General features: G+C 40.2%; 2 protein-coding genes across 7 annotated transcripts; one reads left to right on the top strand and one right to left on the bottom strand.

Annotated features, from left to right (window-relative positions):
- Positions 1-45,780: 45,780 nt before the first annotated feature.
- Positions 45,781-56,728, bottom strand: ATP6V1G3 (ATPase H+ transporting V1 subunit G3). The gene is made up of 3 exons (XM_039726338.1): positions 56,577-56,728; positions 49,239-49,339; positions 45,781-46,038 (listed from the first exon to the last, which is right to left on the bottom strand). The coding sequence occupies exons 1-3, from the start codon at positions 56,656-56,658 to the stop codon at positions 45,865-45,867; spliced, it is 357 nt and encodes a 118-aa protein (XP_039582272.1). The 5' UTR covers positions 56,659-56,728; the 3' UTR covers positions 45,781-45,864.
- An 8,319-nt stretch (positions 56,729-65,047) lies between these two features.
- On the top strand, positions 65,048-136,743 carry PTPRC (protein tyrosine phosphatase receptor type C). Of its 6 annotated transcripts, XM_039726397.1 has the most exons (36): positions 65,048-65,148; positions 65,260-65,350; positions 69,470-69,601; positions 72,546-72,666; positions 72,861-72,958; positions 73,696-73,768; positions 79,159-79,274; positions 110,960-110,989; positions 111,432-111,560; positions 112,442-112,540; positions 113,900-113,932; positions 114,167-114,394; positions 115,085-115,213; positions 116,044-116,187; positions 116,888-117,022; positions 118,158-118,316; positions 120,371-120,567; positions 122,042-122,102; positions 122,780-122,888; positions 123,741-123,772; positions 124,919-125,034; positions 125,560-125,650; positions 125,743-125,819; positions 126,066-126,102; positions 126,527-126,624; positions 127,496-127,621; positions 129,025-129,182; positions 129,559-129,694; positions 130,241-130,390; positions 130,831-130,921; positions 131,247-131,380; positions 132,227-132,361; positions 132,677-132,799; positions 133,233-133,411; positions 134,085-134,220; positions 134,977-136,743. In XM_039726397.1, exons 7-36 carry the CDS (start codon positions 79,208-79,210, stop codon positions 135,247-135,249), a joined length of 3,612 nt encoding a protein of 1,203 aa, XP_039582331.1. In that variant the 5' UTR covers positions 65,048-65,148; positions 65,260-65,350; positions 69,470-69,601; positions 72,546-72,666; positions 72,861-72,958; positions 73,696-73,768; positions 79,159-79,207; the 3' UTR covers positions 135,250-136,743. The 6 variants fall into 6 exon arrangements, with proteins under 6 accessions (XP_039582331.1, XP_039582334.1, XP_039582336.1 ...); XM_039726400.1 differs by lacking the exon at positions 111,432-111,560 and having other exon boundaries at positions 65,049-65,148; XM_039726398.1 differs by lacking the exons at positions 65,048-65,148; positions 65,260-65,350 and adding an exon at positions 68,386-68,483.
- Positions 136,744-144,179: the final 7,436 nt, after the last annotated feature.

The raw sequence follows: 144,179 nt of genomic DNA, 5'->3' as shown, positions 1-144,179 counted from the left end.
TTGTCTGCCTGTGGTCAGAGCTGTGCTAGGCTGCAGTGGAGTTATAAGAACAGAGAGGACTAGTGAAATAATCATATTTTCTGTTTCAAACTTTACTCTCCTGTCAGGGAGAGTTTCAGGCTAAAGCTGAGGCTTTGTAGGCTGTTAGACCCCTGCTGCTTCTCGCGGAAGCTCTGTGCGAGAGGGGCAAAGCCAGAACATCAGTTCGTGTGTTCACAGCAGAAGATGTGATTATTTGGGTGCCTCTTCATCCCCATGCACGGGGCAAAGCTTCCAGACAGCCCTCGCTGCACCCTTCGAGCCCTTTCATCCGGCACAGGCTCCGATGTGCCTCGGGCTCGGCAGCCGGGGAGCCGCGGCACCGCTGAGCCCCGGCTCTCCCTGCCGGGTGGGCACCGGGGATGGTCAGAGGGCCCAAGGAAGGCTCTGTGCTCTCAAACTCCTGGCGTGCCCTAAGCGGTGTCTGGGGTTTTGCTGAGCACCAGCCAGCAAAGCAGACTGATGTGTCCATGTGTCCTGAGAGCTGTACCAGAAACACATCTTGCAATGCTCTCTCTGCAGCATTGGGAGAAGGGTGTGATGAGCCACACCTTGGTCATTATTTTTGCTAAGAATTGCCTTCTCTGAAGAGAACAACTTCAGATTGTAAACTTGGCTTTTCTTTATGGTATGTAGTCATACAAGATTTCTAACTTGGTTTCAAGTAAGAGTTTTGGGGTTTTTTGAGAGCAGTGTAATACAACGTGCCAGACAGTATTTGATTGGGAGTATTGTACTCTGTTGATATTTTACTTTTGCAGCCATTGTTAATTGTTTACATGGCCAAAGGAGCATCCTTTAACTGTTCAGATGGAAATTGTTTTTTCCTACTGTTGAGACGAAGAAACAAAGCAAGAATAGAAAAAAATCTTATGAAAAAAATATCAAGAAGCTTTAAATATTTAATGTTGGCCTAAGAGAAATGTAACATAAAATAAAGGAATGAAGTGAAGGAGAACAGGAAAGATTGGCTTTTAAATGACCAAGGTAGCTTAAGACAATCTCAGGTCACAAAAAATAACTTTAGTAGCCAGTATTGGTATATAAAATAGGTGATTCCATGACACTCACCAAGAAAAGAACCAGACACAAAGCTAGATAATTAAGTAGGAAAATAGATGTGCTTAAGAGACATTGAGCCAGTAGCTCAAAGATTATTAAAAAATTAGGGGTAGCAACTGGTTGGCTATGTTATCCTTTTGGATTTTATCCATATGAGTTGTCAGGGGCTTAAAATTTGTAAGTCTAAGAGATCACCTGTAGCCTTGCAGTACTGGCATATTTGTTCAGCCATAAGTACAGATAATGACTTTGGGAGAAGTCACCATCCTGTGAAGAGTGGAGGCAGAGCATGTCTGTGGATGTGCATATAACCATTCCAGGTGGGAATGGAAGCAGCTTGGGCTGGCTCAGCTCTGCATTGCAACCCCAGGAGACAAGAAGCATCACTGTGCAATGCTCCTGAATCCAGGTTTATTGGTGGATCTCTGCCCCCATGGACTGCCCTGGGCTGCAGGGCCTCAGCTGCCTCACCATGGGCTGCACAGGGGCTGCAGGGGAATCTCTACACCTGGGGCAGCTCTGGCACCTGGAGCAGCTCCTGGGGCAGCTCTGGCACGTGGAGCAGCTCCTGGAGCACCTCCTGCCCCTCCTTCCTCACTGACCTCAGTGTCTGCAGAGCTGCTGCATTCTCTTTTCTCTTTTCTCTCTCTGGCTGAAGTTTCTGTTGTGCAGTTCCTGCCTGTCCCCTAAATATGTTATTCCAATTATGGCACCACCAGTGATGCTGGGCTCAGCCTTGGCCAGCAGCCTGGAGCTGACTGGCATTGGCTCCATCAGACTTGGGGGAGGCTTCCAGCAGCTTCTCACAGGAGCCACCTGTTGCCCCCCTGCCAAAACTTTACTGAGCAAACCCAGTTCCCAGGTCTGGAGTCTTATCTGTCAAAGCCTAGTGTCACATCAACATCAATAAGCCAGTCTGGATGTGTTTAAATGGTATTTCTAATTGCTAAATGTTTTCTTCTTGCCAAAAGTGTTGACAAGCACCAGCCCTGAGTTTCCAGTGAGGCAGAGGTGACTGAAGCAGATCTGTGTCTGATCAGATAAGAAGGAGCCAGGACAAGGCCTCTGCCAGGAACTGAATGTTTTGGGAAGAACAAAGGAGTTACCCTAATTCATGTGCCAAAATTAGCAAAAAAAGTTTGACTTCTGAGCTCTTGTCCATGCAGCCTTCCTGGAAAACAAGGTATGATGCCCTCTCAGGCACATCACTGATGAGCAGCACCCTCAAATCCCCACCCCTGCAACTTGCAAGGTGCTAGCTGTAGTGTCTTACCTAACTTTATTTTCTCTTTTCTGTGCATTCAGGATAATGCTTTTGTTCCATTTTCAGCCCACACGCTGACACAGCTCTCCCTCTCTCTCTCTCTCTCTTTCCTCTTACACTGTTTTTTAAGCATGCTGTAAACTTATTCATTCCCTAAAGGCAAAAGCAGCTATCTGAGCAACACTTTGTCAGCATAATACATTTACAGAATGCATATTTATGAACCTTTGAGCCTTTATTGTTCCAGAGGGCAAATAAAAAACATGAAAAGTAGCAATATAGTGTTTCAAAGGTCCCTCAAGGAAAACAAAAGTAGTTGGAAATAAATTTAGGGGAAAAAAGTTCTACTCCAGAAGAGAACCTTGAATTAACACATACAAAATATGGGGTGAGAAAGACTATTCTCTTCTTCCACCTATCCCAGACTTTCCTAATCCAACTTTTAAGAAATTTTAAGCTTGAAAAATGGTTTAAAGGTTTACAAAATCGTATAAATGGCATAGTTTAGATATGTAACAGTAAAGCAGACTTTTTAAAGCAGCATGTCTTGTTCAGTCATAATAAAGTAAAACAGTTTTTAAATAGAAATGATCATCTGCATTGAAATATACAACACAGATGATCTGTGGTATGTGCCACAAAATTGCTACAGAAAAAAGATAGCTGAAAAATCAATAAAATGGCCTAATTGTTGTTATTTTAATTGACTCTGAGTTCTCATTAATTTTACAGTGTATACCTCAACTAATGGGTTGCTACTCATTATTGCTGATAATAAAATAAAGCAAGTTAGGCAGTATTTGTGTTCTTACATGTGTCCATTAACTCAGCTGCAATCAAAAGATAGGGATAACAGTGTTCCTAGATTATGCACCCAAAAAATGAAAACACAAAGTGTTGTTGCCCTGCATGCAGAGTCCCATTTTAAAATGAGTATGGCTGCCTGTAGATTTCATCCACAGTAAAAATTGGAGTCTGTGTCCAATAACAGAGAGATAATCCAGAACTGTCTGGCTGTAAAATTGCAATGGGCTCTGGGATGACCCTGCTTGGACAGGAGTTGGAACCAGGTGACCCACTGTGCTCCCTTCCAATGGGGCCCATGTCTGCCTCTGTTACTCTGTGAAACTCAGCTGGACTCATCTCTATTACTTTTTTTTTCCCCTTTTTAGGGAAGGAAACCCATAGAGCTCCCATGGAACGATGCAGAACGCCCCTGACAGCAAAAAGCAGCCTGGGGAGAGCCAGGAGCTGCAGCACCTCTGCCATAAGGTACCAGATGATTTGTGTGGAGGGATGGGGACTGAGGGGAAGGTTTGTTTCCTGGCTCTCACAATTTCACCAGTGGATGCTTCCTTCCAAAGGGCTGGTGCATGTGTGGACATACAGGTTGTTTCTGGTGCTCACACTCGAAAATCTTGGGTGGCTCAAAGGAATGAAAAGGGTTGACTTTGTATGGGATGGGACACTTTACTGTGAGCATGGCATCTGAGATGGGGGTTTTCTGCTGAGAGGGTGGGTTTTTTTCCCCCAACATATTTTTCCCATTATAATGGCACACTAGAAAAAAGATGGGAGAGTTGCCATGTGGAAATTCAATGTTGCTCAGAGGAGGGAACTTTAAATTTATGTGTTTAGTTGTTTATATATTTATGTATGTATTCCGCTGTTTTCAGTCATCAAAATGCAGCTGAATTCACAAATTATTCCGTGCTTCTAAGGCTGCATTTTTGGCCATTATTTGCAAATAACAGATTTTTTGTTCTCCCCTTCTTTCCTCAGGAATCACTGTTTTGCCCTGTGTAAGTCCTAGACATTGAGATCCCAGGAAGGAGAGTGGGGGATGGATTGCCTCTGAACATCGCTTTGCAGTGAATTGTGGTAATAATTTTTTAAACTTGAGAACAGCTTGAAAAATTACAACTGCTTAGGAGTAACTGCACAGGTAACTGCACTGCTACCATGGTCCAGGGACTTTAAAAAGAAAAGAAGTCACAAAAAGAAGTGTAGTTATGTTTCATTAGTTTCTCACATTTTAGGTGTCACTGGCAATGTTATTTTGCAGCAAGATATCTATAATATCAAATGGCTATTTAAAAATCACAAAAGAAACGAAAATTAACTTCTTGCAAGTTCTACAAACATATTTGCCACTGGTGATTTCTCTTCTGACATGGGGAGGATTCAGGCTGCCAAGACTGGGCAGGTTTCTCCTGGCTCTGTTCTGCTGTTGAAAAGATGATGTCTTTTAAGGGTATGTAACCCCATTTATAAATATGCCTTTAGCAAACATTTTGTGTTTGTATTTAAGAATCTCAGGAAATTAGGGTGTGCTGTTGGTGCCCCAGCCATTGCCTGATGCTTCAATTAATTGTGAGAGTCTTCTTTTTACTGCCATTCATGCTGCTCCCCCCTCCAAAACAGGACTGTGTCTAGTTTTAAACTAGGACCTCCTAATAGGAGGTCCTTACAAAAGGAAGGCTGTGAACATACAAAACCTCTAACTAAGATGAAAACCACCATGAGACATAAAGATTATTAAATTAAAAAAGAAGAAATCTCAGTTTTTTGTTTCCTACCTTTCTAAACAGTTTTTCAAAGCTTTTTCGCCAGTGTGAATTAAGCATGGACTATTTTCATTCTTGACTCATTGTGAGAAAGACTGATAAATTAAAACATCTACAAGCAAAAAAACATACATGACTGCACTGTCATCTTTAAATTCCCTATACATAACAAAAATGGCAGGATGCAAATATGAGGCATTCTAGATCAAAGCTATAAAAATATGAAGATACTATTAAAAAAATACAGTGAGTGACAGTAATGATTTCTAATCCAGTAAAATGAAAAATCTATAGGAATCTTGCTATTTCAGTAGTTGTACACTGGGGTTTCAGAGTTCCAGATTACAGCAAGTTTTCTTTTAATCAGAGATGTCTAGCACTGAAATAATGAAAATAAAACATTTTACATTATTTCCTTGCAATAAAGGAATTAAGGGATTGTCGTCTTTTTACAATTTGCTTTTCTCAAAAAAGTAGTAGAAGTGTGGGAAAGGCGCCATATTGCCAAAATAAAGACTGAACTGGGCTTCCTTTATTACAATGAATTTGCTGCCCTAAGAGTTTATGTGTCATTCCAAAAAATTGTATTTGTGGGTATTTCCCTCTTTTTCCTGGTCAGATTTTTCTTAAATAACCAAATCTTGAACATTACACTGGAAAATGGGTCCTACCTGGGATTCAATGAGGTCAAAGCAGTTAGGATCAAAGAGCAGAAACTGAGCTGGGACAAGTGCAGGCCTTTTAATGTACCTAATGTTTGCTTTGAGAGTTCGTATGGTATGAGTATATTTTAAAACTTGTAGCGTTAATATTGCACCCAAGTTGACAATATTTTGGAGAGAAGCTTCTCAAACTTGTCTGACATGTTTGCTGTTGAAGTTCTGGTTGGGCTGTGTGCCCAAGGCTGTCCCTGGTGGCGGGGCTGGCTCTCAGAGCTGCCCATGGTCGGTGTCAGTGCCCAGTCTGCCATTCCTTGTGGTTCTCCTGCTCTCCAGTTGTCACTCCGTAAGCAAGGTGGAAACTGAACCTTTTCAAATGGGTGTGTCCAGCCCCTGCCAAGAAGGCATTTTCCCTTTGAAAAAGATAAAGTTTGCCTCTGTTCATAATCTGGCTGTGCATCAGTGGCTCTGCTGTAAAAACAGTTAATGGAGAGGCTGATGTGAGAGTTGGGCCACGTCCCAGCACTGCCTGTGTGTGAGGAATGAGTTGAAATATTCCTCCTGAATTACATGTTTCTGTCTGACCAGAAAGACAGTTGGTAGTCTTCAGGCTGGCTCCTCCTTCCCTGCCTCCTTATTTGGGGCTGTTTGGAAGAGTGAAGATCTGGCCTGATATTATCAAGGATTTCCTGGAGACTGCATGCCAAATTAAAGGGGGAAAAATAAAACAAAAAATAAGTTTGGAGAACATGTTTATCCAAAAGAGGCCATGCAGTTTTTGTTTTTGCTGAGATCACAATAATATGAGGTACTGCGAGCCTAAGGTTTTAACAATATTATGCACCTAAGGTATTAAAGAGTCTGTAAAAGTGTGTCCAGCCCTATAAAATAATTTTCCTAGTGGAGCTGGTACCAAGATAAATGACAGCCTCGAGTGCTTGTCAGCTCTGTGGGCTTATTCCTCTGGAGTGCAGCTGGAACTGCCACACCAGGAGGTAGATTATTGCCAATAGTCTCTGCTGTGCATCTGCTTTTTTTGTTGTTGTTGCTTTCCCCCCCCTCCAAGTTAGGTCAGTGGCTGCCTTTTTTTGTCTCCTTCCTTCCCTGTTTCTCATTTGTGCACCGTAGGGATACATATTGAATGAACTGAGGAAAAACAATGAAGAAAATTGGTAATCCTGGCAAATATCCCCAGAGTTACCACCAACAGGTTAGATGACTTCTGTGTCAGGAGATTTTAGGGAGTTATTGTTAGCTGGTTGCTCTTACATATCCTTTTTTTAAAAGCTGGCTTAATAGTAAATATGAAGATTGACATTCACTGTTTTTATTTTGGGGAGGGCTCAGTGATCCAGTTTCTTAAGAGCAGAAAATGAGTTTGGTTAGAGGGTAGAAAGCCTTTTGTTGCAAGCTTTCTGTGAGCAGGTCAGTAATACCACCCATAGGCTAAACCAAAAGCATTGTGCTCCTTGCTCAATAATTAAATGAGCTCCTCATTTCAGGGGCAGTGTCTAGCACAGGCTGAATCCAGCAAGCCCACCAGCTGTGTACTCGCTCGCAGAAAGTTACTGCTATGATGTTGTACTGAATTTCTCCCAGTCATCCCAGTCTTATTAATGCCTCAGTGTGGCATAAAGCTTCATTCATTATTCATAATAATCCAGTCAGAGGGCACTCTGAGACCTGATAAATTCTCACCTAAATGACAACAGCTGACAGGGCCTAGGGTTTTATAGCCTTTCTCTTGCCATAGCAAGGTGCTGTGGGCAAAGGTCCAGAATGATCCTCTGCTAATGACCACTGTGATATATGAGCAGCTGCTGGTTTTCTGACACAAAGTCTACTCTGCTGAGCATCCAACCCACCAGCCGTGAGCAGCGGATAAATATCTGACAGGCAATATACTTCAAGAACAGATCACGAAAGAAATCTGTCTCAGGTGGGAGAGAAAAAAAAGGGTTAATCCTGTGCTGGAGCACTGCAACATCAACAACAACAAAAATATCCTGGGGGCAAAAAAACCCCACAAAAACAAAAACAACAAAAACCTAACAAGAAGTCTGTAAATTCTGGCTGTGCTGATGTGGAAATGAGAATATGATTCCTACTTCTGAAAACTCTTCCTTTTTGGCCCCTGGAGGGTTGAATAATCATGACTTTAGAAGCCTGTAAATTGCTTTATAAAAATCAATAATCATCTGCTGAAGGATATTAATTGCACTTTTTCACAAAGGGAAAAAGCTTCATAATATTTTATTGGTTTTTAATGGGCTCTTTGATACCACAGGAGGTAAGTGAAAAGCCTCTTTCTTTTGTTCAGGCACAGATCTAGCTTTTCAAAGGAACGTACGTACCTATTTGAGTTTTAACTTCTCCCTTGTGTTGCGGGTTCAAATTAAAAGCAGGTGGAGTCCTTTTATTTAGTCCTTCTGTTTTACTTTCAGTGGCGAATATTTCTCTATTATATCATCTTTTCTAAGCTATATTGATGAATGTATGACATCTCCTGTGTTTCGTTGCCATGCAAATTGAGAGGTTAACTCTGGAAGTTTGATCTTATTGACACGTAGCAGAAAAAAATCAAGCTCCAAGTACGTCAAAAAGATGTGGGACTGACCTGGCCAAGTCTGATATCTTTTGCTTGTTAAAGTAAGTATAGTGAGTACTCATTTTTCACTCTGCCTCATCTTTGCTTTGGAATAATGAGCCTTTGAGGCTGTTTAATGGTGCCATTATTGCATTTTCCACATGCACAGTGTTGGGTCTCTAGGCTATGAGGACAATTGGTTGTTCTACATAAGAGCTTTGCTCAATATGAATTTCTGTCCAGTCCATTCAAGAGGTTAAACCAGGCTCCTCTGGCCTGAAATCATAGAGAGGTGGAGGTGAAAAGGTGGTCTTTGCATGGCTAAAGTTCAAAGCTGGAAATTTATATTTTTTCAGTGGTATGTTTTGACCCTACTTTCCCCAGGATTTGTATCACAGTAACAGAGATCCACAAGGTCAATGAGGATGTTTTCACCTTTTCCCTCCTTGTGGTGCATTCTTGGTAGTTAATGGAGACATGGACTTCACCTGGCTCCTAGACTGAACCAGCAGGTGGGGTACCACCAGGCAGAACTCAGGTTAGAGGAGATGGGTCATGTCTGGCACTGATTCCTAAGCTCATGTTATGTTGTGAACTCAGAACTTCTGTGCATTGTGGCTGTTGGGACACTCCAGGACTCAACCATTGTCAGCTACTTTCATCACCCTAGTGCTGCAGCACTGTGACTCACTTCAGGGACCAGACTTCGATGGCTAAAGGCTACAGAATTTTACCATCTACTGGAATTATAGGAAAGTTTGATTTTCCTGTCTGAAGTAATTCTGGCAACCTTATTTGACCTTGTTTGGAGAACAAGTTTCTCTAGTATTTCTATTAACAGTGACACAGACTATTTACATATGAGGTGTGCCTGAACTATAAGAAACTTCAATGTATTTCAGACAAGTTTAGGCTTTGTTATGGGCAAAAATTCCTGGAATGTCCCATGGTTGTCAGAGCAACTTGCAGCTGTAACCAAAACATTTATCACTCTTGATGGGCTCTTCTGTTGGGCTCCGCAACACTTCTTCCAGTAGAAATAAACAAAACATGATCTTTACTTGGAGTGACCCACACCAGTCAGAATACTGACTTGTTGAAGGCAGCCTGACCTGCAATTTGTCAGGCCAAGCCACTGGATGTTGCAGTTGTCCTCTGTTGTCTTTGCTGATGTCTTCATTCCATCTCCTTGCTGCTGCTCCACTGGATGAACACAGTTGGCCAATGGGTTCTTTCTTTGAGTGTTAGGAAGGTGATGGGAAAATGTTCTGATGGGTGTGGTTGACCAAGGAAGACTTCTCCTTGTTGAGGTAGAATAGAAAGGTATATCATTAATCCTCATGGACTCAGAGTTTCCTCTATGATTTTTTTGACTGTGCAGTCAAATTATCTCTAATGTGGGATTGTCTCCCTCAAGAGTCCATCACTGAATGACTGAATGTCTCCTAACTTGCTGACAACCCTGGGGGTTGTTCCATTGCCTGGGGATTTCCTATTACAAATTTTCAAATGCTTTTCTTCCTAAGTGTGAAAATGGTGGTTTTCCTTGTGGTTTTGTGGCTTAGTTAGGTTTTCCTTTTTTTTTTCCCCCCAGTAGAATATGCATGTTCAATTTCATCTGGAAATTACTTTTGTTCAGTTGACTCCAAATTTCCCACTCCCATAAGCAAGGGCAGACAAAATATGGTCTAATAATACTGAAAAAACAAACTAAAAAGCATTGTAAAAATAAATTTATTAGAAAATAAAGCTGCATTAGTAAATCATTAATTGTAGCCTATGCTTTTGAAAATCAAAGTCTATATTTAAATGTGAACATTCACAGAATCATGGAATGATTTGTATTGGAAGGGATCTTAAGGATCATCTGGTTCCAATTCCACCTTCCACCAGACCAGGCTGCTCAAAGCTCCATCCAACCTGGCCTTGGTTCATTCACTTTCCCATCATTAAAAGCTTTGTCCACAGGTCTCAATTTTTCCTATGAAGTAATTTAATAATGAAGGAGAGCAGAAGAGGAGGGGAAACTACACCCATCAAAGATGTACTCAGAGGGAGAAGACAGCTCCATCTTTACTGCTTCCTTCAGAAGATTTTGGTCCCATCCTGCAGGCATCATGTACACCATGGAGCAGAAAACAAATGACTTGATTTCTCTTGTTTTTTGGCTTATGGTAGGAGTCCTGCAGAGATTTAGTGGTAAATATTTAACAAGGGGAGCTCACCTTTTCTTTTATGGTCTCATATTTTGTAAACTGATTAACATAATAAGGAAGCAACATTTCCCTTTGGTTCAAGCCCTCGGTTCCTCACAACTGGGAATTCTGATCCTCAGCCATTTCCATTGCAGGGCTCTCCCAGTAAGCAGTTTGGTTTGCCTTAAGTGGAAAACAAACCATTTATTTGGCAGGAAGGAAATCTTCTCACAACTAATCTCGCAGTTAGAAGGACAAAAAGGGCTTTTTAAACAATCTATAGACAATGTTTTAAATTTTTGTCAGTACTAGAGCTCCTGTAATACTTATCAGCCATCTAACACAGTTCTGTAATGTGCCCATGGAATGAGCTCAGATCCACAGTAATTCCCACCTTGATGTGTGGTAGCAAACCCAAGGAAATATTTTACCTCATAGCATTGTATCACTACCAATTTTCAGTTAAATTAAAACATTTTAATGAGGTTGCCATACCATCAGAGAAATCAAATGTTTCTGGAGTGTCCCCAGGTATTCCTTTCCTTCTATGGACACTCCATGTAGATTTTTGTCTATGTGTTCTCTAGGAGCCTCTCGTGTGTCCATCCCAAGCACACAGTGCCAGGAAAGGTATCGTTTTCATTGTGCCCACTCTCTCATCTTGGTAGTTACGAGCTGGAGTTAGTTAAGAGACCAGAGAAATTCCTGGCACTCATAGGGGGCCTACAGCTATTTAAATGAGCACCTGTGTAGGTTTTTTTGTTTTCTGGGAAACCATTGCACAACCTCCTTGCACAAGCTCTGCATGAGCTGGGTGTTTTAATCACCTGACAAACAGGGTGTTGCTTCCAGCTCAGCTTGGTGTGCAAGCACCAGCCCATACCCTTGGCCTCTGTGGATCCATGGCTCCCAGGGAACAGAGAATTTAAAACAGACTGAGCTGTTCATCTGCAACACAGATGAACAAACTGGTCATGCACAGGTTAAAACCTTGCTCACATATGGGTCATGATATGATTACCAAATATCATATTCTTTTCTACTGTGTGGAAGAAAATGCAGAACAAAAACTGAACTCCAAATTGAAATTGGGTCAGTCTGAGTGGGTGTTCCCTGGCTCTTGGCCATTACCAGAGGTGGGATTGTTTGAAATTAGGTGATCTGGTGTCACAGAGTGTGCCAGAGCAATGTGGGCAGTCAGATACACACCAGTGTCTCATGTTGGTGCTCTGGGGACAGTTGTTTTTTCTTGTTTCCTTTAGTACTGTCCAGTGCTGTGAGTGCAGAGCTGTGTTTTGTGTGCTGTGGGTGAATGGGGAATTTTCATTTTGAAGATTCTGGGAGATAAAAAGGCAAGTATTTTTTGACAGTTCTGTGGTTTGTCTCTAGGCACATTGGGTGCTGATTTTCATTCCAGTTACATCAAGGCAACTGTCTGAACTACAATCCAAACAGAAATTCCTCCAACAACAAACCACTAATATCACATGTAGTTCCAGTTGTTCACACTTTCTTGTGCTCTGTCTTTCCATGAGATCTCACGTCCCCAACCCACTGCCTTGGGCTAATAGTTTGTAACAAAGCTCAATCTCTAAAATGTCCTATATAAATGGAGAAGGGAAGATCATAAAAGAGAAAGATGAAAACATTTACCACTCCAGCTCCCACACTCAGAGTCTCTCTAGAGTTTCCTGATTCATCAGCCAGTTAGGAGGGCACGCAGTCACCCATGCTGCCTGGCTGCTGTTGCTCTCTCCAATGCTACAGGGTACCATTCATCACAGACTGCTAGCTGAAGGATGCAGTGTCAATGCTGGCAATTGATCCAAGAAAACCTGCACATGTTATTGTACCTCACTAAGGGCCCTCTTCTTTTCTGTCTTTCTTTGTAACAGAAAAAATTAACCCGTGAGGTGTTTTTGTTCAGATTGGAACAGGGAAAATAATACCTGCGGGGGAGGAAACATTGTGTCTTCAGCCCATACTTATGTGCTAATCTTTATTTAAGGCTGTAAATTAAGGAAAAAAAATTTGTTGTCTTCTAACATATGTGATTTAGAAGAACGGAGATCTGAGGGTATTATCAGTTTATAAGAGTATGTCTTCCTATGGTAAAACTGAATTACCCTGAAGACAAAAGAGGCGCTTGAGAGACAGCATTGATATTTTGTACCACCATGTGCATTCTTGTGTTACACCTTGGGACAAATATCAGGCAAATTCTGGGGAGGGACAGGGCTGGGGTGGGAAATCTTACTTTTCCTAGGTCAGTAATGCTAACTGTAGTTGTTGTTCACAGTAACATACTGTACAGTACCTACTCATACGATACTATGGGATATTCATGAAGTAAGGTACTATTAAACAGGGGCTCATGCTTTGAATCTGTGTTTGGAAATCTGGAAGTGAGAAAGGAAAGATTCATTAGTGATTCAGACTCCTTTGGAGGGAGGCAGGAAATGCAGAAGCAGCCAGTCTATGGGGCACCAATTTAAAGCATCCCAAGTCAACCATATCAATGCACACTTTGGCGTCCACTGGCTTAGGTATGTGCTTACCTCCAAGTAATTTGCTGAATCAGGAGTGTCAGCAGTGTCCTGTCTCTGGTCTCATAAGGTACAATACCAAAGCAGGAAGTCAGGCAATTTTGAGGGGTTTTCTTTATAGCAAGCATTACATTTTATAGTGGTTTTCATTGAAAAATCTCAGCAAGCTAAGCTACAGTGATTAATTAAATTTTACAGCTACCCTGAGCACTATGTAAACAGTGCATTATTTTTTTTTACTTTAATAAAGAGCAAATGCAGGATGCGGAAAGGAAAGGATTTAGATGTGTATCCAATCAGCTGGGGTGGCTCCTTCTCTCATTTGTAATCTCCCCTCTGACGCCTGCTAGGATCAGTATTGCTTTTTTTGGTAACTAGAGTCAGATGGACAGTTTCATCCTCAGCGTGCTGGAGATCAGAGGTAAACTCCTGGACAACAACCAGGACAGATATAAATCTAACCCAAAGGAGAGCAAAGTCCCCTTGTAAATGTAGTTAGGCTTTTTAGTTCTTTTCTCCCTAAAATGAGCAGATTTTGGAGCTTATTGTAATCAGCATGACTATTTAGCCCCAAGGATGCAAGTCTGAGTAGCAGATGTTGGAGGAGCCTTTGTGCCTTGCTGGACGTGGGCTGTACCTCAACATAACCTCTCCCTGCTAGCTCTCAAAAGAGCAGGGATAGCCCTTCCTGCCTGCCTGTGGTTGAGGCATGGAAGGTGTGGGAGAGAGCTCCCACATGAAGTGTGTTGGAGAAAGGGCAGACATGGGGATTCCTTTGTTTCAGCAGCTTCTATGTGTGAACAGAATACTCTTTCCATCTTAGAGGGAATACAGGAGATTTAGAAAAATATCACCAAAACCAAACAAAGAGAAAAAGCAACAAAAGAGGGATATTGAATGTTTCAGAAATAACATTAATATTTTCTCCGTAACCCTTTGGTAACAAGATAAGCATACAACAGAAAACTCTTCTGTTTGAGGGAACAGTTCCTATACTATGTGCTATTTTGAATTAATCACTAGGGAAACACCACATATTCTAAATGAGATCATGATTTCAGCATGGGTGGGTATCTATTAGTGAGGGGTGGAGAGAGTGCAATAATAGAAGGCAAGATTCACCAAGGTTTTTTAAATAGAAGGGCACAAAGGTCACTCAGAAAACGGGAGTTCGCCTCTCACCTGACCAGACATGTGGCTGTTTCTGTATAAAGTTAATATCCTGTACCTTGCAGTAGACTCTGTAAAGTCCTCACCTCCATGAGGAAAGAGTTAGGGCTTTGGTTTAATTGTTGAAAGTGACAACTTCAGCTAGAGTGGCCAGTCTAGAGCAGCTTCTTTACTTTCTATATCCTGGCCAGCATCTCTGCCTGCAGACTCTGTATGGGATGATGAAAATAGAAGAAAGGCTGCCCCAACATGTGCTCTCAGCTGTGATGAATTTTGGGTTGACTGTAGCTCTCAAGGAAGCAGATGCACAGGTGGATGTGACCAACTCTCATCCAGTGACTTTCTCTGCTGCCTGGGAGCAAAGTGTCCTCACTCATGCTGTTGGTGGGACACTCATCTTTGCACCAGGCATTTGCCTGTGTCAGCCAAAGGAAACCTCTCCTGGCAGAGCTGCCTGAAGCGTGTTGAGCTTCAAGCTGTTCTTGACATTATTTACATTCAGCTCATTGAATGAGCACACCTGTCACTGGAGGTGGTTTGTGTGCATCTCTGTGTTGTTTGTTCATAGCCAGGCCAGCCTGGCTTCTCCAGGACCACTCCTTTCTTCCACTGTGCCTTCACAGGGTGGTTTTTGCCCTGTTTGTTGGACTTTCAGGTATTTCCATAAAGCCCCATGTGCTGTGCTGTGCTGGAAAGATGCAGAGGGATCTCCTAAAGCATGGGACAGGTAAGTCCTTTATTGCAGTTGAATGCAGATTTGTCTGTGTGTGGAACAGTTTTTGTTCTGAATCTTGGTCACTCGTGGTTGCAGGTTAGCTGGGCAAATGGAAACGCATTGTTGTGGCACTGGTTCAGATACAGAGCTCAGAGCTGCAGCTTTCTTTCAAGCAGGCTGGGGACAGAGGGAAGGAGAATGGCTGTGAATGAGAGGCTGGGAGGCATGGCGGCAGGGTAACAAGAAAGGTAACAAGGAGTGAAAATCTGGAGTCAGATCCCAGTGTCCACAGGGTGCAGGTGTGAACGGGGGCCTGTTTCTGATTCCTTTTTTCCACAATAGAAGCAAGGGGTTGATGGGATCATGGATACAGGGATGAGCATCCCCCAGATGGCAAAGGACCAAATGATATTGAATGTGGGAGGATTTGGCAGCACCGTAGCGGAATTACAGGTCTCATTTGTCAGAGGTCTTTAGGTGAAGTGATGCAGTTCAGAGTGACTGTGGAAAAGCAGAGTCTGAAATGTGGCAGAGAGAATGCTGGAAAATGCAAAGCTCAGCCATCGGGTTTGATGAGCAAGACTGTTTTTTTGGGAGGACAGGGAACTTTTCAAGTAGGAAATTGCCACTGAGGTCATTCTGGCCATGCTTTAATACCTTGCTTAACTAAAATATTTACTTAACCAAAATATTATTTTCCGTTTTATTTGGTTATGGTCTTAATCATTCACTGTCTTAATACAGTGTTTGAGGCTGAGTTTTACTGAGATGTGGCCCCAAGATGACTGGCACTTGAGTCCAAAAGAAGTGAATGAGTCCTTTGCATTTTCAGTAGGAAATTTGTGACACTTAATTATTTAAACCTGGAAAACATCAGAGAAATTAATATTAAATATTGTTTATGAAGTGAAAGATAGTTCTCAAAGTGTTCTGTCCTGTTCCCCTTCTGTTCTAGTGCTGCTTTAGGAATGTGACTGCCCAGAAATCTCTCACTGGTTACAGGCACTGCAGGGCTGAACCTGGAGAGATGAGTTTGCCATCACAAGGCTGTGTGACCTCTGTGATTTTTGGATTCAGGTTTCCTGGGCAGCTTTGGGAATGCCATGCCGAATCCTTTTTCTTGTTCTGAATTGGCTTTGGCTGCTCAGAGCCTGGTACGTGGTACCATCTGCCTGGCTTATTGAATGTGTGAGGGTGTATAGCTGCTCTGGGAAAAAGGGACATATGGAAAATGATATTTGGTGAATCCCAGGAAAGAAAAGTCACGGGAAACCACCTAATTACCAAGGCTTAATAGCCAGTGAATCGACAGTAAGGAGCTTGGTCCTGAGGTCCTGTGGCATAAATGCGTGATTACGTTAACGCCCCACTGCTACTGGGATACTTTTGTGTTTACAGGCCTTTCTCCCTTATTGCTAGAGGCCTTCAAATCCCAGATAGTCAAAATCTCTATTCAGTGCTGCCTGCTGGGCGTTTAACAAGGGTCCTTGTAACGGGACTCAGTACAAGTACAAACATGAATGAAGAGTGCAGGGGCCACCACAGCACCACAGGCTGCAAGGTAGCCAAATGGAGGCAGCCGCAGAAAAGCAGGATAAAGTAGACAATGACCCTCGGCGCCTCAAGGCATTGCTTCAAAAGGTGTCAACACCAATTAAATTGTAAAGGCTCTGTCAGCTTCTGAAAAGTTATCTAGGCAGGGACAGAAAGTACAGAATCAAAGGGGCTGCAATGAGGTTTTGTGTGTCTGGCAGCAGAGCGGGCGTACACATGCTCCTGGCAGTGTGGGATCCGACTGGGAGCCTCCCAAAGGCAGAGCCATGCTTGGGGTGGAAAAGAGGCAGGACAGCCAGTGTGGGGTCTCCTGTGCCACTGGTTTTTATCAACAGTGCGGGGAATGTTTAATAACATGGACCAAGGTTGGTTAAAGAAAAAGCTGAACATTTCTCCCCATCTCAGTCAGGGGTTAATACATTTGAAAACTGGATCAGTGTCTTCCCTGATAAACTCGCTCTCCATGTGCTCTGAGCATTTTTAATTTGCTTGTAATAAATAGCAGCTCTCAAATTTATTTTATTCATTGCTGTATAAATTTGTTCATTAGAAAAGGAAGTGGTGTTTTTGCAGCTAATTTCTTTTTGTGGTTAGATATGTATAACTCCTAAATTTCTTTTTGTGGTTAGATATGTATAACTCCTAAATTCTCATGCTGCCTTTCTCCTTTACTCATGGGACCGTGACAGAGTCCCATCCTGTTCTCTAAATGAAGTGGTTGGAAGGACACGTAGGCATTACTCTGTGCCGTATTGATGAGGATGTTGTGATGCACATAGATGTGTACCATGGTCTTTTCAGTGTGACAGGCAAGCTGTGGAGTCTAAGGCACAATGAAAGGGGGTAAAGACTCAGTTTGGCACTCATGTGGTAAGGAGGGAAGAAACGCCTGTCTTCTGTGTGTAGTGCCTTAATTTCTGTGCAAGAATGTGAAATGCTTAATTTACAAACTAGTTTAAATTGTTTTTACTAAAACAAAGCTTCTAAATATATTTTTTCTTGTCTGCTCTTGTTCATAACAAAACTGCAAAAAGCTGTTTTTGCTGTCTTTAAAACCCAATTTAAAATGTGAATTAAACCAAGGAATTCAAATTGTTTTTAGCCTTAGAGTTTGCTCACGAAGCATTGTTACTGCAATTCAAATGGCTGGGTGATGTGATATTAACTAATCTGTGCAGGTTTACACAGAAAATCAAAGAGATGGTTCATATTTTTTGTACAGTGACTCCTAAATACGTTATTTTGCCAAATCCCCCTTGTATTGTAACAAATTGTTTAATGAAAAAACTGATTTGGGAGGAGGAAACTGAGTTGAAAGGTTTGGGAATACTGTTTAAATGAAAAGATGTAGAGCTAAGGGCTCATTGCTGAATTATTTTAAAGCATTTTCCAGAAATGTGTGAGAGTTGTTGACAATAATATAAAAGCAACAATCAAATTTGCTGGAATATATTTGTCTATCTACAGACAATTTTCTTTTCAATGACTAGAAGTGTGGATGCTGTTTGTTTTTCATTATCTGATTATTATCATGTCTTTGGAATTCATCATTTTTAAATGTCTCAATGCCTCAGAAATCAAAAGGGCACTTTCTGATGAAATTGAAGGATGTGTCAGAAATAGTCTGAGTGTCTTTTTCTGGGTAGCAGCTCAATTTAGCAAATACAATCTCTTGAAACTTGAGCAGAAGTACTGTGGGGGTGGGTGGGAAGTCAGGCTGCATGTGGCAGTGTTAGGCAAACAGCAGAGAAAGGATGCTGAGGATCCCCTTCTCTGGCCTTGCCAAGACCAGACACGTCCTGGTGTGTGAGAGGAGAGCAGGTGTATTTTGCACCAGCCGTGAGGACATTTCTCAAGTGTTTTGGGCAGTCAGCCATGCCCCGTGGCTGTGCCAGTGGTGGGCAGCAGCTGGCTGGCCCAGCTGAGCAGCAGGGTGGGCTTTGGCACAAACACCCAGCTGATCTCCAAAACCCGTCTGAAACTGAGCAGCCCTGACAAGGAAAGAGCCTGTCCCTTCTCCTGCTCTTAGGGAAGAGCCGGCAGGGGAAGATGGCCTTGGCAGCAAATTTCTCTCTGTGCATGGGGATTTCCAAGCTTTGCATGAGTCAGGACGAGCTTTTGGGACTGGCACCACAGTGCACCTGAGGCAGCACCCAGTGCTGTAAGCACCTGACATGCACAGGGAGCAGGAGTTGTGAGTACAGCTGTGTGCAGGCAGCAAGGAGGCTGGCAGGGAAACTGGAGCATGCTTGGACAGGTGCTGTTGTATTTCTCCCCAAATGATGAAAGTGTGGCTGTGCTTTGTCTGGGGAATGTGGGATGAGAGGGATATGCCAGAGCTGCCATGTCTGCAGTGCTGCTGGCGAGTCCCTCCACGCAGGTGTAACCCATAGGGAAGGGGGATCATCAGCCCAGTTGCAGCTCAGGACCAATTTCATCCTGCCCATTTGTCAGCTGTTTCTAGGTAGCTGCCAGGTGGGAGTGGAGAAATGGGATTATTTCCCACTCCCCCTTAAAATGGGTGTATTGAAAATTGCTGTCCTGTGGAAATGGGAAGAATCCTCCCAGCACTGCTCTGCTGCTGGCTCAAAGGAAGCATGGATGGGAGCTGGGCTGTGCTCCTGTCAGCCTCTGTATCCAGGAGACAGCACGGATCCTGTGCCTCGCCTCCAAACTCCTCGTAAGCAACTTGTAGCAGGCTTCTCTAGTTTACAGGAGCAAAGGATTGGTGAGCAGAAGGCCACCACATTATGGTAGGAGAGTAAAAATTATAGTAAGGTTTTGCTGAGGTTTGGGGCAGAGTTCCTCAATCTAATGCTGGTTTGCTTTGTACTGATTAATTTTTAATGTGGAACAAAAGAGCTGAGAAGGAAGATATGATTTCCATATAGTGTTTTCCTCTATAAAGCAAAAGCATTGAAAAATGATGAGAGCATCAATTGTGTTGGTAAATAACACGATCAGCATTACAATTTTCGCCCTTCTGTGGACATTGAAAGAAATTGTGCAAAGAGACCATGACTTTACTGCAAAGATAAAATAGTGCTGCTTCTTTTAAGAATTGTCAGGGTGTGACATTCCTTGTGATTTAGGAAAGCTCCGCCGTCTCTCCCGGCCAGGGAGGAGGAGCAGGACCGCGCTGTCCCTCGGCCGGCGGGTGGGGAGGGACTCCTGAGCATCCGAGGGCTGCTCCCAGTGCCCTGCCTTTGTGCAGCCGCGCAGCACAGAGCAGGTCTTACACGGCTGAACGCATTGTAAACTCTGTCACTTCAGGGTATCGCCCACTTAAACAACATCCTCATCATTTTTCTTAGGAAATGATCTGAGACAAAATATTGAATTATTTAGAGTACCGCTGGGAGAGGGAATTGATTCCTTGCTGTATCAGAGAGAAATAGCTGCTCTTTTGAGGCTTGATCCAAAGCCTGGAGAAGTCAATGAGAATCTTTCCATTGATTTCAATAGGCTTTAGATCATGCTCTTATTCACTCATCAGCTATTTCTCTTTAGTTTGAACAAAACAATGCAGCCTTTCCTCGCAAGATACTTAGTTTGCTGTAACTAAAGGAAATACATTCTGTCCTGTTCTGCTGAATATAAAAATCACTTACAACCTGCCAAAATAAGTAAGTAGCAAACAGCTTTTTAACACTGCTGGAACTTAAATCCTATCTCCTGTGCATTTGGAATTTTTCTAACATGTGCACAGCTACTTGCATATGTACATTTTAAACTCAATATGTGATCTTGTGATAACGTTTTCTTTCTTTGCAATTAATTCCTCTTGTTTGGAATCAGAAGATACATCCTACTTTTTCTCTTTCCAGGCTTTCAGATGTGTTTCAGCCTCTTTGCTACCAAAGGAAAAACTGGAGTAGGCTTTCATTAGTTTCCACTTTATATCCTGTTCCTGGGAAAGTCAAAATGCAGCATCTCTGTTGGACAGCACTGAAATTTTCCATTTTGACACCAAGAAAGGAGCAGCAAAACTAGGCAGGGCTTCTGCAGCTGCCAGCAGCTTTTCCAGCAGCCTCTTTAAAAACAGAGATGCAAAATTTATTTTCTTCAATGTCTGACTTACACCCTCTCTTTCTTGCGCCATGCATATTTAATCAAAATTTAGCCACATGAAAAAAACACCATTCCTAAGTGTGCTTTCACAAGGGAGCCCAAGAACAGATCCACAGTCCAATCTCAGTTTGCCATCTGTATAAAAATGACTGAAAAATGGACCTAACACAAAATATAATAGGCAAATAAATAACAGTGAGTGCTACACTCAACTTTTGAGCTCTTAGGTTGTGTTGGAGTCAGGAGCTGGGTGGATTCCTTGTTGACCATGGGCAATGTGCCTGCTTCTGAGTGCAGGCAGCAGAACACACCTGAGAGCTCTTCTGAGCTGGATGGAAATCCAGTGTAGGGTGCAATTAAGAGAGGTGACAGCCCTGAGTTGTGGCTCAGCCTGCAGGGTGACTGAGGGCTAGTGGCAGGGTGCATGCAGCTTGGGCACCCTCAGGGCAAGCCCAAACCTGGGAGGGAGCCAGAAACCCCAGCCAGCCTGGGCTCTGCAGCAAGAAGCACAGCTTACAGAATTACCTTCTGTTCTTCAGGAGGGCAATCTTTTCACTTTAATAATTTAATGTTTTCAGTAGGTTTTGCTTCTTATCTTGAAGGAAGCTATATAATCATTCTCTCATCCAGAGGGACTCTAAACAGCAGAGTTTTAGTATGCCCAACAATGTTATTCAGAAAATGGGTTGTATCAAATTGTAAACATTTTAAGGTGTAAAGAAATCATGAAAGCAAGATGAGGTTATCACAGCAGGGACAGAGATGGTGTGTTAAAGCAGCACCTGTGAAAACTCCTGCTTTTGGGAGCTATCTCCACAGTCAAAGGCTGGTGAAGAATTACGGACCCTTTAAAGATCAAAAATTGAAAATATTGTTGATATTGCCCTATGATGCCTACCTACATGTAGATTAATGGGAAGACTGGACTGGGTTGAGGTTTTTTTTTTTGTTTTTAAGATGTGTGAAGTGAAAGTTGATAGAAGAGAAGCAGAGGGTGGTTTCAGAAAAATGCCAGCCAATTTTCATAGCCAGAGGGTTTCTGTCAGGGAAGAGGAAAAATAATAGCTTATATAAAATTCTGCAGTTTTATAAATATTTAATAATACCAAAATATCCATCAGAATCAATCACAGAACTGGTAACAGGAGCACATTAAGTCTTGGTACAAGTTCTACTGAAGGTAATCTGATTGCTTGCATTGATTTTTCAGGGAGGGATGAGAATGATGGAGATATTGCCAAAGATTTTGGGAAAGAAACCAAGATATTTCAGTTAGCAGTCCTTCCAGCTTGGCAGTCACAGGGCAAGGCATGGAGGCTGTAATACTGAGAGATGTTGCTGAGAAATTCTAAGAGCCATTTTGGGGGGAATTTATCAGCTCCCTCTGTCAGTGAACTTCATCCCTCTGCTGAGAGCTAGCAGAGAGCCTGTTTTGTATTTCAACATTTCTGATGCTGCAGAGAGTGGATTATAGCCTGTTAGTATGATATAACCATAGCTTTATCAACAAGAAGGGAAAGAAATTAATCCTCTTTGGATAGGATAATTAATCTTTGAAATCCTAAACTTGCCAGGATGTGATTACTTAGGCAAGTGAATCAAGAAAGATATAAACTGTTAAATACCACAGTAATATTATAGAAAGTTTCATTTTCAATGATTTTAATGAAAAACTCTGAAGCATACACATTTATTAAAAAAAAAATCTTCAGCATTTCAGATGATCATTATTTCTGTTACCTCTTTAAATCTGGAACTCACTGGCAGGAACATTTGTCATTTTTGTAGTTGCTCAAATCCGCTTTCTCTTTAAGTAGGTGATAGTTTAGCAATAAAAAAGAGTTTCTTTCCAAGAGCAAGAACAGGAGCAGTTGTGGCAAGAGAGAGTGGTGGGTTTATTTTCCTACCCCATTCCTGCATAAGCCATCTCTTTCCCCTTGCTGCTTCCCTTGCACTGCAGTAGAAAAAGCAGAACAGCTTTCAAAACAGGCTGACAAACCTCGTCTCCAAAGCAGGCTGCCTTTATTCTGAGACTTATTTTCTACTAATTAATTGTCTTCTATTAAGAATTTTCTGTCCATGCTGGTGACTACATTTGCAGTATTTGAATGAACCTTTCTATACAGTTATACAGGCACACTGAATTTAGAGCAAAAATAGCTTTATCATAAACCAGAATTTACTATTTCCTTGAAATATGAGAGTAAGAAGAAGATTACCAGACCAAAAATTTGGAGATGTGCCTGAGTGTATGGATAAACAGTAAATAGTAAAACTGAATTTTCTGGGAGTCACCAGGGCTGGCTGGGGCTGAGCCAGCTTGGTGCTATGGCTGTGCTGAGATCTCGCTGGATAAGAGCTGGCAGGATGGGAAGCACTTGAGTCTCTTAACAGCACAAAGCCAGAGCTCAGATTTATTTGCTTGTAAAATTTCTCCTTCAAAAAGAAAAAGTTCAGAGCATTCAGTGGAGCTAAAAATCTGTCAGTGACTGATATTTTTGTAAATACAGAAAGAAATGAAAGATAATATTAGACTCAGATGTCTCATTATTTTCTTTCTTTCTTCGACTGTATTATAAACTTCAACAAAACTGTGATTAGCCCTGGTTGTTTGCATATCTTGACAGCTATAGATATGTACTTTGTTACCCATTTGTAAGCTTAAAACATTAAATAAATGAGCTGAAAATGGGGTATTTATTTGACTACTCCCTAATATACATTTATCCTCAGTAAATTGGAAAGCTATCTGGGTTTTTTTAACTTGTGTTTTTAGGAAAGTATTCCTCCCAGGACTTGTAGAAATGAACTTTTTGGTTAACATTTCAATTTTAGATGGAAATGTTAACCAAACTAGGCAATCTGACAGAAATTTTGATAGGGGTGAAATTACGTTTAGTTCTTTCCTTCTTGTATAAGGTGAAATCTTACTCTCATTTAGATTAAAGATGTTAATGCCTCCATATGAAAACAAATCATATTGATTTTGGGTTTTGGAGGTTTTTGGGATTTTTGCACATAGGAAAGAAATTATATGGGAAAGGTTTAAAAATCCCTTGTTGAATAGATGCTTCACAATTAACAGCCATGATTTTGCCTATGAACAATGGCTAGAATTCTGCATTATGATTGTTGATTACAAGAAAAATTTTTGCTTGATCATCTCTTTCCTTTTATTGTCTTATATGCAGTTATTTTCATTAGAATCTACAATTAATGAGCTTGCTGAGTTGAAATTCCTTGGTCTTGGGAAATATTTCATAATTACAAATATTCATATATCTGTCCTCCTATCTTTGGCATATTCAGCTTAAAAATGTTCCTTATTATTTGTTGATGAATAATATTCAGATTTGGTTGGGCCAACACTGCTGACTTAGACCCACTGCTGTTTTCAAAAATATGACTCTGAATTTTTTGCTGCTGGAGTCCATTTCTGGAAGGAGACCTAGATCATTAGCTGACGGGAAATGGCATAATTACGTTGAAAACAATTTTCACTAATTGATTATCTGGCTGATTCAATTTCCAGTCTTGGCTCCCACTTGGACCAGATGCAATACTATCTCTCAGTATAACTCATGGTTAAATTTTACTGAAACTATATCCCTATGAAATTTCTATCTGTGCAACAGACTTAGTATTTATCTATCTATCTTGTTAAAATCTAAAATAAATTGGGGCAATCCCATCCCACATTCAGCAAAGTGTCCTATTTTTGGTCTCCATGCCAACTCTCTGGAGAAGTGTCTACTATTTTGTACCATCATTATGAGTACATTCTCTTGTTACAGATAATAAACCTGCTCTCCTTTATATCGCCCTAGTCTATTAATTTAAAAATTGTTTCATTTTTACTACACTAATGTTATTCTCACCAGCTTGGCAACCCTGGGATAATAGCATAAATCAGTGAATTATTATTTTTGTTTAAGGCATTTCTAATTTTTAATTAAAAAGAAAAGTCAGACTCTTGCTGATCACCTACAGGATTGTGACTCTCCATGGTTACCTGTCACTCAAAGAGATCTAGCTCTGAGGAATGCTAATTAGCACTGTTAAAGCACTGGTAATTGAACTGTGGAGACAGCCTGCAGAAGGAGGCTGTTTGCATTCAGCACTGCTTTGCCATTTAAATGGACGAGTACAGTCATGAAGGTACGGTGGATAAAAGCGAAAAAAGCACTCAGGCTGTAATTTTTCATTTTGACTTCAAAGTTGTTTACCAAAGTGTTTCCTAGAAACGAGTGCCCGCACCAAAAAAGTGTCAGGCGTAGCAACTTGGCTGACAACCTACGCCTAAAAAGTGCACAATGCCCTTCATCTCCAGCTTCCCTTGGTGCCTGGAGCAGCTGCTTGCAGCACTGGAGCTCGAGATGCTGCCTGGGATGACCCACGCTGCTCCCCACTCAGTGCTGGCATTCCAGGCCAAAGATTAAACATTAAGGAAGCATCAAATTGAAAACAAGCCACAGAAAAGCCTTGAAGGAAATTAGCGTTCCCACTGAGGTTGATGACTTTTCCAGATATTTTTTGACTTCCAGTGCTGTGATATCCACGTGTCCTGGAGTAAGGCACCTTCATGGGGTTTTTGGAGGCTTGCTGAGGTGAGGCAGAATGTCTCTTGGCACAGTAGAAGTGAAACTCAAGGGTAGGCTGACTGTCTGGCACCTTCAGATGGGCTTGATTTTTCTCTGAAGGTAAATACTCAGCATCTCCTGAATATCTAATACTTTTCTTAAAAGCACCCTAGAAGTGAGGTAGCCATGTTGTGCTGATCTTTGTCATCTCTTTGCTTGTGTGATCTCTGTTTCTTTTTCTGTTGTACAGCTTAATCTCTCAAACTTTTTCCCATGCCTTCAAAGACTTGTATGTTTCTTTAGTTTAGCAAATATGAACAAACTCATTCAAAAATATGAAGCTGTACAGTGCAACACGTACATGAGTCATACATTTAGATGCTTTGGGAATACTGATTTTAAAATGTGTCATTCTGCTAATAAACTCAGAGTATCCTATGTTGGAAGGGGTCTACATGGATCATCAAAGTCCACCTCCTGGCCCTGCAGAAAGCAACCCAAAGAATCACATCACATGTCTGGAAGTGTGGTCCACATGAATGAAACCCAATTTTTTTCTGTTTGTCAGGTAAGGGTGTGCACATTATAATACCTGCAAGGTCATGAATAGGTCATTTGATTATGTGAGGTATTTGCAGCATACGACAGTTATACTTTAATAAGCTATGAATATTTCAGAGACATACTAACTTAAGTATTTCAGGACACTTTTGAGTAAAAAAGCAAAGATCTGATAAGGCAGGAAGTCTGCAGGTGTTATCACCACTGATAAATTTGAAATCTCTTTTCTCTTGAGTGGAAGACCTCATCTATACTCAATGGAGGAAACTGACTTCAAATCTCAGTGAGTCCAGGACTTCACAGAGACATTTCAGTGTGTGAAACTGTCCAATGGATAGTATGCAAATGCTACCTTTATGTATTCCCACCTTTGCTTTTATTTATCAAAAACTGTTCCTAGTGTTTTTCATTTTAGTGGCTTTGTGGAAAACAGTATAGATGCACATCTTCCATGTTATGAGGAAATAAAAATGTTGATATTTCCATGTTCATGTGCTGGCACATTCACCATGTTTTTTTCCTCACTGACCTTTCACAGGGCACAATCTCTTTTAGCTGCTAACTGTGACCTGTGCCAGCTAGGTGGAGAGGGACACACATACCTCTCCACATGATTTACACTTTGCTATTCCAAGATACTAGGGGAAAAATTCACATCCCAAGGTGTTCTCAGGAGTATAATGGCAAATCACTGAATTGTCTTGGGCTATTGCCTTGGGAGCATTGTCTTTTTTTCATTTATTTGCAGGTTGGGTCTGAAGGGGGTACTGTCTTCCTCTCGTTTATGTCAAGCTGTTATCTGCTTAGAAGTTCCTCATGCCTCTTTGTCTCTGAAACACTTCTTCCACACCAGGACCTGGGTGAAGCATGGCCAGAGTGCAGTGTGTGTTGAGTACAGGGCATTGCACAGGGTGCAGACCCCAGCGAAGGGCACAGGGCAGCTGAGCTCTTGGCTGGTCATTTTGCAGCATGGCGTGGTTCCCCCAGTGGTGATGCCAGGCTGAGCATCCCCATTGTGGAACTCCCTAGCAGGAATGCCTTAGGGGACTGTGAGGCTTTGCTGCTTCTCACCATGACTGGGCACCTGCTGGAGCCTCTGTGACCACATTGCTGTATGCTGCCAGGTGCCTGAAAATCAGAAGGAAGATTGTCCCTAGCTCCTACTTGTCGGTTAAGCCAGCAAAGAAAATCAGTCTCAGAAAAGAATGTTCTGACTTAGCTACCCCAAAAAAAGGCTTTTGCCTCATTTTGATGGTCCAGGCATCTAGACCTCAAGTACATGACATTATATATCCCCTAATTTTGAAAGCCTCCTTTAAGTTAGGGCATGGATTGGTGCCTATGAAGACCACATAGAGCCTTTCCTGGGAATAGGGCTGGCCAAGGAATGAGATATGTTGTATAAGGGTCTCCAGAGGCACAGGGGCTCCCACGAGCACAGTGCTTGGCTGGCAGATGCTGCTGTCCCTGCAGCCCATCGTGATCTGGAACAGTGGCACAGCACAGCTCTTGGGTTGTGGTGAGGTGTGGTTTTTGAGACTAGACCTAGACTGACCTATCAGCAAATAGACTTCAAGGTCATTTCAATCAGATAGTGACCTACTACACATCCCAGCCATTCTAGCAGGGTGAGCTAATGTAGAAAGAGTGGTTTTTGGAGATCTGTGATGGCATATGCCTCACTGCAGGTCACCACATGCATCTCTGCAGCACTGCAGGTAAAATGCTATGTTGAAACAAAGAACTGCTTCCTCTGTGGCTTGAAGGTAACAGTATTGTATCAAACGTGGTTTTGCTCTTCCTCATCTGTCTCCAGAGAATTACACTGGTTGGACTCACACATAGGGCCTGAGTTTTTAGATAGTTTCTAACTTTGCAAACCATTTGCAACTGTCAGCATCAGGTGCATTGTGCAGAGGAGCCATAATTCTGTGGGGAATGTGGTAACATGGAATGCTGGAGCAATAGATATCCTGTTTATTTTAATCAGTATTAAGAAGAAAAAACATTTGAAATAGGAAAATTAGACAGTGACTATTAAATTGGCATTTTGCCTCTACTGACTTGCCAGAAAAAATATTGGTGCTACTAACAAACCCAAAGGCAAAAAAACAGGTGACTTACCTGCTGTCACTCAGCATATGAAAACCAGAGATGAGACACTAGTTGTCCTAAACCCATGCCCAGTCCATTAGCTCAAGCTTCCTGACATGCAGGCTGTTAGCAGAGACACATAATAGGAGCAAGAAAAAAATCTGATGATTCATTATTTGTATGTGCCTAATCTTTTCCAGGGCAGAAAAGCCTTCCGCTCCTTAGAACTTGTCTGCAAAGGGATATTTGCTGTTATGATTCTGGCAGTGTAATAATTATATTGCATTCAAAGCAATTTAGTCTGAACTGCAGATAAGTACTTCAATACTGAGAGTTGCAGCAGTGTGACTGTAGCAGGTTAGTGCCCTGTTACAGGAAGGATAATTGCCTCAGTAAATCTCTCCTATGTTGACAGACCCTTAGACAAGCAGAGTATTTCCCATAAGTGGCCACATCTCAGAGCACTGACTTGCCCCCCGTGCCAGTGACACTGACAGCTGATTTTTGAGCAGTGGTTTATGCAGACACCCCTAAAGCAGCACGTGGCTGGATTTCACACCCATGGCATGGTGTATGGTTTGGTGCCTTGCTTTGGGAATCAGGCAAAGCAAATGCATACAACGTGTTCCATAGGACAAACCAGTATAAAGGTACAGCTGTTTTGCACCAACAGTGATTTTCCAGTACTTTTTGCACCAGATGAAAAGTTGCAGTGTGTCCATTTTATTTGAATGTGCAGAGGATGCTGGAGGCTGGATCCTCTGCTCCTGTAAATAGGCATTGCACCATTCTCTTTGGTGCCTTTGTGTTACGCTGTCACCTGATAACATTTGGTTTAATTCTCTGGCAAAAATCTATGCAAACCTTCTGCTTTTGCAAGTGAACACTAAGTAACTGTACCAGTTCAAAAATAGCTTAATATGAACACTAAGAAACCTTTCTCTGCTAATCACAAATGAACCTGAGTTTATTTACATGTATATTTGTATTCTCTTATCAGTGGAATTTTCAGAAACAGTGGTGTTTGAGATGTCTGTGCAGGCAACCTTAGCTGCCCAGGGGCCTGTGTGACATCCTGCCAGGCTCCAGAGAGCCTCAGTGCTGGGGTGGTTATTGCCCAATGTGCCAGCCTGATGGAAATTGTTATCCTCTTCAAATGGAGTCTACTCCAGCAGGGAGAAGGAATGTGCAATATTTAGAGCTGCTGTGTCCCTCAAATGATTGCTTTTTGGGGTCTTCATGTGATGGAATAAGTGGTCCCTTGTGGATGATTGCTGGAGGCTGCTGGGAAGCTGGAGTTTGTGGTGAAGTGCTGGGGGATGCAGCTGCAGCCAGAGTGCTGCTCACTATTGACTGCTGTACTGTGCTGGGGCAGGGACACCAGCCCCAGTCCGCTGGGCTTCTGTCCCCCAGGAGCCTTGTTCCCTACCAAAGTCAGCAGGTAGAAATGTGTGACTTCAGCAGGTGCTGGCATGCAAAGCCACTCAATGCTAGAATATTTGCGTTTTGTTGTTCGGTGCCGTTAGGGCAGATCTCGCCCCATCACCTTTATTACTGAAAAATTTAGCCATTTGATTTGAATATCACATTTCCTCTTCTGATTGTTAAGCCATTCCTAAAATAGACTTGGAAACCAATTTGCAGTTTTGTCCCTGGAGCTCTTACACTGGTTGTGGGACAAAGGGCTTTGTGTCAAAGAGATATCTATCTCCAGCACCAGGCTGAAAGAAAAAATGATAATAAAACACTTTAAGGAATGCATTTCACAGTTTATCCTTGGTGTGAATTGTTTCTTACACTGTGAACTTTTTGGACCGTAGGGCTGAGAATTTTCCTTCAAGTCTGTCATGGTTTACAACCAATAAAGATCTCAGAGCAGACATGGCAAAGCTTCTGCTCTGAACTCCAGAGAACGTGGAAATGGAGCTCTAATGAGTCCGTCTGTCCTGTGACAGCTTTCCCAGCAGAACAACAAACTGGTCGTGCTCTGGTTGAGGACTGGAAATCCTGAGGGGATACTAATATGGAATGTACTCACTTCCTGATTAACCATACCTGCTGAAAAAGCTTTTTTGTTCTTGGGATCTTATGAATTGCTCCAGTCTGAAGGATTATATTACAGAGCAGTTCATCAGTATGGCATTTCCTGGAACATATTTAAAGAAATATGGTGCAAATGCATATATTGGCATAAAGTCTTCAACCTTCCTGTAAATGAAATATTACCAAACCCAGAAAACAACCCCTACAAAGAAAAAAGCCCCAAACCATTAAGGGTCTCTGAGGTGTCTAAATCTAGGTGTGGACTAGGTCATAAAGTGCATTTTGTTAGTATGCTACTTTCAGCTTGCTTCTGAAATCAGTTCAAATTGCTGTTATACAGCTATATGTTTCTGGGTTAATGCTGACATTAGCTCAATGTTCCATTCAAGGAGTTAGATGCTTCTTTGCAATGAAATGCAGAATTTGGCAGGTTGTCCACTGCTCTGTGGTTGCACATTTTTAAGGTGTTCATGCCTCTCAGGCTGAATTCAGTAGACTCTGGTACTAATCTGAGGGAGAGCTCCTACAGTTTTGTGAATATATTTCAACCCTCTGGCTGTTCCACAGCCTGGATACCTTTGGAGGATTGTTGTATAACTAGCAGGTAGATATGAACCCTTCTGAGGCTGGGGGGATTTGTTTTCATCACCTTCTGTGGATGTCTCTGCTGCCAGGTGACTTCTTTCCTCCTGTGCATTGTGCAGCCCTGCAAGAGGAGGTGCAGTAAAGCAAGGGCAGCTGCAGAGGTGAAGGGGGCGTGGGTTGGGAAGGGCTCTGGAGGGACTGTGTGTTTTGGAGCACAGAGTGCAGACAGAGAACTTAAAAAGATTTTCAGACTTTAGTTATAAATCAAAATATGTAAGTAAGCTCTTGAGAGAAGGTCCAGCAAGCAAAGAGCTGTTCACAAAGAAATATCTGTGATAATTTTAAACTGAGGGAACTGAACAGAGTTGTGGGTTTGGTGTGGTTGCTTATCACCAGAGATTGTACTGCAGTTTAGCCACTATCTGATTGATTCAGCCTTGTTTTCTTCATGTGAAATATTAATGAAAATTCATGCATACCATGTTTACATTTGTCGATAAAATTCTCCCATAATTACTTAGCTGCACTTCTAAGGGCTGAGCAGCAGTGCTTACAGTGAAAATACTGCTTCGGGCTGGAGACCAGGCATTGCAGCTCTCTAATATTATAGAAGCTGTCTAAACAACAAGCAGCTGCAGGTATAGGAAAACTGGCAATAGCAGCAGTTTGGAAAGCCATGGAGTGGTGCTAAAGGCATGTCCCTCTCTGCTGAGGTGTGGTGGTGGCAGCAGGAGGGTGCCAGCCTCACGATTCCCCCACGGGAAGCAGAAGCTGTGCGGAGGGACATGTGTTTCAGGGGTCTCGAAGATGTGTTTCAGTCACTAGCCTAAACACAGCCTTTCTGGCTAAACAAAATCCCCAGTGATAGCCTACTAGTGACACGAATGATGTTAATTTTCCAAAGCCATGCCAGAGTTGAGTTTTCTCCTTTTAAGCAGCTAGTTTTAAAAGGATTGTATCTAACTTAAAGCTGGGAGCAAATTGCATAGAAAACCTGTTTTAGTGAGGAGAAAAGGGAAACAGTCCCATATTGATAATGAATGAAGTAAATATGAATGAATAAAATAAATTATTTAATATTGCTGCTGATCACTTTTCCCTTGCAACTGCATTGTGTAACATCAGCTCCCGGTTAGTTTGAGCAGAGCAGCATTTGCAGCTGGTGTATTTCAGGCTGACTCCCAAGCAGGTGGTGGCTCCTGTTTTGTAACTTTCTCTTCTGTTTTAAACAGAAGAGTTACACAGGATGCTGTTTTAGTGAAGATGTTGAACATGGCTACAGACTCTTTGGCACCAGTTGAAGATCATTTTTTGTACTGGTGAGCGTTAGAGGTCTCGTGTTTCAACTCAGACCCAAAATCCTTGCTATCAATGCAAAGATAAGTGTATTCCTTCCATATGGGCACAGCCCTGTAACCATGGAAAACATCAGAGGAACCTCCTTGCAAACTCAGAAGTTTGCCAATGGGACATTGGTAACAGGACTGTGCCAGTTGTCTGTGACCTTTCCTGCCCTGATGTTTTGAAAGTAAGTAAATAATGAGGAGGAAAAGGAGGATGGATTCATACCTGAATGGATTCATACCCGAAGCTCTTTGGAAATTGGGGCACAGAGAGACTGCCTACAAATACAGTTAGTTTTCTAATATTAAGTAATTACTATTGTCACTTCCATTTTACAGGCCAGAGATGGAAAAGCTACATTAAAAATTCAAGTTTACCAATGCAATGTTCCTGACAGAGCTGAGAGCAGATCACAAGAGCCCTGAGTGTTGTACCAAGCTGAGGGATGGTCCAAAGAGGCAGGGAGGTAGTGGCAGCACACCAGCAGAAGAGGCATACAGAGATGTAAAGTGAGCAGTGCCCATGCATTCTGAATTGAAAAGAGCCAGGAACTTCACAAACCAGCCAGAGCCAGCCTGAACCATTGCTCCACAGAAGTAAATGTTTTTTATTCAATATAAGGAAGCAGTAAGTTACTGTAATTTTATCTGGAACTTATTTACTAAGACTTTGAAATGCTGTTGTTCACTCTTACACAGCACAAATCTGGGAAAGGCAATATAAAGGGTTAAGTTCTCCATCTGACTCAGACCAGGGGTTTGTCTTCATGTCTGAAGCAAAGGTGTTTTCCCTGTGGTCTGGGAAGATATGGTAGCTATCATGCTGCTATAGACAGAGCAGACCTCTAGTTTTCCCTTTTCCCCCACAGTTCTTTCCCTGTCTGTGGAAAACTCAGCTTTTCCCTGGCACTAGGCCTGGAACTGTGGTTTTGTCTCTCAGGTGACAATCCAAAAATCTCTCATTACTGTCTTCCCAGCCAAAATATCTTCCATGTAAGCACACAAGAGCATGAAGAGCATCTGGAGGAAAAGATGCTCATGTGCAGAGGGCTCTGTTGTGGTGGTTTGGGCACACTGTTGAAGGGCAGGTGTGGGTTCAGGGTGCCTCCTGTCTTTTGGAAGAACAGAGTTATTACCAAGTTAGAAGTGTGTAAGTGGCCTACACAATCTCCTTTGATTTATAGTAAGCAACTATTTTCCTTCTGTTTTACCACTTGGAAGTGAACTACACTAGTACAGCAGAAGGGCAGGCAAGAGTTATGCCGTTTACAGAAAGAAAAAGTTAAAAAGGCTCGAATTCAAAGCAATTCTACTGTTGTTTTCCAGTCCAGTTTTCAGACTGGAAACTGGCTGAAAAGTAACTGTGCAGCTGGACACAAGGTTGTATGGCCCATGATTTTCAGAAGAGCCACAAGCGATTTTGCAGGTTTTCCATCAGAGTGTTGGTACAGACGGCAAGACTTCCACAGGGATTTGCTCCAGGTCTTCCCCTGTGCCTCTTGCAGGTGTCATGGGGAAGCCTGGAATAGCTGAGCCTCGGGGATGATTTAATTCCTTGCTTCTGCCCTGTCATTTAATCTCCATTGTTCTGCCTTTTCCCTGTGAATATGGCTTCTGACAGTATGTTTGCTGCCTTCTCCATCAAGATCACTTGTGTCTTGCTCTAGGGACAAGTGACATAAAGCCCTTCTTGCTCAACAAGCGAGGCCCCTTGTGCTGCCATTACAGAGCTCTGACTGAATGCAAAACCCAAGCTGGTATTGCTCATACTTAATCAATTGTGTCACTGCCGAGGTATTGGTAATTCCTGAGTTGTGCCTGCTAGGCAAGCTGGGAAAATAGTAAGGAATGGTCAGGAAGAAAAATCACTTTGCAAAAACCAGACATGCAGAGTCTGAAGTGGCAAAAATTTATGGCATCTGCTCCTTGGGCCTGAGACAGGATGACTCCATGCAATGCAAGGTAAGCTTGTTTTTTACTTTTGTGCTGCTTTCCTCTCTAAATTTCACACATCAGTTTTCACTTTTGTGCCATGGTTGAAACTGTTGATTGAATGCTCTCTTCTGTTGGGAAGATTTCTGGTTTTTGCATGGTAGGGCTATTGCTTCTTAGAGCAATACTTTACTGTACTTTTTAATTTTTGCTCATTGAGAACAGGATAAATGGAGCTTGAAGTCCATAGCATTAAAGCTATCCACAGACAACCTAACTGTGCCTGTTACTGTGCTTAGATGATGTCAGCAGCATACCATTTACCTAACCCATAAATGTCACTGATGTGATTTGTGCTGCTGAAGAAGATTTGGGGAGAAATTCTAACACGCAGCAAAAGAAAGAAACCTTTAAGGAACAGATGGACAGGCAGGCTTTTCACACTCACTGTTCATATGTAAGAGCATGGAGAAGCCCATATTTAAGGCAGCAGATTTCTGCTGGCGGTGAGCACATCTTGCACATCCTTTGGTGCCTGTGCCAAGGAACCACCTTCCCATGGCACACCGTGCCCACAGCAAAGCCCTGTGTGAGCTTGGTGGGTGTGAAGAGGTGCCAGGTGGGTGCCAGCTCCATGCCTGCCAAAATAGTTATCCTACCAGCAGGGGTTGGGATGAGCGTGGCTGGGCCAGGGGAAAGGCAGACACCTGGACACACCGAACTGCTGCTCTGAGCGGAGCTTGTTTCCTGCCTCTGCTGGAGCCAGCTGTGGGCTCATGCTGTGCTCCTTCAGGGATGTAGGGCACTGGTGAGGGACATTGGGGAGGCAGCCTTTGAATTCCAAGTAGAAATTTTGCTGTTTGAGTGGAAGAAAAAGGCAAAAAAGTCTTGCAAACTCTTGTGCACTTGTCTGTTCCTCAGCCTGCGGTTCCCTGGGTGGGCTCGGACCCCTGTGACTCTGAACCCATGCTTGCAGCATCTGCAACTCTGCCTCCAGCTTCTCCTCTCAGCTCCCTGCTGTGCTGCTCCTGAGTCCCCCTTCCAGCCCAGGGGAGGCCTTCTACTCCAGAGGTGCTGTTCAGGGCAAGGGGAGGTCAGAAGGAGAGTTGGGATATTTTTGATTTATTTTTTACAGTCTCACAGTCAGCCATGAGACAATGTAGGTCAGTGACAGGGCAAGGCTGGGGACATTATAGGTGTAGCTGCTCTTTGTGCATCAGGGTGTCACACAGTGTGTTCCACAGCCCGTTTTATTTTTGGAGGGGTGGCGTGAGGGGAAAGTTACACCCTCTGAATTTAGTTCCTGATTTATGTATGTCAAGTTGGGTGTATGCTTTTTTTTTTTCCTTCTGCTTTTTCCCCCCTCCTTTTAGGGGATAAATTTATACTTCTTTCTGGTCTCCATCCTGTTTGACGAATTCATGGTGCCATCTGCTGATTAGAGATGGAATTAGCACGGAGTCCTGGTCGGGGATAGCATTCTGTACTACAATTCAAAATAGAATTTAATTGTGATTAAACAACATTTTTAAACATGGAAAGCACAAAATATCTGGATTTTTTTTCCTCACAAGAAAAGCTCAGCACCTCTAAATTTCCTTGACTGCTTTGGCATAAGTTCCTGTCTCTGGAGGAGCTGGAATGAGATACGTACCTCTGAAATGTCATTCCAAAAGTACAGTAGAGGTTGAAGGATTTCTCCTTGCCCCTGTGCTCAGAACATTTGCATACTTCTGCCCCTGCTCTCCCTCTCAAATGGAGAAATTTTGAAAGCTCAAAGCATTTTGAGCTTTTTGAAAAAATGGAAGATTATGGATTTTTCCCTTAAAAAAACCCAAAACCCAGCAGTAACAAATCCAGCAGATCAAAATGTATGCTTTGAATTTGTTTGTGAACCAGACAAATTTTTTCCCCTTTTATCTGGAGTCAGTAATATTACACAACATGACCAGCAAATAGGCAAATCTGTGACTTAAAAACCCCAAACAAACAAACCAGCAGTGAGTGGGGGAAAAATTGATTTTGCCTGTCTTTACATATGTTATTTCTAAATTTCAGATTTCCAAAAGCCCCAAACCTCTTGATGGGGAAACAAATAAATAATTTGCCAGTTTTACTGATGGTACATGAACAGGGACGAGCTTTGCTCCTGCAGATCTCTCCTCCAGCTGTCTCATGCTATTATTGTCTTTTCTGAGCTGACTGCTCCTTCTCTCCCAAACTATCTATTTCTCCTGAAGCAGCTGGCTCTTCAGGAGTTTTTTTCCCTGTCCCCAGGCAGATGCACAGCATTGCCAACCTAAGAGTCAGGCAGTCTACCCAGAAAACAGGGTATGGGGCTAGAGTTAGAGATCCAGGACACCTCCATTCCCAGGTTGCTGTTGTCTTTTGACAGGCTCTATGAAGAGTGAGCAATAGAAAATATGTAGGAATCAAGGGGAAACATCTTAAAAAATATAAGTACTTCACTGAATGTAGAAGAGCTGAGAGGCTTAATTGAGATACTTTTGGCTTTGCTTCTGAAGTATCTGGTTATTTTTCCTTTAGAAGAAAACACAAAATGTATTCAAAATGGCAAACATTTTCCACATACGCTTTTAAAGCACATTCTGTCCCTTTCTGTCCTTTTTCTGTAAGCACAGTGATTGCTCATAATAGCTTGCCCGTGTTCCTAAGGTTAATAGATAAAATAGAAAAGAGATAATAGTGTTCCATGTAGCGGTGCTTTAGGGAATACTGTGAATATTGAGGTAATTGGGGAAGTCTGTAACGGGGAACGGGGGGTCACTCAAGAGAAGTCAAGGTAAGATTAGAAAAGCTGAGCTGCTGATCTCAGGAATACCTGATAAAGGTCAGAACTAGAGGCCACCAGATCACTTTCTCTTGAAATACAGAGTCAAATGAAAAAAGGAGAGGGTAGGACTAGAGCAGCACCCATTATTTCTGACATCTAATTATTGTATACATATTGTTATTTTAATAGGATTAGCCAGCTATAATGGTAAAGCAGAAGCCCCTTCCCTTTATATACCTGAGAGATTAGTCTGCCTACCAGCAGTGCAGTGGCATGCTTAGAGATGGCCATAAAAGAGGATGGATTGGCTAAGAAATAACTTTGATGGTGTCCTTACCTCTTTGTACAATTAGGTTCAACTTTGAACAAGCTGTTAATGGCAGGTGGTGGTGAGCCAGCTACAAGTTAAGAACAGGCTTCAGTTAGGCTATAAATGGACAGCCAGGATTTACAGGAAGAATGTTTGGAATTTGGATGGTCATTATTTTTAATCCAGGTCAGACCTGTTAAATTGAAGTCTTTCAGTAAAAACAATGCAAATGGGATTTTTTTTTATAATGGGCCTTTTTAATCCCACCCCAGGGATAAACACATGGAATATCTTTTGCTTTCTACTAAGTGTAAGAGGGACAAATTAGCATTACCTATGGCTTCTCAGTTTCATATGTTCCTCAGTCATTCTGTTGTATCAAACCCTATGCAAACTCTGTTGTTTAAAAGGAATAATTTGTGTTTGATGACTCCTGGGTACCACAGCTGTGGATCAGGACTGCAGTGAGGGTGGGACTTGGAGTTGAGGTCAGAAGGGTGGATGGCTCCTGATGCAGGAGTTTGTAGCACAACGTGGCTACACATGAATGGGGAAGTCAGAAAACAAAGAAATTGAGATGCTGTTGGATAGTAGCTTCAAAACACAATTTGTTTTAGGGTTGCCATGCTCTTTTGGTAGGATTACTAGGAGTGTAGAGAAGGAAAATGAAGCAATGTGATGTGTGTCTACGATGAATTCCTGTTAGAGAAGGAGAAAGCATGAAGATAATTATTTGGAAAAGTAATGAGAGGATATTGGAAACTGGATGCATAAGTGAAGTGGAAATTAAGAAGGTTATGGTGGGAATAAATTAGGGTACACGCTAGACATAAAGAAAAGCAGATTCCATTTTGTGTGAGAAAAATGTTGGCCTGATGAAAGTGATAAACCAGGAAAGTTTTGGAGGGCCTTATATTTTTGTTTTTTTTCTTTCTTCACAGTGGCACTTGTAGCTGTGCCAAAGACACTAATGAAAAAAACATTACTACAGCATACCTGCACTCCCTTGGTGAGATACATATGCTTAATTTGAGCAGAGATTCTGTGAAAGGCAGATGAAATCTGTATACAGAATTATGACGAGATTACTTCAAGTTTTTCAGTTACGTCAGCAGTGTGATCTTTGTAAATAAGCCTTCTCTGCCTCATTTTATTAGACCAAATACACAAAAAACACAGGGTACCCCAATGTTTGGTGACAGCCCCCACTGTGCATAGGAGCTGGATATTGCACATCTAGCAATTTCCTTAGGCCAGTAGCCTGAGGCTTTAAGTCAAGAACCAGACCTCCTACAAACCCATGCTGTTGGAGTGTGCCTCCTCTCGTTTATAGGTCTGTGTTAAGATTGCTCTTTCAATTCCCAGCTCTTCCATAGACACACTGAAGTCTGAATGCCAGGAGTGGCCTATAAGGTCAACAAATGCCTCTGTATGTGCAACTGATGTTCTTTTCTCCACAAACATTTGTAAGCTCTGCAGTGCCAGCTCCTGGGCTGACTCCTGCCCTCGGCTGCTGTTGGTGCTCTGCATGCTCCAGTCTTACCCGAGCTGCTGAAGGGAAGCAGGGCACTGAAACTCAGGCAGGCTTGTTAGGTTGCTTGCACCTTCACACTGATCTTCACCTTACATGGACCTGAATTTACAAGGCAAAGGAATAGTTAAAAGACTTGGAGCCAGTTGCAGAGGAGTGACAAAACAAAGAGGCTCATTAAACTTTATGTTTACAAGTCAACTGTAAACTGCATAGTGCCATTTTTGTTAATGCTTTCAATTTTAATTGCATGCTGTCTTAACTAGTACACATTTAATCTTACCTTTTCCACATGGAAATAGAGAATGAATCTCAAGTTTAATTTAAAAGCTGCACAAGATTTTGAGGCATGCTGGTATCCATGTTAGTATGTAGGATACAAGTTTGCTCTCCATTTCAAGGAGAGGAAAGATATTTTCACTCTGAAGTCAGGGACTTGATTTTACTATCCACAAACCAATTAATAACATATTAGTATATATGACTACATTCGGTGTTTGCTGACAAGTCCACATGCTTCTGTGTACAACATATTTTCTTCTGAATAAAATATCCTTCTTAACCACCAAAGAGTATAAATATTGGTCTTAGTGCTTGAACGAGTCACATGTCAAACAAGTGAATCATTCCTAAACACCATGCTTTACTGTGAAATTGCTGAATTTCTGTGCAGATCAAAGCTGTGATAAATTTTCATGTTTCACTGAACATGGCTGTATCCATTTGTTCTGTTCAAGCAGACTTAGTCCAGAGAGTATTGCAGTGTGTTTCAGAATGAGTTCTCTTTATTAAAGCTATTCGCATTGAAAATAATAGAGCAGCACAATTTTAAGCTTGAGCTGATTGAAAAACTTTTCATGGAAAGTTCTCTCAGACAGTACCAATTCTCCTGAGAGGCACTCCCACTTTGAAATTCTCTTCAGTTCTCCAGTGTACCCTGCAGCCTGTGTCATTGACAGTGGGCTATTTTGGGCAGCAGAGAGCCTGCACACAGACCTGGCACAAACTGTGACCATGCACTCGTCTTTCTTGTGCCTTGTTAGGCTGGCAACCCCCTCCATCAAAAGGTGTTTTTCTTACTGAATCTAGTTTCAGATAGAGCAATAGCATCAGCAGAGCAGCAGACGTGCTGGGACATTGTGCAACAGCACAGCACAGAAAGTGCCTGAGACAGATGCAGAGCTCACAGATTTTCACAAAACTATGTTGGTTGCTACCCTGTTGATATCATCTGACTTACAGTTTCCCAGCAGCTGACAGTCAAGCCTTCGGTGGTTTTCTCACAGTTGTTCCACATAAACAAAAGTTTGGAAATAATATTTCCAGGTCTGAAATCCTTTATGGTGAATATTGGCTCTTTTAGGCAGTGATTAAGTGGAAACTGGTGAATCACTCAGGCTTGAATTTGACACAAAAAAGTAGAAACGTAGTTTTTGTTTATTTTTCCAAAGTAGGTAAATACTTAGGTTCAGAAAGAGAAACTGAATGAAAATTACTTCAACTTCTTGAATACAAAGGATACATATGGGATGTATATATTTGCTCATATATACAAATGTATCAGTCAAAATTGTAGCAGTTAATAGGAACTGGAAATGGGTGTACTTATGGAAATGGGTGAGGATTCTCCAGACTCTTCACCTTGGAGTAAATTATTGTCTCAATGTCACTTTTGTGGGTGACTCCAAAGGATATGGAAGAAAAATGATTTAGAAACAGGAGAAAAGTGCTGAATGCTAATTTGCTTACTCCAGAGCTGAATGGAAAAGACATTAGGGAAAATACTCTGAATGGACTTGGCAGCCTGTGCCATAAGAAACATTACCCATAGCACATACAGACAGAGCAGTTAAGTGTTAAGAGGAAACAATACTTTGGTTTTTATCCTTGAAACTCATCTTGGTAGATATGTTGTTAAGAAGTGTAAATCTGTTATAAGACACAATTATTTCATTTATTAAACATTCTTTGCTGCTGCTAACAGCTGGGAAACCACGTGTAAGAGGTAATACATATCCTCCTGATGCTTGGGGAGCCAGGTTATTGGAAAGTCAAGGCTGTGTGTTCATGGGCTGATAGAAAGAGCAGTGTTGGTGTGAGGTGCAGGGCAGCCACCCTTGCACAAGAGATGTGGATCAGAATGGCAGGAGCAATTCTGAGCACCCATGTGCCCTGGCAGTCTGTCCTTGCTGCTACATCTCACTTCTGCACTTGGAGCTGCCGCCACACTTCACCTTTATTCCATTTTGAACACAGGTATGAGTCATCCCACTGCCAGCATGGGATTGCTCATTTCCTGTGAGTGAGTCTGCATGGAAACAACACTGACACAAAATGCTTGATTTATTTGCCAAAGACACACATGGTTAGATTACATTTATGTTATGTATCTGTTTTTATCTATCTCTTTTCTATAATAAATCAGTGCCACAGGATTGTTAAATAAATATTTACATGAAATACATAGAGAAGGTTATACAAATTAGGTTATATTGACATTGATGATCTGTTTTATATTAATATTTATGCTCTTTGGTTTGTTACAGGTGAATTATAAATACTGTGTTTCTTAAATCAAGGTTTATTTAATAGCAAGTTTTGAGGTAATTTTCCTGGCATATTTTGTGGAAAGCTTGTTTTTGAAGCACAGCTCAACTCAAAAACCCTGTATTTCCACAAGTGATACAGAAATTTGGTAGCATATTGGAGTCTGATGTCCCTGGAAATAAATCAGATCTGGGGCCAGAGGAACTTCCAGGAATCACCCAGGGTCAGGTAGTTCAGTTGTGGCATATCTTTCATAAAAGCAATGAGGAATTTCAGTAACTTAATAAGCTTGCAAGTCATCAGATTTTCCACATGCAGTCATGTAGTGCAAGTGCAATAGAGTGTATTAATAGTACTCCAATGTAACATTTTCCAAGTGCTTTGTAGTAATACTGGTTGGGTCATGTATTTCTAACAAGCATTAATGTTCCTCGGGGAAGACTCAGAGTATAAGTGCCTTATAGTACTATAAAATGTGGAATAATCAAATCTGTGAAGGACAGGCCACAGTGAAGCTGACAGGAATACATGATGCTTGTGTATTGTGGAACAGGCATTCCCTCTACTTCAATGAGGAGCTGGAGGAAATTATTTTGAAGAATATGCATTGTATACATGAAACAGAATGTAATTTTACATAATGCTCAAATTTCCTGCTTAACCAACATGTGCCCGTGGGGGGCTTCCAGAGCAGCAAAGACCTGGAATTTCTGCTGTCACCCCAAAATCTTTGCCCACTGTTCTTTGCTCCCCTTGTGTTTATTTTCAATGGCACCTGGCTCCACACTGAGTTGTTGGACTCAGGGCCATGTTCTTTGCCCCAGAGTTTGGAGAAGGTGATGATGAGATGCCACATGGGTACCATTCCCATGAGTTAGTCTTTTGGTGAGGACATCCTGGAGTGTGAGCCTGACTCATGGCTGAGGCTGAAGAAGAATTGTGTCTTGACAACATTTGATTAGTCTGCATGCTGTTGTTTTGAGAAAAAACCAAACCCATAGTTGAAAGATGCACCCAGTTAAGAGAAGTTCCAGTTGAACATAATGTATTTCCATTGAAGGACCATAGGGGTAAGGTTGATTCTTCCTTTTGTAAGGACTGTTACTGTTCATGTGTCTTTAATTGATGGCAGCATTACCTGCCTGTCAGTATAGCTAACAGCCAACGCCGCTGCAAATGATGGAAGGTATAGCTTAATAGCCTAACAATGTCTTCAAATTTCAGCCCCAGGCTCAGTCTGGTGTCTGACCCTGCCCAAATTTGTACCCAAAGTTTGACCCTGTCCCCTGCTGCAGGGATGCCCAATAGATCCTTTCACATAGACATCTTTCCTGCTTTGTCTGCAGTTAAGGATGCTTCTGGGCAAGGCTGCATGTGGAAGTATGGATCTGCAGGTTCACATCTCTTGTGACTGTATGTTATGGCAGCCTGTTGTCACCTGCCCTGTAATGGTTCCTGAGCTCTGCAACAGCAGAGCATCCTGTCCCAACTTAGAGGAAAACATTTCTCACAGCCCTGGAGCTACAAAATCTTTTAAGTCAGGGACTGAAGTATTTTGTTCTGTTAAAACTTCATACACACACATATGATGATTTACAAGAACAACTTATGTTTTACAGATTGTATGAACTTCCAAGTATATTTTAATATGGAAAAATTTCAGTTAATATCATAATCCATGTAATGGATTAACATCTGGTTCTGATTTCCCAGACCTCGGCTTCCAAACTCTTCAGAAATTAATGGGAAAGTCAGTAGACAACTTCAGCACAGAGTGTAGTATTAATTCTTCATGTCTGTTTCATTTTACTTTATTTAGACTTGAAAGATATTCTGTCTTACTGGCATGAGTTCAGAGATCTCCCCTCATCACCCATGAATGGGAACCACATCACTACATCCTCATATATTATAACTCAAAGGAGAATTTTGAGGGAGAACAGCCAGAGAAATTCAGCCCAATCCATGTCATGAGTTGTACAAAACAGTTCTTGTACTTTTCACTAGTATGACCCTTTGTTGTTATTTATGACCTAGTTGTTATTTGAGATACTTTAATCAGTGGATTAGAATTTATTGATTAATACAGATCTTCATTTCCAGACAGAAAGAGCCTTGTTAACCCCTGTCCTGTAAGCCAGTGAAGAACTGGGCCAATCTAGTTTGTTGTTTCAGTCCTAATATGTCACAATATGGGAGTTTTGCAGTTGATTTTAATGGTAATTATGAAACAAAAGAGAAAGGTTTATATAAGCGTTATCTGTTTGTGGCTTCTTCTGTCTTAAAATCTGTTTGTGTTGTGGCATGTGAGATACTGCCATTTTATTTGCAACTGCATTGGTGCACACTAGGTAATAAAGTGTCAGGGCACTGTGAGGACTGGGGGCTCCTGTGGGCCTGGGAATATCCCCAGGAGATGAAAGAGCATTTGTAATCATTCCTGCCAGGTGACTGCTAATTCAGAGTAACCATTTTTACCTTTCTTTTATGCATTACAAAAAATTTGAAATTAACCATCCTTTTTTTCCTTTTGCATGGAACAATTTTTTGCCATTATCAGGAGTATGTAACTGTCACATACAAGGTATTTTGTGTCCTTATAAACTCAGCTTGTGCTTTCTTGGCACCCCAATATTCCATTGCTGCAGCTAGTGATTTAAGCTCTTCATTTAATATAATATTGCCAAATAATATGAAGTCTAGTTTGACCCTTACATCTAAAAGTGATGGTATGACCAATTTTTTTATGTCCAGAAGTAGGACTGAATGTAGAGGAGAGTAAATGCTCAGAGTGCTAAATGTTCTCAGATTTATATCTCGAGATCAAAGACCTAATCTCATGAAATTAATTATTTTTATATGAGTGGTAGCTACGGAGTAGCCAGAGTTCAAGAACATAATCATGTTCAAAAAAGTTTTATAACCTAAGACTCGGTGTGTACCTCAGGTATGCAGGTGATAACAAGGATACAGGCAGGTCATGGCTGTGACTGCAGGGCAGAGGATATTTAAATAAGAGATGTGTCCCTGGCCATTAGGACCAGAAGGGTACAGACAGCCTGGAAGGGTACAGACAGCCTTGAAAGCTTTGCAAGAGAAGCAGCTGGTGAGAGAACAAAGATTTTGTTGAGAATGATGGAGAGAGGGATTGTCATAAAAAGAAGCAGGGTAGCAAGGAAGACAAACCTTTATTTCAAGAGGAGGTAGTAAACCTATTTCAGGAGGCAGTACCTTGGTTGCTGCCTCCTGAGAAGCTGCTGCTTGGTTTTGCTGCCCACCATGCTGTGGCAATTCTCCTGTCACCATAGTGGGGGTGGGGGTGTTTTATCCCCCGCAGCAATGGGAGCCCCATTGCTTCAGTTCTGCAGCTGAACCTGCAACATTTCTGTCTGTTTAGAAGTGATAGCTGGAGGCAAGGGTGCTGAGGTAGTCCATAGGGAAAGCAGAGCAGTCCTGAGCATGAGTCAGACCCTGTGAGGTGTTAGGTTCATTTGGTGACTCTTTAGGCTCACAGATCTGTGTTTCTCAGCTGAGCACTGCACTGGGGCTGCAGCCATGACCCAAGCTGGAGGCATGTGCCCCTGGGCTGTGAGAGAGCCCTGACTGTCCCAAGCTGTGCAGGAAGGTGCCTGCATTGGCTCCTGCACATGGGCTGGGACTGGAGTGCCTTCATCCCCCCAGCAAATCAAAACTTATCACACATTGATTCAAAGAATCCTAAATAAATGAGCCTTTCAGCTGCTGTCAATAGGATTTCTAGTTTCTTTCCATTCCTCAGCATCCTTGGGTCCCCAGAGAATATAATCAAGCACAGGAGACTGCAACAATCAGGGCTTGGAGATTATGTACTATCCAGGCACAGCCTTGAGGAGTCATGTTTGCTGACATTAGGTTGGCTACAGCTTTACGGTCATTTTACACATGACAGCACATCAACTGTGTAAACCTTGCTGGAACAGGAGATTGCCTATGACTAACTGCTGTGAAATGGAAATGATTTGTCTGTGTCTACATGGACTGAAAATCATGGCTACTGTTTGCTAGTCATTTCTCAAACTTCTTTTCTAATTTGGTGTAATTTTGTAGTAATTTTTGGAAACAAGGCGTTAAAGGAGCTCACAGTGCAGGTGTGTGTCAGATCCCCACTTCATCAGTGCCTCCCATTATACTGAATGGGCTTCACCTTGAGAGCACAGATCATATTGTATTTTCACAACTTCAGTAGAATTTTATTCCAAGGGTAATCTGTGTTCCTGCAGAGGGAAGTATTACCCAAGGTTGCTTAGGGTAACAGAAATGAGCTGTAGCTGATGTGATTTCTGGACAACCCGTGGATTCAGGTACCATTTAGGATAACTGGTATAGAGTTTGAGCCCTTGGGTTCCTGTGCTTTCAGGGTAACTGTATAGAAAGTAGATGTGCTAGCCTGGCCCTTGCACCATAGCAATTTTGTAAATAATGATTATACCTGTTCTCATTTTTCAGATTTAACAAAGCTATATAAAGTTTGTGGTGTAGTTAAGTTTTAGTATAATAATTTAAGTATGGCTTTTAAGCATGGTTTTGTACAAGTTAACTACATTTTGCTTTAAACTAGCATAGAAAAATTGAAAATACTTTGACCTATTCTTTTTGACCAAAATCAAATGTTCCTGTATGGTCCATAACCTGACCACTCTATGTGTCACAAGAAAAACAGAAAAGTTCCATTTTAGTTTTTTGTGATATTCTATTTCATGTGACTTGAAGTACAGTAAAGGTTAGGAAAAACAGACCTTATGCAACATAACATCCAAGTACAGAACATTTTATAAGACAAAAGGAACAAAGACTCCCACTGAAAACCTGCTGGTGTCAAATAATCATTTATTTTGCTGTTGTTGACTTGTCCCTGCCTAAATGACAGGGGCTTAGCTATGGGAAACAATATTGCAACAAATGCTTGTGAAACCCTGTGTAATTCCTGTCACATCAAAAGCCTGTGTGGAATTGTGTGCTTTTGGCTTCAGTGCTCTTTTTTTCTCACACATACAGAAACAATACATGAGGAAGTATTTATGCTTATATCAAGAAAGAAGGCTACTTTGCTTTGCATACACAGCACATCAATGAATCTTAAACTGCAGGTCTGAAGTTTGGGTGAATTTCAGGGCTGATGTCAAATATTGTGCTCAAGAGCTTTTTCATCATGCCCTCCATGTTCCTGTGGTAGCTGCTTGTGAGGTTTCGGATGGCTTCTGTTGTTTGCTCTTCTATTTTGGCAGAGAGGTTACCTTGGGAGCCCATTACCTGAAAAGCAGAAGACCTCTGAGCAAAATGAGAGAGTACATATAACCATGTTTATTGTACTTTTCTTCATCATGTAGCACAAGCATAACATAAACACATCATACAGCTTCTGAACAGTGAGGGTTTGATCTGGGTTCAAATGTAAGCATAAAAACAGGATTAAAGGCAACTCTCATATGCTCATTAGCAATGGGAATCTCCCTATGTAATGAAAGTTTACCAGCTCGCTGTGGGAAAAACATTGTGTATGTTTTGTCTTTTATATGGCTCATTTTAATTTGTTTTCTATTTTAATGACTAGGCAGCTAAGTTCTATCACTGTGTGCCTTCGTTTGGCCTCACTGAGAATGCCTGTGAGTGCAGCTAAGGCCCAAACATGGAAAAGCCTTCCTGAAAATGCATAATTACAGTTTCAGAGTACTTGAAATGTCTTCAGCAGTTAGTGATGTATAACCCTCAACAGGCCTCAGACAAGGTCTTTTAATGTTACATTTTCTTATCTGGCGAAATACCAGACAGCTTCTGGCACAGTTAATATCAGGACATTCGCTTAGAATTTAATTGACTCTAGACTCACTGAACATTTTAGCAAGGTTATGTTATAAACAGATGCACACGTTCCAAATCTGTGACTTTGCTCCCTCCTCCCCCACTGCCCCAACATCTCTTGAATTCTTCCCTTATGGAAAAGTCCTTCTGATACCAGCAGAGAAATTGGTTTCCAGCTAAAGAATTCCATGTGGAGAGAAGAAGACATTTCTGCATGCTCGCAGAGTAAGAAAGGAATAAGTAACGTATTGTTCTTCTTCCTGCCATGGCTCTCTGGGGTGGACTAGCAGGTGGAGCTAACCTGTGGTGTCTTAGTGGGGTACCTAGAGCATGACCAGAAACAAGGAAGGGGTTGTTAACCCTATTTTTTGTGTGGTTTCAGCCCAACTTAGTCCTTAAAAGAAGGAAAAACATATTTTGCATAGACTACCTTCCCTGTTCCATTTATCAATACCTGGCAACGTAGTAAGACATTTGTCCATAATCCACATGTAAACCATTTTTCAGTTTGGAAGAAATGTAGGTTGTAGACGTAATAATAAGTATTGGGAAAAGATTACAGCTTTCTATAATAACTATTTTTAGCTGACATTTTATTTTAACTTTTAGACAAGTTGCAAGTGTTGCGTGTGGGAAAGGTTGTACAGCTTAGACCAGATTTATGGAACTGAATTTTTCCACTGGGGAAAGTAACTTTCTAGAGATCCCAGATGGTTGCATGTTATCCAGCCACTAAATACTTTTGAAAAGCCTCAAGAAAAGTATTATAATTTTAAGAAGAGCCTCTGCAGACCTGCTTTCTCAGCTCATGCTAATGTCATTTGAGATAGTAAAGTCTTACTCTTCTGTGTTTTTCCCTCTCTTCTTCAGCTTCTGAATTTGAGGACCTTTTTCTTGCAGAATGCAGGCAATGCTCTGCTTAGTTTATGATTTCTGCTGACCTTGAAGGTTTTTCTCTTATTTTTCCCATACAGGTTTTATGCTAGTGTCATTTCAAAGCTGCTAAAATATTACATTGGCTCAGAAGCCACAAAATTCAGAACTAGGCTGCACATCTCCAGAGTTAGGTGACCTCAGACAATGAGTGAAAAAGCAAAATTGGTTTGAGATCCAGGCAAAAAATTTGGCGTGTTTTGAAAAAAGATTTTGCATATTGTCATTCTAACCTCAATCTTTTTTCCTCTGTTGCTCTTCTTAATTCTGGATGGATATGAAGCCTCTCATAGTATGAGAAAATTTGCTCCTGTTTGAATATAAGCAATACAAAGTAGGAGGAAGAATGGCATTAGAGGAGACTGTGACAGAGAATTAAAAATACTTGTGTCCAAATACTTGAGAAAGTAAACTGAACTGGGCATCAGAGCTCCCTCTGCACTGGCTTTGCTGGAGCTCCTGACTGCCTCCAGACACAGGTTAACAATGATGGCTTTTGTCTGGGTAGGTGAATGTTCGACATAACGGGGTCAGGGAACGTGGAGGGGACTGCAGCAATCTTGTAGAGCATGCTGTCATTTGAGGAGCAATATGTGCTCCGTCCTGCTCCTGTGAAACCTCCCACTGACAAATAGTGGCCTTTCCCTGCAGCTTTCATTTGGTTGTGGTGAAAAAATGGAGTTCACAAAAAAGCAACATCTTTACTCTTCTGCTATCAAGACCTAGAATAAGAAGTCTGGCTTGACTGAAAAGGTGGACAAATTTTAGAGGTCTTTATACTTTATTTTGGTGTCAGTAAACAACTGAAACTGTACATTTGAGACATTTCTACCTGGCCTGCCTGTGTGACAGTGCGTCTGGGGGTTGGCACGGTGTGATACCAATATTTTTGTGTGTATAGATATTCCTAAGGGTTGTGAGCCCTGCTGGAAAATGTTTTATGTGAAGTGTGACTGAAATGACAGGTTGGTAAAACAGATTTTGTTTGACCTCTTTGGCTTTTTCTTTTCTTTTTGTGTCTGCTTTTGCACAAGTACTTCCTTGTCTTTTCAGGATACAACCTGAGGGAAAAAAACAAGACCAAGAATGTAGGAGGAAGGTCACCTGGTAAAAAGAGAATGGTTTGTGAATTTCATGGAAATACTAGAGAAAAATGCAAGCTGCCATAAATGTATAAAACAGCTTTATTTAAATATGAAAATATTGAGCCAGACCACTTTTACTACAGAAACAGTGAAAAACTCCAAACTATTAGTGACTTCAATTGACAAAGGATGCAGTCTTATATGTAATGGAAAGAGGCAGCTGAAGTGGAGCAGAAATGGAAAGAAACATTTAAAACTTTTGCTTTTACTGACACATCCACCTTACTGAATCCTCCAGTTTCAGGACAGGAAGTAGGTCTGCCTGTGGTTATAGAAAAAGGACCCAAAAGTATTTTTCCTTAAAGGACATACATCTTCAAAGCCTAAGTGTGAACCAAATATGGAATCTGGACCATTTTAGTGGGGAATGTTCACAATTTTTTCTACAAATGCATTCAAAGTCTGTGAAAAAGTCCAAATGAAGCATATAGATGCTGTAGATGACACCCCTCTGTTTAATCAGTATGACCAAACTGGTGTGCAGGAGTCTCCAGGTAATACTCTTGGAAACAATTTGATTTACCATTGAGCAGTTTGGTAAGACAAAAGAACACATGCAGGTTTCTTACTTACATTTGTTTCCTTGTTTCTAAATTCCTTCTCCCTCTGTAGTCTGTAGTGGTCTATCTCGGCTGTGGCTTCTTCCTTAGCCTGCTTCAGCCTTTTACCCTTTCCTGGAGGGGGAAGAAAGACGCATTTATTTCATACATCCCTGTATCCCCACAGATGAACCTCTCCAAATCAGAGATCTTTTAGCTGGCATAGTAGAACACTGACTTTGCTGAAAGCCTGGTCCATCGGATTTACACAAAAATGGTCAGAAGAGATGAAGTCATTGACTTAGAACACTTTTTGACTGCTAGCCAGTCATGCAAGTACCCCTCTTTTGGGACCAACTTCCTGTGCAGAAGCACACATCAAGTGAAGAGCTTCTTGGTTTGCTGACAACAGAAGTCTTTCTGCAAGTAGACATCTTCCCGCAACACAAATGCATTTTTTTTTTCTAATCACAGCTTGGTGTTTAAATAAATATCTATCTTTTCTTCATCAGCAATAGTAGCAGCCAGATAACAGATTTTAGTTGTCATGGATGGGAAAAGACGTTATTCTGTAAGATTTCCTGCATTGATTGGTTGCCAGAATCCCTTCATCCCACACCAACTGGATTCTGCTTAGAGCTGGCAGATATCCAAAATAATGCAAGATGTCTTAACCACTACCAAACTGAGTTGCAACTTTCAGGCTTTGTCCTTTCTTCCCCCACCCTCTTCTACTAACCTTTCTTAAATGCAGAGGTGAGTGACTAAGATAAGGAGGTCAATTCTTTGTCAATGCACAGAAACCATGAAAGGGATTATTTTTTTTTTCTTTTCATTTTAAACAAGATGATCTGTAAGGTGACATTTTAGCGTGTAGTGGAAACTAGAGCCTTCCTCCTCACCAGGCTTGATTACATACCTAATTTTGTTTGCTGTGAATAGTTTATTTAAGGTAAAACGCTATGGGCTTGTCAAATTAAGAGCATGTAAGTCACTGCAGGACTGGACATAAGGACCTTTCTGGATCTAGTAGGGTTGTCATGTAAAGAATAAGAGTAAATGGTTTGATGAAAATTTGGTGTTTAAGGTTGTACATGAAGAACCCCTCTGGGCTTCTCTGGCATTTATCAAGTCAGTAAAGTTGCATGGATCTCCTCAGGATTCTGCGACACTACCTTGTGAGGAAACAGTCCATTTAGAAAAGCAATTTTCTAAATATAAACCTCTTGCATGGATTGTTGGTATGCTATACTTGAGACACCTGGGCTGGTGCTGATTTTTGGAGTCTCTTTCTGCTATACAGCTAGATTTTTAGGAGCAGGGGGAATAAGGTTGCTCTCTTTTCTTAACAGGGGGAATATCAGTGGCTGAAAAATTGCTTAGTTGCTTAAATTAGGATATCACAAGAATGTGAGAGTGGCGGCCTAGGCAGCTGAAAGAGCCATGTTGATCTCTTGTGGCACACTGATTTATTTACTTACGGTAACAACCTATTTAACACCACTATTTCCTTTCCTGAAATCCTAGGAAATGTTCTCTGCCTAGGCTAGGAAGATGAACATAAATATTTCTCGTTTTCTTTCTCCAAGCTGTTTCACTGGTTTGGTTACATCTGAGCTGGGCTTCTCCAGCCTTATCAGGTGTGTCATATAGAAACTTGCTCCCACTGAGCATGGCATAATGAGGAAGCTGAAGCTTGGGAGGAAGATTGTTTTTAATACACCTGAGATTCAGCAAAAGCCTGGGTAAAAAAATTGATTCAGCAGGAAATGACTTCTCCAGCTGAATGCTCTTTCCAAAATAATTATCTGCAGATGGGTGAGTAGAAGCAGAGAGATGCACAAAATAGGAATTACGTTTAAGTTTTGATTTCTGGACTACTGGCTTATTGTGGAACCTTGGGAGTGGCATGTACACAGGCTTTTAACTAGAAGGAGCAACCTACTGAGGAACTAGATAGCTTTATTGACTCCCAGTCCATCAGTGCAGGGCTCTCGTGTGTGGGAAATTATATTTATCAGAGTCCTTCTCCCACTGAGCCACTGTGCTTATGTATAAACGGGAGAGAGGCTGTTTTAAACCTAGTGGGTACTTTTCCAGAGTTTGTATTTTTTTTAACAAGGCTGATTTCCCCCAGCTTCTGCCACTCACTGTATGAAGTGTTGGGACTAGGATGAGTGAACTGACAGATCTGTGTGAGAGCCTGACATAAGTCTGGACAACAAAATTTGGAACCAGGTTCAGGTCTGTATTTTGAAGTTTCCCTTATTCTCCTCTCCAAATTTGGAGCTGATCAGCCTTTTGTAGAGTTTCCACTCTGTAGGAGTGGAGCTGGGGGGTGATTCTCTGGAGCTGGCAGTCAGGGGGAGTGACTACGATGAAGCTTTGCCAATTTCACCAGCTGAGGAACTGGATCTCTATGGCAAATTAAATTATTTCAAAATCAGTGGGATTTTAATTTCAAATTCCATCTGGGGGGCCATCTGTAGTAAATATGTTGCATATTTGGCCAGCAGATAGATAAATATATCCATTTAAAATGCAGAAAATGGAAAGAGATTAACTACAAAACAACAGTTCAGTTGCCTCTGACAATGTAGATAGTGAACCAAAGAGTATATATATACACATGTGTCAGCTCTTGACAGTGCTCTGGAGTAAGCACAATACATAGGGTGTCACTGTAGAGTGGCAGCCATTTCATTTTTCCATGATGCCTCCAGGATTGGCACAGCAGGAACCTGCTGCTTCCTATTTAATTAAGTGGAAAAGCTGTGAGTAAATTACTGCTAGTCCAACAACGTTGTGGACAGAATCGGCAACTGCCAACATATGCGACGGTGCATATGCTGCACCTGATTAAGTTAAGCAGAAACTAGAGCTTAACCTGCTGTTCCACTAGGGACAAACCAAAATTAATTAATCAGTCTGTTGTTAACCACTTGTCTGCTACCGTAGTTGTACAATACAGGACTGCCTTTTCAAAGCCTTACTGATCTGCTGGGCTGGTTCTCTGCAGAGCACAGCCAAGCTAAAATCAACCCTTACACACTGAAGCGTGGTGGAGCGCTGAAATTCAGCCAAAATCATGCAAAAAGAGGGCAAGAAGTGCAGGAGGATGGGAAAACCAGCCCGGTCCTATGACATTTCCTCAGGATCAGAGGTGAGGTACAAAAAGCCCCAAATTTGAAGAGATTTTTGCCACAAAGGTCATGCTGTGGGGGCAAGGATTACTGCTGGCCCTCTGTCCCTCCTTCCATCCTTGAAGATGGAGAGCAGCAAAGCAGCTGTGCTATGCCTGGTTTCCTTGTCCACAGCCTATAAATTTTTAGGCATTGAGTTAAATTGGCCAAATTTTAAAAAACTTGCTGTGACCAGTCAGCACTGTGGAGGATTTTCTTGCCTAACATAGGAAGGTGTTATTAGCATGGAGAAAGGCTGTATTCTTCTTTATTTAGGTATTTTTGTGATGTTCATGAAACACTTTGCTCTGGTTAGATTCACAAGAACTGGTGTCTTTTAAGTTGTTGGAGTTTTTTAGATCTTGGAAGAAAGACAGTAGAAGGCAAAAATTTTGCATTCTAATTTGTTCAAACACTAAGTTATCTTACTTTCCAAAAACTGCAATGCTAAAATTGGAGTTTTGTTTTCAAACATATCATCTAGGCTTCTAGCTGAACTTCTGCATAGAAATCAAGTCATTTGAAGAAGTTGCCAAAAATTAATCATATTTTCTTAAAATAGAACCATTTCAGTTGTCTTTGCTAAATTGTCTGGAAAATGGGATTTGGGGATGTGCAATGTGAGAAAACTATTTTGTACTTTTAATAAAATAGAATAGAGGCAAGCTGAGCATTATGTATAGCTTTCTCAGTAGATAAAATATGTCTTGGATATTGTCCAAGAAGAGCGCCATGGATATAATTCTGTTTACAATATCTTATTTTAATTAACATTTGGTTTTAATCTGATTTTCTATGATCTTTCATCAGAGTTTTCTTTTTATTAGGCATGAGAAATTCAAGGGAAGATATAAAAATCTAGAGGAGAATGAGTTTTGCTAAGCCCAGTGTTCACGACACATTTGTTTCCCTTGTTTTACCCAAAAGGATTTTCAGGAATTGATGGCTTGGTGCTGACAATGCTCAGTTATTTCTGGGATCCAAATTGTGCTTAAAGTAAAAATGATAGATAAAGCAGCACCATGTTCAAATGGTCAGAGGATTGCAGACTGGTTTGGCTTGTGTTTAATCAATCTAATTTCAGCCTTGCATGTGTTCATTTAATTAATTATTTAAAACATTAATAATTTTTCAGGTATAAATTATATCAGCTAGTGGTATCATGCCAGGCAAAATGGTATTGAGCAAGAAGTAAGAAAAAGCATGTACAGAGGAACTTTAGCATTATATTTTTGCTTTGTTTTGTGTGTATCAATATAATTTTATTTGCTAATTTTTTCAGTTACTTCAAATGGCTTTTGCATTACTAACAAGTGCACATATGTCAGCAAAACCTAGGCCCATTAACTGTTTATATACAATATTATGTGTGTTCACACGACATTTTGATTGGTTATGTGAGTATCAACTGTAAACACTGAAGGATTTGCATTAGGGTAGTTTTGCTAGTCCCATTTCCTTGCAAATGCCTTTCCTGGTGTGTCCCAGGAACAAGCTGCCAGCTGATGTCCCAGTGTCAGCACAGCAGCCAGACCCATGGGTGCAGTGGTGTGTGCAATGCCTGCTTGGGGTGACAAAGGAGGTCACAGTGAGGCTTCAGTGCGTTCCCTGGCAGCCCAGAGCTGCAGAGTGCAGGCCCTGAGCAGCAGCTGCTGATCCCAGCTGGTGCCAGGTGGATCTGAGCTGGTGCCAGGTGGATCTGAGCTGCCCGTTCTGGGGTGAAGCAGCACCTCCCTCCTCGTTCCACCCAGCTGTGTGTGCACAGGGCAGCCAACTGCACTGCACAGATCTGTTGCATTTCATGTATTGTCTTTCAGCTTAGCTTTATGCTTAGAGACAAATTTTGCAATCCTTTGTTTTGATCTAACTGCAGAATCCATGTGGGGAAGAGACTGCTGAAGTAACCCCAACTTAGAATAGCCAGATTTGCCTCTAAAAGAATTTCTTTTGCCCTTGTCCCACAGTATGTAACTTATGCTGGCATAGTTATCTAAGGTGGTGTAGTGACAGTGCTATGGAGATACTTAAATTAAGGACAACATGGCATTTAAATTTTGCTTTGTAGCTTCATTGCAAACTTCTTGCAATGTTGAACAGAATGGTTGTCTAAGTAGAATTATGCTGGTAGATTACCTATAATGCTTGGTTTACAACAAAATCCAGAGTGGATTTGTTTAAACTGTTTGCCCTTGATTGACGAATTTTGGAAATTCTTGAGGTTTTTCATGGAATCACAGTGAACTGCTGAGGCTGGAAGGAGTCTATAGGATACACTCCCTGATGGAAGCAAGGGCAGCTTGACTGGGGCCATATCCAGTGGGTTTTGAATGCCTCTGAGAATGGAGATTCCCCAGCCTCTGGGCAGCCTGTTCCTCCCTTGCAGTCACTGGGGTTTTTTCTTTCATTTACATTTGTGTATTGAAATTTTAATTGTCCTTAATAATTTTTATAAATGCAAAAAAAAAAAAGTGATCTTAAAAGTAACAGAAAAGAAAGCCATAGTGATGATATATTTTTATTCTGAATTATTTTGCTGATAGAAAAATTCTTAATAGCTGTTTTTCTGTAGCTGGTTAATAACTCCTACTAGTGTGTTAGTGTTGAGGAAAACACTGGTAGTGGTTTAATTCAAGTTTCTGACTCAGAGGGGTCTGAAGATACTTTATCTGTTCTTATCACAAGCACTCCAAGTGAGGCTGAGGTGGTGACAAGGGAGTGTGTTTTTTGCAGACTAGAGCAAATGCATCCATAACTGTGTCTGGACTCTGCAAGACATTCATCTTTGATTATCACTTTTACATTATAATTATTCTTTTCATTTTTGGAGTTCCTTAATTTATGAAGCTTCCTTTTTAATTGACCATTATAGAAAAAATTTAAAGTGATTCTTCTGATTTAAAAAAAACCCTACAAACGAAATTAAAGCAACAAAAAAAACCACCAAAAACCCAAACCCAAATATAATCCACTTCAAGCTCAGGCCTGATTCTGCAGTCTGTGTTCAGGCCAAACTCCTTCTCCTTCCACCAAGGCTGTGCCTTTCCAGGTCGTGTGCTCTCTTGCTTTGAGGGAGCAGTGTATTTCCTCTGCCCTACATGAGAAGGGAAAAAACATCCCTCCCAGAGCTCCTGGTCTGGCTGTGTAAGAGGTCAAAACACTACTTAAGTATCCCTTGCCTTCAGGTTTCTGCCTGAGAGAGTTCTTTTTTATGAAGATGGGAGGATTTGTTTTAATCTCTCCTGTGTCTGCAAGGCACAGGCAGTGCCTGGGTGCTTAGGGAGGGGACTTGCCTTTCTACTTATTTGTGTGTGCTGCTGTACAAATTGACACCTCACACTAAAAATTAATATTAATGAGCACACAACAATGCTGATTCACATGTAAAAGGGATATGGAAACTACACAAATTATTCTGTTTAGCTTCCATTCCTCCCTGGAAAAGAAAATATATTCCTTTAATTGTGCTCTTGCTCCACATGACATCATTGTCATCCATTTTCTTTGCATTCTGCTGCTGGTTTCTGAAGCAAGATCACTCCAGAAAACAGTATTAATGTTTCGGTGCTAGTGCAGGTCAATGACTCATGTGGTTGTACCTGCACTCAGGAGAATAATTACTTGTACCATGTAATAAAACTTCTGTGAATGATCTATTACAGTACTGAGAGTGCTCATGGTTTTACTGTGACTTTGATTACTGTCAGGGTGCTGAAGTTTCCCCTTAGTTTTCATATAATTTTTTGAAGCCCAGCTTCAATGAGGAGACAAGTTACTGGATTTTGCAAGTAAAGAGGAACACTAAAAAAATCTTAGCAAATCCTGTTGAGAAAAGTAAAAAGTTTGGAGTCTAGTCCTCCAGAGCAGGGAGCCAAAGGTATGTAAGATTTTAATTTAAATAGCAAGGCAGTAATGGCATTATCAGCATTGAGATAAAGGAAAAACAAATGCAGCTGACAGGATGAATATAACAAAGAAAACATTTTTAATGTAATAAGGCACACGTACACGTAGGCACAAGCACAGAGGGTTTTAAACAAACTCTGAATGTTCAGGCTTGAGTTAATGCCTGGCTGCAGTCAAGGCACAGCACTAGTGCATGTATACAGATGAAAGAATCTTTTTCTCTGAGCTACTGTAATTCTGAAGGGCTTGCACTTGAGAAGTGCAGTAAAACCAGGCCAACTACTTACTTTTCTTGGCTTCCTCCAGTTTGTCCTTGGCACGTTTTTCTGCCTGCAAAAGCTGCTGGATTCCCTGAGACTGGCTGGTCATGCTGCTTGCTGGGGCTGGTGAACTTCTGTGAAGACTGGAGCTCAGAGGGAGTTTTATACAGCTGCCAGACTCTTCCTTGTGTTTTTTGTTCTGTGTGTTATTGCAACAAGCTTCCAGATTGTACCAACCCAGCTGGCTGTGCCTGGATTGCTGCTGGGCGCACAGGCCTGGGAGTGCAGTCAGGAAAACACAGCAGCAAGGCTGAAGGGAATGTCCTCCTCTCCTCAGGGTCACAGAGAACTTGAAGTCTCTGATTAACATATTGGGGCAAAAAAGAGCACTTCAAATGGCTTTTTATGGTATTTTAATGGGGAATTTTTTTTCTTTTCTGTAGGTTCTTATTTCTGAAGCAGAATACAGTTTATCTTGTCTAGGAACTGAGGGGGAAAAATATTTTCTTGGCATTTCCTTTAAATAAAACTTCCCCTCAAAGTGAAGAATCAAGCTCAGTCAACAATTAATTTTGGTTGAACACCAAGAACTGCTTGTAGGCTTCTATTTAATGTTACTTCTTAACACGACTTATTAGGGTTTTCACTTTAAAAAAATATTCAATAGAAATGAATTCATTGGGGACTAAAGTTTAAAAAAGCATTTAGTGATTGAGGTATGCTCTGCCTTGTAATCTGCCATGATGGAGGTGAGTGGAGATGAGATGGAGTGAGAAACTCTGGGCTTAGCTCTAAGATCCAGACTCTTGCAAGGTATGAATGGTGGGCTAGGTTTTACTTTCAAGTCATAATGCACAAAACAGTCAAATGAATGCCTGTGCGTGGCTGTAAATGCACATCCCATTCCTACAGAAGGAAAGAGGGCTTTGTGAGCTACTGCATGAATAAGCAGCATGTTCATCTGAATCCTCATAAAAAAACCCCAAAAATCCCACCTGTTACAGGTACTTCAGCCATTGCACAGGAGAGGGACATGTCACATTGCATAATTAAGATAGATTTAGTTTTTGTAAAAAAATACATCACAGCACAAGTAAAGTATATTTATTACAGGTTTTTGATAGAGCTCTGCCAGGACTGGAGATCATCTCCTGATATAAATGTTTTTTCCATGCTGCAATTTTATACACAGTTATATATTTATACATGTGATATGATTTCTGCCTATCTTATACATAAAATACATTTATATAAAAATTAATTGTTGCCCTCTGTTAATGGTTCTTATTCTAGGGCCCTTTATTTTCTGGGGCTTCCCAGGGCAGCTGTGTCATGCTGCTACATTGCTGTGCTAGGCTGTTGCGTGATTCTGATGAGGAAATGTGTACTACAGGAAGTAGTCTATGAAGTAGGCTATGAAGTCTTTTTTTCTCCCTGCCAAATAGCTGTAGGTTTAAGAGAAAATGGAAGGAGAAGCCTCTTGCCTTATTATTGTCTTTGGCAGTGTTGTGAACAACAGCAGCACTGAGACCTGGAAAAGGAATTTGTTTTGTTTTCTGTTCTATTGTTTCTGTGCTAGTGCAAAGTCAAATTTCACTCAAGCCCTGCCTTTCCTACAGTGTATCAAACGCTGAGTTTATTTCTTCATCCAGAAGCTGCGTGAGATGCTTGCTCACCTCCAGCACTGAAACCAGAGGTTCACTCTAATGGTGGAACAGCAGACATGGCACTGTTTTTAGAAGATTTTAATGCATAACCTTGAAGTTTATTTTATTCAGCCACAGAAGTGATGATCAATTCTACAGAAAATGTGGAAACTGTAGGGTTAGGAAGCCATTTGCCACTGCGATTTAGCTACAAGTGGTATTACTGGCAAAGAAAAGCAGAAGTGGAAAATGAAAGTAAAAAATGAAGAGATCTGGTTTACTTGGGGCAGGAAACTCGAGCTCAGAACTTTAAAGCAGAAGTTACTTAAAAATTAAATAGGAAGTGGAAATGTCAGGCTCGTCTCAGACATCAAAAGTATATCCCTTTTCAGGCAAAGGGTCTCATCAAGCAAATCTCACTGCAGTGAGAAATGTTACAAAACTACAGGCAAATTAAACTGCTTCAATTTCCGGACTTGGCTGGAAGCATTATGGGTGAGACCCTTTGAATTTTCAGAGCAGTTCTCAATACTATAATTATAGTATTTGGGCATCACTAATGAACTGAATTTTGATATTAACAATCAATTAATATTTCACAAAAATGGTTCTATATGATGAATTTTTAGGGGAAAAAGATACAGTCTTCAAGCAACTATAAGGTTCTTCCATTGTGAAAAAATTAATATATTCCTTAGGCAGATCATTTGAGCTGCATATGTCACAGTTCACACTTTTAATATTTTTCTGAATTAAAAAAAAGTTTCAATTTATAATTTTCCTTGTGGCTGGTTTCCATACAGTGGGGTGGCATGCCATGCTGGCCCTTATGGCATCAGGCAGGCACTAGTGCACATCTGCAGGGGAGAAGATGGTAATTTATTTTGGCTGATGCTTATACACATTTTGTTAGACTCCACATGAAGTACTGCCACTTAGAACTAAATTCAAAGCTTGTCTGATGATGTTGGTGATGACCTCAGACTATGCTGACATGGCACCTCTATGTATCCCACCTCATGGATAATTCATTAAAATAAAGTAGGTTAAGCCATGGACTGGCAAACAGGCTCCTACTTCATCACACAAACCAGTAAGAAACTTCTCTGTGTCGTAGTTGCTGACTTTCTTTCCAAGTCAGCTCCAGACTCATTTAATTAGAAAAGAGAAGCTGATGTGCTGACTGGTGATGGGGGCAAGAGAGGTGTTACCAAAGTGAGAAAGGGCAGAGAAAGGTTGTGGGTTGTTTTGTTGTTTTTTTTTTTTTTTTTTTTTTTTTGTTTTTTTTTTTTTTTTTTTTTGTTTTTTTTTTTTTTTTTTTTTGTTTTTTTTTTTTTTTTTTTTTGTTTTTTTTTTTTTTTTTTTTTGTTTTTTTGTTTTGTTTTGTTTTTTTTTAAGTCTTCTGTTTCTTCTCAGCATTTTGTCTATCTGTCTTGGCCTCCAGAATTTCCTGAGCCTCTTCTGGTTATCCCAACTGACAGAAAGGGAAAAATGGGCTCAGTTCTGGCATTCTTACTCCTTCAAAGCAAAGCAGTAGAACAAGAGCTCTTGAAGAGTGTTACAAGGGATAAGAGACCCTGCTGAGCTCTCCCTGCTGACCCACAGCTTGAACAGCAGAAACACTCTAAATCAGGCATTTTGAGTTTAGATGCAGGCTGCACAGCTGCTGTTTTATCTCTGCAGTGGGAAGGCCAGGGCCAATGTCTGAATTCACCCCAGGTAATTCAGATTATTTGGAAAAAATCTGTTTGCTGTAACTCAGATTGAGCCTTATCTAGCATGAGTTTACCACCTTCTCAATCCACCTACTATTGAGCAGTAAAGGTAGTGCTGTGGCATCCTTTTATTGTGGTTTAAGTGTGCACAGACTCTCCTGCAGGTAGGAGGGCAGCAGGCAGAGTTTCCACTGAAACGTGTTGAATGTGAAGGTCTCCCATGCATTGTCTCTGTGCCTGTACTTCCCAAGGCACACACTTGTTAAATATCTTTGGTTTTTTTTATAATTATGAACCAAATTCTTTCCAAATGAGCCACTGTGTGCCAAGTAGCTGCAGTTCAGGCTGCAGCTTCAAAGCAGCGACATTGATTCACTGATAAAACCTTTAAGATCAGTGTGTCAGACAGGGCAGCTGCCTCGGGTGCTTTTATGGGTCTGTGTGCCTTTTGTTTCGTTGCTCTAGGAAGGTCTAAGTGAGGAAAAGCAGGGTGCACACCTGCATGGCTTCCTGCAGCATGGTGGGGACTGTTCCTCGTGAAAATGGAGCACCTTCTGATGCAGTAGGATCTGTCATGGTGAGAAAGAGAGATGGGCTTCTGTTAGCATCAACAGCAAAAGGTCTTTGTACACAAATTCGTAAGTATACAGTGAAAACCATCACACATATATGAAAATTCTGGCTTTTTCTCTATGAATTCAAAACCCCTGTTTGCTTACATTAGAAAAAAAAATTATGAACTTTGTACTGAAGTTGTAATTATGTCTGCAAGCTGAGATTCTTGCTGCAGCTATTTTCTGACACTGACAGTTTCACTCTGATGACATCACTGCAACTGACCTCAACAGCCTGAATTTCACCCATCAGCCTGAAAAATATGGGAACAAAAAGGTATGCAAAGATGAATAAATATTAAAATATTGCCAGAGGCAGCTTGCTGCCACACCGTCTGGGTAAGCTTACTGACTGCTGGCCAAGTCTGCAACACAGCCCCAGCTTCAGCTGGCATAGCACTCTGATGACCCTATATTGAACACATACTTTAAACCAGCTCATATTTTTTCCTAAATTTGTCCTGTGTCCTAATGGAAATTATTATTTTTTTTTTGCAACTATAGGGGGTTTCACATTCCGAGACACCCAGTGTGAGTTGTATATTTAATTAATTTTCCTAAAGATCTCTTCAACATCCAAGAGAAAATTTAAGAATGAAAAAAGTGTCCTTTAAAAAAAAAAAATCAAACTACCCATGTGAAAATTCAGGTAAAGCAAATATTAATTTTAAAAAAGTGCAAAAGAAAAAGCAGCAGAAAAAAAGGCCATAGTTTCTGTGTCTGTAACTTCCAGTTTAATTTATAATTTCACTGTCAATAAGGTTGTGGTTATTTCCTATTCTCAGTTTATGGCGTGATCACCTCAGCTGGCAAATCCCCACCCAGCAGATCACATACTCCCCCACAGTGGCATGGGGGAGAGAATCAGAAGAGCAACAGTGAGAGAATGCGTGCGTCAAGCTATAAAAGCAGTTGTGAGGGGAAAGGGTAGGAGGACACAAACTGACCAAAAAGAAGTCACTTCTCACCTCCCACAAGCAGCCCAGTGCCTAGTCAGCCTCCAAAGAGGGAGTACTGAGGAAGGGCCAAACCCCAGTTCTGTGGCTGAGCTGGCACTGTGCGACACCCAGCACCCCTTTGGTCAGCCCGTGGTGCTGTCCTGGCTGTGCCCACTCCCAGCCTCCTGCCAGCCCCGTGAGGCACAGAGCTGAGGAGCAGAGAAAGCCCTGACACCCTGCAAGCCCTGTTCAGCAGCACCTCCAACGCTGGTTCAGCACAATTTTAGCTGCAGGTTGTGATGAAGCAATTAACTCCATCACAGCCAGCCCCAGCAGCACACAGCTTCATTTCAAGGACTTTTTCTTTCTTTTTTTTTCTTTTTCTTTCTTTCCCCAGTGCAGCTATTTGCTGTCTTTCCCATTCTTCTGCACCATGGCAGTGCCTCCTCCCTTGTTACATTCTCTCTCTGACTCCTCACATTGCTGCCTTTCCCAAAAGAAGTCTGTAATGTCATCAGTGTATTTGTGCACCCAGGCAAGCAGGGAGGGGAAGTGGGGAGCCATGTAAGTATATTTTGAACTGTGTAGGCTAACCAACAACTCATATCCGTGTCACAGCTCAACATTCACTTGAAGAAAACTGAGTGTACCATATTAGAAAAGTTCAGCTCTGTCTCAAATTAGACTTAACAAGATCAACAAAGACACCACAAAGAAAATAGTTCAACTTTGCAGCCTAGAGGAGCTGAACCTGTGGTCCTCTGCATTGTAGTTAAGTGCTGTTGCTTTGTGTACAGCTTAAGGTTGTTTAATCAATTTTCTAACTTGTAACAAAATCTTAATTTTCTACTCAGTCTTTTCACTATATTTCATTCCAGCTCTGAGCAACACTGGCTTAAACCAAAAGTGAGAAAAACAAGTAAGAATTTCCTTTCTTGTAGTGAAAGTATTAATATCTCAATAGGAAGAAGGGAAGCTTTATTTGGAAAGGTAAGAAAGAAAAGAGGGAGTGGAAAAAATGAGAAATACTGGCAACCTTTCCTTTAAGACTAGAGTAGAAGTTGCTTTAGCCAAGCTAGTGTGTAAATTTTCCTGATGTTATTTTGATACAATTCTGAAGGTGAATAGGGTGTTTTTCTCCTTACTTTTTTAAAATCAGCTTTTAATTAGTGCTCCTAAACAATAACATGTGCATGTATTTATGTTAGTACATGTGTGTATTGAGATTTAAAAATCTCTTCTCCACCACTTTCCAGTGACCTCTAGAATTTTTGGTGCAATTAAAAAAATAAAAATAGAACTTAATCCTCCTTTCTCAAAAGAAGTCAGAACATTACCTAAATTTTAGCCTATCCACCACTTTACATCACGTCTCTGGTATTTTTGTTCCTTGTCATGTGGCTGTGAGAGTAGTGAGTCTTGTCTCAGGCAGTTCCTCATTTTAGAGGGGGAAGGTTTTTTATTATCAAGCCTTTGTGCGGTGCAAACACTTTTCCACCCCTTTTCTTTTACCATTCTCTTGGTAGCTTGTACAGACTTGGGTTTTCCTCAGCTGAAGGTAATTCTGTTGGTGAGGATCTCTGTGTGATTTAACGTGGAGCCTCTTACAGGCTTGAAAAGAAGGTCAGAATTCACGATTAGTTCTGCTTTTCTTCCGAACACTTCACTTGCCAGCTCCGTCAGAGCTTCTGAAGCTCAGCACCACTACAGCGTGTTAAACACGTCCGGAAGCCTGGCTGCCCACACGGCTGCCGCTGCCCTGGGCGCCCTTCCCGCTCGGCCCTGGCCGGGGGCTGGCCTGCAGGGCAGGGCAGGGCAGGGCAGGCAGGCAGGCAGAGCCGCGCTGGGCCGGGCTGCAGGCGCTGGGAGCGGAGCTGTGGAGCGGCCGCAGAGAAGCGGGGCGCTCGCAGCACCTCCCTGCAGGCAGGGCCAGCCTCGGCTCCCAGCTGGGCTGCAGCCCGCGCTTGTTTGAAATTCCCCTTGGCCTGGGATGGGAAAGAGCAGGAGTGGTGATCCAAAGATAGGTCAGAGGTGGTTGGTGTCGTTGTCCTGGAAGTGGAATAGGCTGAAAAGGTGCATTTCTGACAGCAATGATGCTTGCAGAGGTGAACCGTGGAGCGTGGGCCGCCAGGGAGAGCTCCCTGTGGGCCTCCCTCACAGCTCTGTGGGGGCAGTTGGCTCTGTGTTCCTGTGGTTATGGCACAAAAGTTCCAGGGGTCAAACTTTGTCTGGGAGAACAAAGAGGAACAAAAGATTTTACAGAAGAACATCTTGGAAGATCCTCGTCTATCCCAGGGAATATATTCTGGCTCTGCAGAGGGCCACAGGATTTTTGCTATCACATAGCATTTAAAGGGGAGCCTCACTGCTATCTATGCTATTCTGAAGTCATAACAAGAATGACGTGAATGACTTTAAAAATATATATTTTTAATATGAAATGGAACTTCCTTTACACACAGTTAATGTTAATATGAAAAGTTTGCTCTAGTAAAATGTGGTCTGATAGGAGCTGTTGGAATCAAAAATAAAGGCAAATTATTATCAATTTGGCAATTCTGAGAAGCTACCTACTTTATCTTCGAAATAAATGCCTGGATTTTTGGGATTTTTTTGAGAAAAAATTTGAATTAGGCTACTATGAAAGCACAAAAGTATTCTCTTTACTTCTGTCTGAGGTTATTGTGAATATTTGCACTGCTCTTTTTTGACACTATGGGTAATACAAGAAGCAGCATGGATTAAACCTTTCTCACAGAGCATGGCATAGGCTGTAATAGAAGTCTCTCAAAAGAAAAAAATCATTGCTTTGAAAAACCTCAAAAGATACATTAAAAAAAGAAGCTTCATGCTTATGGGTATGGTAACCCTTGATAAAAGGCTACACAGTCTTGGCTCTCAAAACACTCTTGAAATTAAATTAAATCCATTGAAATTCTTTAGTAAAGGCATAAGAAGTAATAGCTTTTATTCTGTCAGTGTGCCCTACTGGATCTTTCCCTTCCAAGCCACCTGAGATCCTCCTCTTAATAGCAGAGATGATTGTAGATATGTGTCCTAGAATCCACAACATGACAGCAGTTCATTTGTCCATTTCCCTTCTCCCCCTTTTTGAGGTAGGGGTGAACACTGTATGCAAAGTACTAAGAATCTCAGAAATTACTCTCTTTTTTTTGCCTCTTTCTGGCCACTTGACTCCTCTGTGCCTTCAGAACAAAACCGGCTGTGCATTTATGAAATAAGCTGTGACTGTACGAGCCGCCGTTCCTGCATTTTGCCCATGCCAGCAGCTCCCTCTCAGTGCTGCTGCCCAGGGCCTCATGCTGAGGCTGACCTTCAGGCAAGCTTCTGCCCCCAGCTGCAGGTGCAGCACTGCAGCCTTTTGCTGGCTCCTGCAGATGTGTTTTTGATGAATGCCACATGGGAAGAAGAGGGACAGACATGGTGATGAAAAAACAAGGCTTTCACCTTGCAAGCTTCAGTGAGGAGTGGGGGCAGGCACTCACCTGCATATGTCAAATAAATGTTGTGCTACAGTGTCAAGTGTGGATGTTGTGCAAACTGATTGTAATAACAACAGGTTGATATATTTTTCATAATGTGCATATTATGTCCCATGCACTCCAGGAAAAAACCCCAACAGGAATGTGTGCTGTTACGCTGGGGACTGCTCTGAAGCATTACAGGTAAAGCACTATCATTTCCTTGAAATTTCCAAGTATAAATTACCCCCTCTTACTGTAATATCTTTGATATTAGTGTTTTCTTCTGACTGTCTCACGTTTCTGTTTCTGCAGTTCTGCAGCATGTGAAACACCTGTTATTATAGGTATTGATGATACTGAAGAAATAACAAGGCACCTACAGCATGGAAACCTGTGTCAATAGGTATGTGAATTAAAGGGTGGGAGGGGAGCTGACGGTAAGAAGTTCAGAAACCTGACTCTTTACAGTAACTTCTACTTCCTCTATATAAAATTTTGCTGTTTTGAAGTTTGCAGGTTAAATATATAAAGGGATGACTTGGCTATGGGAACTTTCCCCTTTCCTCAGACAGTATCTGATAAGGTTGCTACAAACAAATCAAAGGTTTGTGTGAAAATATGTTTATGCCTGTGGTTAGGTATGTGTTATCCTGTTATTTGGCTTACAAATCTTCATAGCAGCTTTTCAGCCTACCTTGTCAAAGAATCTGTTTGTTTTAGAAAACTGACCTAAATAATAATTTCGCAAGGAAAACTAGAGTTCTGTGCAGGAGCATGATTTGAACACAGACTCCTACTTGAGAATGAAGGTGTTTTAGTTCCACACCCACCGGCAGTTTGCTTGACCCCTGAGGCAGCCGCAAAGAGGCATCCTCAGCCCCCAGAGTCAAGCGCCGTAAGTGCTGTGGCTTGACAGGGCCTCTCCTGCAGTCTGTGGAGAGCTTTGTCTGTGTCCTGGTCTAGAGAGGACACAGAGATGACCCGGTCCTTTCTTGCATTCCATGATGTCTCTCAGGTTGTCTAACAGCTGCAGGAAGCAGTGGGGAAAAAGTGGTGAAGTTTGATTTCTAAGGTTTGTTCAAGGCATATAAAGAGGAAAAACTCCTGCATTCATCTAGGCTGTAACTGTTAGAGTTAGTGTACTTAGCTTGCACTAAGATCCTTGTGGGGAAAGGGAGAGGCCTTGGAGGCTGTATTTCTTCTTCTGTAATTACCCAGAGCTCAGTTAAATGTTTTCAGGCTCATGATTTTCACTCATGTTACTGAATCACAGGCTCTGCACAGCAACCATACAGCAGCAGCCTTCAAAAGTCCAACAGAGGAAAGTCTAAGTACTGGGAAATGGCTTGAAGATTTCATTGCATTTACTGATGTTAGCAACGAGTATGTTGGTTTCCATGTATTCTAGCTAAAGCTAAAAAGGATGGGACAGGCTTTTCATCTGGACAGCTCTGTGTGGAATGGTGCATGAGTACACAAGCATATATATGTGTCTAAACAGACATAGGTGTAGTCATAGAAATGTCAGGAAAAGCTGCTCAAATATGTGGTAATAGGTCTTTAGTGTTTATTTGGTGCATTTTAAATGCAATTTTTCTTTCTTATGGATTGTCTTTTCAAGTTCCTTTTCTTTCTGTCCTTCACCTCACAGGAGTATTCAATTTCTTTCCACCTAAGACCATCAGGAAATCTGCTTTTTTTTTTTTTTTTTTTTAGTAAGAACTATAGGATTTGTTCTATAGTTTTAGTGTAGGTGAAAGAAATCATGGATTTCTTTGAAAAAAAAAACCAAGGAAAATCGGGACCATTTTGTTCAATACTACACCACTGTTTTCAGTAATTGCCTTGTACAGTTTGCAAGTCTTTCCACTTTATGTAAATAGATTAACTTCTGAAAACCCCTTATAGCTGTGAGGTGGGGCCTTTTGAAGGAGGTGTTCTTTTGAAGGTTCGAGGGTCTCTTAAACACACATTTTCTTTCTTCAAAGTAAATCTTGTAGACTCCCTGTCACAAATCCTTCTTGTTAGGAATTCTGCTTGAAGAACTGTTTGAATTTCAATATCAAGTATTTCAAACAAATACATCTAATGCCTCAATACATTTTTCTTAGGGTCAGTCAGTGGCCCTAAATAAGAAAGGGAACCTCTGATAATTTGAATTCTATTCCCAGCAACCCTTTGAAGAAAATAATAAAATAAAATTTGAGCTTTTTTTATAGTTACTCCTGAAAACCAGGAAAGAGAAAGTAACTGCAAAGTAAACTTCAAATTTTTGAAGCTACTTTCTCTGCTTCTTTGTTTGGTGCTCCCATTCCCTATATAATTGTAAGATGAGTGAGAGGTGAAAAACTGTAACAGAAAATAATGCAATAACTTAAGGCTTTGGTTTTGGTCTTGACTCCTAAACAGGAAGGAATAATTAAGTATAAGCATGTGTGTTATTATCAGTTTAAGCTGTCAAGTGAATAGCAGTGAATATATTTGAGTTTTCTGTAGTGAAATCCTGTTCTAGAAAATTATAATGATTGCAGGACAAGTGGTCTGTTTACACATCACTGAAAAAGTGAGTCCATAAGACTGTAAAGCATTTACCTCTGAATTTTATTGTAGCTAAGAATGGATATTTTTCTTGATATAAATTTGAAAATTTGGAAATGTTATGATGCAAAGATTGTGTAGGCTACAAATCTTTGTGTAGGCTACAACTCTCTTTCTGAAAAGAAAGAGAAAAGGTATTTGTAAAATTTGGATATGGAGAAAAAGAATATCATACTCTCAAGAAATTTGCATAATACAAGCTAGAATTTTGCTCAGTGCCTCTGCATCTGTGGATGTGAGGAAGTACATACCTCATCTTGGTTTTAAAGCCTTTAGCTATGAGACAAATAAGGGAGAACATAGATTTCTTAAAAGATTGTCTGGTTTATGTTATGAGATTATACAGCTCAAGGACACCTTGTTAAGAAAACCAGAAAAGTACTTTCTTCTTTAAGTCCAGCCTCATTTTTATAGTCAGGGTCACCAGGAAATAAAATCATAAATCTGGAATGTTATAAAGTACTTTCCCATAATTCAAGGTCAGGTTATAAATTTAAGTTACTGTGTCTCTTGCTAGATATGTATTTGCTATGGTTCTTAGAGCTAAAAGCTTCCAAGAAGAGACCCTTTAAATGCTATTGACATTAACTTTAGCAGCAAATTTGAACATGACCCTTGCTGAGCTGGGCAGTGTGAGCTGCTTAAAAGTATATGCTCAAAGTTTTTTGTGCACCATGGAACACAAAAGATTTAAAGGATCCTCTTTGCCTGATAACCCTTCAATCGAAAAATGGCAACTATTCTGCAACATCACCATCCTTACACGCTCATGTACATGTTCCTGTATGTACCTACTGGGAATCCTGTGAATCATCCTGAGAATCCTGCACTGAGAATCCTGTGGATCATTGCCCTTTTGGAGCACTTCTTGGGACTTCACAAACGCCTGTGGAGCTGAGGGTGGAGCACAGCAGCCTGACATCTAGGTGGAGCTGGAGGTAGTAAAAGCACATTGCATTGTACTGGTGTCAGTGCTTTCTCTGCTGAGATTTTTACCAGCATCCTACTTGCATATGAAGAGCTCTCAGTGGCCACCACTTTTTGCTCCATGATCTGCTTTTATCCTGTGCTCTCCTCTTCCTCTCCTCTCCTTCCCTTCCACTCACAATTGCATTGCTTGACCAGAACATGAGTGCGCTGCACAGAGCTGGCTGTCAAAGGGTGCCTTTCCTGAACACTGCTGTGTCAAGGGACAGCTGGGGAGAAAAGAAAGCCTCTGTCAGTGCTTGTCCCCACCTTAGGAGAAGGACAACACAAATCTCTGCACTAGCAGTGTATGTCAAGCAATGATGAAAGTGTTCAAATTATTCCAAATAATCCTGCAGAAATGGCCATGAAGTGACAGCTATATCTTTTTAAACAGAGAAAACTCAAACTCATACTTCAGCAGGTAAGGGGTGGAAGAGATACTGGTAACTGTGTATACCGCAGGTAGATTAAAAGATGTGATTGAAGTACAAGCCAAGATACACTGAAACATAAAATGCATCCCATCAGAGGTGCTGCCCAAAAGTGTTTTGGGGAGGGCTGTGTAGATCATTTTGCCCTGTACAGAAGTCCTATCATGTCAAAAGGGAGGTATTGACAAGCTGAAAGAGCAGTCAAGGACCAGGAAGAGCGAGAGATGTGCTCTCAGCACTTGGACTGGACAGAACTTCAAATGTCTGCACATTTCTGCAACTTCTCTCCTGCCCCAGAGCAGGGTTTATAGGTCCTGCAGCACCTGGGGTTCAGCGTCAGGTGTGCTTTAGCTCAGTGCAAGCTTCAAATCACCCAGTGTATCATGACAAGAACTAAGAGAGCAGCTTATCAATTGAGGAAAACCTGAGGCACCTGACTCTAAAAGTTTTTCCAAATCTTTAATGTTGTTCTTAGATGAGAATATGCATGGTATTTATCTGTCTCTGTACTTTTCTGCTTTCAGTAAGAAAGAGCTGGCACCTGTGGCAGGCAGATTGGTGAAAAGGAGCTTGGTACCTCTGATGTACAGAATGAATGCTGAGATATCAGATAGTTGTCCCCAAAGGATCAATGCTTTCACCCAAACAATCCAAAGGTAAGAAGGCATGCACTCACCTCAAGTGTTTCAGTGTGTTAAATTGAGGTTGGGGATTGAGGGCCAGGATATCAACACTGCTATTTTCAGAGTATTCCTTACTTCAGGGACCCACAGTGGGCTGCATCAAAATGCCTTAGCTGATCTCCAGAAACTCTATCTGCAAAGATACCTACCAGAGACAGCATAAATGAAAATGTGGCTTCACTGATGTAGCTGGAATTTCACTTAGCTGGAAAAGAAGGTTATATTCAGTTCCTCGGTTATGAATTTTGCAGCTCTGCACCATTTCTGGGCCTTGGTAATTATTATACAGGAACCAGAAAGTGAAACCAGCTTGGAAAGCTGAGAGCAGCATCGATTTATGGGCCAAGCTGAGGCAAGAACAAGAAGCAGCAGTCAGAAATTTTTATTGTTTTTCAGTTATAGCTTTATTTGGTCTAATAGTCTTAATCTGACAATCCTGAAAAACACTGCTGGTGATCTTTCATGACAGTAAAGGTATTAAATATATCTGTTGTTGCAGTTAAACAAAACTTGCTTCAACTACATAGATTTTTTTACAAATACAGCATAAAAAGTACTGTAAGTAGTTTAAGTGGGTATTTGCTGGGATTCAAGATAAATAATCTATTTGACAGGACTTCGGGGTTTTGTTTTTCCTTTTGAGCTCTTACTTGTTCAATAAATGGTTGTAGGTGGTTTGGATGATTGGTAGATAATTTATAAAACTGGTTTTACATAATTTAACTATTGTAGATCATGAAAACCAAACTATTCTGCCCCTTATTTAATCTGAATGTTAATGAAAGCATAGAACTATTTAAAATAGGTAAATAGGAATAGATGCATGATCTTCAGAGAGATCCCGTGGTTATATGGTTATACAAAGACTATGTACATTTTCAGCTGCTCAACTTTCTAACATGAGCTAGGACATGTATAAAACCCAGGCTTTCTCCAAATTCCTTTTTCTACTTCCTGTTACCTCTTGGAGTAGAGCAGAGGCCATTGTGGAAGCAGCAGAGAAAAGCTCTTCCCACCTTGTTTCTGAACTTCTCTTTTCTCACCCTGCTCATGTTCCTCATGCAAAAATATGCACGGAGCTTGTTTTCCTCAGGACTTGTCTTTTGGTGCCCAAAAATTGTAGCAGTATGTGAAAGGTATTTGAAGCTACAATACAATGTATTGTAAGGCTGACCTTACAGATTCATGATTCAAGAAGGTGAACTGTCTGTGCACAGCAGGGAGACAGTTCAGGATTTTTTTCAGACTGATGTGGGAAATTTGGAAAAAGGAAGGTTCTGAGAGCAAGGAGTAAGGAGTAGCACCAAGGATTCTTTGATCAGGGACAGTGGAGGGCAGGCAGGTCTTGTTTTGTTTGCTATCATCTGTCTTTCGTTTGTTCCTGTTTACAGTAGAAGAAGGAAAGGAAAATGAACAGGTTATTTGCTTTTCTTAGACAAATTTATTTGTGAATCTGTATTTTCCCATGGTCTCCTCCACCTAGAATGACAGTGTGCTGATGGAGTGGGTAAAGTCAGGAAATTCATCCCTCCAGCATGTGTCTCTATTGATCAGTGTGGAGCAACTTTCTGAACCTCAGTAAACTGAAAGTTAAGCTGGGATATGAAACTAAAATGAGTTTCAGATAGCTCAGCATAGCTTTTTCTGAAGGAAAAAGCTTAATTTTTGTTTACAAGATTGCAGGCTTGACAGATCGACTTTGTTCTAGGAACTGGCACTTTATTTTTGGTTTGCATCAAAATAAGTTTTAAATAATGCTTCTGTATTTTAACTTAGAATCTCACAAACTCTAAAGAGGATCTTCTTATGAGAAGAAGACAAAAACAGACAGAGACTCTTGCTAAATAATTGTTGCATGAAGTTTCATCTTCTGTGATATTTCCTAACGCACTAAGTGTAGGAAGTAACACTTGCTGTAAGGCAGAAAGAGGATGTGCAATTATTTTATGCTGATCTGGGGAGTGAGAACATATTACCAAATTAGTATATCACCCTGAGCTTGGTATGGGAAAAATGAGCTATTCTTGTTTACAATTTATATTGACAACATTTTATCGCTTTTTAGAATAAAACTTAGAAACAGTAGTAGTGATACTATGTTTTATTCTTTTTTTTTTTGACAGAGACTAGATTTTTAGCAGTGTACACACAAGCACATATAAAACAGTTATGAAATTGTGGTGTTTCTTAGGGTCCTGTTTCATGAGAAACATGGAAGGGGTTTTTTTCGTGAAACAAATGAATCTGATACTGTTTTGCTTCTCATGTGATTCAGTGGTTTACACACTCTGAGAATTCCAGGTGTTTGGGGAATACCACAGCATGGGATTACCAACTTCCCCTCCTCCTCTTCCACCATCCTTTTTTGGTTATTTTTGGCACTTCCATTGCACTGTATGCACAGATTTTATGTATCTATAAGGCCTCAGCAATATGTTTTTTGAGCTTTGTGACCCAGTTAAAATAGCCAATTTGTGCTGTCTTTGAGTGCTTATTATGAAATGTCCTATAGTGAAATAGAAATTAGCTATAGAACCCAAATAACAACAACAACAAAAAATGTTTATTTCAGTGTTTGACTTCCCAGTGCTGTCTTTTCTCTTACCTGTTGTAAATCAGTCAAATGTTTGCTTGACTCTGCCAAAATTTGTTGTGCATGAGTCTACTGTTTATATGATTGTTACATTAAAAATATATATCCAATATTTTTGCACCTCTGTTAGCTGACTCTAATTATGCCCATTAACTTGAAGTGACAAAGAAATATTTTCAATTACATGAATGACTTTTGCATTACTCTTTTTCTTTAAAGCTTAGAATTTATTGCCTTTGTTAAATATTCTGTTGTTTTCTTAGTGTGAGAATAAACCAAGACATCCAGTGCGTCTTTAGACTGACTTTTTTTTTTTTTTTGCAGAGTATCAGCACTATGAACTCATGACAGTTTAAGATGGCTTGTAGTGTGTGTGAAACAAATAAACTGAATGGCTTAGAGGCATGGAAACTGAGGGAGGGAGATACAGACCCTGATGTACAAGGTAAATAAATCAGTGGGATCAGTTTGGGTTCCTAACTGTTTCAAATTCAAAGATGACTATTGTGAGTTTAGATTATAGAAATCTTCCAGACTCTTGTAGATTTATAGCAGTAGTTTCTTGAGAAGCCACTGAGGAAGAAGTAATGCCTGCCATATGCTTATCTTTGGAGACATTTCTCTAACCCTTTTGGACAGCCCCAGAGAGAAAAATCTTGTCACAAAGTAAAGACGGGCGGGAGATGGGCTATCAGAAGATGACCGACAGTATCGCTGGAAGCAGACCAGCCTTCTGGGTAAATATTTGTGGTTTGTGCTCATAAATACCTTGCTCAAAGGCATTTTGCGCTTCTATTTATTAATGACTACAATCAGCTGTGGAACTGCATGTCCATCTAAAACATAATCATAGCTGGGATGTTAGAAAAACATTTGCTATAGAGTAATCCTGTGTTTTATTGGAAAAATGCACACAAATAATCTTGGCTATAAGCACTGTCATCTGACAGATAGTGAAACACCAGGACAACTTGTAGACTACAGCTAATAGGGTATGACAATGAATCTGGCACCCCAGGTGAGGAGCAGTCTGGGTGGAAGCAGAATACAGTGGTAGAAGCAAAGGATATAGAAGTTAAAATCACAGAAGATATCTCCTTGGGAAGAAGAGAAGATGGGACAGAGAACTCATAGAAAGCAAGCTGGTCTGCTCAACAGAGACTAGAGAGCAGTTAGCATATTGCAGGAAGATAGCCTGAAATACAGATTCAGTAGCCTACCCTGACCCTGGTCCTGGCCTGCTTCAGCTGGAGTTGAGCATTAAAAAACAATGAAAAAAAAGCACACCCTGTGTATTACCTTCAGAATAAACAGACTGGTCTTAATTTTTGGTGCAGAGCACACAGGAAACAATGTTCAGGAGATATAGCAATACCCAGTGATCTGCAATGAAACCAGAATGTAAAGACTTTGAAAAAGACTGTTTGTAAGCATTTTCTTCTTTTTCTATATGGGCTCTTTTGTGTGTTGGCAGGTGCTACCATTGCTTTACTTGTGTTCTGTCAGGCCTTCTGCAAACATGGCCCAACTGTGACTTTATGCTGCAGGTAAGACAGCATTTACTGCAGAGTGTTATGTAATTAAGTATAAGTCTGCATATAATTTGGGAAAATTAACCAGCAGGTATAGATTAGCTATAATACTTACTTGCTACCATCAGCAAGTAAGTAAGCAGTTTAGCTGAAGACATGGTGGATTTTGTGAAGGTGATAGGGGAGACCCTGCACAGAGGGAGCTTGTTTAGTAGCTCCAGCTGGGGTAGTATTCCTGACTTTCAGCCTGATTGTTCAGACAACAATGTCCTGCCTGGAATTCAGCTCACTGCCCTTTAAAACTGTGGTTCTTCATTTGTTGAGAGAGTCATATGAGTGCCTACAGAACCCAGAAGTTTGTACTAGGAAGTGAAAATGGCGGGGAGGGGGGAAGCAGAATAGGACTAAGAGGAGGAAAGATCTGACACTGTTGAAGAGCTCTTCTAAATGAGAGTTCAAGAAGTGGTCCAGGAGAAGCAAATACTCAATTAATTGTCATCCCTGCTTTTCATTTTCCCTTTCAAAGTGAATGATGGAAGGATACAAAGAAAAGATGCTATGGGTAAAAATGTTTATTGATGTTTCATAATATAAAATGATCTCATTCACAGTGCAACATTTGAACATCTTAGACAAAGTTAAATCCTGAGCTGTCCTCAGCATCCAGCACTCATTCAGAACCAGGAGACAGAGCAGATGTTCAGCACAAATCTAACAAATCCCAGGGCTTATGCGTATGCTGACACTGTTTAAGGGTAGCAAATTCTAAGTGGGCATGTTAAAAGGAGCTATTCAAGAACGTTCATTTCACAATAACTGAGCCACTGTTATCCTGCCTTGATTTTATGTGTAAGCAAGAAGTAGGTGTCTGGCACTTCCAAGAGCTTCTTATTGCTCATTTTGGGCCAGATTGTGCAGAGTGCCTCAGGGATACCAGAATACGTTCTCTGTCCTGAGCAGGTACAGCACAGATCATGCAGGCAACATGTGAAGTGAAGATGTCAAATCATCTTTGCCTGAGGGTTGATAGCAGCAGAGCAGTATGCTTGCACAAAGAGCTCTATTGTTTACTCTTGACCTTAAAATAATTTGATCCAATATGACACATTAAATAGAAATGTTTTCTTTCTTCAGGAAATAGTTCTTGGCAATTGAAAACAAGCCTGAAAAAGTATGTAAAAAATAGATTCCTTAGCAAATGTTCAGTGAAACATTAAGACTGCTATAAGATATGTTCTCCAACATGAACAATATTTTCACAGTAAGACTGTCAAATTAATTTTACTGGATAAAATGCTTAATGCAGGTAGCCCCCTTGATTTAAACAGAGTTGCCCTTGGGATAAATTTATACTCTCTCCCTTTGTGTTTGCAAAAGCATGTGACTTCAGTTTCTGTGAACTGTTTAATTCTGGTATGCAGTATGCTGAGCATCACTCTAACTGAGCTGAGTCATATGAGATTAGTTCAGTGCAAGTATGCACTTATGCAAAAAGAAGTCTGCATTACTTTAAATAAAAATGATGTATGGAGTGTGTAGATAATTTATTTTTTATTTAGTTACATGCTTTGTAATTTATTCTTTCAAGGCCTCTGAACAAAAGGAAAACACAGGTGAGTTCTTGAGAATACATTGATTGAGAAAATGAATTCATACTACATTTTGTCAACACATTTACACAAAGCAGCATTGGGTTTAGGTACCAGTGAAGAACACCATTGCCTGAATTAATCCTCCCCCTCCACGCCATTATACCTTCCAAAAACCAAATAAATCCGAGTTAAAAATCCTGGTGATGAATGCCAAAGTGAAACCATAATGACTTTGATAATCTGGACTTGGAAGTTGTGTTGTGTGAGGAATGTGAATGCTGCAGTGTTATCTGGCTAAACTCTTAGGGAAATGAGCATAGGGTGAAACTGAGCAGCATGAAAACATAAGAAGAGAGAACAAACAGAGTGAGGTTTCACTGGTGTCTTTCAGTCCTGCTTCCTATGGCATTAAGCACAGTGAGCACCAGGAACGGTCCTTTGTGGGTGGCAGAGTGCAGGGGAAGTGTGGCTGTTGATATCTGGTGGCAGATGCAGGGGGGGCCAATCTTTGGGGACAGCCTGTGACAATCCAACCTGAGACACAGATTTATTTGGCTTGTGGCTGTATCGAGATGCTGTTTATACCCTGGTTATTGCTACTGTTGCCTTGCTTTAGTCTTTCCAGTCTATTTCCTCCTGGCTCAGTAGTACCAGGCAGAGATAGGGAATGGTTTGGAGAACATTCTTGGAGTAGAAAAAGGGAATCTCAGAATAATATCACATAGTTGAAGAGTTCATGCTCTCCCTTCTTTTAGGGTAAATAGTGGTGAGTTTTATGGCTGTTATGTACTTTGCTCTGCTCTTCACTGGAATGCAGCTCCTTGGCTTCTCCCCAAAGAACAGTAAGGTATTTTTTAGCTGCATTAGCATATGGTGGAGTTGTTCTGGGGCAGAAGTGTCATGCATGTGTGCTTGCTCCCTCCCTCTCTCTGTCTCACCCTGCAATCTGATGTCTCTGGGCCATGCCACTTAAAAAACAGAGCTAGAGAAACACCTCCTGGTAGAAAGCAAGTTAGCAGGGACTGTGGAGGCTATGAGAGACCTTGGTGTCTCTCAGCTAGCTCTAAGACTGTTATCTGGGCAGAGCTTTTGCACTGTCTAACATCAGTCACTGAGCACCTACAGCAGTTTTGTCTGATGTCTTATGAGAGGATGTGCGCATAGATGGGTGTGAGGAGTGTTTTGAGGATCACAGCTCCTGGCTCCCATGCTGTGGTCTTATTAGCAGTGAGAGAACCAGACTCTCGCTCCTAGGTTACCCAGGGGGATGAGTACAAAAGAGAAAGATTTCCAAAGAAATGGGTAACTTAAGCAGCTGCACATTTTTAATGTCATTTTAGAAATCCTTATTAATACAAATGGATGTTTCTGGCTTTGATTCTTTCCAGGACAGGGGAAGTATACTGCTCTAGTTACATACTGACATAATCATGTTGGCCAATTAAAAATTCAGGCTCTGTCCTGAGAAAGGATTTATTTTAAGTTCATTGTTTAATGTGCAAGTGGAGTAAATTAATTCTCTTCCCTCAAAAGGAAAGTTTTGGGTTTAACCTTGGGAAAGTAGACTGCAGTTTATGTCTGGAAAAAGACTTCATGAGTTCTAACAGAATCATAGAATGTTAAAGGTTGGAAGGGCCCTTGAAGATCATCCAGTGTCAACCCTCCTGTAGTGGGCAGGGAGGTCTCCCACTAGCCAGGTTGCACAAGGCCTTATCCAGCCTGGCCTTGAACACTGCCAGTGTTTGGACACCCACAACCTCCCTGGACAACCTGTTCCAGTAACCACCCTCACAGTAAAGAATTTCTTCCTAATATCTAACCTAAATTTCCCTTTTTTCAACTTGTACTTTTTACTCCTTGTCCTGTCACTACAGTTCTTGATGAAGAGTCCTTTGGCTTCCCTCTAGGCCTCTTCAGATGAGGTCTCCACACAACTTTCTCCAGGCTGAACAGCCTGAACTTTCCCAACCTCTTTTCATAGGGAAGGTGCTCTAATCCTCTTATCAACTTTGTGACCCTCCTCTGGACTTTCTCCAACAGTTCTGTGTCCTTCTTATATAAATTTGTAACTTTGGTCATTAATTTTGACAGCTGATGGTTTACGGTTAGCAGTATACCTAGAACAGTGGGATCCCTGGAGTTTGTGATGTTCTCATTAAATAGACAGGGTATTCCACAGCAATATTTCAGTGCTGTGGAAGCTCTGTAAATATCACACAGCCAGAAAAGTCCATTCTGCACAAATTTGTCTTGGGGTCACAGCTTGAGGAGTTGAGTGGAGATTGTATAAAATTACTGGGGAATGTCAGGTGGGAATGGAGCCTGGTTCTTTTTGAGAACCTTTACAGGAGGTTCTTCACAGGATGTCATGCACTCTGCTCATCCAATGGCACACGTCAGCCATGCTGGTATCCTGCATTTGTCTAGGATAAAAGGGACTAAGATGCCAGAGTTGCATATGTATGGCTATAGTACAAATTTAATTTGTGACAACTCCAGGGTGATGAGGTTATTTTATATGAAAATTGGAATCTCTGAGGTGTCAGATCAATATCATTGGATCAGTTTTGTTCTGAACACATTTACAATATAATTATTATTACAGCCACTTTGTATGGAGACATGCTGCTTAATGAAAGCTAAGATTTTGGCCTGTGTTGTAAGACTTGACTCAAAATTGTAGAAGATGTATTTAATCTTATGAGGAATTTGATTCAGTCATGTAGATTGTGAATTATTTAGTGAATTTGTGCAACTTTTCCCTGTGTGTTGCTTAGGAAGCCTGAAGGACTTATGAATAGGCAGCACAAAAGTATTCTCTTCCTTTCTTTATCTGTCTTATGACAGGGTTCTGCTGGTTCTTTTAGAACCTTGGAGATTTTCAATAAGAGAAGCAATAGAACATTTCATCCCCTTGTAGTCTACTGTATAAGGGATATTTGTTGCCAAGTTGTTGAGAACTGCCTCACTGCATGCAGTGAGGGAAAATGTCTTTGCTGTACCTTGTATTAAGTCCATGAAAGCTACAACGCTCCTCTTGCACTATCATGGTAAAGAATTGTATTGAGTTCTTCAATTCTAAACATTACAGAAAGCAGAATTGGACTGCCTCTATCGATTTGTTGTGTATGACTGTCATACCCAGAAGAATATCCTTGTTGAAGGATTCAGAAATATATTCCACCAAATCATGAAATCGGTAGGGTTGGAATGGACCTCTAGAGATCATCTAGATCATCTAGATCTAAACCATGTTTAAATGGTTTTAATTTAATCATCAGTTACTTCACCTGAGGATGCATTTTTATGAAGGCCTTGTTGTCAAAACAAGTGTTTTGGTGATCCATGGTTAGGGTTTCTCTTTTCTCTCAACAGAAATCTCAAGAAGCATAGATAACATATATGGGAATCAGTGAATGTGTGCAGAAAAGTGCACATGAAGGAAAAAAAATGACTTTGCTAAATCCAGCCCTATGAAAAGTGAGTCTTGTGTAGCTCCTAAGTACAAAGAAAGAAATAGCTGAAAATAATCTACTTTAGTTGAAATAAGGAAGCTAAGTATTACTGCAGGAACCTAAGAAAAACCCCTTTGACTTCCTGGAAACTGAAAGAAGTTTTTTTTAAGAAGTAATTGTCTCTGACATCACTACAGTGCATTGCGAGTTTGCAAGTGGTTAGTTAGGGTAAGAGAGGAAGCAGCTCCTTCTCAGATAAGCAGGCAGTGCAATGTATGTGCCTAGTTAGTCTCCTTCTGGGTTCAGCATTTTTGAAGAAATTCTTTTGCAGACAGATAACCTTTATTTTGCTTTCCAGAGAGACACATGCTGTTTCATAAGGATACGCCTGATTTCCAGAAATAACCATGTTTTTGTGGCTTAAACTCTTAGCATTTGGTGTTGCATTTCTGGGACAGGATGCTTTTCTCAAAGGTAGGTCACAACTGATCTTTCTTTCTCTCATTTTGATCCCTCAATATCCTCTGTAGATGTAAAACCAGTGAAAAGCCTTGCAAAGTGCAGAAATACCATCTTGGCTCAGAAATTAGAATACAATTGTATGAAATGGTGTAAGAACCTAGGTCAGGAAGATTGGTGCATCATGTACTAGGCTAAAATGTCTCCCGCGTGGTCCCATGTGAGAGTTATATGGACATTAAAAAAAAAAGCAACCACATTTGTAGCTGAATTTGAAGAAGAATACATTTAGGTCTCTTATATAAACCTGTTCCATGTAGTTTTCATGTTCAGCTTCATCTCATCATATAGTACTGGTTTTCTGTGTTGAAATCCTTCAAGAAAAAAGTCTTCCCATCAATATTAGCCACTCCCTGGTCACAGAATCTGCTTACGGTTCCTCCAGTTTTGATTTTTTTACTGCAGGGTGGATAGTAACAAGTTCTAAAAGTTGTAAATGAATCTCTACTATTGGTAAATTACTTATTTTGTAATACATTATTTTTTATTTTGTAAAAACTGCTCCTTAAATAGTCTTTGAAATATTTAATTACCCCACTGCTGCTGAATTTGTTGCTTGACTTTTTGAGAGAAGGATAAAGCTCAAGAGGATGATCTTGCAAAACATGTTAGATGTCACAGATAAAGAGAGTAGCATGAAAAGCAGTTAGTCTTGAGGTAATACTTAATGTAAAGTCAAAAAAAATTCCATGTTCAAGAAAATATTTTCTTCAGAAGAAAATGCAACGTTTTATGTATATGTATCTTCCATCAGTTTAGCTGGTAATGTAATTTTGAATACTTGATGGTAGACACAAAGTGGCTTGAAATATTTTTTTTAAATGGCAGCGAGTTATATGCAGGCCTGAAATCTCTTTTCACTTACATTGAATTTATTAATGTTTCTACCCTCATGTCACTATAGTAACTCCAGGTTTATTCTGATGTAAGCAACAAAATGATCTGCCTTTAGCTGATAACCAGCTAAGAACATTTGAAGCCTGAGCGTTAGCTCTCTTGTCCCTCAAAGTCTCTGAACAGAGACAGCACTGCATAAATCTGGTTGATAGCTGCTGGAGATTATAAGAAAACAAGTGAATGCTGCACTGTAGAGGAAAAGAACAAAATCTCTTGGTTTTCCTGACTTTTTTTTTTATCTGCTGTCCTACTTTTCATTTTATAAGTCCTTCTGAGACTTCCCACTGCTACCTTTTCTCCAGAAAAGGCAGGTTACTGTCTGCTCTCTCAGCCACCTCCACAGTCAGTCAACATGTTAGCTGACAGAGAGGGCTGGAAGACAGATAAATGGGTAGTAGCATTTTATTTCAAGTAATAGTTATTTTTCCCTGTTCACACACAGTAGTCTGACTTGAGCCAGTTCCTCTCTACATTTTCTAAACTGAAGAGCCTCAAGGAAATATTTTAACTCCTCTCTACGACACTTAAATCAATTAAATCTCATGCTGTAGTATCAAGTACACAACGCCAGAGACCTTGTTTCTATGATGTCGTTTGTCACAGAGATTGCATCTCCTCTCAGGGTGCCAGAGCCATTTTACTTCATGTCTGCTGTGCAGATTGCTCTGTCTTGTGGCCGAGGGACACTGGGCAGTCTCTTAGGGAGGGGTTTGTTCATGGAGGAGCAGCATTTCAAAAGGGTGGTGTAGGCTTTGGCTTTATGGCAATCACTTTTCAGGCACTTGATTGTAAGAGTTTGGTGGCTATTAGGACTTCTTTTGTTATTACTAAAATTATTTTCCAGCAGCCTATTGTACCTAGTGATTTTGAAAAGATAGCAGGAGAAATTTTAAGGTTGTCTTACTTCCTCCACAAGCTCAGATATCCTACAGAACATCACTTATTTCCACTAATCACCAAGCCACATTTAAGAGCATCAAACATGAAACTAAACAAAATAAGAAGTTAGAGTCTGCACAAAGGCCTTTTCACTGTGTGAATCCCTCAAATAAAAATCATGTATCCAACTAATTTTTCTGATAAGAAAGAGATATGTAGTGGTAATCAAACACCCCCAAAAAACTGACCAATACCCCCAATCCCTCCCCCAAAAACCCCTAACCCAAGCCAAAAATGTCAGAAAAACACCTTTGCTTCCCTTTAGAAAAAAGAAATACTTGCAGAACAAGCACTGTTTCCATTAGATCACTATTTCAAGTTCCCCCCTCCTCCACTAAAGTTTTAGCAATTTGACAGCTTTCAAAAGCTTTTACTCACTTTTGAGCCACTTCCTTTATTTCAGGAAACTAAATAATTGCTTGATAGTTTGGGGTGTGACTTTTTTTTTTCCCCCAAGTTAAAAGTATCAAGCTTCAGCAGGCACAGTGTGCTGGTTTTGTCTGGGATAGTATTAATTTTGGACACAGTAGCTAGTATGGGTTTGTGCTGAAAACTGTGTTGATAATAGAGGTAGATAACCACCACCTGACTTCCCATCCTTTGGTGTAATACACAGGTACCACTGCAAAGTGTTCATGTCCACCACACATCCATTGAGTCCATTTAGTCCATGACTTTGGGCTCCGTGTTGTGGTGATACTCAGGACAGGAGAGGTGGTTTGTTTTGTGGTTATTGGGCACCAAAGCTCAATTTGGGTTCCTGATGCACTTGCTGTGTTTCTTGTAAGGCTTTTCCTCCATAGGTTTGGTGGTTCTTGTTATAGTAATTCCTGTAGCATGCAATTCAAATAATCAATTTGATTATTCAATTCAATTCAACCATAGGTTTGGTGGTTCTTGTTATAGTAATTCCTATAACATGCAATTCAAATAATGGTTTACAACAATTTAAAGGTATTTCTTCTACAATCTCTTACCCACTCCCTATCGGGTTTAACATTGCAATGAACTCTTCCCCGTGCCCTTATTCCAGCTTGGGTTTACCCATAGACTGCAGTCCCTTAGGGTTGTATCTACTCCAAGTGGAGCCTTGTCTGTGAGGCAGTCTCTTCAGGCACACACCTGCTGGTGCTGCAGCACAGCCCCATGAACAGCCGCTGGTGCTTCAACCTGTACCTGCAGCATGGAGCTGCTCTTGGGCCCCAACACCTGCTGGTGCTGCAGCACAGCCCCATGAGCAGCCGCTGGTGCTTCAAGCTGTACCTGCAGCAGCACGGAGCTGCCCTTGGGCCCTGATGCCTTCAGGGGCGCCCCTGCTGTGGCACTGACACAGCCACGGCCACAGGCACTCCCAGATTACCTGCTTTGGCATGGAATGATTCATGGCCAGAGAAGTTTCAGGATATCCTGCTCCCGTGTGGACTCACCCACAGGTCACAGTCCCTTTGACTCAAGCTCACTCTGGAGTTCCAGCGTGTCCAGTACAGCAGCACAGAAACAGCAGCCATGCCCTGGCCATGTGCCAGTCCCTGTGCATCACCACTGCTGTCCTCAAAATGTCCCCAAGCACAGCAGAGGGAGGGGGTCAGCAGCACAACAGAGGGAAAGCAAAAAGCAGCCACAGATGAGCACAGCACTAATGCACTGTAAAGCATCAAGCACAGGGCAAGCACAGGAGTAGCCAAAGAGCAATAACAGCTGTACGTTCCATCTAACACATTCCAATCAAAGCTGTTATCTCGAACCTTCTGAGCCCCATGTTGGGCATCAAAATGAACTGTTGTGGTTTAACCCCAGCTGGTAACTCAGCCCTACACAGCTGTGTGCTCACTGCCTCCCAGTGGGATTGGGTGGAAGAGTAAAAGTGAGAAAAATCATAGGTTGAGTTCATTTTATGTGTAGGATAAAGTATAAAGGGAATTGCTCTGGCAGGAGAATGTATATTAAGGTAGAAGAAAGTGAAGAGCATCATCACTGATGCTGCCCTCTTACAGATGCCCCACTGCAGGTTCTGTTTGGGACTTTTTTTTTTTTTTTTTGTAGTGGTGCACTTGAGGGTTTCAGAAATGCATACCCCAGAGTTCTGCACTCAGGGACCCTCTTAACCATTTACAACAAATTGCCTGCTTTACACGTTGTGCACCACCCCAGTGCTTTATTCCCAGTGAATGGAGGCAGGGATGGTGTGCACACAGGTGGCTGGCAGCTCTGGGCTAGCCAGACACAACTGCTGAAGTGGAAGCAGTTCAGTTTCATTATGGTGTCATACCTAAGCTACAGGCAGAACACAAGTTGTTTGGAGCTCAGCAGAACTCTGGCTGAACAGCTTGGTTTCTGGACTGAAATTAGATACAGATTTGGACTAAATATGTGATTGATTTTTTTTTTACTTGTTAATCTAGACCTGTTCAAACACAACAAGCAGATGGCTGTGCTGTGGATGTGCTGTAGAAAAAAAAAAAAAAGGTGAGAAGTTCTAAGGAGTGGCAAAATTCTGACTTCCTCCTGTAAATATCAAGATTAAAAAAACAGATACAGTTACAAAAGTTGTTTATTTCCGTGCAACTTGACTGTTCTTTTAGGCTGCATGTCCTAATGTAATTCCAGGCTATCCATGCACTTGCAAACAGGTCTTTTTCACTGGTGTTTCAGTAACTGTTACAGCATTTTATCTATTTCTAGGCTTTTTTCCCTTTCAAGTAAAGCAGTTTGGGGCCTTCAATGCCAGGATTTTGGAAACTAGCTGTGAGCACTTCAGTGCTAGCTTATATTAGCCATAGTGTTGTATAGCTAACAGGATCCACTTCTTTTCTTTTATACCACTACTTTGCAGTACTGTTCTTGCAGTTATTCCCTCTGTGTCAGTGCCTTCTCGGCTGGCCTGCTTGCTTAGGTTTCTATTCTTTAGTTTCAAAGACTTCTCTCTCAATCTGTCTGTTCTTCATTCATAATCCCACTGCCTTGCAAAGAGCTCTGGAGGTACCTTTTTTAGGGCATGAATGACTTTTTTGTTGTGTCAAAAATGTGGACTCCACGGAGGAATATTTTTAATTGCCTTTTGAAATAGATTCTTTTCCTGACAGTAAGAGAAATAATCAAAATAGGTGTCTAATAGAAAAATGAACCCATACAATGAAGCTCTTTGTAAAATATATAAAGAAATAGTAGTTCGTTAACTGGACCATATGTCCTATATGAGCTGAAAGATTTTACCTTCAGAGAAGTCTATAATACAAAACCTCAGCTGAGATGTTACAAAAATATAGGGTTAGTATTGCCTTTCCAGGTAATCATATACACTGCAAAACTGAATTGCATATTTAAGATAGTATTAAGCCCTAAGCTGTTTCTGGAGGCTTGTAAGTTAATATTTATGTAGGGGAAAAATAGGGTAAGATAAATGACAAAGCAGGGTTACACTTCTAGAATAAGATCTGAGACAGAAGTCAGCTGCAGTCTAGGCTGTCTCAGAAACTCCTGGTGTGAATAGTTGCTTTCATTTCTCCAGACTTCAGTTTCATCATCTGTCAAGTTGAAGATGGTAACACTTACCTTGCCAAAAATGTAGACTCCTAACTCCTTAAATGTTTACAGGTATGCCTCTGTCTCGCAACATGTAAACTACCACCAATTAATGTGATGAAACTGGCTGTGCATTAAAGTATTTTGGGTAGAGTATCTGAAGAAAGAAAGCAAAAGTATGGAGCATATGACTTGTACATAAATTTATACCTTTTTTCTCAGTCCTAAAGCACAGGTCAATGGGGAGCCGATAGTTTTGTGCTGAGTAAGAACAACCCATACTGTGCTTAACCCTAGCAAATCTGAAATTTTGTAAAACATGATCACATCAACTGTGGTCTCTATTTTAGCCATTAATGGATGAAATTTTCTGAAGCTGGTCAATGAATTCTTGAGACACTACAATAGGACCACCAGCCTTTTACTTCCTGTGTCTGTGGATGACCTGAGGTGTGCTAAACAGACCACAGCTGCAAAAGGATTTATGTTATAAAGAATCCTTCACACCTAAGGGTAAATACAAGAGGAAGCCTGTCTAGTAAATTAGGTGTTTTAGGAGTCTCAGTGGTAGCAGTTATAAACCTGAACAACTGTTCTAGAGAAGTGCAGGCCAAGTTGACTTTGTCAGCATATAATGTAAAATCATACACTCACATAACCAAAGGAAAGATGACCAGTGTTGCTACTGCAGCAGTTTGATTAACCTCTTAAGATAGACCTTTGATGTCTAAAATGAATGCAAAATCACATGTGTATACACCTTTGAGAAATCTTCCAGTTTTAATGAGTTTTGGATAGAGTATCTGGAGGATTTCTTTTGGCAGTGAGAGATTATTGCCCTAGATCTCTTGTATGCAGTACACAAGGTCCCCCCTCCCAAAATACTGTGATTTTTCTGTGAATATTTCTGTGACCAGTGTGTGAATATGCATGCCTGTGCAATGTGTGTGAATGGAAGGGTAGTATTTGGGATACCTCAGACTGTCGAACAAGTACAGAAAAAAGCTTGACTTGGTTTGCAGCTTCATTAATGCTGCTGTGCTCAACTGTGCCACCTCAACAGAAGTGAAACATCTTTCTACATCCTGCACACACCTGCAGTCTGGTGTCTTAGTCTGAGGTAAGAAATGTGGTTGAAGTTTGAGGGAAAGATGTGAAAGAGCAGAAAGAAACATGTGTTAGTAGACATTAGTAGAATTTCTGATTTTGCTGTCTGTCTGCTAATGAAATGACTTAGAAATAAATGTTTCTGAGAGACATCCAATATTGCTGTTCTTAGAAAATAATGTATGAATAATAACAGTTTGACTCAGTGTCAGCTTCCTGTCTACAGTTTAGAAGGTTTACAGTGGAATGGTGCTGAAAACAAGGAAGGCAGCTCAAGGATATGAATATGAATTCTGTAAAGAGTTATTTAACCGTGACAGTAACGGATCAAGGCTTTGTAATACTCAGACATGAAACTTTCATAAAGTCCTGTGTTGTTTGGCTTGCTAAATTTAGATACTTTACTTTTCTGCAGACTGGTCAGTTTAGCCATGAGGATTTAGAACTGATAAAATAGTTAAGTTTTAATATGTAGTGAGATATTATTTATAGAAGTGTAGAGTTATGGAACTCACCTACAGATGCCTTTTAAATCAACACATGATGCATTACATTAATTATAAATTATAGAACAGTTCAGGAGAAAAATGCCGAGATATGTGGATCAGTTATTCCAAAAGTTAATAAAAAAGCAACAGCTGCATTTGTCTTCCTCCTGTAATTAATTCTGGGCTCAATGGCCTGCTAAGATGCAGTTTTGCACTGCCCTGAATAAACAGACAAATGTTTGGTGCAATAGCTAGGTGAAGTTTTTGTGTTAATAACGGAAAGAAAACCATTTACAGTGTGGATTCATCAAGTGTGTCATTGCAGGAGGGTGCCTTTGATGGCAAGGGAAGGACTGCTTGCAAACCATGGCTTCTAAAAACCACACCCTTCACCAAGCAAGGAAGACATTTTCATAACAAAATGCGTGTGAGAAATGCCATTTTCAGCTGCTCTCACTGCAGCTGATGCTCTCTGTTTCTCTTCACAATAGAATTGCTGCTCACCTGAGTCTCAGTGGTGATGTCAGTGAAAAGGCTTTTAAGTGTCTTATAGAATTTATTTTATCTGTCTGGTTTTGCTGGTTTGGGTTTTGGACTTTTTTGTTTGCTTTTTTTTCCTCCCTTTAAACCTACTGGGGGTCTTTGAAATCCAAATTCCTGTTAGCTGCCCCAAGAAAGCTGTTTGGAAGAGATATCCCTGGCTTTGACTGTAAGCTCCAAAACACTTGGGAATTGTTTTTACATAGAATAAAATTATCAGATTTTCAGAGGACCTCCATGAGTTGGTCACTGAGACAATTTGAAAAATTGTAGTGTTCAGCTGCAAGGTAATATTTTCTGAAAGTGTTTCTAAAGTTGTGAATACTGAACACTTGGAAGGGAAAGAAAGAGATACTTGGGAAGTCAGGAAGGAGCTGCTTCTCTGTGTGGTTGTGACTGTCTTCTGTGTTTTTAGGTGGGCTATTTTCCATAGCTGTGCTATTGCTGGGCCAGGTGCTGGACAAATGTAGGATGAAATATGGTCTGGTCCTCAAAGGATTTCTGATCTGATTCTGGACAGCATGACTATGGGGACAGATAGAATGTAGGAGAACAGAGATAGTGGTGAAGGTAATCTCACCCCTAAGGGCTTACAGCTGTGTTAATTGCCAAGAATTAGGAACAGGCCACAGCTGGATCCAGTTAGGGTGGGTATTGTAAAAGAGTAGGTTGGCTGGTCGAGAAGGGAAGATGAAGTTTGTTGGCTGTGCTGAGAAGAAGGAGTCAGTGCTGTGAGGAGCTGCCCATGAGAAATCACCAAGAAGGTACAAAACCTTTGCAATAAGATGGCAACAGGGATATTTCTTAAAAGGGAATGCTATAGAGGTGAGAGGAAAGACTGATCATGGAAAAAGTTATACCAGCATATGTGGCTAGCCAGAGAAGTTGCATAGTTCCTTGAGCTATTTATTTCCTTTTGTGAGAAAGGGACATACAACACTTTATTCAAAGCAACATGCAATAAATTATTCCCAAGATTCAAGATAAACTGTCCTACGCAAGCCCATGTATTGCACATATCATCACGTTGTGCTCTTAAAACCTTTATACATGGCAACAACGGTGTAAGTATTCCTGGAAGATAACACTTAATGATAAAACTACTGTAGGTAAAAAGGTGTTCCACAGCTCTTCTCTTTTATTGTGTGGAAACAATAAAAAAATCAGGTCACATACAAAGCTGCTATATTTATTTGCAGTGATTATTTTCTCCAGCTGTTTAAACCTTTCATTAACATATTGCATTCTCCCACCAGTGAGTGAAATACAGTAAACAAACAACAGAGTGTGTGGATGATGTGTTACAAACACACACACATTCACTGTCTTGTATGGGAGAACATGTAATCCCACCCTCCTGATTCTCAGTTCTTGTAGCTGTTCCTCCACCTGCAGGAGATGAGCTAAACATGAACAGCATCTGGCTGTGGAAGAGAGGTTCCACATCTCTTCAGTTAAAAAAATAAATTAAATTGCATTCAGCACTTTCATATCTAAGTGCTCCTAAATAGTAATAATTATAATAAATTAATTTTGACATGTAATTGACCTAACTGGTTTATTTAGACTGTAAAGAAATAATCATGTTTCCTGATTATCAGAGGGTGAATTCTGTAGATACAAGATCTGGAGATACAAGCTCTGCAATGAATTCAAGTGTGACCTGGATACAGTACATAATATCTTTTTAGACATCTACTGGACACTATAGAGGGTTGGGGGGGTTTGGTTCGTTGTTTGTTTATGTTTTGTGGAATTTATTGTTTTTAATTTGTGGTGTAGGATTTCAGGGTCATGAGGACTTTTAGGTTCTAGATGGTTGCAGGTTTGAGTGAAAAAGTTTTGTTATGAAGTGTTAAGCATTTGGAATGGCTCTGTTTGCAAATGCACTAGTTGATAATAAAATACAGGTGTAAGCAGAGCCTTGAATGGAGTTGTATTGTGTAAGCTGTGTGTGATAACTGTTTATTAATGTAATCTTTCTGTAAAACCTGATATCTGTCTGTTATGACAGCCCTTCCTCAAGATAATGAGTAACCATAGGGGGAAGGAAGCAGGTACAGTAACCCTACACACTTTTTAAAAATTTCTTTAGATCTCTAAGGTAGTCTTTGAAAAGCACTGCAATGATAGAGTGATAAAGCTGACATATGGCTGATACCAGATCTTTGCAGTGGTGGTGGATGCAATCAGTGTCTTCACTGAAAGAAGTTCTTCAGAACTTCAGAAAGAGGTTTTTCCTCTACTGGATTTTCTTTTCTGTGAAGAGAATGAAAATCTGTTCAGTGTTTTGTATCTGTATTGCTCAATGTACAGTTGAGGCCATATTTACAGAATTGCTGCTGAAAACTTTCTACGGGTAGAAATACTTGTTACTTTTTATGTTTTTGAAGCTGCTGCTGCTCATCTTCTCTAAGTGCTACACACATATAGATTTTCATACTTGTGATGATAAAATGGCCCAAAGAGAAGATCAGGCTAGTAATCAGAAAAATTAACTGAAGTTAGGGGTGCTTGAAGGAGAGGGGGTGCTTGTCTCAGATTAATTTTCAGTTTTGAAAGGTCACCACTTCTGTCAGTCAGATTGGTATAATTAAGAACCTGTTAAATGCAGACCAATTATTAATGATTGCTACATGTAAAATTTAGTGTGAGTACATTTTGTAACATCATACAAGAATTCTGTGATGAGAGCTGGGATATTAATCCTGTTTTACCTAAGCCACCATTTCCCTACTTAGCTGTGAGATCTCTGTGTTCTCAGGGTTCTTTGCCTCCCTTACTCCATGGCTCAAGCACAGAATCAGCTCTGCAGGTGAAAGGCACCTTCACCACGTGTTCTGGAGCTGTATTCTAAGCTGGACCAAAAGAGCAGTCTGTGATCATGGAATGAAACCTCTCTGTGGATGTTCAGCAGTGTTAGGAAAGGAAGAAGTACTAGGGCTTTGCATTGGCAATACAAATGGATATTTGCCAGCTTTTGAGTCATTGCCTTTGCTCCCTGGACAATGACTTGTGGAACAGCTTATGTGTGTATGATTTGATTATAAAAATCAGCCCTGATATTAGAGGAAATGCAAAAGAAAAGAGCCTTGGGACATCTGTTCATCATAGCAAATTGTCATCTCATATGGCTGATATAAAATATTTCTACTTCATAAATGGAATTCAATGCACTTTTCTAAATGTCTTATTGTTCCACAGAGCTCAGAACACTTTAGCAAATAAAAGTTATTTTACTTTATAACAAGCAATTTTTTTCCCAGTAAATCAGGGAGTTTCTCATGAAAGAAGTAAATTAGTACTGCAGGCACAATCACCTTTTGGCATTAGTCTAAAGAGGATGGCTTATCTAAATGCTGGCTTATCTCCAGCATTTCTTCAGTGATAGCATTTTTTTCACCCTTTTCTCTTTAGCATCTTTTTTCTTTTTTAAAATTAGTGCTGAGTGTCCCATACTCATACTTTCTTACAGCTGTCAGAACTAGTGCAGAAGTCTAGTTAGCCCTTCCTGACTGATTTCCTGCTCAGCCCCTTGTCCCCTGGCACCAGCTCCAAAGCCAGGGAAGAGCTGATTGGAGAGCCACAGTGGAAGAAGCTGTGGAATGTGCTACATTGTAATTCTGAGCATGCTTGGAAACGGTCATGGAAATAATGCACTTCGTTTTCTTTGTGGTTATATCTGATCTGTTTTGAGGGAAAAGCACTAACACTCTTGAACTGATTCATCAGGATAGGTAGCATCTTTGTCTCTAGATGAGTATGGAAAATTACCTGACCTTTGATGGATATTTTGATAAAAGCAGACACACAGGCCTAGGCAGAGTTTCCAGGAAGCGTAGGCAGAACATTCTCTTTCTTCCAGTCTAAGAAAAAGTATAGGCAATTCTTACAGGTGTGGGGGGAGGAATTCTGCTCAGAGAAAGGATTATAGTGCCTCTTCAGAAGATTCTTACCTGGAGAAGTTTTCATGATTGTGAGAGTTTTGCCTAAAACGACATAGCTTGTCTTTAAAATCAGTGTTAATAAGGTTTCAGTGTTTTACTTATTTAAATATGTGCCACTAAGAAAGCAGAGTTATTCACTATTTAAATTTGGTCAAATTCCTTGGGATCCTTATAGAGAATTTAAACGACATCATTTATCAAGCCAGACACACAAGGCTTGATCTCTTGGCCACCCCACAGACACCATTGAGGATTCACGAGCCATGAACGGGCTGCCAGTTTTTACAGTGTGTGGGTTTCTGTATGCGACAAGAAACACAATGGTTCTTCCAAAGGGCTTAGAATAGATTCCTGCTTTCAGGAATGTACCTGAATCTTGATTACTTCACGCACATATAAGTGGTTTTGAGTGAAACAATGTAAGTGATAGTAATTTTCATCTTTTAGGTGAGACAAAGAAATGTGATTTCCTTAAAAGACCAATAAACCATTTTTTACGACAATATTACCTTGTAACATATTTGTGTCATTAGAGGGAAAAGTAAGTTTTGGCAGAAATCAAATCACATATTTATTTTAGTAAGTGCTGGTAAACATTATTTATTAAAGGAAATGCAAAAGAAAAGAGCCTTGGGACACCTGTTCATTGTAGCGAATTGTCACCTCATAGAGCTTATATAAAATATTTCTATTTCATAAATGGACTTCAATGCACCTTTGTAAATGTCTTACTGTTCCACAGAGCTCAGAACACTTTACACTTTACCAAGTAAAAGTTATTACATCTGTGTTAAATGGAAACATTCAGATAGGTGACTTCCTAAAGGTCACTTGGAAAGCTACTGAACAAAAAGAAATGCTATGGACGTTTTGCTGAGTAAGAAAAGGATCAGAAATGAAGACAAAAGAAGGAGCATTTTTTAATCCAAACATCGAAGTTGATTGTTTGTGACTGTAATTTCATAAAGGAAGTCACGTACTTTGCAGCAAACTGAAGCAAACAGCCAAACTGAGAGTATAACACTGATTAATGCATGAAATTAACCATTAATTTAATGAACCCTGTTGGTCAATCAGCAGCATGGTAAGAGGCCTGTACATCACCTCAGCCAGTTGCGGAAATCCTGGGTGAACCTTCTTCATAGAGTACTTGTCATCCGAGTAAGGGTGGACACAAAAACTTAACGTGATATTCAGCAAAGACTACTGCAGGAGGACTTGAGGGCGTTAATCCTTCTTCCTGGGAGAGGATTACTCTCATCTTCAACAGAAAATTTCTGCCTAATTCCAGTCAGAGGTATCAAATTGAGCACAAATGAAAGGGTTGCTTGGACAGTTGGATCAGATCAGAGGGTGGCATTTTCTAATGAACATGAGCAAGAGTAAATCAAGAGCAGAGAAATAACAATGATGTCCCAGTAATTTTATAACAGGGCTCAGTATGTTTAGCAGTTCCATTTATTTTCTGATCTGGAATTATCGTGGCATTGCAGGAGGCAAATGCAAATGAGAATTACCATGATCAGGATGATGGTAGGTCTTAGGCAGATTGTATAGAAGTTACCATCTACCTTTCTTGTGAAATAACTCCAACCCCCAAATCAAAACATATCAGCTGTGCTGGTGATGCAGACTCCTGACCCAGAACTTAAGTCAGAGTGACACATTTCTTTGAGTCCCCTTTCAATCTAAGGGACTGTAAGAGCCTTTTCACTGGAGGTGGAAAGTGTTGCAGAGTGCGTGTTGTTGCAGTGTTGGTGCAGTCATGGAGGAAGATGAAACGTCTCACTACAGGGAATGTGATCATTAGGGAAATGATCTGTCACAGAATTCATTGTGATGCCACATTTCAGAACAAAAAGTGCTTCAAAGCTTTTGGCTCAAAAACAAGCTCAAACCCAAATCCCTATGACTTCTTGTCATATAGAGACAGGAGATTTCACTCATAATAATCCTGGGAATGGCTGACTGTGTGATGCTGAGTTTTTGAAATGTTAGATGTTTCTTGACCACAGATTCCATCTAGATGCTTTACAATGCAGTTGCTGGAGGAGAAACCAGTTTGATTGCAAATACATCCTAGCTTGGTCTCTCTACTCATTATCTTTATGGTACACTTGCTTTTCATATTCCTGCTTTTGTTTTAATATCAAAAATTCTTTCTGAATTTCATCTGTTTGATGATTCTTTGCTAAACAGAATTAGATTTAATATTGTTTTATTGTCCAGTGCTTGCAGTCTTACTGGTGAGTCTTTCTAATATTGTTTTTGATAGATTTATTAATATAATGATCAAGTTGGCAAACAGCAGTCCAGCTTGTGCCTTCTTCACAGGTGAAGCCTTGTTATGAGGAAAACAGAGCAAGTCAAAAAGATTGCTTAGTTTCTCAATTTGGATAGGAGTTGTCTGCATGCTACAGGAAAAGAAAAAGAGGTTTAAAGACCACAGCGGTCAGATTTTCCACATCTTGGAGGTTCAAAGGATTCTGTGGAGATGCAAGGGTTGTTCGTCTTCTGCAAAACAAATTCTGACCACTTTCCTGCTTACAAAGGTTAGAGGCATTTCAAGGACACACCCAGGTCCATTGCACTACCTTTGTGCTGTCAGCAGATTAATAATTAAACAGAATGAATTTTGTGTACGTCTTTCCACTGGCATTTATGATCTGTCTGTCAGGGTAACTTTATTGAAATCAACTGATTTTTGCTGTTTTCTAATATTTCTAATTTTGTTATGCAGATACATTTTTTTCTTTAATAATAAGAGGGTTTTAATGTAAATTACAGAAACTGTATCAATAGGGATCTTTTCAAAAAGCTTAATAATGCAAATATGAAATAAAAAAAAAATCCATAAAAATGATAAGGTAGGAGAGGAGTATGCTGTGACATCCTTGCTGGCTGCCAGCCCTCTGGCTGTCCAGGAAGTCACCCTGACACGCCTGGCTGCTTCCATCTCTTCTGCAGATTTAGGCTTCCTTCATGTAGAGCCAGTGTGGCTGGTGGAGGTGCTTCCCCTTTGGAGTCAGGTGCTTGGTCTGGACCTGCAATCTTGGAAGTATGATCAGGATTGTTGGTATAGTGATATTCATCCATTTCTACTGATGCATGAAGGATGGAACTTGGAGGCCATTTGGATCCCTTTCATCATACTCTTAGGCAGTGTGTAATTTTTCCAGTGATTGATTTGCTCTTGCTGTAGTAAGTCACCATGTTCTACCTAAAAAAACCCCATGACTTGGTTTAATGTCATGTTTTAATTGATGCTTTTGCACAGAGAATATATTCTACTTTAAAAAAGCACAGGTAACAATGTGCAGATGCAGTGATTTGTTTTAATGGTCTGAAAAATCCTCCATTCCCAGTGCTTGGGAGTGCACAGTAATTGAGTTTGCATTCTTCTTTATGAGGACAAGGCACATATTTGTAGAATCTCACTGCAAACACCATTAAGTTAGACTGGAAATTGGTCTTGCAAAGAAACAGAGTTAATTCACTCAGTTGCATCAAGCTCCCAGCATACCTGACCAAAGGACTGCTTGCACAGTTTAAGGCAGTGGCAGAGATATACCATGAAGAGCTTCTGTATTATAAGCAGTATTTGGAGTGAGTATTGTAAAAATTTATGCACACTTAGTATTAGAACGTCAGAGATGTGAGTATGTTACATAAATGCAATGTATTGAAAATATATATGCTATCTTCTGGGTGTAATTTCAACAGTAAAAGTTACATCTCCTTTGAAATCCCCAGTGCTATTTCTGCAGAAATAAAGCTCTAGTCTTCTCTGGGACAAGATTTTAAAAGTTAGCTCTAGGGGAAAGCATTTTAGAATGTATGGAAAGAAAGTATACAAATATAAACTGAAATCCTAGAACCTGTCAGGAAGTTATGACAACACACTGTGCAAGTGTGTGCCTCAGGCTAAATGGAGAGGGAGCAGTAAAGCCAGGGAAAAATATAAAGGCTGGGTTATGAGTGTTTGTGTAGGTAGTAGTGGTTTTCTGAAGACGAAAATGCATCTAAAGTGATATTAACTAAAGATAATATCTACTACTGTAGATCAAATTCAAAGTAATTATTACCAAAATGAAGAAATTAATTCAAGAAATCACATAAACCATAATTAACAAATTACTCCAATGTATAAGAAAAGCTGTGAATAATTCCATGGGTCTGCTAGATTGTTAAAAAGTACAGCTGATAGAAGCAATAAAACAGAAGACTAAAGTGCCTTTTTACCAAGTTTTCATGCAGTCAGCCCCAGAGAGATTCTTGTTCAGTGCTGGAAAGTATAAGGCAACAGTAGAAGGCAGGATTGGCTACAATCTGTTAGTGGTGTGAGGAGGGGGCCCAGCAGTTTAACAGCACAAGTTGTTTGCTTCTGGGAGCACTGGGAAGAGCAGAAATGGGTACTGTTGCCTTTTTTTTTTTTTTTTTTTTTTTTAAACTAATGCTAGATTTTCTTTTAGGAAAGAAAAGCTTATGAATAAGCTTATAAAAAAATCTTCTGGATGTTGTCTTTAGGAAGTAAGTTTAAGAGCTGAATGTTGTGGAATTCACCCAACATTTCTTGAAGGACTTATGAATATGAAATTCCAATTAAAAAAAAAAACCCAAACAAAACAACAAAACAGCTGCCTGAGCATCAGCTGCTGTGGTAGAGGTAGCCAAGGAATCATCATTTTAATAATGGTGGCTCTTTGGACTTTAGATAGATCAATGCAGCTTCAGTAGTTAAAAACACTTGAAATAATAATAGCAGAAGGATAAAAGAAAAAAGTACTTTGGATGTTTGTACTGGGCAGCTCGACTCATCCTGGCCCAGGACAGTCTCTGGATGTTCTGTGCAATGCTCACAGAAGGCAAATGACAGTCTTTGTTCTTAGATATTTGCCATCTCATAGTGTACCATGATGTTTGTGTCATTGTGGTGGTTGCTTGTGTTGTGCTTTGTAGCTAAAAAAGCACCCTAAAAATTAAAACAGAATCATTAGGGCAACTACACTTTCTGGTTCTTTAGTTTTGCAATATTCTATGTTGTCAAACAATGTCGGCTGAAGTGTTAATGCTTCTGTACATTGCCACCATTCCCCTTACCTCAGTGAGGAAGTTCACTCATTTGTGGGTTGACAGGCAGCCTTGCCTGGGAATGGGAACGTGCTTGCTGGCAGTGCAAGCTGAGAGCTGCTTTGCTAAGTGCAGACCAGTGCTCTGCTAAATGGAGATAAAATTCAGGCACCCACATCCTGTCACACCATTTAGTTCTTGCTGACTGCCATTTACCAGGAAATTGAAATAAGTCCATTAGCTCCAAACACTGTTAAAAAACAGCAAATACTAAAAAGTTCTTTTTTCCTTGATTTTCCTTATACTGTGCACAGTTGAAAGTGTGCCTTGTGAGCTTAACCCTCTGCTTGTGCAACTGTTCCTGGTGGTGGCAGAGGAGGAGCAAAACCAGCTCTGGCTATTTCTGTGCCATACTAGGTTTGCAGGTGAACAGGAGTAAATTCACAGAACTGGTAGCTAATGCAACTCTTCTTGTACATCTGTAATCATTATTTGCTGCCAGCTCCTGTGTCTGTTATCCTTGTACCAAAGATGTTGAATATGCAGGTTAAAATTATTGGAAAAACTGTTTGATTTTTGAAATACATGTATGTTTTAGATGAAGTTATTGACTAGGGAAGTAGACATTGTCCTTTTATTACTCTATAATGTTAGCAACTTTAACTTTTGCAATAAATTATTAATAGGGCTGAGTGGGTCTGTTTTGGAAATTCTTCTGAAATCAGTATGTTATTTGAAAAGAAATACAAATTTTAATTAAGCTTCTTAGTTTACCTGAAGTCAAACCATATTATCCCAGTGAAAACTGGTCAAGACCAGGAAGATAAACACAGTAATAATGTTATGCATCACAGGCTTGCTGAGCAAACAAATCTGAACTACTATCTCTGTAGAAGACTGAACTAATCCTTGTGATCTTATCACCTCTGAATTTCAGAATTTATGATCGAGTTGGCAGAGAGATAGCAAACTGTCAGGGCTTCCCAAAAGGCAGTCTAGGTGGCAAGCCTGAAGCAGCTGTAAGTTCCTAGTGAAACTCTGGTGCAAGAATATGTCAGTTTTTGACTACTGAGTTAGACTGAACACGTCTTTCAGATTGTGCTGTGGAGGCATCATCATAGTTGTGGGCCAGTTTCCTGGAGTGTGTTGTAAGCAGATGCACAATGATAAGATAATGAGGAGCCAGGCAGATAGGGACCAGCCCCCTGAACGTGGGACCATTGCAGTTTAGAGGCTGGCTGCTGAAGGAGCATTGAATCAGCAGCTCCTACATTGGCTGGCAGGGAGGGCAGGAGGCAAAAAAGAGGGCAAAAAGCAGCCAATCACATATGGCTTTTGCAATTTTAAACTGCACAACAGAAAGTAGCATTGTTGGGTGGATGTGTAGAAGGCACTGGAGCCCTGCAGCACCTGCCTCAACCCTGCCTCTGAGCCCATTCATGTGTCAGCCGTGCTTCATATGCTGTTGTCAGTGTCAGCATTAACGCAGAGCCTGGGAAGGAACAGAGGCAGACATTTTGTCAAACTTATACTGCAGACCAAACACATGTAGCAAAGGGTTTATCTACTTTTATGTGTTAAAATAATTCTTCTGCCCCTTCCTGCTGAGGTGGCGGACTGCAGTGTGTTTCATCTGCTTTATGTGATGTCTCTATGTCTCTGCCAAAGCAAAACTTAGAGCTGACTAATGGGTAAACACCAACATTGACTCTCAGCTTTGTCCCCTAAGGTCTGAAGGCAGAAAGAAGACAATGGGAACCCTCCCACAGTTATGTCACTCAAATCTAACCTGAAGCTGATTTAAACTGAAAAGGGAGTTAGACCCATGTGGAGTGAGTTAGACTGACTGTGATGAGTCATAGCCAAAAAGTATTCCACAGTACAGCAGAGCCAGATAGAGAGGCCCCTGAACAAGCAGTAACACAACTACTGGCGGAAGCAGGACTTTTATGGCTGCATTCAGGAGTGAGTGCTAAAGCTCATTAACTTTGATGAGGTAAAAGATGACTTTCATTAGCAGCTGCCAGTAACTTAAAACTGAAAGACAAAACAAGCTTGGCAGTTAAGCTGTTTTAGCACTGTGCACCTTTGCACAAGCAAAAGCAATTGCACTCCTGGCTGGAGGGCCAGTGCTCTGGCAAGAGGCTGGTATTCCTCATGTAATGTAGACCAAAGCCATGGTCAAGTAGATTGCAACGGTTGTAATGTGAGAAGTTCCTCATGATACCAAGTGCTGTGGGATCCCACTGAGCCATCAGCCACTCATCTCTACAGAGCCAGCTCCTCTATCTGCCAGTTCCCCAATCACTCATGATGTGGGATTGAGCAGGAGGATCTCAGCTCAGTGTAGGAGATGTTGTGGACCTTAGTGCCATTTCTGGCATTCATAGGACAATTCTTTTAATAAGTTCCATTTCCATTAATCAGAGAATCCTGTTCCTTTGGGGTGGCTGTTAGCCCATACATGTGCCAAAAATGAATTGACAGCCTTTAATTCCATCTTCTTTTACACCATCTGCTGTGGCCCTGGAGAATTGGCTATTTGTACCCTAACAGAAACACATTACATCCTTGGTATAGGGTTCCATTCTCTGATCCTTGTGTTCCTTATTTTCTTGAAAGTTCAGAAGTCTTTGTAAAGCTTTCTTTTAACCCTGTTAACCTTAAAAACAGTCAGACATATCATTCCACTATTTCAAGCTGCTTTATGTTGTTGTCACTGCAGATAATGTTTGTCTGCCCTTAATTTCTTTGGGTCTTGGTTATGTAAGTATATATAAAGAGCATATTTTATATCCAAAAGGAAAGATAGATCACATTGTGTTAACAAGGCTAAATTTATTATTCATCAGCAGATGAGCAGAGCATCTTGACCATGGAATTTCTTGACCATCATCCTTGACCATGGTATATCCTACAAAAGGATCTTATGTGGCAAAATGGAAATCCAGAAACTAGAGTTTTACTTTTTTGTAGATTTTTTCAAAGTTTCTGCTCATGAGAGTATTCTTCATAATCCTAACTGAAATGCTGCAGTCTCCTTGTCTTTCTTAGTTGCCTTGCTAATGTTGGGCACCATAAACAATGGTTTTTCATATTTTTAATATGAATTAAACTACCTTGAAAGTTTTAGTTTCAGCATCAAGTATAATGAAAACTGAAAAATTCAATAAAGAATTTGGGTGAGGGTGCTGTAGGTTGTGCAGGACATTGATCATAGTTCAGTTTATCCAGTTATTCCTAGCAGTTTACATGCTGTTACAGTGCAGCCCACGGAAATCCATGTGATCCCACACTGGAGTTGGTCTCTGTGCACCAAATGGAGGTACAGAGAAGGCCCACGTGTTTTCCTGAGCCAACAGAGCAGAGTGCTGAATTAAGCACTGTCAGTGCCAACTTCCTGCTTGTGTGTGCTGCTGGGGGGTTATTAAGAGATCTGTTACATGCCAGACTCTACAGGAGTCTTGATTCACATTATCTTTCTTCAAACTATGATCTTTTTTCAAGCTGTACTTAATTCCTACTGAAGTAAATGACAAATAACAAATTTCTGTGATTCCTTAAACACCTACCAGAAGGTTTTGTCTTTTTAAATTTGTTTGTATTATCAATTTTGTGGGGCATACGTATGAACCACAAAATAATAGGTGCTGAATGATATCTTCAAGTGCCTTAGTTTACACAACTGAAAAAAACTTGTATATTTCCATATTAAAAATGAAAGAGCAGTAAATTTTACCAGTTCATGTGGCCATACATTCACCAGTATTTCAACCAAATACTGTAAAAGTATAGACTTAGAAAAGCCTTACCCATATTTGCACATACTTGTGTCTTTCTGCTTCGGCTTTTACATCTGTCATCACAGGAGTCTGTACACACACTACTCCCAAACTGCTCCATCTATGGGGATGTGTGTATACAAGCTGATACTTGTGTTACAAATCAAACTGGGCTTCTGACCTCCCACCTCCAAGTGGGAGTTGTTATTGTCATAAGATATGTAATGCTGCTATATACACTTTTCTTATTATTACACATAAGAAATGTTTACAGGTCTGTGGAATTTCCCAGCTTGTGAATAGCTGTGCCTATATAAAGAGTGTAAAATTATTTGGAGCATGAAATTGGATGTTCTCTTAAGTTTGGCCTGAGGACTTTCCGTGGGCCCCTATACATTGAAAGGTCCATACAATTCTTTTCCTAAATAAATTCTTGTCTGGCATCCTTATCCTTTGATTTTTTTCTTTCCCAGACCACTCATTTAATATGAGTGCACATTTTATTTTAAAATAAATGCTAATGAAAATTACCTTCCACAGGCAAAAGATGGAAGCACAGACTATTTATGTTATTTTTGCCTTGAATTATTTAAGGAGATATTGAAATCAGTCTTGTTCAAATTTTGAGGAACACAGATTTTGCTGGAATATGGGACACCACAATCCCTGTGAACAGAGTGGAGTCCTTCCGTTTTGCGCCTTTATTTTTATTTCCTGAAGCATTCAGCATACAGTAATTTAGAAAAGGAAGATCAGCATAGCATTTAAAACAAAATTAGATGAACTGTTTTTATCTCTCTTTGCTTGTGATTATCAGGTGGTTCATTGAAGTTGGATCTCACATCTCCCATTATAATGAAAGTAGCAAATGCAGAAAGAAGGAAAAAAAGAACACATTTAAAATGCAGTGAAAGGCCCAGTGCTGGGTACCAAAATTACTGATCTGGTTTCGAAAGAAAAATAAAGGAGAAAAGGGGATCAAGAAATCACTTTCACTTAATGTTTTTATTGAATTCCAGAGGCGTTGTATGGACTCTGCTCTCTTCTGAAATCTGTTCATCATTGTTTTTGATGTGACATGAAGTAAGGGCCCCTTCTTGACCTGCTCAGCTGCTGAACTTCCCTGAAGGGACAGAGCCCAGGTTTTGCAATACAGATTTTGAGATAGTGAGAGGCTTTTGTAAGTGTGTGCAGGGCATTCTGGGGAGTTCAAGTGCAAGGAGTTTTTCTCTTTGCAGCCTGTTCCTGTTTATGCAATCAGACGGATGTGGGCATATTTTTTTATGTTGCTTTCAGATCCCTTTGAACTTCATAATTTTAAATCAATTTCTAATTGCAATATGCCATTATCTCCACTTTGCATGGGATGTTAGAGAGACACAGACATGGAGGGTACATCCAACCACTCATGCAGTGAAGTGAGTAAAAAGCAGAATTCCTGGGTAGGACTTAGTAACTGTTCCAATTTTTCTCATTCTAGCTGAGGACAAGATGGATTTCAGGTGACACATCAAATATAGGACATTTAAAAATTAATTTAAATAGTGTAATTTCTGCTTTTCACAGAATCCCAGAATTAGCTAGGTTGGACAAGATCTCTGAGATCATTGAGTCTAACCTATGACGTAACACCAACTTGTCAGCTGGACCATGGAATTAAGTACCATATCCAGCTTTTTCTCAAACGCCTCCAGGGAAATAATAAAAAATGAATGATAAATTTTAACAGGCAGTGTTCTGGAAGATAATGATATGCATCACTGAATGATTTACTTTTCAAATGATTTCTGCATCAATAATGCTGGTAGAATCTGACCCTTATAGGATGCTTCTATCAACATTTTGTGTGCATAAATTACTGTGTTTTAAATTGCACCCTAACAAGAATGCAGTTGGTTTAGCTGTTGGTCAGTGAATCCTGGCTGTCAGAGTATTTTATGAACAATAAAAATGTTATTTGGTAGCATATTTGATGAATGATATTCAATTCTGATAAATTTTGGCCTGAATGTCTGGAGGAAAAAGAATAAGTGATGATAGTAGCCAAGTAAAATCAGTGTTCCTTGAAACAAAGAGAGTTTGCTGGCTGCAGCTGGCAGCCCCGGGAGGGTGAGGAAGCTGCCCAGCAGGCAGAGTTGGTATGGGAACAGTTCTCCACTGAGCTGCATGATTTCTTTCCCTCTGTACTCTCTATCCTTTCAAGAAACAGAAGCTAGTTGTCTATCAGCCAGTGCTGGTTAGGATCTTCTCTTCATGCTGGAAGAAATCTGGGTCATAGGAGATGACTGAGACTAGCAGGATAGTTTAGAGCATTGCTGCTTGGAGATGTGAGGCTGGGACTTCACCTCATGGAGCACAGGGACTGCTGAGGGTCCTGTTAAGCTTGGAGCAAGAAGTCACAGAAATACAAATGGCAGATCGCTGGAAAGGGAAATTTTTGAGCCACATCTTTATTCTGATTTGTGACTCTTTCAAAGGCTGAGGCTCTGCAGGCAGAGTAACTGTGCACAATAAAACCCAGCACTGTGACTGGAGGTTCTGGACAATGGCTTGTGCATTCTCTGCTGTGGAATAAAACAGCTAGTTTTCTTTAGGCCTGAACTGCACAGTCATCAGATAATTCAATTAAAATGTAATGTTTAATTTTGTGAGTGAATAAAGGCAGATGCTCTCTCAGATCTTCACTCTGACTCTAATGTGCCCATTTGAACCATGGGACCTCTGTTCTCATCCAAGACAGCAGCTGAATCCCCAGCCCCAGCATTTGACTCTGTAACAGGGTTGTTTCAGAAGCACCAACATCACTGTATCACTCAGAGCAGCACTCCTTTGAGCCAGTTGCTGTCTCCTAGAAGTATCAGAAATGCCATTTTCACAGCACTGTCTGAAAAGTGTGGTGTTTGCAGCAGTACTGAATTACCTGGGTGAAGGGAGAAACTCAGGGAACGGTGCAGCTGCAGCTGTACATTCACCTGTGTCACCAGGCCAGAGGAGCTCTGTGACTGCACCTTTGGGGGCTCTGCATTCTTTCTGTCCCCAGCTGCTACTGCTGAGGGGCACGACACTCAGGTGCTCTCAGTGCTGCTACACCTTTGCAGCAGTTATTCAATGTTGATCTCTGGTGGGCTGTTGCTCCGTCATTTGTCACACTCTGGTCCTGCTGGCTTGAGTCTATGCCATTGTGCAGCCCTGCTTGCCCTGCTCTCAGCCCTTGGCCAAGGTGAAACCATGGAACTCCTGTGGTACATTTATATATCTTTTATCAGTAAAAAATCTGCAGTGCATAGCAATCAAACATGTGTCTTGGTAGGGTGTTTAACATAGCAGTGGATCAGAGAAAAATATCATTATGAAAAGGAATAACTCACAGGCAGATGTCAGTTCTTGAAAAAAATCTTTTTAAAAAGCTGAATCTTTTTGAAAATCACCGATTAGAGTCCTCACTGACATGATGCTCCCACTAAGTACAGAGCTGTTGATTCAAGGATTTCATGCTAACAGAACTCTGAGAAACAGAAGGTATTTCTGATTTCAACAGGCTTTATGTTATCAGTGGCTAAAATGCTGATCTTAGAATCACAGACTCACAGAAAGACTTGGGTTAGACTAGACCTTAAACATCATTTACTTGCAGCCTCTCCTACTCTTCAAATGGTACTAAACTGTTTATGGTTTGAATTTGAGCTAATTAAAGACAGTTTAAAGAAGTATTTCCAAGTTGATTTGGTTTTTTTATTGCAAAGGATATAGTGCAGCATTTTCTATAGCTGGCAAAATTACATAAAAAGTTACATTCAATCAGGAAGATGTACAAAACCAGATAATACTTTAATCTTGAAGAAACTCAAAGATATCTGTCTCTGAGAAGCTGAAAAGCGAGTCAGATATTTAAATAAGCCATGGTCCAATGAAGGGCCTGAAATTAAGTTTGCTCCTTCCTTACACTCTCACCAAGTCAGTCAGTCAGGCTACTCAGCTGTAGCCTCTTTTTCTGACCAGAACTCTTGAGAACTGAGTTGCCTTCTGCTGTTCTCCACAGCTTCCTGTGACCAATAGAGTCAGCAATTGCACAAACTGTGGAAATACAAATTGAGAGGATGATAAAATAGGTGTAAGTTCTTTCCTCCTTCTGCTTGCCATAAACAATATTCATTCAGCAAATCCAGAACCATTCTGTCAGTGCCATTAAGCAGAGCAATATGGAGCAAGTGCTTCTGTTCAAGGTAGATGGGGGAAAGGAAGATCAAGGAAGGATCCAGCAGAGCTGGAAAAGTCATGACTGAAGTTAGAGGGACTGGCCCTGGGGAGCAGAGAAGTTTAGCATGGGAGCAACATGAATCTGGCTCAGGACTTTCTGTGCACAAATACTGAAAATATATAAAGGGCAAAGCAAATATTAACACAGATTTTTTGCATATTGCACAAAATTGCCAAACAAATATCACAGCCAATCTTTCATTCCTCATGCATAGGTGTTTCTTAATGACTGTGGAGAGTACCCAGCATTTCACAGCTGAAGGAACTGTTACATCAGGGTTTGATATTCTCCTCTCTTGCAGACATTTCACGTGGTGACAAGGACTCCCTGCAAAGCAGTCTGGACTTCATCCCAAAGATTGCCACCCCTCACTGTATCATATTAATGAACCTGTACAACTGAAAGTAATTACAAATGCAAATGTGATGAAAAGGAATTTAATAGGGATGTTTCATGACTGCACTAGAGAAGTGGTTTAGCACTAAGATAAGTCTGATTGCTTGGGCATGTGGGTGCTATGGTAACTCCATTCGCATTTGGAAGCACTTAAGCTCAAAACCACAGTATGCTGCACCCTCTTCCTTTTGAGCAGGGTTCTGTAGAAGAAAGGCAGAAGTAAACAGCATGAGAGAAACCACAGGGCAGCAAAGGCATCGTTAGCTGTAGCTGTACGAGTGCGTTACTGCAAAGCTGTCCTGTGAAGACTGAAAATGTCATTTAAAGTATGGTGCAAGTGATAGAAAACCCCTCCTTCTGACTGATAAACACACAATATTCCTGAGTATTTATTTTAGGTTTGCAGGAACTGTGTTGGCAAAAAGAATTTGATTTGCTGCTTTTGGTTTTTGTTCTACTTTAGATTTATGGTTTTGAAAAATTCTACATATCATTGATAGCAAGTATTACTTCCATTAAATTACTGTTTCTTCAGGGAAATTTCTCTTTTGCTCTGTGTTTTTATTTTCCTTTGGAAAAATTATACTGCTATGTTTATTTTGCATAATCAGAACCAGAAAAACACTTTTTAAAAATGGTCAGAATATTGTAACATTGTGTTCCTTCTTGTGTCTGTCAGTTATAAATTCTTAATTCTCTCCCTTTCTTCTGGTTGTTCCCCTTGTACTGGCTAATTTGAATTTTTTGCCTTCTCCATAGCTGCAAATGCTGATTAATGTTCACAGCTGACTCTGACCTTGAGGAGGATAGGGATAACTCCAGTCTTGGAAGGTGGACAGCAAGGAGAGGGATCTAGAACAAGCATTAATTTCAGAGGTCAATTTTCACTAAAAGCTGAACACCACATCCCATCTCGTTGGCCGTAGTTGGAGCAGCTCTCCCCTCCCGAGCTGTGCTCTGCAGGCAGACCACGCCTTCCCCACTGCCAGCCAGCCCTCAGCACTGGCAGGTGCTTGGCAACAAAAAGGCCTTTGACTCTCAGATAATGCTTTAACCAAAGGTTAAAGAGGCAGGAAAGAGTGCCAGGATCAGGCTCTTGGGCAGTAGTGCACTGTGTGAAGGAGCTGCTATGGGAGGCAATTATTAATGGACTTGTACCAAAAGAAATATTTTGAGAAATCAGATGAAAACTATTCTAATTATTATTTTGAAAAGTCAGAATGGACATTAAATCCAAGTATCAAAAGCAAACAATTGGCATTTCTTAATCAGAATTTTAGAATTTCTGTTAAATTAAAATTTACAGTTTCAACATTTTATCCCTAATTTCTGGTGAAAATAAGTATTGTAAATATTACCTGTGGAAAAGAAATTGTAATGCTTATTTAGTTCTAACTTCTATGATTGCTATAGGGCTATGAAGACTTTTATCAATAGACAATGAATAACTTAGAAGTGATTTGATGGCTTCATCTTCAATGACCACAAGAATAGATTTTTATTTTAGGAACCTCAGAAATGTCTCTGTCACCTGAGAAAATTCTATGCTGTAAACTCAAATGAGTAGCTTTTTTTTTGACTCAGAGCATGAAAAATTTCACATATTTTTAATATGAAGTCTATATGGCATTTTTTACTTGATTTTCAAAAAGCAGCAGTTTGTCCAGAAACTGGGAATATTCTTAGGTTTTCTTCCCCAGAATTAGAGATAAAAAATAAAGTGTAATTCTGTAGTCTGTGGTTATGAAAGCCCTTTATAACATGTGATCCCACCTATAAAATTTGAGGGGTCCTCTGTGGTATAAAATTACTCAGATGTTTAAGTGTTGGTTAGTCTATTCTTAGGTCTGCCCAGATTTGTTTATAAAGTAGCAATGGATCCCTTAGTTTTGTGTTTTCAGCAAAAATAACAGTAACATCTCTGGCCCTGATGCTCATTTACTTTAAGGTCTCGTTAGCTGGTTCTGGCAGCACAAGGGAGCTTTAAAGCAGGTGTGAATTACATCCTATCCCACTTGAAGTTTAAAAATAAATCAAAGGGTGGCTGGCAGCATTTTGTGAGGCTCCTTGCCTTACTCACCCTTCACCTCCCACCAGGAACTGTTCTTTTTTTGCAATTTAGTGTTGGCTTGCAGGGGAGCTGCAATGTCTGTGCTGTTTGCTAGGAGACCCCCTCAAAGAGCTTTACTCCATCTGAACAAGTAGACCACATCCTGTTGCTTTCAGTGCAGATGTGAAGAGCCCTGACCCTGCTGAAGCAGTGCCGTTCAGCTGTGAAAAGAGGGAAGGCAGAATCTGGACCTACATTCATTGCTTGGTGTAAAATGCTGCCTGGTGGGGGTTGCTGGGGTCTGTCCAATATGCTAAAGGCTGGGAAGATCCTGGGAAAAGGGCAGCAGCTCTGCAGAATCAGTAAGCATTTTTCCTGGCAGCAAAACCTGGCTGCCAACTGTTTTACAGACATGAGGCTGAGAGGAAGGATTACTTCCTCTGCCCCCTCCCAGCTCTGGCAAAGACACGAGGAGTACAGCTGGATGTGAAGAGCCAGCTGGTATGGCACCATGCTAGATAAAACACCAAATGCACTATTAGCAGAAGAGGCATCCTCCTTCCCACATTGCTCTGTGCTGTGTGTGTGGAGGAATGCAGTCCTGCAGCAATGCTGTGCTCAGAGCAGACAGCCTGAGCTGCTGCCATGCAAGCGTAGCCTCCTGGCCAGTCCAGCAGGAAATACAAAACCAGCTCCATTTTACTTGCAAATTAAGCAGCAGAATGGAATTAAAATACATGTTCCATGTCATCGGCTAATGGATTTCTGTGCCTGTAAACAGGATAACATTTTTAGGCTCTTAATGCTGATTCAACAGCATCTCCATCTTATCAGCTGGAGTTTGTGTTATTAATAGCACATGCACACAGGAAATGTGTGCTGGCTCTTCCTGCTGCTTGAGAAGATCACACCCTGGACTTCTTTGAAACACAATTTTATCTTTTAAAATATTGTAGGCCTCAGTTGTCTGCTGTTGAGTTTCTTGGTCCTGCCAAGTGAAAATATTTTCCTGAGACAGCAAAAAGCTGTCTCCTTGTACAACTGGACTTCTTGAACAGGTGCAACCACAGCACTGCAGTGAGTGCAGAGTCAGTACTGCAGAGGTGATGTAGCAGGTCCTGTACCTCCAGATGTGACCCAGCCAGCCTACTCTCCTAGGGGTTTGAGAGGTTGGCTTTTTTTTTTTTTTTTTTTGGTGGCCCAGATTCTTTCATGATTTTTCCATTTCATCTTCTTGTTGAAAATTGAAAATACTTCATAGCACAGTACTCCCATGTTTCACTCATAGGGCCAGTACATCTTTGGGCTTTCAGGAGAGTGGTGAACTCATTTGTTTTAGGTGTTTTTTGTTGTCATCTCAAACCTTTCTTTGAAGCAGCAGCTGCATTCTGTCCACCAACTGGTAGGAAGGAGAATGAAAGCAATTAGCCAGGCTCCCATCTGCCCGTGGGATGAGCTGCTGGTTATATTTTTTCCAGGGCATATGATTAAGGCCAGATCTGCTCAAACATTACTGATGAACCATTTGAAATCTTTTAGGTATGTCAGCAGGAACCAACTGGTGACCAAATCAAGAGAAGGGAGAGGGAAGCTTAAAAACTTACTGCAGTAGTAGGAACTTTTTCTATGCTCTAATTCTTCCATTTGGTTTATCTGATTTTATCCTTGTTATCCTACACATATAATCTTAAGATTGTCTCACAGTTGGCTGCAGTTTAAGCTCTGAGAAAAATTTTGGGGTAGTTTCCATTTAAGCTCAGACTGACTTGCTTAGTTTGGCAATCATCAAGCTTTTGTACTGCACAGCATGTGTTTGGGGGATTGGACATCCTCATTACATTTTAAAGATATTTTTTGATTTCAGCTTTCAAGATTCTGGAGTTATGTTTTAGAATATAAACCTGAGCAAACAGTTTTGTCTTTGAGGTTGACTTGGTTAGCCTGAGGATAGCTCAGACGTTTGTTAGCTTGGGACATTTTTTTTGAAAATAAATTAATAGTAGCAATATACCTCCTAATCTCAGAGTAACAGAGTCTGGTATGTTGGGATCCTTCTTGATTTTCCTTCATTTTACCCACTACCTCTCAAAAAGGTTTCGCGGGGAAATGCATTTGCTTTTCTTTTTGAGAGGATTTTTTAGTGTTCTGGTGCCACCTATTGAATTCTTTTCAACTGCATCCTATTCCATTGCTATAATAAAGCCTACTAGGGAATAGAATCACAGGAGAGGAGGAGACCCTTGAAGTGCTTAGAAGGGCATAAAACTGCCATGAAGTTCTGTTAAAATGATAGTGCTTAGTTATAGGCAGGAAAAAAGTGCAATCTTGGACTATTATTTCCCATACTGTTTTAAGACACTGCTCTGAGCAAGGCAGTGGGACCAGGTGATCTCTTGAGGTCTCTTCTAGCCTGGAGTTCTATGATTATGTGTAATGTTTAGCTTCTCTCACTGGGAGTGAACAATAAACCTTACACTCTATTTAAGCTATTAGAATTGTTCTAACTTTACAGGGGGGAGGATGAGGAAAATTATTTTCACAGAAATCTTGAGGAAGTGAATGAGGCAACACAACACCGACAAGCTTATGATCCCCCTTATCTTTTATTATCTCACTTTACTTGGAAGAGGCAATCTTGATGTGTGTAATTTTGTCTCTATTATGTTTGCATCAGAGATCAGTAAATAGCTTGAAAAGTATTTCTGAACGTTTCACTAATCTGAGCAGAGTTTAATTTAGGACTGTGTTTTTGGAAAAGTTTCTAAGTGAAAGTTAATCTGTGAGGGTGCTCACGGAAAGTTAATATTTGGCTTGAGGTATATTTGATGTGCTAAAGCAAAGTAAGATTTGGAAAAGGAGGGGGAATAATTGATTCTTCTGCTAATGAGCCTTTTGAAAAAGACAATCATATTATGGAATTTAGAATGACTAACTGCCAGCTTTCAAACACTGAATTGAAAACCATGAAAATACATTGAAAATTTATTACTTATGGCAAATATGAATGGATATGAATGTTAGCTTTTACAGAGTTCCTTGGCAGTTTTATCCATATTGTTATAGAACATGCAATTGTTGTAAAGAAATGTTGCAGACAGGAGGTTTCAGATGCTGAAGGTACATTGAAAGTTCAAATGATCAGCTATATTTTGTTTCTTATCTGTAACCTCTCTTAGGTTAGGAAGCTTCACATGCTAAGATTTGTAGTTTGAAAAGAATGCATGGTCTGTGTTTCAATGAAGGTATATAGATATAAATGAATTAACATGCTAGACCTGTTAATATAGTGGCTTCTATACCCATGTTATTCAATCTGTTTTCAGTCTGCTACATCTTAGAAATTATATTATTTCAATTAAGAGTAATGTTATTTTGATAGTTTCATATGATTTCAAGCAAACCTCATAGACCCATATCCTCATGTCATGGACCAGATATTAGGCAACACCCTTCCCCACTTATGTAAAGAAAAAATGCTGCATTACTGTTTTTAACTGAACTTCATTTGACTTCTGTTGATGCTTTTTCTGTAAGGTATCAGGCTTTTTCCAAATTGTCAGTTGTAGTAAGAGATCTTCCATAATGTACAGTCCATAACAATTTCAGTTGCTGGCTAGAAAAGTATTTGCAAGACTTTAGCTTTTGTGTACATTCATATTCATACAATGCCTTAGACACACTTCATGATAGTTCTTAGCGCCAAGAAATTCTCATTCCCTGCAGGTGACATTGCCATCGCTGGTTTGGTATTTTGAAGTATTTGCAAGACTTTAGCTTTTGTGTACATTCTTATTCATATAATGCCTTAGACACACTTCATGATAGTTAGCGCTAAGAAATTCTCATTCCCTGCAGATGACATTGCCATCGCTGGTTTGGTATTTTAAATGGCTGTTGTCAGCCTTTTGAACTGTCCATATGGGGTGCAGAATCCATGGTGGTCACTGAGTAGCCAGCATGCGTGCTGGGGCTTGTCAGGTCTGTAAGGAGAAAATCTCTGGAGTCGCAGGATATCTGCTCATGTTGATCTTCTGTGTCAGAGATGAGGGACGTGGTTTTGATGCTGACACATGAACAGGATACTTACATATCCCTCACAAGTATAGCAGTTTCTCACATAAAGCTGGCTTTTTGCTTAAAGGTTGAAGGAGTTTATTTTCAAAAGAGTAAAGCTATAGTAGTTTGTAATGAAGCTGAAGTAACAGAGAAATGATAAACTGAGAAGTTCTGTCTGAAAAACACGTGCCACAAGAAAGAGATATAGTAGGAAAGATCTGGTAGAAAAAGAAAAAAGAGGAAAAGAAGGAGAAAGGAAGAGCCAAACAGGTGGCTGGAAGTTTGTCAGATGGGGCCCAGAGCAGCCTGATCTGCAGGGTGGCATCCCAGCCCACGGCAGGGGTGTTTGAACTAGGTGGTCTTTAAGATCCTCTCTAACCCAGACCATGAAATCACCATTCTGTGATTCTGTGACTGTATACCTGATATTTTGGGCATCTGGTTGTTGCTGTATCCACTAAATATAACTTAAGAATGTGTAATTTCCTGGGGAAAGCTTAGCTGATATTTGTGAGGAAGGAATGTGTCTTTATAGTTTTGGCAAATTCCTTGAAAGTCTAAGTTACACTTTTTCTCTGTCTTTTCCAGGGCAGGAGACAACGACCACACCTGGTACTGGTAAGAAACAATTTACATGGCAGAATTGCATTGATTTTTTAATTTTCCTTCCTTGGCAACTTCTTCTTTCTTTTTCTCACACACAATTACTTCACAGAGTGTATAATGCCTTTTCATTCACCCAGCAAAATGAAATATGCTGTCTTATTAGACAGGAATATCAAACAAGTCTGGTTTTAAGTACTGTATTTATGTATATTTTAAAACACAGCATTTCGCATGGAAGGCACCATCATAACCAAAAAAGAATACACTTGCTGGTTGTTCATCTGTTGAAACCCCTGCACTTTAAATGTTTGATGTGCCTTTTCGTTAAAAACTCCCGTGTCTCGGTATGAGAGTGCTGCAGCACTGCACCCTGGTGCTGTGGGCAGCCCTGTCCCTCCTCGGCCGGGCACGCCTGAAGGGAGCCCTGCCGACCCTGCTGTACCTCTCACCGCAGGTGCCAGCCTCGCACACAGCACGCACTCCTCCCGGCCCGCGGAGCGCAGCCCCGGCCCGGCGCCGAGCAGCCCGCAGCCCGCTGCCCTCACCGCACGCACTCCCTCTGCCCTCGGGGATGCTTCCACAGGTTTGCTCTCCTCCCTTAGAAGCCACGCGCTGCTCTCAAAACTCTAGGGGAAAACGAAGTAATTCAGCACCAGGGTAGCCTTTTTCAGCTCATGGCTCATCAAATGAAGAGGTGTCTGTGCTTTGGCGTGGCGGCAATGCCAGGATAATGTGCAGGATCTGGTAACGGAGGGCCAGGTCTGGTATCTGAGGGCCGAGTCTTGCAGTCACCGCAGTAGCATCAAAATGCCAGCTGCTGCCAACAAGGCTGTTCCCAAAGCAAGAGCAGTAGGAATGAGCCTAAAACAGAGTATAGTGCAGTCACCGCAGTAGCATCAAAATGCCAGCTGCTGCCAACAAGGCTGTCCCGAATGAGCCTAAAACAGAGTATACAGACCAGTCAGTGGTTTATAAACAGGGAGATAAATAATGAAGTCTAGTAAGAAATACAATGAGCAAGGTACATGACCCAGCGATGGAGTACTACCTAGAATTGCTGTTTGTGAAACAGCACAAGCACTGTTCATAACTGTGTTTTACTGTAAGAATATAGCAATATGTTCTAGTTTTTCCCAGTTCACGGATTGTAACACTGTTTTTATTTTGACTTCATCTGGAATTATGACTAAGTATTGACCAAAAAAATTGTCATTGTACATAGCAAAATTCATTTGTAAGTGGTATACTCCTAAAAATTTGCTTTCTATTTAAATACTCACTTTTTTTGTTTATTTAATATATTAATATCACTTTTCTTTCAGCAGTCTTCTCAAAATCACAAAAATCCCCTAAGAAACAAAACAAAAACAGAAGTGCTGTAGTGTAAGACTTTTCTAATGACAAAGCCATATGAAAGAATGAATTTCACTTTTTAATGCTGATATGTTGTTTATTTTCTTACAGATGATTACAATTCAACATCCTTGCACAGCACCACCTCATCAGTCAACATGCCAGCAAGCACTGGGATCACCCCCACTCCCAGCTCCACTTACACAATAGGTGACAAACTTGCACACAGTTACCACAGTTCTGATACATCAGGCACAGAAAATGGATTTGAATGAGGCATTTGGAATGTTTTAAACCCAAGCATGCAAATTAGACATACAACTGCATTAACCTTAAGGATGTTTTTAGGATCCTTACTAACTGTTTCCGAGCAATATTAAAGATACCAGATTTGTTACGTGTCAAGCAAGCGCAAAATAGAAATTATTTCCACACAGTGGCATATAGCACGAGGGTAAATCTGTCAATTATTGTGTCAGTACTCCTCTTGTTAGTCACAGAAATTTGCCCAAGCAGCAAAAAAGTGTAAATACATCTAAGATCTGTGTGTCTCTCTGTCTTCTGGTGTCTTCCCTTTGGTTTCACTCAGCAGTAATACTTTCTTGGGATCTAGTAGTTCAAGCACTTAACAGTGATTTTAGTTGCCATTGGGCTGTCAGGAATTAGTGAGGTCAATAAAATATATGTATGTGTTTGTGCAAAGTACATCCAGGAGCTGGATATTTTCCATATTCTTGAACTGTCCTTTGAGTAGCTGTAGGCTGCTGTCTGCTCTTTGACAAACTGAACGTAGCTTTTACCTGGGGGTGCTCTGCCCCTTACAGTCTTGGTGACTCTCCAGTGGTCCCTCTCAGTTTGCCCTTTCCTTAGGGCCACCATCCAGCTGGTGACTCCCAGCCTGGAGGCAGGCAAATCTAGGGCCTACCTTCTATGAAAAAATAGATATTGGTGTGTTTTAGTGACACATTTACCTTAGGATATACTAAGTAATTGTTTCCAGGATGAAGTCCTTTGCTCAAGCTTCTGTACAGAAAATACCAGCATAAATTTCTTTTGGGTATCCTGGTGTAAAAGTAGTCATTAAATGATCTGTACTGTTGTGTAAATCTCTTCCCAAAGGTAAGAGTGGCAGTGCAAAAAGCAGGTAAATTTTGTTTGTTTGGTGACATTTTATACAGCTCAGTTACCCATTCCACAGCATAGATATCATGGAAAACTGCTGTAGTTTATCATACTAGCATGAGAGTGTGTGATTTTGGAATATTCTTGTGTAGTTTTGTACTCAGAAATGTTACTAATAACCAGTTTCATTTCTAGTTCATCGATGTCATTGGAAAATTGTGCAAGACACATGATCCCTAAAATAATTAGTTAAAGAATGGAGTTATGTATAGCTGATGTTTTCTTCCCTATTTAAAATGTGAGAGGAGTGCTAAATACCTTTACTTGTATTGAATATCTTGAAAAAAGAGTTTGGGGCAGTACTGATCACCCTTCTCCAGTGCTTTGTGGGAAAAATACCCAATCTGTTAGGACAGACCTTCATATTGTTTTTTTTTTTTCTTATAGAAACTACCACAGCGATACCTGAAGCATCTTGTGGTAAGAACCATACCCCTTATTCTTCAGTCTTGAAATGTGACCAAAAAGTAAACTCAAATACAGAAAATTGGTAAAGCTGATAAAGCAGTAAAAAAATAAAACTGATAAATTAGCATATAAAACTGATCAATTAATTATTTTATAAAATGTCTTCCAGTTCTGGAAGAAGTAAGATTAAAGATTATTTAACAATTCTGGTCTTTTCACCTGCATTTACAGTAGCTTTTCTTTTAGCTATTATTGAAGACATAAAAGACTCTAAGAACAACCCTGAAATGGCTGAGGTTTTACTGAAAATTCACACAAAAGACACAGAATATATTATTCTGGGGGATGGCATAGACAAAACTGTGAGTTCCAGCAACCGTTCAGTAGAGCTTCCAAAATGCCAGAATTACACTGTTGGAGTTAAAAATGGCAGGTGTTCAGATGGGACTTCTTCTTCTTTTCTTGTTCCAGAAGGTAGGTATACAAAGATTTTAGTAGTTGCAGGCTGCCTTGGCCACTGGCTGTGCAGGCTCCTGGATGGTGCCAGGCCAGGCTCTCTGCTCTCAGAGTCAGCCAGCCTGAGGACATGCTGGCTCAGAGGCACCGAGTGTGATAGGGCAGATATGGGTGTTAGTAGTTTCTTTTTTTCTTCTTTTTTTTTAAATTTATTTTTATATGCAGTAATTTAGCTTCCCCATGTTTCTTTGTCTGTTCTTGTTGCTTTTCAGAGAATCAGACAGCAAGTTTTCATATTTTGCATGGTTTGCAAGCTATTCTGAAGTTGTGTATTAAAACTTCTCAGTATTTTCTTAAAGAACAATGAGAACAAACCATAGTTTTTTCATTTTAAATAAAAAAGGGAACTTTAACTATATTGGCCATATGCACTGTGGTAAACAATTGCAAGACCAGCCACCACTTCAAAGCTGGTGATTATGCTGAATGTCTTCACTAAAACATTAATTTATTATTTGAATACCTCTGTGTCTTTATCTCATGAAGGCTTTTTCAATTTTTGCTTTCCATTTCTTATTAAATTCTTTGCATATTATTCTATGCTGGTTGTATCTTCATATTGCAGAAAAAGTCAAAAACCATAAATGAACTGTTCTTTAAAGACTCACTATATCCCATGTCACAATGATATATAATCTTCCTTTCCAGTCGCCAATGAACGTTTTGAAGTCAAGGACACAAACGACACATCTGCCTTGTTATGTTGGAGTAGCTCACTTGCCTGTGCTAGCGTGACTTTTACCTGCAATGGGACTTCACTTCTAAAGTATTCTAAAAGTGGGTTATTTATTTATTTATCTTTACAGGTGTTGTTGATGTTGTCTTTTGGTGAGAGACTGGCAGATTTAAATTAATTGTGCCAGTCTGAGAAAAGGGTAGCTCAGAATTCCTGGGATTGCCAGTTGGAGGACTACCATCTCCACAAGTGCAGATCTGGGAAAATTCACACCCAGAGACCTCTTTTGCTGAGTGTACCAGCTTCACAAGTTGCACAAATTCTGGAGATTTTGAGGTCCTGTTTGATTTTCTGAAGGGGAGCTGAGCAGTTTGGAAATGCTGCAGTCTGTGCTCATGCTGTGAGCTGACCCCTTGCAGGCTGCCTTGGCCACTGGCTGTGCAGGCTCCTGGATGGTGCCAGGCCAGGCTCTCTGCTCTCAGAGTCAGCCAGCCTGAGGACATGCTGGCTCAGAGGCACCGAGTGTGATAGGGCAGATATGGGTGCTGAATGGCCTCATGTGTCCCAGGAAAATGGGTGATGAATGTCTGGGGCTGGACATTTCCTGCTTAAGGGAACTGAAGAGCTAGGAAGCCATTCCAGGCTTCTGCCAGACTCCCCATGACATGTTTGGATTTCTGTAGGAAAGCTGTTTCCTTAGAAAGTCAAATTATGACCTTTACTCATGAATGTAAAGGTCTATGCAAACTGAGTTAACATGTAAGAACATAAAATCTAGTCATTGGATCAGGTTGTACATTTTTCTGCTTGGAATATCATGATAGTTTATTACAAATTATATAAAATAAATATGGTAGAGAAAATCTCAAGATGGTGCCACATACCTTTGGAGTTGTGAAAAATGTTGATAAAGCTCTTCTTGTGCCTACAGATTCAAAGTCTGGAGATAAAAATCAAACTTGTGAAGTGCTGGAAAATTTATTACCATACCGTCGGTATGACTGCATTGGATCCATACATTTTAAAGAAAGCAATGTTGCCAACCCAAACTTCACCATATACACAGACTGTGCTGGTAAGTGTAATGCTCACTTTTGGTTTAGATTCCACACATTTCTGGGAACTCCTACCATGAAACCCATTATCTGGGTTTCCTAGGTTTCAAGATACACTTTGAGCAGCATTCTCTGCCACACTCAGCTCCTCCTTCCTGGTCGTTTTCTAGGGTTCAATATACACTTTGAGCAGCATTCTCTGCCACACTCAGCTTCTCCTTCAGCTCCTCCTTCCTGGTATCTTGCCCTAGTGGTTGTTCTTTCATTGCAGTCACCCTCTCAGTCTGCCAGTCTGAGCCTTTCTTTCTATCAGAGACTGTGATAGAATTTTTTATTGTTGTTTTAGAGACTGAGAACATGGTCAACTATATGGAATTTTGAACAAAGATGCACATACAAAAAAAGTGCAGACCTAGTCTGAAACAAGTCTTAAATTCTTGATATGAAGACATTGGACAATTTTAGTAAAATGTGATGTTGCTGTATTCATCTGTCCTGAATTAATTAAATGTATGAAATTACTTAATATGATGCTTTTACATATACTCAGTTTATGCTTATGTATACCTTCTTGAAATAGAGTACAAAAAATATTGCCTGTTGTTGGTATCTTGCTGTAGTGTCAGATGAAATTCAATTTAATTAATCAAAATAGGTCAAAAGAGGAATTATTTTTATTTTCATTTATTGCTAATTATTGTTATTTTTATTTTACAACAGTTCCAGAAGCACCACAAAACCTTCAAATAACACATATAACTAACAGAAGTGTAACAGTTAATTGGACAGTACCTGGGGACACTTCTAACTGTCCCAATAAAGGCTACTTAGTGAAATTCTTTGTGAACGGCAAATGTAAGTATATTCACATTTAAATAATTCATTGCATGTACTTAATTACAGAGCACCAGGCATAAATGCACTGTTAAGTCCTATTGGAATCTCTTAACACTGCAATTTATTTTAGACAAATGTTAAAATTTTCTTCCTTTAAGGTTGTTCCAGTTGAACTTTCAGTTGAGATTATTCAGTTTACCATGTCAGGACATGACCCTGTCACCCTTCAGGTGGCACAAATGTACAGCAGTTAGGCATAAACGTGTTTAGATGGGTGTAGCCAGGGGATTGTCTTCTGCTAAATGGCCACTCCTTCCAGATATGCTGGTCTAGGCCATTTTACATTTCAATGAATAAATTTGTATCCATTGTACTGTAATCATGTTCTCCAGGTGCAAGCTTTTCTTCAAAACAAGGATTGGAAAATGAGGTTTTTACTATGAAGAGCCTGATAATAATAAATATGTATCAGGTTTAAGCTAGTCCTGGCTTGATTCATCCTTTAGGCTTAATTCAGCCTTTCTGTTCACATACTGCAGTTATGTAAGCCTGGGCTGCCACAGGAACCAAGGGCTGTCCTGCTCCTGTGCTCCTCTGATACAAATCATCTCTCCCATTGTCCACGCCCCGAATCTGACCACAACCCAAAAGGGTGCAGCCCCATGAGCCAGTTTGTGTGGCTGGTTTGGCCTGGCCAGTGTAGGAGACAGAGGCAGGGAGGCCCCATGGTGAGCAGGCAGAGGGAGGCACAGAGAGGCTCCCCAGCTCCCCAGCGCAGTGCAGGCAGCAGCTCTGCTCCTGTTACTTCTCATGCAATTCTGTTCTTCTGCTGTTTGCCACTCCTGGAAGCAAGACTACCACCACATCTCAGGCATCACACCAATATAGACTTGCTCAGTGTGCAGTGACACCTTCCTATTTACCCCTTCCCAGGCTGAATGTACTCTTTATATGTAAATACTCTTTGTGTATTTGTGTATTTCCTCTTCTTCCTGAGCCTTCACTTAGCATTAGTAAGCAAAACAAAGCAACCAGATTAAGGTAATTAAAATAGAAGTGCACGTGACAGTGGTTTCAGGTAGCTCTGATAAAGTGTAAGTGTTCCTGTGCTCCTAACATAGATTTAATTAATTTCATTATTTTCATTTTTCAGTGGTTCATGATGGAGAAACCAGCACAACTTACTATACTTACAATGACTTTGAACCTTATACCAAAGCTTCTGTATCTGTGACTCCATATACAACCAACAAACACAATTACAGGCTTGAAGGTAGCAGTGAAAGCCGTGAATTTACAACAAAAGCAGGAGGTAAATCTGTTTGCTAACTGTTATAACTAGGCTGATACTAACGCAAAGAATTTGTACTTTCCTAGTGTAGTTCATTATATTTTATAAATACTATTAGACAAGAAACTGATTAAAATTAAAATAATTGTACTGGCATTCATATAATTAGTGTCCCTTTTAAAATTATTTCATGTGATCTATTTTTGAATTATGCACTTCATATTATTATTTTTCTTATATATATATAATTTTTAAAAGAAGATTTCATTAATTTGAAATTCTTGTGAAGTCTTTAGGAAGGATTATATCCCAATAGAAAGAAAAAGTTTTAATTAAACAAAAAGATAATTAAAAAAAAGTTTGATTTTTTTCTTTGTGGCGTGAAAGCTACAAAGATGTACAGCCTGTACCTTCTGTTGTGTAGTTATCTGTTTGCTTGAAGAAGACCCAGGCTACACCAACACTGTCCGTCTGTAATGGATGTCAATTAGTTTGGATGTACCTGTACACAGCTTCCAACATTAGGTTAAAGATAAAAAAATGTGTGCCAACCCTTCTGCTGACAGAAAGGTCTGTGCATCTTTTTGGGGCTATCTATTCAAATGTATAGTTTCAAGTATACAGAGTCACCTGAAGGCCCCAAAAATAAAAAAGCTGATAAATTAATTTACTGATAAACAGGTTGATCTGAGACTTAACTGTAATACTGATTTAAATATGGCTTTAATTTTTTGGCAGCCCTAATATTAGCATTATCATGGTTCTTTTCTCTACAAAAATCTAGTTTGAGCATATTATCTTTGAAGCCCCCACTTTCTGCATTCCACTAATTTTAATAACTCAGGTGAAGATTAAAGTCTACAATCTAAGTTTATGGATATGCAAACAACCTCATTTCCCTTAGTTTTTGCAAAAATAATGAGTTGCATCATGAATTAATGGTATTAATTAGACATTCTCAACTATCACAACAGTTAATAACAAGTCAAGCAGGACATGTAAGAGTTTTATGGCTTCTTGAACTGAAGAATGTGTCAGTGGAACACAAGTTCTTGGAAGCAGGAAAACCCCTACATTTTATAAAAGATGTTTTCATCTTCAACAAACACATTGCCTCCAGAAATGTTCATTTTCTCCTTGTCACAGCTCTTTCAGCAGCATGCGGAATAGCAATCTAACAGATCTGCCCTGTGGATAAAAATGATCAGCTATGATGTAACCTCACACTCAGCCATGTCAAATATCCTGCCACTCCTCACCTGGGATATTTGATTTGCTTATAGAGCCTTACAGATCTCAGCTCTTCACATGAAGAAAAAATCAGCTGCAGATTTTAGGTTTTATTTTTTCTCAGTAAGCTGTTTTGCAAGTTGACATGTTTTTGTAGAAAATTCCCATGGTGGTTTTCTACTGAAATGTGGCCACTGAGATATGGCTACAGAAATGAGGCTGCCTTACCTTACTTTCTGAAAGGTTTTACCAGCTCACAGTGAAAGGTCCCTTGGCTGTGCCCCTCAGTCTGAAACCTGCAACATTTGCTGCAACAGAAGAAACTGGAGTTTGAAACCACAGATTAGATTTAACAGATTCTGTGTCATTAAAAAGTTTTTGCGGCTTTAGGCCAGACTTAAGTCTGTAAGGACACCATACTAGTGACTTCTGGGTACTAGTGACTTCTGGAAGAAAATTTAATTTAAAATAGTTTTGAAGCTATATTCACATGAGAATATTCACATGGAGAACTCTTTTTTCCCCCTGTCTTGTCTGTTGCCTCATGTTCCCCAAATGAGAAAGTGATGTCAGATGGAAGAGAGATTTGTCGTCATACTATTTTTGCAGTCTGACAGTCAGTAGAGCATTTCAGTTCAACTCCACGTCTTTTTCAGTTTAGATAAGCTTATGATTAAGTCAAAGGTGATTTTACCTATCTTGTTAAATTTGGACTGAAATTTTCAAGGAAGAAAATATATGAAGTTGTTGAGAGAAGACAGGAAACAGACATGAGCATATACAGCTTGAAATGTTGGGTTTGAAATTATGAGACTAGAGTAAGTAACTCTTTTTCTTGTCTACAGAACCAGAAAAAGTGCATCACGTTAAAAAAATATTGACAGCTGATAATGCTATCCAGATTACATGCAAAAAACAAAATGTATTTGGGCCATATGCACGATTTATATTGATTTGGGAGAATGATGGAAAAACTGAAAATGAAAGCAAATGTGAATTTAAAAGAGAAAATCTCTTTTACAGGACAAACTATACATTTAAGGTAAGTTAGGTTATTGTATTAAAATATATACAATATTTCTGCATTTTCATTGTTTAAGCATATTATGCTTGATTTTAGGGAACAAAAGGCAAATATGGTGGCAGAGAAATCAATTTATAATCTTAGGTGTAAAAAATTATTATTTTGGAACTAAAATGCGTATGTGCCTAACCTATCAAGCAATCCCTGGTGTGCTATTCCACATGGGTTCTAACAGCAAGAAAAATGCAAGCAGAGTACACTGTTTGTACTTGGCTCAGAAGTTTGGGGTTTCCATAAGATTAAAATAGTTTCTTGAGTATGACTGATTTTTTAGTTTTTAAAACATATTCCATTTAATGAATGAAGATTTTTGGTTCTTCGGGGCCTAAGCAGTTCAGATCCTTTTGCATGCTCTTACATCAACCTCTTACAAGCCAGTCCTTGTGTCTGTACAAAATATAGCATCCTCTGTTTACATGCTTCACTTTCCTGAAGGCTTCCTGCAATTTTCTCTTCTGTTCAGCATTTCACCCTTATGGGGTTGCCTGCAAAACCGATGGCCTGGTGTGATTCCCTGAATATGGCCAGTAGGAATATTTCTTATATCCTGATAGCTCCTCTCAGTAAAGTTTAGGCAAGAAAGTAACCAGTAAGAGTGATGGAGTTTTACTACTTTTAAGAAGCAGTTTTGCTCATTCTTCAGAGTCTTTTCCTCCTTCTCTGATTTTACCTGCACAAATGCAGTATCAGGGAACTTGAGCAATCTCAGTTTCGTGTCAACATTTTGTCAGGATTTTCCCAACAGATTCTGCTCAGAGAGCTTTATATTTAAAAAATAAAGATGAGGTCCTGTAGGAGCAAAAAATCCTTGCATTGGCCCAGGAGCACAGGACCTCTGTGCCGTTTAAGGTTTTTGTCCACCACTTTCAGTGAGTAGTTTTCCTTACAGAAGGAATTTGCCTCTGCACCTCTAAATCCTGGCTTCTGCTTTGCACATATTTTGCTTAATTCTTGCCCAAAAACTGGAGAAAGCCTTATGGGCTTAGCTGGTAATGAAAGGACTCTGGTCAAGTCTCAGAAAACTCACTAAGGAAAAAAAAAAAACCAACAAAAACCTAGTGTAAAATATTTGACTACAAACTGTGTTTAGATCTGAGAGGAATTTCTATTAAGGAAATTTAAAAGACAAAATTGATTTTACTTTGAGATGCATCTGATTTTTATTTTGTAAAGTGTGTTTCCTATTTTTCTAAATTCTTTTTCCTGTCATCTCCATATTTTTGAATCCAGATCTTGCTGTAACTTGGGTAGAAACCTGAGCTACACTATAAATGTCAGTGCAGGGATTGACAGCAAATACTGCTGTCAATGATGTTATCAGTAGATGGGTGAATTGGAAAAATCCATTGTGCTTTGTTTTTTAAGAATTGTGTGCAGAAATTTTTACTTGTCATATCTGAACATCTCTATTATTGTCCCTCACTGCATGCAGATCTTCGTCTTTAATGGAGAATACAGTGGAAAAGCAGTAGTGGAGAGTATAAGAACCAGATGTAAGTAAATATGTACAGCATCTTTACCTTTTGATTTTACTATAATATAAATAATGTAAATTGTGAATTCAGTTTAAATTAATTTAAAATTAATTATTTTAAATAATTAAAAATCCAAACTTCCTGTTTTATAGTTAATATTTGATCAGCATTTGTAAAATATCCCCATTCAGTATTAACGTAGCAGATCATGTTGACAAGTCATTAATCACAACTCAGAATTATTACACAGCTGTGGTTTCTTCAGGAAACATTCAATACAACTAGAAATTAATTTCTCTGACATGATTCACTTTTGGACTACTTTCCTGTGTTGGGATCCTGCATTTCAGGAGCTGAACATCTGTGACTTGGCAGAGGTTCCCAATTGCCAGATCAGCAACAGCTGAGAGCTGCACTGTACAGGTCACACAGAGCAGGAGACAAGCACAGTAATGCTGAACCAGTGAGTTGTAGCAATTTGACAGGTGGACATGGAGAATTTAAGGGAACGTTTTCTTAATGAAAACATAAATTTCCCTCCTCTGCTTTGGCATAGCAAACTCAAACATGTTTAGTTTTTTTCTCAAAAAGGACCCCAAACCAAAAATTGGTGAACACTGTTTCTAGGGAAGTATACAGGTTTCTTTTTTAAAAGTAATTTTAAAATAATAAATGTATTCTTCTTCTGTTGGTAGATAATTCTAGAGCCTTGATTATATTCTTGGTATTCTTGATCGTTGTGACTGTAATTGCTTTACTACTGGTTCTGTACAAAATCTATGATCTTCACAAAAAAAAGCTTAGGTAAGCTTCATGTTTGTCTCCCTTTCTTACATAAATGAAAGGGGCATGGGGGTGGCTTTTGGTTTTTCCACAATATTTCACAGTGGGTAGTGACAAAATGTTACAAATTTGATGTTTCATGAATACTGGGAAAAAGATATCCTTTTACCTTTAAATCTTTTAAAAGAAATGAATTTTTTGTTGTTTGTCAAAAAACCCCAAATATAATGAAATAGATTTAAAATCTCTCTGCTCTGCCCTTGTTTGAGGCACAGAACAAAATTACTTGTCCCTAGTTTTGTGAAAAAAATCAGAAATATCTGGAAAACATTTCCTTCATTATTTAAATAAAAAGTAATGAAAATAATCCACACTTTCCTGGAACTCTTTTAATTGCTTGCTCACCCTAAACAGTATCTCAGGGAGGTGTTGCTTATTACAGTGACCTCTCAATGGCTCAGCAGTTCTGTAGCACAGAGGATGGCAGTAGAAGGATGGCCATTGCATTCCCTGATGCCTGTGGCTACTTAGCATTTAAACTTACTGTATTTTATGGATGTGTTAGTTTTCTGTCACTAGCAAGGGAAGAGAAGATGGTGTGAGCATTCACTTCAATGAAGAAATTAAATACACATTTGTTGTAGGTGAGATGGGCAAAATCAGGCAGGCACTACAGGTTTTTGATGTGGCCACCTTGTTTCTCTGCCTCAGGGCAGGAGGGCAGGAGGACAAAGGTCCCAACCACCTCTGCATAGTCCCAGGTGGAGCACTCCTGTTTCACAGACAGCACTCTTGTTTCACTGATTTAATTTAACTTATTATCATATATATCTTAATAGTGAAAGCATTTACAGGTGCTTCTGCTTCTTACAGCAATTCTTCTGAAGGCGTGAACCTTGTAGCAGGTGAGTATCTTTATATATTTAGCAATTTATATTTATTTCCATTTAGCAAATGGAAATAAAATTAGTCTTGGGTCTTGCTACCACCTTTGGGTTATTTGCATTCTAGGTTGCATAGACAGATTACAGATATCAACATGATAACACTGTATATGGGGACAAAAATACTTCAGTAAATACTTAGAAGAATTATTTCTACTTGAGTGAACTGAAAGTTCATCAGTGTTTGAAAAATTCTTATTTATTAGTCAATTAAAAACCCAGTTATAATTATCCCAGACAATGTTTGTGATATGTTTAACACTGAGAATAAGTCCTGAATAAAATCCATCTTACAACATAATTTCTCTTTTCTGTGCACCTTTTTCCAAAATAAGAGACTGAACATTAGCCAGTTATTTTTTACTGAAAAAGTTTGAAGTCTTTCAAATCCCAAAGACTGAAAATTTTGTGCACCTTTTTGCACAAGATTTCAAAGTCTGTGAAGAAAGACAGAATCAGTCAATACCAGAAAGCTTCAAGAAAAAAATAATTTAGAACACTAAAATTCACAAAAACTAACTGCATTAAATGGGAAGTAGGACCGTGTTGAAATTCAAATCCATTTGCTTAGACACAACTTTTCAATATAAATGAAAAATTAATATATGTCTAGTAAGAGGTATTAAAATTTGTTCAATTGTTATTTTTTCATTCAAGATGATATTGCAGATTATTGCAACTCAGAACATAAATTTGAGAAAACATGGGAAGTTAGGCAATCCATGGTATATTTTAATCCCTGACAATGACTGACCAGAACTGAAGCACAAGGCAAGGCTGTGTAACTGTTGTGGGTGTTGAGGCAGTTGCTGCGCCCTGAATATGACAGTCACCACTTTGTGCAAAGGTACTGGTGTGGTGTCCCTGCATGTGGCCTCCTCCAGAGGTGTCTCCTATCAGGCAGCAGAGCTGCAAAAGTTCTCTTATTCCCACTGTTTGCTCACAGCTGGCTCAGGCAACAGCAGTTTTATAAAAATAAATGCACCAAGTTAAATAAAAATTAACAAAAGTACTAAACTCTATCTGGCACTTTTAGAATCACATTTACTGAAGTATGATGGACATTTTCAATATCAGTAACAATAAACATTTGACTTATTTACCCAGTTAAAGATGATGACAAGCAACTTCTCAACATAGAGCCAATACCCTCAGAGCTATTGCTGGACACATACAAGAGGAAGATTGCAGATGAAGGAAGGCTCTTCTTGGAAGAATTTCAGGTTTGTCCTTCACTCAAAATATATCACAGGTTTTTATCCAGGTGGTTGGAAGAATTCCATCCAGGAGTATATTTGGAGTACATGTACTAGTTAGAAATAAATAAATAGTCTAGAAAATTGAGTGAATTCTCATCTAAGGTCAAATAGCCCTCAGTTAATTTTGCTAGCAATCTCTCCCCATTGTAAGATGAAAATAGTCTTTTTTTCCTGAAGGTGTTCTTCAGCAAAAATATAAAGTATGCAGTCTAAATACCTCTCATCCTAAAGTACATATTTTGATACATATTTTTAAACTTTGTCTTACTGTATAGCCATGGGGATATAAATAATATGTAATTGTGGAGATATATACCAACTATATTAAGGAGAATAATTGTTTGAACTTTAGCTATAAGAAATATATGGAGTAATATCTTATGAAGTATAATGTTACCTTCCAGATTCAGTAATTCCAAATTATTTCCATATTCATTTGACTATTTTAAATATAGGCTTAACTAATAAAATAAATTTTGTATTTTACAGAGTATTCCTAGAGTCTTCAGTAAATTTTCTATAAAGGAGGCCAAAAAGAGTCATAATCAGAACAAAAACCGTTACATTGATATTCTTCCATGTGAGTATTTGTAATAATTTTGACACATTTTATATATGTTTCATTTGTCACTGCCTTGAGATAACATATTTTGGTTTAAATGATTTAAACAGATGACCATAACCGTGTTGAGCTCTCAGAGATGCCAGGAGATCCAGGATCAGACTATATCAATGCAAGTTATATTGATGTGAGTGACCTTTACTTGAAAAAAGTAGATACTATGGAAGAAGTCTTACTTAGATACTATGGAAGAAATCCTGTAGTCTGTGCATTTGAAGCATCAGCACCTTGGAGGATTTCCACTGGGGTTGCTTTCACCTTTGTAATGTATTTGGTATTATTGAATTGTTGCATACTGAATTTATTTTTAAAGTTGCAAGTCTTTTAGATTGTTCCTACTTTCTAAAAGTTGATAACAATCTGCTTTTAACAGGGCTTCAAAGAACCAAGAAAATATATTGCTGCACAAGGTAATTTATAATCTTAAAAGAATATGCTTTCTTTATTCACCCATTTTTTTAGAGTAGTAAAATCCTTTTAGTAAGCTTAAAGGAAAAATGAAGATCTGATGTTTTGAAATTTAATATGAAAAAGTTGTCAATGAGTTTTTGCTTAGGGAATTTTTGTGACAATTAATAAATCGTACTTCAAAGACAGATTTCTCATGTTGTATAATTCTACAACAAAAGTTTTCAGATTTCATAGCTATGCACTAAAGATACAGATGAGAGTTTTTGAATGCTGTAGCTTAATGGCAGCAGCCATAATGAAATCAAGTGTGTGGCTGTTCCTTGCATTATCTCTGGTTAGCTCTTCAGATTGCCTAGGTAAGCATGCAGGTGTTTTATCATGTGAATGTACTCTGAAAAAGTCCCTTAAATTATCTCCTTCTAGGCCCCAAGGATGAAACCACAGATGATTTCTGGAGAATGATCTGGGAACAGAAGGCAACCATTATTGTCATGGTGACTCGCTGTGAGGAAGGAAAGAGGGTGAGAAATATCCGTCCTTCTCTCCTCCTATCTTTCCACCATGTTTTGCTGAAAGCTGAATGTGTTGCTGTGCTGTGCTGAATTACATACTCTTCTTAAGTCCTTTTCTTTTTTTTTATTCTTTGCTGTTCTCTCATTGTGGCAGAACCTGTGTTGGAAAACATGCCAAAACAGTGCTGCCTTATGAATTACCAGTCTTACCAGAAAATATCACTTTAGTCACAGCAGTGTGTAGCAGAGGGTGAGCTTCCAAATTACAGCTAATTAATCCAGAAAAGGGCTCAAGGTAGAACTGTAGCTCCTCATAGATCTGTCAGAAAAGGTGTGGCTTTTATTTTTCTCCTGTCTATTCTGATAACCTGGCAGTGCCCTCAGTAGATTCTAGAAAGAATATTTTACCTGTGTTGCCTTTTTTAAAGCTGGGTGCTTCTGGCCAGCTTTTGTTCCTAATTCCAGCTACAGCAGGAAAAAGGGGAACTGCTGTTTTAGCTGCAGTTAAAGATGTTGACAGCCTGCAGATCTACAGCACACCCAAGCTGATATTATAGGCAGGCAGGAGCAGCAGCCCTCATTGAAGACTGAAAAACAAGGCATGGAAGTAGCTGCAAACATTTCTCCAGCCATCAGGCAACAGTAGCAGTCACTCTTGCTCGTTTCAGCTAGAGTACAGGATCCTTTTTTCCCCACTATACATCTCAAGTTAAATTCCATGGCTATAAATTTCAGGTCAGAGACCTGAGTTGTTGGATATTTGGAATTGAGAAGTTGGAAAAGCTATACTGAGTTGCCAGCTATCTAGGCTTTTTTCTAGCTCTCAGTTCTCCGCCACATCACCACATCACATCACTTACTTAACTTCATCTCTTTGCAGAACAAATGTGCCCAGTACTGGCCATCAATGGAGAATGGGACTGCAACATATGGGGACATCATTGTGAAGATCTATGAAAGTAAAACGTGCCCAGACTATGTCATTCAGAAACTGCACATTACAAATGTAAGTTGATTCAAAAGTGAGAGACTGACTGGAACTGGAGTGTCGATTTGGAGTCTGTATTTTAAGAGAAAAGAGTCAGCTCTCAATGGAAGATGCTCTGCTGTCTTTGCTAAACATCATATAGCTTAAGGGAAAACTTAAGATGTGGGTGTAATTTCTTGCAGGAAATATGAGTTAGATATATATTTCCCAACTTCAAAAGGTATTTTTCCTTAATTCTCTGGAACCTACATTTAGGATTATGCTATTAATATGCTGCTAAATGATAAAAAATTAATATATACACTGTGGTGTCTTCATAGATTTAGTTTGTTCTCTAACACAAAAAAATTGCTGCTTTATGTGTATCTCAGCATAACCCCCTCTGCAAATAAAATCAGTGTGACTCATCGGTAACTATTATATACCCTTCTGATAATTGTACAGTGGGACAATCAAAAATTCCGGTAATCTCAAGTGTGTTTATAAATATGTTTTAAAATCATCATTTAGAAGTGTGTAAAGTTATTAAGGCTGGTTAATTGCTCTCTTTCACACATCTGAAGTCACATTAGTTGCCCTATGTGTAATTGAGAAAAAAATTTGCCATCAAAAGCTAAATGCTCATATCAGGCCCTTTGCAAAAATATGTCAATGATAATAAATGGAGCCTAAATCATAGTTAAAAGCATTCAGACTCAAAGAGTAAATCTTCAGCAAAGCAACAGAATCTACACATTTTGATTCATGATTACAGCTGGAAATTCCTATTCTGCTGTCTCATGTTGCATTAAAATTTACTCAGGAAGTGGTCTGATTAAAAGAAAGCTGTAGCTTTGTGTTGTCAGTGAGCAGATCAGGATGTTAAAAACTACCTGCTTACAAAGACATTGCTCTGTCCCTTAAGGAATCTGACATTAGAAATAAGTGATTGCAGCAGGTTGAGGGCTGATATTTTTAGAACTGTCTGCTCTTTGTTCAGCTGACATCATATCAATAAAGATAAAACGGATATTGGTTGGGGAATCGAAGAGTGGTCCATGGCAAGAAAGGGGAGACTTCTGCAGTTCTGGTAGAAGAGTGATGTACAATTACTGAAACAATGGCAAACAACTGTATGAATAGCTCTGCCACAACTGGATAACTCAACTATGAGTAAGAATTTGGAGGTTAATTAGTGGAAAAATGCCTGTACAGCCATATAAATCTTGGCTAGTAAAGGAATGTCATTGAGGGATTTTTGTAATTTAGTTTTATAATCATGGTTATCAAAATTTATGTCCTCTCTTTTAGTCTAGCAGCAAGATACCAAAGTCCACTCAAGACTCACGTGCTTTGGGCTTTAATCTAGTCACTTAGATTTATGTATACATATACTAATATATATATAGATTGATATATATTAAAAACTACACTTTTTCTAGGGAAGAGAAAGGACAGCTGGAAGAGATGTCACTCATATCCAATTCACAAGCTGGCCAGACCATGGAGTCCCTGAGGATCCACATCTCCTCCTCAAACTTCGACGCAGAGTTAATGCCCTCAGCAACTTTTTTAGTGGTCCAATCGTGGTTCATTGCAGGTAAATATATATTGTTCTTTAAAAAATTTGGTAATGTTAAATGACTGAAACGGAGCTATTCAGATAAGAGATCTGGCAAAAGTCTTTGTCTGATCCCAGATTTTGTGACTTAAACACTTGAAAATGAGGCAGCAAAAGATACACAAGGCCTGTTTTCTGAAGGATATGAAAGAAATTCAGGTTGGTGAAACCTGAGGATACACAGACTTTTGAAAAACAGCCAGATCAATGCTGGGTTGCTCTGGCTATAAGCACCATATGTGGCTATGTTGGCCTTGCTTTCATTAAAAGGTACTAAAAGTGCAAACTCATCATCATTTGTGTTGCCAATGAATGCCATTGCCTGTGGATAACCAAGTCCCTTTGTGCGTGGCAGTGCCGGCGTTGGGCGCACAGGGACGTACATCGGAATCGATGCCATGTTGGAGGGGCTGGACGCCGAGGGCAGGGTGGATGTTTATGGCTACATTGTGAAACTGCGTCGGCAGCGATGCCTCATGGTCCAAGTAGAGGTATCTCCCTGAAACTCCTGTCACCACTCTCCTGTTCTAGGGCTTCAGCAGTATTTCTCACGAGTGCATTGCTCCGTTCAGTTGAAGCTGTTCATAGAAAATACAGCTCTGAGAAGTATTAAGAGGGAAAAAATCTTCAAACATAATTTTTTGATTTTAGAAAATTCAACTTTTTAAGTTCAGACTTTAGATGAGGAAGCCAAGGAGAACAGCTTTTTTGGCATATGATTCATAAATGCAAAACTGAGCTTGCAGAGTCAAACTGGATTTTTAAAATTCTAAAATACATCTGCCCAATTGCAATTTTCACGAGTTGAGTACAACAAAAGTTATGGACTGATGCATTGCATGTTTTTAACTTATTTCAGCATTTTAATGTTTTAACACTTGAATTTGATATCTGTTTAATGTTAATGCTTAATATTAATAACACTAGTGATATTATCACAGGAGTAAAAGCTTTTAATAATGATTTTAAAAAGTGATATGTTTTTTTTTAACTCTTTAATAACTTCATGTGTAAACTCTGCAAATGGGAAACACCAGTCACAGTACATCCTTATTCATCAAGCACTGGTGGAATACAATCAGTATGGAGAAACAGAGATCAATCTCTCAGAACTGCATTCCTCCCTTAACAATCTGAAAAGAAAAGACCACCCGAGTGAGCCTTCTCTGCTGGAGGCAGAGTTCCAGGTAAATAAGCATTGCATTCCAGCTGCCCTTCCTTCCCACTTATGTTACAAATTGCCTTGCACAATAGTCATTAGCTAGAGAGATTAGGTATTAGGCCATTTAGGTGCTATTTCATTTCTCTGACCACAGAAAGTTTCTTTACCTCCATGAAAATAAGCTGTATGCTAAGGAAGTTTTATTTCTGCTTTGCTGTTAATATTTTTAAGAAAGATGGAGCTCACAGAAGGATTACTTGTGTCTGTGTTCATGATTTCCTGTACCATTGTACATGGTGTAGCAGGCATTTTTAAATGATAGTTCAGATGATACCAAAGTTTAAAGAACTAAAGTTAAGGGGAAAAGACACTGCAAGATGAAGACTGGGTGTGAGAGTCCTGAGGAGACAGTCATCTCGAGAACCATTTTAATCAAGCATAATATCAAATATCCTCTTTCTTCAGCGATTGCCAACCTATAAGGGGTGGCGGACACAGAACACTGGGAATCGGGATGAAAATAAAAGCAAAAATAGGAATACCAGCATAATTCCTTGTAAGTATTTCCATTGCATTATTTTATCCCACCTTGCCTTCTTTCATCTGTTTTCTTCTATAGAAAAATTTTGGAAAAATGAGCAATTCACCTTATAGAGTAGTATTCGATTAGTTTTCTGAACACTGTAAAACTCTAAAATTCTTATAGTGATTAGAAAAAAAGATGAGTGTTTACCAATGTGAATTATTGGGAGTGTTTATTTCAAACAAGGTGGCCTTGGTTCTGCAGTCTATTGTGAAAGGACTGGCCTTTCTATTCCCTGGCCCCCATAAATGCCATACCCAGGGGGTGTGCTGTGACGGTGACATTTTGTCTCACACAGATGACTTTAGCCGCGTGCCCATCAGGCACGAAGAAGATTGCAGTAAGGAGGGTGAGCATGATTCAGATGAGTCCTCGGATGAAGACAGTGACTGTGAGGAGTCCAGCACATACATCAATGCTTCCTTCATAACTGTATGTATTGAGAGGATCCACTGTAGGCATTTCACAAGCTTTCAGCTAAAACTCTTATTCTCTTGTTGGCATCACAATAGGAAAGAATTTAGTTGAATAAGGGAGATGGAACTGATGGCTGATTGGCAAATCCATCTATGTTTAAAACCATTGGCCTTCAACTGGCCTCACGATAACATATATTTCCATTACATAGCATCTGTCCACAGGTGGAACCAGATTAATATTGTCCCTGTTAGTGGAATGTGACTATAGTTATTCACATGGACCAATCCCTACCAGTGAAAATTGGAGCCAACAATTTTTTGGCATCTTTAAATATCCAAAGAAGAACAATTATTGGTCATAAATGAAGTAACTGATTTTAATGGAATTACTAGCTAAGTTCCATTTATCTGAATCCTTTGAAATGCTGCACAGTTAGGATACCTATTCAGGGTAAATGTATCTTTATTTTTAGGAAGCTCAGTGTGAAGTGACTGGTGCACCAACTTTGTGTGGTGTAAACAAAATTTCTTAGTGGTAAAATCAAATGGCTGTGTAAAACAGAATGTTTTACCTCTCAAAAATATGCTTTTCAAAAAATGGCACGGTGAGATCTCAGCCACTGCAGCTTCAGTATATCTTGTTGTCAGTCTGAAGTGATGTTCTTAGGTGGACTGAGGTTAGTGTCATTTGGGTAGTAGAATTCCTGTAAGACCGTAAGGCCTACTGTGAAAGGCATGTTTTCCCTTTAAACAAACAGGTTCATTAATTTATTTCATGGGGTATTCCTTAAATGACAAGTTCTGTTGTTTGACAATTGCATTTCAAATGAATTGAAGAAAAAAATTGTTTCTTTTATAGGGTTACTGGGGTCCAAAAGCCATGATTGCAACACAGGGACCACTGCAGGAAACTATCTCTGACTTCTGGCAAATGGTGTTCCAAAGAAAAGTCAAAGTCATTGTTATGCTGACAGAGCTGAAGGAGGGAGATCAGGTGGGGGCATTGTCTGCACACTGATACACTGAATATTCTTTACATGCACCAAAACACTCACTGCACTGCACTCTCTCATTCCCTTGCTCAAATGTTTTCCATAGAATGAGGAATTTGCATTTCCAGTATATTTTGCTCTATCATTTACCTTCTTAATTTACTTTTCAATGAATTTTTGAGGGAAAATTGTATGATGCTATATTTTAAAATACCATGGAACTCCTTTAAAGTCAGTACAGTCTCTAAGTGCATGTAGAAGGCAAACTAAAAAGAGATTTAATGGTAATCACTGACTTGTACTTTTATCCATTTTAGGAACTCTGTGCACAGTACTGGGGAGAAGGAAAGCAAACGTATGATGGCATAGAAGTTCAAATGGCAGATGTCAACTCTGGTCCTAGCTATACCATACGTGCATTTGATGTTACACATCAGAAGGTAAAAGTCTCTTTGCAAATTCCAAAATGTGGTTTTCAAGGAGTTTTTAAATTTAGAAACAAATTTATAAACTTAGCCTCAAGAAAGAGAAGAAACAGTTCCCACTGCAGTTCTAGGAACTCCTGCTCTAAGAAATGGAAATATTTTTCTCTTCCACACCAACAGTCAATCATGAGGAATGCTATAAATGATGTCAAGTTTTCTATTTAGTGAGTTGCTGAGATGGTGGTAGGGGAGTCTCAGGAGATCAGCTGCCTTTTCTACTTTGAACAAAGCTTGGATGTTTACCTACCTCATATTCATGAGGCAGAACTATCACCATGCAGTTCCTCAGGAATATCATTCTTCCTCTCTTAATCAGCAGCAATGGAGTTACTGTGTGAATCTGTGTTTTATCCTGAGCATTAACCACATCTCCACTGCTGTTTTCCAGACAAAAGAAACTCAGAAGGTGTATCAGTATCAATATCACCAGTGGAGTGGCTGTGATGTTCCAGAAACCCCCAAAGATTTAGTCAGCATGATTCTCAACATTAAACAAAAACTTCCAGCCAGACCAGTCACTGAGGACAACAGGAGAACCCGCAATGTCCCACTCCTTGTACACTGCTGGTGGGTCTGAATTCAGCACACACACTCACCTAGCTCTAAGTTTTGGGTATACATAGCAACCATAATTTTGGGATGCCTACCTTTTCTCACAAGCCTTTCCGTGTGTCTGGAGACTCAACTCTCCCAAGAAGATTCCTTGAATTGCTCAAGGTTGCCCTTTTGGATGTAGTGATTAAAAGAAAGGATGCTTCTCTTGGGCAAGTGTGGGCACAGGGCAGGTGCTATGAGCAGCTCCTCTTGGCTGGTGCACCTATCTTGTGGGGAAATGCTAGGTCAGAGTGCACTTGCAGGATGCACTAGTGAACATCCAGTAGAGTTTTTGGGACCATCTCTCACTGCAGGATACAAGTGCACTTTTCTAGGTCCATTTCCAGGAATAGCCTTGCATGCCATGTAAACCAGAAGATAATCCTGCTAACAATAGTTGAGACTGTAAGTCTCAAATTTTGAATTTCCCTCTTTCCCTTAAGTGGTACCTCAGGTCCAGGTCTCTAGGTAAACAATGTCCTGTGTGAATCCTACATGTATACTTAATTGTGACAATTTCAGTCCAGTAAAAAATGCTTTGGAAATATAACTCAGTATAAAGTTTTAAAAATATATCTAACATTTAGTCAGAAGACTTCTGATTTTGCTTTGTAAATTTACATGTATATGTTGTATCATCTTCTAGTGATGGATCACAGCAGACTGGTGTGTTTTGTGCTTTAATGACCCTTTTGGAAAGTGCAGAAATAGAAGAAGTAGTAGATGTTTTCCAAGTAGTAAAATCACTTCGTCGCACCAGGCTGGGAATGGTCTCCACCTTGGTAAGTAAATCTTATGAATTAACAGGAAAAAATGAGATTACTTACCATGATCACTAATACCCCCATAACCTTGGGCATGATTTCTGTATAAGGAGCACTGATTCTAATGAGAACATTCACACTCACCACCATTTGGGCAGTGGCACTTGCTGATAGGAATGAAGGAGTCTGAGATATCCAGAGCTGCAGTTCTGTACTGCCTTTGGCAGGGGGTCTAGAGTATCAAATTACAAACTGCATTAATTGCTGTTCCTGCAGGTTCATGATGTACATGCAGTGTCCCTTCTGCAGCTGGGAGATGAACTCCATTTGCAGGCTGGCAGCCACTGACTGTTTTGTTTAGTCACTCCAGAGGAACTGTGGCACACACTGTGCAGTTACTGCAAACCAGACCTGGCTGTCATCGATATGGGCAGGTTATTTATTACATGACCTTCCAGACTCACTACAATACATGTTGTTTACAACTTAGGTACTCTAAAAAACATATTTTTGATACTTTATGAACCAAAAGGGCACTGAGAGACAGCTTGGAACATCTGATGCAGACAGTTTCAGAGATGTTATGTACACATGAAGTCAGAATAAACCATAGGAGCAGCACTCTGTATGCCAAAAACTGTTGAAGTGCTTCATATGGAGTCTTGCTTGTCCAACTACATGCTACATTTCTAAAATGTAAGAGAAAAAAGAAAGAATGGATTAGTTATTGGACTCTGAGCATTCCATTAACACTAACTTCTCTTTATTTTTAAGGAACAATACCAATTTCTGTATGACACCATTGCCAGTACCTACCCTGCACAGAATGGACAAATAAAGAAGAACAGCAAGCAGGAAGATACAGTTGAATTTTGCAATGAAGTAGGAAAATCAGATCAGGAAACTGATTTGATCACAACTGATCTTGCCCCACCACGGCCAGAGGAAATTGAGCCACCTGAAATATGTGATGGTTGTAAGGCTGCAGATAGCACTAAGGGAACAGAAAGCTCTACAAATGGCCCCACAACTGCAGTTCTAACTTAGAGCTAGACTAAAAAAAAGTGCTTTTTCGCATGCAAAAAATCTTAAGCAAAATGGGAGGTATAAGATTTCTTCCTCTTCCCCCTTTTTTTTTTTTTTAATTTTAGTTATTTTGGTTTTTGAAAGGTACAAATTTAAAGGAATACTTGAAACTTGTAGAGAGAGACAAAGAACTGTGGAATTTTAATTTTTTGTGTAGATTTGCATTTAATACTTCTACGGAAACCTTCACTATTTTTATATTTTTCCTTTTAAAAATATGGACAGTGTAATACTATGCTGAGGAGTACAAAGCACATTTTTTTGTTTCTGTAACAAGGAAAAAAGCAACTCAGAACAAGATTATTGAGTTGCAAGAACAGGTCTGTCTTCAAAATTACTAGCAAGTAAGTGAACCTATAGGTAAGCATATATTCTAGTATTTGAGGGCTAATGAGAGCATTAATAATACTCTTGGGACTTGAGGGAGTTTGCCAAACAGTTTTAAGAGCTTATAATTTACAACATGTGGCAATTCCAAGGAATTCTGACTTACAAAGGATATGTAAGTCCTGCCATAGCAATGTAGAATAGAAATTTTTGCATTTTTCTAACTGTCCTCAAGGTGTCCTTATTGCTCCACATATATTAATCTGATACTCCTATAGGAGTTTGGATATCAGCATTTGATCATTGCAAGAGTTCTGGTGGAAAACACCTCCTGTTTACTCTTGTAGTTTAGAATATGAACTTGCACATCTATTTCTTATGCTTACGTTTATTTAAAGGACTACTTCCATGAATGCCTCCAAACTCTTTTCAGAATTGGAAAATACTTTGATAATTTTACTTGTAGATTTTAATTGGTACAGGATATTTTTTTTCATAATGTTGTTTTGTATGTTACAATTTTGATATTTTTACTATTTCTTGCTGGATTTTAGCCTACTGTTTTCAGAACAAATAAAAAAGGTAATTAATAGTTGACAAGATGAAAATTATTTTGTTCTCTAGTACTATGCAAACTGATAATTTCTTCTAAATGTATAAAATCTTGTGCTGTGCCATGCATGGATAAAATATACAAATGTCAGTAGGTAAACACATCATTTAATTCTTCTAAAACTGTGTGTGTACCCAGGTAAGTGTCATGACTCTCAGAACAGAGGGAAAGAGGCTTCATTTTATTTTGCTTGAAGTCATCCAAGGAGCAGTCACACAATAGATTCAGTGCTCCAAGTTTATCACTGCTTGTTCCTAATTTCTCATTACAAAACATAATTGAAATCACTTAGAGAGCTGTCTAAACAACATGTACAGTCACACTTGGTTAAAACCCTGATTTAATTGTGCTGTTAGCCTAGATCAAATATATCATTCACAATTATCAGCTCAGACGAGTGCTTGCTGGCAGTCTTGCTTCAGAAAGTGGCAGCAAGCAGACACAGAGCAGGGGGATTCCCCTTGGCTGTCTGAATTCCCTTTTCAGCAAGGGGTTGTGTTAGGTAATAAACTAACAAAGCTGAAGGGGTCATGTGTGGAGGGGAAGCTCTAGGGACTACATGGGAAAATAATCTAAAAGATATTGTAGGCCCAAAATCTGTTGGCTAGTTTTAGAGGAACAAAAACCAAAATTGCAAATTTAGCATACCTTGAAGATCTAAAGTATAAAGACCCTTGGAATCAGATTAGTTCACTGCTGTTCATTGCATGTCCGAGAACAATTAATATCTTATTACTAATATATTGTTAATATATATCCTTTGTTTAAGATTTCCCAACTGTAAAGCCTCTCTTTCACATAGAAAAACTAAGAGGTGAGTACTGCTGTCTAATGTAACGCTGTGGAAACAGAGTAGTCACACTTTTAAAAATAACTGAAAGGGTTCCCCAAATCAAAAATTACGCCAAACTTTTCTTGTTTTAAATCTGAGGACAATCATATACTTCAATTCCTTGAAAAAAGGTCCCTGTGGTTTTTAGGCTCCTGCAGGCTGTAAAAACCTTGCATGATTTTGATTTGTTTAACTGTTTTCTAGAATGATTTCAATGTTCTTTTGCTGGTATTTTCTAAAAGAGAAGAATGCCAATTCTTGATTTGTGCATGGATGTTGAAAGAGAAGTCCTTAACTCTGTTAAATTTTCCTTCATGCATGTCTTCATTATTAGAGAAATGGAGCTTTACACTGAAACTGCCCTCATGTGTCCAGTGTGAACCACTTTTGCAGTAAAGTTCCTTGCAGTCACAAGGAGGTAAACTGAGCTCTTGGCTTTTAATTATTTTCAAATTAAAGAACATATTGTAGAATTAAACCTCATTAAATCCCAGTTCAATGATTGAAGGATCCTGTCTTAACACAGTTTAGAAGTTCTGATTGCTTCCAGGAACTCTCCATGTGTGTGCCAGGGATGCTTTTTTGCCTTCTCTATTGTCCTTTGTTTCCTGAACATCCATGAGGTGGTGACACAGAGCTTGTAAAAGGTGGTCCTTATGCTGGATGCTGCACAGTCACTTGGTTTATTCACTTGTAGGATTAATCTCACATTCCCCAGGAACATGGTGAAACATTTTGCAGGTGAGACACGAAGCCCAAGCTAGAAAGCTTTGCTAGGAACAGCTTTGGCTCTGTCAGGGCAAGAACAATAGTGTAGCACACTGGCTTTACATAGCCTGGAAGTTAAGAAACACTCTCAAAGTAAGATGAAAAAAATGTTTGTCTCGTCAAGTACAGCTAAACCACAGAAAACATGCTAACCACTGCCTCAAGCTGAGCAAGCCACTCTTGGAGAATGGTTTAGAATCTGAAGTCCAGGATAAAAGAACAGATGAGCTGAGAGAGGACTTTGAGCAACAAATAAAGGTAATCAAGTGCTTATGTGACCAGAGGGACTAAATTTCTCCCACGATTTTCTGGGTAGACGCTGACATAAAGGTGGGTATGTAAAAATTGCAGTGCTGTGTTAGTGGAATCTGGTGTGGGAAGATGGGGGAGAGGAAGGACCTCAGAATCTACACAAGATTCTGCTGTCAGGTAATTGCAATCAGGAGTGGACTGTATGTACTTTTGTTTACATTTTCCTGTTTCTCGTGCTCTGTAATGAACAAGGCAGTTATATTAAAACCTTTCCAGAGGCTATACATTATGATGCAACACAAAACAGGGCCAGCACAGAGCCCTGGCACTCGGGGTTCCGGGAGATGGCAGAAGCCCTGCTGCTCTGCCACAGCCCAGCTGCCAGTGCTGGATTTGTGCTCCTCAGGGAATGTAGGTGCCCTCTCCTTTCCCCACACTCATGCACAGTGTCCACGACTTGCTCTGTCCACGTCTGAGCCAGCTGGTGCTGCCGCAGCACGTGCTCCAGTGGCACTGAGCTCACTCCCTCTGGGACAGGGAGGGCATTCTGCCCCTTGTCCCCAGTGGATGGGCTGGGCAGAGCTGGTGGCCACACACAAGAGATGAAGGTCGGGCCAGGCCTGGAGAGTCCCCAGCTGTCCCAGCCCTGTGCTCCCTGTTACCTGAGGCCACCCCCTGTGCAGCAGGGCTGCTGGGGCGGTGGGGCAGGCAGTGCCTTCTGGGCTTTGCTGCAAGCCAGGGGAGCTGGGTGGAACAATCTGCTGTGAGAGGCACAAACTGCGCTGGGTAGTGCGTCTGAGCCACAGAAAATGCTGAAGCTAGGAGTTACAAAGGGAGGAAAAATCCTGCCATCGCGAGCTGTTTGTTTGTGTGAGATAGCAAAGAAAGTAAAGTGAGTGGTGGCTCCAGACAGGTGTTTCATTAAGCAAGACGTTGTATCTTTTATTTAACATTCCTCAGAAAAACTCTCCTGCACCAATGCTTATCTGTTTGACAAGGAATCTTGCTTTTGTAAAGGCCCTGGGATTTTTTGACATGGTACATTTTACAGATTGCCTCTAAAAGAAAAGCAGAAATTCCCTGAGGGCTCTACACAGCTGTACCACAGCTATTTTTCCACACGTAAAGCAACAGTTTGCCAAGCACCAATGTGCTGGTTTTGGACTAGGGAGAACTAGAACAACAGAAGAAAAGAGAATTTCTGTTACAGAATACAGAACATTTCTATGTACATCAGCTCTGCTTCAGAAAAACCTCAAGTCTTTGGACAAATATAATCCAATTATTTGGAAGGTACAGCAACAGAGAATATTTTATACAAAAGCCTAAGTCAATCTGTCTTTTCAATGCAAAAGTAAGGAATATGATTCCAAAAGCACTGTGCAAGTTGATGCTCAAAGATCTTTATAGTAATAAAAATTATTTAGGAAGGATACTTATTACAAGTTATAGTAAAATATAGCTTTAAATACTTTTAGTTTTAAATAGTTATGTCCTCAGACTCGGGATTGCCAGCATCAGCAATGCATAATGTTACTAAACTTTTTAAAATTAAGGTAATAAATCTTTTTCAGAGGAGTAGGTGTAGATCTATTTACAGCTGGGTGTCTCTTTAATCCCACATCTGTGTAGTGCCATGGCAGGCAGTACTAACATAGCCATAAGTGTGACTGTCTGACACACAAAGGGAAAAATAAAAGGAAGTTTATTTTGGATCAGTTTCAGCACTCAGATTCACATTTTTGCTTTTGGAGATGAACTCTCCTGATAGCCTGACCTTGCCTGGCAGTCAGCTGGGAGTCAGAGCTTGCACATGTCAGTGCTCCACAGAGTCCTTGGGGAGACCCTTGTGTATTTTCAGAGCTTCCCAGCAGGCTGTGCTGAAACTCTTCAAACGCCTTTTGCTCGCTCCTGAGCCTCCTGCAGTGCATCCAGCTTGCTCCATTTCAGTAACATGGAGCCATTTGAGGTAATGAAGATGGCATTTGTTTGTGCAGTCCTGCAGAGCTCGTGTCACCCCAGGACCAAGCTCCAGTTCAAAGGCAGAGCGTGTGCGTGCATCGCTCATTACTTCAGGTGTGAGATTCCATCCCCAGCCAGAAATCCATGATTTGGCAGCTGCTTGGCTTAAAGGAAGGAAAATTGGAGAAGCAGGGATGGTATGGTGATCCTGTACTAACTTTTTTGTGGGGCAGTGAAGCTGGTGGTCTTTCTAATAGTGGTTTTCAGAGATGAATTTGCAAAAAGTAAATTACAGGTGAGGTGCAGGAGACTGCATGGCTACAGAGCACTCCTGTTGTCCCAGACTAAATCAGCACTGGCATCAGAGGCTACCAAATATGTATTTGTCAGTGTGTGTGTTCTTCAACTGCAGAGAAAAATGGTAAAAAATGACAACAGAAAGTTACCTCTGGAAGATGGTGTTCTTGCCAAATGTAGACGTTTGGTAAGAAACATCAATTTTGAATATTTTTTATTGAAGAATAATGAATAATTTTAATCCTATTTTTGTAATGTTAATATGTCATTTTGAGAATGACAATATCTTGTTCTATGTTTAGCACTATATTTCCTTTTACTCCTGCTATTTTCTGAAATACTTAAATATATTTTTTAATATATCATTATGTCACTGAAACCATTTCAGGACTAAAACAGTTCAGTATCATTAAGTGTTTCCTTTTTCTAGGCTGCTTTCTTAATATAATTTCTGTTCAGCAATAAAATGAAATTCTGACTTCATATATTGATTTAACATAAATAAAATTCTCACAGAACAGGAATTCAATTTCTTAAATGACATTAGTAAATTATTCCACGAAGAGTTATGTCTTGTTTCAAAGAGAGCAAGGTGTTTCCACTATCAAATAACACCTTGCTGTACTCCACTCACAGTGAAAGACTTTCTGTGGTGTGGCAGTGCAGGGCAGACAAGGCTCACAGCCCCCTCACAGACATCTTTGCTCTCATCTTCACAGTCCAATTGGTTGAAGACTCTGACTGTTCCTTCTGTAGCTTTTGCTCAGTTACTGAATTGTAATCTCTTCTCATCTGTATAATTGTATCAGCTTTCTAGGTTTTCCTCTGATTTGGCAGCTCCTGCATTTCAAGACCTATGTTTTCCACTTCTGTTTCCATCGCCCAGCCCTGTCCCCATGCTCCCTGTCCCCATGCTCCCTGACCCCCCATCCTGGGTGCCAGGGAGCAGCAAGAGCTGTCTGCCCTGCCAGGGAAGCAGAGCCCAGCTCAAGGGCAAAGCTGGAGAGGGACAGACCCACATGGACACAGTCTCACTGTGCTCGAGCAGGGTGAGCAGGGCAGGGCTGTGACAGTGACCTGCCTCAGTTGTGGCACAGCGCATGATTCCATGGACCCTGTTTTACTGCTTCTGAAGAGTGCTGATATTTTAGGTCTTGTATGTGTAGATGACAGAAAAACTACTGATTCCTGTAAAATCAATGCCACAGGTACCAACTTAATATTTAGTATATTAAACTCCAATTTTTATTGAGAAAAAAAATATTAGTTTGGGATTACCTGTGCAGGTAGAGGTGAGAAAGAAGCAAGTCAGCTGAATTTATTGGCTTACAGATATGATGCTCATGGTATTTTCATTCAAGGCCCATTTCCACTGAGAGCTACCTCTGTGTCTTCTGCCTCTCTATCGTCTGCTCAGCTGAGGTTTTATTCTGAAAGTTTGTCTCATACAAGATAGGAAAAAAAAGAACCACAAAGTAGATATCTTGTTCTCTACATTTCCATCATGCAGGAACAGCTTTCTGATGGGGTTTTGTGAGAGCTACAGCTTCAGGCTTGCTGATTTTGAGTATCTAATTCAAAATTCTAAAGTCATGAACAGGGCACTGCTGCACACAAATGTATTAAAAAGCACCTCATCTCATTTTCTGGTCTTTTGTTGGAGCACAAAGCTATATAACGTGCTTTATAAATGCTGCTGTTTTCCAAGACCGCTGTTTCCCCCTTTTTTGGTTTTAACAAATGGGAGAGTTGGGATACGAGTTACTTTCTCCTTTTTTTCTTCATTATACCCAGACAGGGAGGAAAAGGTTCCTTATCCCAACAGATGTATGTTCTGAGACACCATCACAACTCATGACAGGCTACACTACAAGCAGGTGGTTAAGTCTGGGCTACCGTAAATTTTGGTCTTAATCTGTTTTGAGTTTTAAAGGCCTTGAAGCCTAAGCTGCAGTTCTAGTTTAATACAGAGTTGAGAGGCGCAGCTATGAACTGACAACATGTGTGAAATTGTGGCCTCAGCCCTGTTCATATGGGAAAAGTCTGTTCTGCTGTCATGGCAATAGCTCTGAAAATCAAACTGCTCGTCAGCAGCTGAGCACCATGAATGTAGATTGGTTTTGAGGACATCAGGACCCTTTCACAAGGTTGTTTGTACTTATAAATGTCAGTTTTGGTGCATCCACTCCACAGCCTTCCTGTAGGCTCGTCCTCCTAGTGAGCAGCTTCCTCAAACCGCTGCAGAGCCGTCCTGAGGCCGGCAGTGGTGCCAGCTGCATGGCAGGATGCTCCTGCCAGGAGGCACTGTGGCAGAGGGAGAAAGGCAGCTTGAACTGAGGTGGCCCCACACTGACAAAGAAATGCTCTGGAGGCATCAGATGAATGCCATTAGCAGCCAGTTCAATCTCTTCTCCCTTTTCTCCTCCAGAGTGTTTGATGGAGCAGGTGGGTATGGTCTTCTGTATCTTTGTGGATTTTTTGTTTTGCTTTAGTTCTTTTCTGCATTGCACTAAAAAAAAAAAATTGCATCCAGCACTCTATTTAAGCTTTTGCTAGTAGCTAAAAATATAAATAAATCAGGAGTTTGTTTAGTTTAATTCCTGGTGCAGCAAGTTTTTGCATCCAACTGTCATTATGAATCAGTTATTTCTTTGCTCAAAACCATCAAGTATAACAGCATCCAAGGTAAATACTTAAATAAATCAAGTTTGATAAATTAAGTAGTTAAAACTTCAGAAATCTAAGATAAATAGGAAGGAGAGAATATTTTTATAAGGTTTATTCAGGTTTCCTTGGCAAGACCTTGATCTACAGTAGACATCCCAGCCAGTACTTTCCCCTGCAACCTGACACTCTTGGCTGAGGGACATCACAAACACAACCGAGTGACCATGTGATGGTAACTGCTCTGAACAGCTACAACTGTGTGCTGATGGCTCTTCTGAAGTGGTTCACAAGCTGAGATCACATGTAAAGGCCAGTTAGAAGGTAGCCTGCATAACCCAGCTCAGGAGTGAGAACAGAATATGTCTCTGTGGCAGGGTAGCAGGCTGTATGCGGAAAATAAATGCAGGTGTTCAGCTATTCTGCTGGACTTCTAGATTGGAAAAAGACACACCAGATTTAGAGAGGAAAAGTTCTCTTTTTTTAGCCAATTATATAATTTTATAGCAGCAAAAGGAAAAATGCAGTGTGCACTAATTATTTTTATGGCAAATTAATAAAATCATCTGATAGGAAGGAACATATTCTCTCCTTTTGCTCCCTCAAACTGGCTCCCTACTTGCTGTCCTGTAAAACTGCAACATAAGTACTCTGTAAGGCTGCCCCTGATCCTCAAAAGATCAAAGCAGCCTCTTCATAGAGGACTGAACTGTGCAGGGCCAGCAGTACATGCTACAATAAATATCTGAGCATCCATTGTTTATCAAGGACTAAGGAGAGCAGAAGGTTATATTAAAGAAGAAAAGAGCAAATTTTCCTGCTGTGAATACTTTGAGGCAAAGGACAAACCCAGTATGTCAGAGTTCAGCACTGGAAAGGAGAGCTCTGGAAACAGAAGATGTTTTTTTCTGTCCAAAGAGGGGATGCTGTGACAGTAAGTGTGTCATCCTAGTCCTCTGTTAAAGAGCATTTTAGATGACGTTAACCAGACTTTGGAGGGCAGCTGTTATGAAGCACAGCTCAAGAAACTGTGCTGCCTCAAGGCGTTGGAGCAGCCTTTTTACTTTTATATCTTGCCTAATGAATAGGCTGCCCTTTGGCAACTGTTATATAAGTGAGAGCTTTTTAAACCCAATGCATTTCACATTCTCTTGAAAAACAAAATTTTTGACCCAA

Source organism: Passer montanus, unplaced genomic scaffold (assembly GCF_014805655.1).
Source record: "Passer montanus isolate IOZ18808 unplaced genomic scaffold, ASM1480565v1 scaffold58, whole genome shotgun sequence".
In the NCBI taxonomy this organism is placed as follows: domain Eukaryota; kingdom Metazoa; phylum Chordata; class Aves; order Passeriformes; family Passeridae; genus Passer; species Passer montanus.
Note: the sequence above shows the minus strand (reverse complement) of the source record. Positions and strands in the feature narration are given on the sequence as shown.

Bases quoted from the DNA above. Each gene is read 5' to 3' on its own strand.
- ATP6V1G3 (XM_039726338.1), bottom strand. From the start codon at position 56,658: ATGACCAGCCAGTCTCAGGGAATCCAGCAGCTTTTGCAGGCAGAAAAA. The intron at 49,340-56,576 runs GTAAGTAGTTGG...TTCCCCCTCCAG, and splicing joins ACTGGAGGAAGCCAAGAAAA to GAAAGGGTAAAAGGCTGAAG. The intron at 46,039-49,238 runs GTAAGTAAGAAA...TCTGCTTTTCAG, and splicing joins TTAGAAACAAGGAAACAAAT to GTAATGGGCTCCCAAGGTAA.
- PTPRC (XM_039726397.1), top strand. From the start codon at position 79,208: ATGTTTTTGTGGCTTAAACTCTTAGCATTTGGTGTTGCATTTCTGGGA. The intron at 79,275-110,959 runs GTAGGTCACAAC...TGTCTTTTCCAG, and splicing joins ACAGGATGCTTTTCTCAAAG to GGCAGGAGACAACGACCACA. The intron at 117,023-118,157 runs GTAAGTATATTC...TTCATTTTTCAG, and splicing joins ATTCTTTGTGAACGGCAAAT to TGGTTCATGATGGAGAAACC.